Genomic DNA, 144,179 nt, shown 5'->3' with positions numbered 1-144,179 from the left:
ACTTTTTCATTACGCTGAAATTCCGTTTTCCAAAAGCGCTCCATGAATCACGGTTTGAAAAATAATTACTACACTGTTATTAACATGTGGATTACCGGACTTTCATTCACCATTCAAGGCATACAGACACTTAGAAGCATTTACTCAGATTTCACAGTGTTCTCCTAATGGCAGTTTTGAAAATGAGGCACGTTTCTCAGAAAAATTCTCTTCAAGCAAGTTCTACCCAATAGACATGTAATTTACATTGTTTCCTTCAATATGACATTCCGTATTCCGAACACGTTACATGCATCACGAATTCGACAAACATTATTTAATAAGTGTAAGCATGTGGATTACCGAACTTTCATCCATCATACAAGGCATATTTACACCTTGAAATTTTTATTGTGATTTTGCAGGTTTTTCCTTACATCCAGTTTCGAAAATCATGAAATTTTCGCTGAAAATTTCAATTCAAGCGAGTTCTATCCAGTAGAACTGTTATTATCCGTGTTTCACTCACCGAGACATTCCGTGTTCCGAAAACGTTACATTAATCACGGCTTCAACAAACATTATTTAATGACCATGAGCATGAGGATTACCGAAGTTTCAACCACAGTAGAAGGCATATTTGCACCTAGATATATTTACTTAAATTTCGCAGATTTTTCCTAACGTCAGTTACGAAAATCAGGCAGTTTTCGCAGAAAAATTCTCTTGCTGCATGTTCGAACCAATAGACATCCCATTTTCATAGATACCGTCACCGTAACATTCCGTGATCCGAAAAAGTTACGTGCACATTGGATTCAACAAATGCTCCCAGCTGAGTTGTTAGAATGTGAATTACACTTCTTTAATAAACCATTGAAGGCATAATGTCACTTTAAAGCATTTGCTCAGATTTTGCAAGGTTTTCATAACACTAGTTTCCAAACAGAGGTAGATTTTACAGTACAATGCTCCTGGAGCGGGTTCTCACCAATAGATATGTAATTTAAATAGTTTCCTTCAACGTGACATTCCGTGTTCCGAACACATTACATACATCACGGATTTGAGTAACATTTTCAATAAGTTGAGTACATGTGTATTACAGAACTTTCATCCACCATACAAGGCATTTTTACACCTAGAAATATCAACTCTGGGTTTGCAGCATTTTCTTAATAGCAGTTTCAAAAATCAGGCAGTTTCCTAAGGAAAAATCTGTTGAAGCGTGTTCTACCCAAAAGATATGTAAATTACATAGATTCTCCCGCTGTGAAATTCCATATTTTGAACACGCTTCATGTAGATAGGTTTCGACAAAAATACACTACAGAGTTGTTTGCATGTGGATTTTAGGACTTTCATCACAATAAAGGCATATTGATGCTCAGAAGTACTTTCTCTGATTTCACAGAGCTTTCCAAATGCCAGTGTCGAAACTGAGGCAGATTTCACGGCAAAAACTTCTTGGAGCGGGTTCAAAACAATAGACAAGTAATTTACATTGATTCACTCACCGTGAAATTCTGTGTTCGAAACACGCTACATGCATCTCGGATTCGACAAATATTCACTACAGAGATGTTAGCAAGTGGATTACAGAACTTTCATCCACCATACATGACTTACTGACACTTTGAAGAATTTTCTGAGATTTCACAGTTTAGTTTTAATGCCAGGTTTGAAAATGAGGCAGATTTGGCAGGAAAATGCTCTTGGAGCGAGTTCTACCCAAAAGATATGTAATTTACCGATTTTCACTCACCGTGACATTCCGTGTTCTGAACACGTTACATGCATCACGGATTCGACAATCATTCTTTAATGAGTGGTGAACATGTGTATTACCGAACTTTCATCCACCTTACAATGCATATTTATACATAGAAGGTTTTTTTCTGATTTAGTAGATTTCTCCTAATGTCAGTTTTAAATCATGCAGTTTTCGCAGAAAAATCCTCTTGGAGCGAGTTCTACCCAATAGACATGCAATTTACATAGAACCAATCATCGTGAAATTCCGTGTTCTGAAAAAGCTACATGCATCACGGATTCGACAAATATTCACTACACAGTCTTTAGCATAAGGATTACCGCACTTTCATCCATCATAAAAGCCATATTGACCCTTTGAAGCATTTTCTCATATTTCGAAAGGTTTTCCTAACGCCAGTTTTGGGAATCAGGCAGATTTCTCAGAAAAACCTCTTGGAGTGATTTGTAACCAAGAGAAATGTAATTTACATAAACTCCCTGGCCATGAAACTCCGTGTTCCAAACATGCTACATGCATAATGGATTGGACAAATATTCACTACAGATTTGTTGGCATTTGGATTACCGAACTTTCATCACAATATATGGAATATTGATACTTAGAAGTATTTTCTCAAATTTTGCAGCGTTTTCCAAAACCCAGTTTCAAAAATGAAGCAGTTTTCGCAGAAAAATACTCTTGGAGCAAGTTCTACCCAATAGAGAAGTAAATAAAATTGTTTCAATCACCATGAAATTCCACGTTCCGAACATGTTATATGCATCACGGATTAGAAAAAGATTCTTTAATATGTTGTGAAAATGTGGATTACCGAACTTTCTTCCAACATAAAGGCATATTTGCACCTAGAAATATTCAATCTCATTTTGAACTTTCTCCAAACTTCAGATTCGATAATCATGCAATTTTTGCAGAAAAATCCTATTCTATCTAGTTCTACCCAATAGAATTTAATTTACATTTTTTCATTACGCTGAAATTCCGTTTTCCAAAAGCGCTCCATGAATCACGGTTTGAAAAATAATTACTACACTGTTATTAACATGTGGATTACCGGACTTTCATTCACCATTCAAGGCATACAGACACTTAGAAGCATTTACTCAGATTTCACAGTGTTCTCCTAATGGCAGTTTTGAAAATGAGGCACGTTTCTCAGAAAAATTCTCTTCAAGCGAGTTCTACCCAATAGACATGTAATTTACATTGTTTCCTTCAATATGACATTCCGTATTCCTAACACGTTACATGCATCACAAATTCGACAAACATTATTTAATGAGTGTAAGCATGTGGATTAGCGAACTTTCATCCATCATACAAGGCATATTTACACCTTGAAATTTTTATTGTGATTTTGCAGGTTTTTCCTTACATCCAGTTTCGAAAATCATGAAATTTTCGCTGAAAATTTCAATTCAAGCGAGTTCTATCCAGTAGAACTGTTATTTTCCGAGTTTCACTCACCGAGACATTCCGTGTTCCGAAAACGTTACATTAATCACGGCTTCAACAAACATTATTTAATGACCATGAGCATGAGGATTACCGAAGTTTCAACCACAGTACAAGGCATATTTACACCGAGATATATTTACTTAGATTTCGCAGATTTTTCCTAACGTCAGTTATGAAAATCAGGAAGTTTTCGCAGAAAAATTCTCTTGCTGCATGTTCGATCCAATAGACATCCCATTTTCATAGATACCGTCACCGTAACATTCCGTGTTCCGAAAAAGTTACGTGCACATTGGATTCAACAAATGCTCCCAGCTGAGTTGTTAGAATGTGAATTACACTTCTTTAATAAACCATTGAAGACATAATGTCACTTTAAAGCATTTGCTCAGATTTTGCAAGGTTTTCATAACACTAGTTTCCAAACAGAGGTAGATTTTACAGTACAATGCTCCTGGAGCGGGTTCTCACCAATAGATATGTAATTTAAATAGTTTCCTTCAACGTGACATACCGTGTTCCGAACAAACTACATACATCACGGATTTGAGTAACATTTTCAATAAGTTGAGTACATGTGTATTACAGAACTTTCATCCACCATACAAGGCATTTTTACACCTAGAAATATCAACTCTGGGTTTGCAGCATTTTCTTAATAGCAGTTTCAAAAATCAGGCAGTTTCCTAAGGAAAAAACTGTTGAAGCGTGTTCTACCCAAAAGATATGTAAATTACATAGATTCTCCCGCTGTGAAATTCCATATTTTGAACACGCTTCATGTAGATAGGTTTCGACAAAAATACACTACAGAGTTGTTTGCATGTGGATTTTAGGACTTTCATCACAATAAAGGCATATTGATACTCAGAAGTACTTTCTCTGATTTCACAGAGCTTTCCAAATGCCAGTGTCGAAACTGAGGCAGATTTCACGGCAAAAAAATTCTTGGAGCGGGTTCAAAACAATAGACATGTAATTTACATTGATTCACTCACCGTGAAATTCTGTGTTCGAAACACGCTACATGCATCTCGGATTCGACAAATATTCACTACAGAGATGTTAGCAAGTGGATTACAGAACTTTCATCCACCATACATGACTTACTGACACTTTGAAGAATTTTCTGAGATTTCACAGTTTAGTTTTAATGCCAGGTTTGAAAATGAGGCAGATTTGGCAGGAAAATGCTCTTGGAGCGAGTTCTACCCAAAAGATATGTAATTTACCGATTTTCACTCACCGTGACATTCCGTGTTCTGAACACGTTACATGCATCACGGATTCGACAATCATTCTTTAATGAGTGGTGAACATGTGTATTACCGAACTTTCATCCACCTTACAATGCATATTTATACATAGAAGGTTTTTTTCTGATTTAGTAGATTTCTCCTAATGTCAGTTTTAAATCATGCAGTTTTCGCAGAAAAATCCTCTTGGAGCGAGTTCTACCCAATAGACATGCAATTTACATAGAACCCATCATCGTGAAATTCCGTGTTCCGAAAAAGCTACATGCATCACGGATTCGACAAATATTCACTACACAGTCTTTAGCATAAGGATTACCGCACTTTCATCCATCATAAAAGCCATATTGACACTTTGAAGCATTTTCTCATATTTCGAAAGGTTTTCCTAATGCCAGTTTTGAAAATGAGGCAGAATTCGCAGAAAAAGCTCTTGGAGCGAGTTCTACCCAAGGGACATTTATTTTACATAGATTCGCTCACCGTGATATTCTGTGTTCCGAACACGCTTCATGTATCCCGGATTCGACAAATATTCACTACAGAGTTGTTAGCATGCGGATTACCGAACTTTCATCCACCCTACAAGGCATATTTACACCGAGAATCTATTCATCTGAGTTCGCAGGGTTTTCCTAACGCCAGTTTTGGGAATCAGGCAGATTTCTCAGAAAAACCTCTTGGAGTGATTTGTAACCAAGAGAAATGTAATTTACATAAACTCCCTGGCCATGAAACTCCGTGTTCCAAACATGCTACATGCATAATGGATTGGACAAATATTCACTACAGATTTGTTGGCATTTGGATTACCGAACTTTCATCACAATAGATGGAATATTGATACTTAGAAGTATTTTCTCAAATTTTGTAGCGTTTTCCAAAACCCAGTTTCAAAAATGAAGCAGTTTTCGCAGAAAAATACTCTTGGAGCAAGTTCTACCCAATAGAGAAGTAAATAAAGTTGTTTCAATCACCATGAAATTCCACGTTCCGAACACGGTATATGCATCACGGATTAGAAAAAGATTCTTTAATATGTTGTGAAAATGTGGATTACCGAACTTTCTTCCAACATAAAGGCATATTTGCACCTAGAAATATTTAATCTCATTTTGAACTTTCTCCAAACTTCAGATTCGATAATCATGCAATTTTCGCAGAAAAATCCTATTCTATCTAGTTCTACCCAATAGAATTTAATTTACACTTTTTCATTACGCTGAAATTCCGTTTTCCAAAAGCGCTCCATGAATCACGGTTTGAAAAATAATTACTACACTGTTATTAACATGTGGATTACCGGACTTTCATTCACCATTCAAGGCATACAGACACTTAGAAGCATTTACTCAGATTTCACAGTGTTCTCCTAATGGCAGTTTTGAAAATGAGGCACGTTTCTCAGAAAAATTCTCTTCAAGCGAGTTCTACCCAATAGACATGTAATTTACATTGTTTCCTTCAATATGACATTCCGTATTCCGAACACGTTACATGCATCACGAATTCGACAAACATTATTTAATAAGTGTAAGCATGTGGATTACCGAACTTTCATCCATCATACAAGGCATATTTACACCTTGAAATTTTTATTGTGATTTTGCAGGTTTTTCCTTACATCCAGTTTCGAAAATCATGAAATTTTCGCTGAAAATTTCAATTCAAGCGAGTTCTATCCAGTAGAACTGTTATTATCCGTGTTTCACTCACCGAGACATTCCGTGTTCCGAAAACGTTACATTAATCACGGCTTCAACAAACATTATTTAATGACCATGAGCATGAGGATTACCGAAGTTTCAACCACAGTAGAAGGCATATTTGCACCTAGATATATTTACTTAAATTTCGCAGATTTTTCCTAACGTCAGTTACGAAAATCAGGCAGTTTTCGCAGAAAAATTCTCTTGCTGCATGTTCGAACCAATAGACATCCCATTTTCATAGATACCGTCACCGTAACATTCCGTGATCCGAAAAAGTTACGTGCACATTGGATTCAACAAATGCTCCCAGCTGAGTTGTTAGAATGTGAATTACACTTCTTTAATAAACCATTGAAGGCATAATGTCACTTTAAAGCATTTGCTCAGATTTTGCAAGGTTTTCATAACACTAGTTTCCAAACAGAGGTAGATTTTACAGTACAATGCTCCTGGAGCGGGTTCTCACCAATAGATATGTAATTTAAATAGTTTCCTTCAACGTGACATTCCGTGTTCCGAACACATTACATACATCACGGATTTGAGTAACATTTTCAATAAGTTGAGTACATGTGTATTACAGAACTTTCATCCACCATACAAGGCATTTTTACACCTAGAAATATCAACTCTGGGTTTGCAGCATTTTCTTAATAGCAGTTTCAAAAATCAGGCAGTTTCCTAAGGAAAAATCTGTTGAAGCGTGTTCTACCCAAAAGATATGTAAATTACATAGATTCTCCCGCTGTGAAATTCCATATTTTGAACACGCTTCATGTAGATAGGTTTCGACAAAAATACACTACAGAGTTGTTTTCATGTGGATTTTAGGACTTTCATCACAATAAAGGCATATTGATGCTCAGAAGTACTTTCTCTGATTTCACAGAGCTTTCCAAATGCCAGTGTCGAAACTGAGGCAGATTTCACGGCAAAAACTTCTTGGAGCGGGTTCAAAACAATAGACAAGTAATTTACATTGATTCACTCACCGTGAAATTCTGTGTTCGAAACACGCTACATGCATCTCGGATTCGACAAATATTCACTACAGAGATGTTAGCAAGTGGATTACAGAACTTTCATCCACCATACATGACTTACTGACACTTTGAAGAATTTTCTGAGATTTCACAGTTTAGTTTTAATGCCAGGTTTGAAAATGAGGCAGATTTGGCAGGCAAATGCTCTTGGAGCGAGATCTACCCAAAAGATATGTAATTTACCGATTTTCACTCACCGTGACATTCCGTGTTCTGAACACGTTACATGCATCACGGATTCGACAATCATTCTTTAATGAGTGGTGAACATGTGTATTACCGAACTTTCATCCACCTTACAATGCATATTTATACATAGAAGGTTTTTTTCTGATTTAGTAGATTTCTCCTAATGTCAGTTTTAAATCATGCAGTTTTCGCAGAAAAATCCTCTTGGAGCGAGTTCTACCCAATAGACATGCAATTTACATAGAACCCATCATCGTGAAATTCCGTGTTCTGAAAAAGCTACATGCATCACGGATTCGACAAATATTCACTACACAGTCTTTAGCATAAGGATTACCGCATTTTCATCCATCATAAAAGCCATATTGACCCTTTGAAGCATTTTCTCATATTTCGAAAGATTTTCCTAACGCCAGTTTTGGGAATCAGGCAGATTTCTCAGAAAAACCTCTTGGAGTGATTTGTAACCAAGAGAAATGTAATTTACATAAACTCCCTGGCCATGAAACTCCGTGTTCCAAACATGCTACATGCATAATGGATTGGACAAATATCCACTACATATTTGTTGGCATTTGGATTACCGAACTTTCATCACAATAGATGGAATATTGATACTTAGAAGTATTTTCTCAAATTTTGCAGCGTTTTCCAAAACCCAGTTTCAAAAATGAAGCAGTTTTCGCAGAAAAATACTCTTGGAGCAAGTTCTACCCAATAGAGAAGTAATAAAGTTGTATCAATCACCATGAAATTCCACGTTCCGAACACGGTATATGCATCACGGATTAGAAAAAGATTCTTTAATATGTTGTGAAAATGTGGATTACCGAACTTTCTTCCAACATAAAGGCATATTTGCACCTAGAAATATTCAATCTCATTTTGAACTTTCTCCAAACTTCAGATTCGATAATCATGCAATTTTCGCAGAAAAATCCTATTCTATCTAGTTCTACCCAATAGAATTTAATTTACATTTTTTCATTACGCTGAAATTCCGTTTTCCAAAAGCGCTCCATGAATCATGGTTTGAAAAATAATTACTACACTGTTATTAACATGTGGATTACCGGACTTTCATTCACCATTCAAGGCATACAGACACTTAGAAGCATTTACTCAGATTTCATAGTGTTCTCCTAATGGCAGTTTTGAAAATGAGGCACGTTTCTCAGAAAAATTCTCTTCAAGCGAGTTCTACCCAATAGACATGTAATTTACATTGTTTCCTTCAATATGACATTCCGTATTCCGAACACGTTACATGCATCACGAATTCGACAAACATTATTTAATAAGGGCAAGCATGTGTATTACCGAACTTTCATCCATCATACAAGGCATATTTACACCTTGAAATTTTTATTGTGATTTTGCAGGTTTTTCCTTACGTCCAGTTTCGAAAATCATGAAATTTTCGCTGAAAATTTCAATTCAAGCGAGTTCTATCCAGTAGGAATGTTATTTTCCGAGTTTCACTCACCGAGACATTCCGTGTTCCGAAAACGTTACATTAATCACGGCTTCAACAAACATTATTTAATGAACATTGGCGTGAGTATTACCGAATTTTCAACAACATTTCATGGTATATTTACACCTAGATATATTTACTTAGATTTCGCAGATTTTTCCTAACGTCAGTTACGAAAATCAGGCAGATTTCACAGAAAAATTCTCTTGCTGCATGTTCGATCCAATAGACATCCCATTTTCATAGATACCGTCACCGTAATATTCCGTGTTCCGAAAAAGTTATGTGCACATTGGATTCAACAAATGCCCCCAGCTGAGTTGTTAGAATGTGAATTACACTTCTTTAATAAACCATTGAAGGCATAATGTCACTTTAAAGCATTTGCTCAGATTTTGCAAGGTTTTCATAACACTAGTTTCCAAACAGAGGTAGATTTTACAGTACAATGCTCCTGGAGCGGGTTCTCACCAATAGATATGTAATTTAAATAGTTTCCTTCAACGTGACATTCCGTGTTCCGAACACACTACATACATCACGGATTTGAGTAACATTTTCAATAAGTTGAGTACATGTGTATTACAGAACTTTCATCCACCATACAAGGCATTTTTACACCTAGAAATATCAACTCTGGGTTTGCAGCATTTTCTTAATAGCAGTTTCAAAAATCAGGCAGTTTCCTAAGGAAAAATCTGTTGAAGCGTGTTCTACCCAAAAGATATGTAAATTACATAGATTCTCCCGCTGTGAAATTCCATATTTTGAACACGCTTCATGTAGATAGGTTTCGACAAAAATACACTACAGAGTTGTTTTCATGTGGATTTTAGGACTTTCATCACAATAAAGGCATATTGATGCTCAGAAGTACTTTCTCTGATTTCACAGAGCTTTCCAAATGCCAGTGTCGAAACTGAGGCAGATTTCACGGCAAAAACTTCTTGGAGCGGGTTCAAAACAATAGACATGTAATTTACATTGATTCACTCACCGTGAAATTCTGTGTTCGAAACACGCTACATGCATCTCGGATTCGACAAATATTCACTACAGAGATGTTAGCAAGTGGATTACAGAACTTTCATCCACCATACATGACTTACTGACACTTTGAAGAATTTTCTGAGATTTCACAGTTTAGTTTTAATGCCAGGTTTGAAAATGAGGCAGATTTGGCAGGAAAATGCTCTTGGAGCGAGTTCTACCCAAAAGATATGTAATTTACCGAGTTCCACTCACCGTGACATTCCGTGTTCTGAACACGTTACATGCATCATGGATTCGACAATCATTCTTTAATGAGTGGTGAACATGTGTATTACCGAACTTTCATCCACCTTACAATGCATATTTATACATAGAAGGTTTTTTTCTGATTTAGTATATTTCTCCTAATGTCAGTTTTAAATCATGCAGTTTTCGCAGAAAAATCCTCTTGGAGCGAGTTCTACCCAATAGACATGCAATTTACATAGAACCCATCATCGTGAAATTCCGTGTTCCGAAAAAGCTACATGCATCACGGATTCGACAAATATTCACTACACAGTCTTTAGCATAAGGATTACCGCACTTTCATCCATCATAAAAGCCATATTGACACTTTGAAGCATTTTCTCATATTTCGAAAGGTTTTCCTAATGCCAGTTTTGAAAATGAGGCAGAATTCGCAGAAAAAGCTCTTGGAGCGAGTTCTACCCGAGGGACATTTATTTTACATAGATTCGCTCACCGTGATATTCTGTGTTCCGAACACGCTTCATGAATCCCGGATTCGACAAATATTCACTACAGAGTTGTTAGCATGCGGATTACCGAACTTTCATCCACCCTACAAGGCATATTTACACCGAGAATCTATTCATCTGAGTTCGCAGGGTTTTCCTAACGCCAGTTTTGGGAATCAGGCAGATTTCTCAGAAAAACCTCTTGGAGTGATTTGTAACCAAGAGAAATGTAATTTACATAAACTCCCTGGCCCTGAAACTCCGTGTTCCAAACATGCTACATGCATAATGGATTGGACAAATATTCACTACAGATTTGTTGGCATTTGGATTACCGAACTTTCATCACAATAGATGGAATATTGATACTTAGAAGTATTTTCTCAAATTTTGTAGCGTTTTCCAAAACCCAGTTTCAAAAATGAAGCAGTTTTCGCAGAAAAATACTCTTGGAGCAAGTTCTACCCAATAGAGAAGTAAATAAAGTTGTTTCAATCACCATGAAATTCCACGTTCCGAACACGGTATATGCATCACGGATTAGAAAAAGATTCTTTAATATGTTGTGAAAATGTGGATTACCGAACTTTCTTCCAACATAAAGGCATATTTGCACCTAGAAATATTTAATCTCATTTTGAACTTTCTCCAAACTTCAGATTCGATAATCATGCAATTTTCGCAGAAAAATCCTATTCTATCTAGTTCTACCCAATAGAATTTAATTTACACTTTTTCATTACGCTGAAATTCCGTTTTCCAAAAGCGCTCCATGAATCACGGTTTGAAAAATAATTACTACACTGTTATTAACATGTGGATTACCGGACTTTCATTCACCATTCAAGGCATACAGACACTTAGAAGCATTTACTCAGTTTTCACAGTGTTCTCCTAATGGCAGTTTTGAAAATGAGGCACGTTTCTCAGAAAAATTCTCTTCAAGCGAGTTCTACCCAATAGACATGTAATTTACATTGTTTCCTTCAATATGACATTCCGTATTCCGAACACGTTACATGCATCACGAATTCGACAAACATTATTTAATAAGTGTAAGCATGTGGATTACCGAACTTTCATCCATCATACAAGGCATATTTACACCTTGAAATTTTTATTGTGATTTTGCAGGTTTTTCCTTACATCCAGTTTCGAAAATCATGAAATTTTCGCTGAAAATTTCAATTCAAGCGAGTTCTATCCAGTAGAACTGTTATTATCCGTGTTTCACTCACCGAGACATTCCGTGTTCCGAAAACGTTACATTAATCACGGCTTCAACAAACATTATTTAATGACCATGAGCATGAGGATTACCGAAGTTTCAACCACAGTAGAAGGCATATTTACACCTAGATATATTTACTTAGATTTCGCAGATTTTTCCTAACGTCAGTTACGAAAATCAGGCAGTTTTCGCAGAAAAATTCTCTTGCTGCATGTTCGATCCAATAGACATCCCATTTTCATAGATACCGTCACCGTAACATTCCGTGTTCCGAAAAAGTTACGTGCACATTGGATTCAACAAATGCTCCCAGCTGAGTGGTTAGAATGTGAATTACACTTCTTTAATAAACCATTGAACACATAATGTCACTTTAAAGCATTTGCTCAGATTTTGCAAGGTTTTCATAACACTAGTTTCCAAACAGAGGTAGATTTTACAGTACAATGCTCCTGGAGCGGGTTCTCACCAATAGATATGTAATTTAAATAGTTTCCTTCAACGTGACATTCCGTGTTCCGAACACACTACATACATCACGGATTTGAGTAACATTTTCAATAAGTTGAGTACATGTGTAGTACAGAACTTTCATCCACCATACAAGGCATTTTTACACCTAGAAATATCAACTCTGGGTTTGCAGCATTTTCTTAATAGCAGTTTCAAAAATCAGGCAGTTTCCAAAGGAAAAATCTGTTGAAGCGTGTTCTACCCAAAAGATATGTAAATTACATAGATTCTCCCGCTGTGAAATTCCATATTTTGAACACGCTTCATGTAGATAGGTTTCGACAAAAATACACTACATAGTTGTTTTCATGTGGATTTTAGGACTTTCATCACAATAAAGGCATATTGATGCTTAGAAGTACTTTCTCTGATTTCACAGAGCTTTCCAAATGCCAGTGTCGAAACTGAGGCAGATTTCACGGCAAAAACTTCTTGGAGCGGGTTCAAAACAATAGACATGTAATTTACATTGATTCACTCACCGTGAAATTCTGTGTTCGAAACACGCTACATGCATCTCGGATTCGACAAATATTCACTACAGAGATGTTAGCAAGTGGATTACAGAACTTTCATCCACCATACATGACTTACTGACACTTTGAAGAATTTTCTGAGATTTCACAGTTTAGTTTTAATGCCAGGTTTGAAAATGAGGCAGATTTGGCAGGAAAATGCTCTTGGAGCGAGTTCTACCCAAAAGATATGTAATTTACCGAGTTCCACTCACCGTGACATTCCGTGTTCTGAACACGTTACATGCATCATGGATTCGACAATCATTCTTTAATGAGTGGTGAACATGTGTATTACCGAACTTTCATCCACCTTACAATGCATATTTATACATAGAAGGTTTTTTTCTGATTTAGTAGATTTCTCCTAATGTCAGTTTTAAATCATGCAGTTTTCGCAGAAAAATCCTCTTGGAGCGAGTTCTACCCAATAGACATGCAATTTACATAGAACCCATCATCGTGAAATTCCGTGTTCCGAAAAAGCTACATGCATCACGGATTCGACAAATATTCACTACACAGTCTTTAGCATAAGGATTACCGCACTTTCATCCATCATAAAAGCCATATTGACACTTTGAAGCATTTTCTCATATTTCGAAAGGTTTTCCTAATGCCAGTTTTGAAAATGAGGCAGAATTCGCAGAAAAAGCTCTTGGAGCGAGTTCTACCCGAGGGACATTTATTTTACATAGATTCGCTCACCGTGATATTCTGTGTTCCGAACACGCTTCATGAATCCCGGATTCGACAAATATTCACTACAGAGTTGTTAGCATGCGGATTACCGAACTTTCATCCACCCTACAAGGCATATTTACACCGAGAATCTATTCATCTGAGTTCGCAGGGTTTTCCTAACGCCAGTTTTGGGAATCAGGCAGATTTCTCAGAAAAACCTCTTGGAGTGATTTGTAACCAAGAGAAATGTAATTTACATAAACTCCCTGGCCCTGAAACTCCGTGTTCCAAACATGCTACATGCATAATGGATTGGACAAATATTCACTACAGATTTGTTGGCATTTGGATTACCGAACTTTCATCACAATAGATGGAATATTGATACTTAGAAGTATTTTCTCAAATTTTGCAGCGTTTTCCAAAACCCAGTTTCAAAAATGAAGCAGTTTTCGCAGAAAAATACTCTTGGAGCAAGTTCTACCCAATAGAGAAGTAAATAAAGTTGTTTCAATCACCATGAAATTCCACGTTCCGAACACGGTATATGCATCATGGATTAGAAAAGATTCTTTAATATGTTGTGAAAATGTGGATTACCGAACTTTCTTCCAACATAAAGGCATATTTGCACCTAGAAATATTTAATCTCATTTTGAACTTTCTCCAAACTTCAGATTCGATAATCATGCAATTTTCGCAGAAAAATCCTATTCTATCTAGTTCTACCCAATAGAATTTAATTTACACTTTTTCATTACGCTGAAATTCCGTTTTCCAAAAGCGCTCCATGAATCACGGTTTGAAAAATAATTACTACACTGTTATTAACATGTGGATTACCGGACTTTCATTCACCATTCAAGGCATACAGACACTTAGAAGCATTTACTCAGATTTCACAGTGTTCTCCTAATGGCAGTTTTGAAAATGAGGCACGTTTCTCAGAAAAATTCTCTTCAAGCGAGTTCTACCCAATAGACATGTAATTTACATTGTTTCCTTCAATATGACATTCCGTATTCCGAACACGTTACATGCATCACGAATTCGACAAACATTATTTAATAAGTGTAAGCATGTGGATTACCGAACTTTCATCCATCATACAAGGCATATTTACACCTTGAAATTTTTATTGTGATTTTGCAGGTTTTTCCTTACATCCAGTTTCGAAAATCATGAAATTTTCGCTGAAAATTTCAATTCAAGCGAGTTCTATCCAGTAGAACTGTTATTATCCGTGTTTCACTCACCGAGACATTCCGTGTTCCGAAAACGTTACATTAATCACGGCTTCAACAAACATTATTTAATGACCATGAGCATGAGGATTACCGAAGTTTCAACCACAGTAGATGCATATTTACACCTAGATATATTTACTTAGATTTCGCAGATTTTTCCTAACGTCAGTTACGAAAATCAGGCAGTTTTCGCAGAAAAATTCTCTTGCTGCATGTTCGATCCAATAGACATCCCATTTTCATAGATACCGTCACCGTAACATTCCGTGTTCCGAAAAAGTTACATGCACATTGGATTCAACAAATGCTCCCAGCTGAGTGGTTAGAATGTGAATTACACTTCTTTAATAAACCATTGAACACATAATGTCACTTTAAAGCATTTGCTCAGATTTTGCAAGGTTTTCATAACACTAGTTTCCAAACAGAGGTAGATTTTACAGTACAATGCTCCTGGAGCGGGTTCTCACCAATAGATATGTAATTTAAATAGTTTCCTTCAACGTGACATTCCGTGTTCCGAACACACTACATACATCACGGATTTGAGTAACATTTTCAATAAGTTGAGTACATGTGTAGTACAGAACTTTCATCCACCATACAAGGCATTTTTACACCTAGAAATATCAACTCTGGGTTTGCAGCATTTTCTTAATAGCAGTTTCAAAAATCAGGCAGTTTCCAAAGGAAAAATCTGTTGAAGCGTGTTCTACCCAAAAGATATGTAAATTACATAGATTCTCCCGCTGTGAAATTCCATATTTTGAACACGCTTCATGCAGATAGGTTTCGACAAAAATACACTACAGAGTTGTTTTCATGTGGATTTTAGGACTTTCATCACAATAAAGGCATATTGATGCTTAGAAGTACTTTCTCTGATTTCACAGAGCTTTCCAAATGCCAGTGTCGAAACTGAGGCAGATTTCACGGCAAAAAAATTCTTGGAGCGTTTTCAAAACAATAGACATGGAATTTACATTGATTCACTCACCGTGAAATTCTGTGTTCGAAACACGCTACATGCATCTCGGATTCGACAAATATTCACTACAGAGATGTTAGCAAGTGGATTACAGAACTTTCATCCACCATACATGACTTACTGAAACTTTGAAGAATTTTCTGAGATTTCACAGTTTAGTTTTAATGCCAGGTTTGAAAATGAGGCAGATTTGGCAGGAAAATGCTCTTGGAGCGAGTTCTACCCAAAAGATATGTAATTTACCGAGTTTCACTCACCGTGACATTCCGTGTTCTGAACACGTTACATGCATCATGGATTCGACAATCATTCTTTAATGAGTGGTGAACATGTGTATTACCGAACTTTCATCCACCTTACAATGCATATTTATACATAGAAGGTTTTTTTCTGATTTAGTAGATTTCTCCTAATGTCAGTTTTAAATCATGCAGTTTTCGCAGAAAAATCCTCTTGGAGCGAGTTCTACCCAATAGACATGCAATTTACATAGAACCCATCATCGTGAAATTCCGTGTTCCGAAAAAGCTACATGCATCACGGATTCGACAAATATTCACTACACAGTCTTTAGCATAAGGATTACCGCACTTTCATCCATCATAAAAGCCATATTGACACTTTGAAGCATTTTCTCATATTTCGAAAGGTTTTCCTAATGCCAGTTTTGAAAATGAGGCAGAATTCGCAGAAAAAGCTCTTGGAGCGAGTTCTACCCGAGGGACATTTATTTTACATAGATTCGCTCACCGTGATATTCTGTGTTCCGAACACGCTTCATGAATCCCGGATTCGACAAATATTCACTACAGAGTTGTTAGCATGCGGATTACCGAACTTTCATCCACCCTACAAGGCATATTTACACCGAGAATCTATTCATCTGAGTTCGCAGGGTTTTCCTAACGCCAGTTTTGGGAATCAGGCAGATTTCTCAGAAAAACCTCTTGGAGTGATTTGTAACCAAGAGAAATGTAATTTACATAAACTCCCTGGCCCTGAAACTCCGTGTTCCAAACATGCTACATGCATAATGGATTGGACAAATATTCACTACAGATTTGTTGGCATTTGGATTACCGAACTTTCATCACAATAGATGGAATATTGATACTTAGAAGTATTTTCTCAAATTTTGCAGCGTTTTCCAAAACCCAGTTTCAAAAATGAAGCAGTTTTCGCAGAAAAATACACTTGGAGCAAGTTCTACCCAATAGAGAAGTAAATAAAGTTGTTTCAATCACCATGAAATTCCACGTTCCGAACACGGTATATGCATCACGGATTAGAAAAGATTCTTTAATATGTTGTGAAAATGTGGATTACCGAACTTTCTTCCAACATAAAGGCATATTTGCACCTAGAAATATTTAATCTCATTTTGAACTTTCTCCAAACTTCAGATTCGATAATCATGCAATTTTCGCAGAAAAATCCTATTCTATCTAGTTCTACCCAATAGAATTTAATTTACACTTTTTCATTACGCTGAAATTCCGTTTTCCAAAAGCGCTCCATGAATCACGGTTTGAAAAATATTTACTACACTGTTATTAACATGTGGATTACCGGACTTTCATTCACCATTCAAGGCATACAGACACTTAGAAGCATTTACTCAGATTTCACAGTGTTCTCCTAATGGCAGTTTTGAAAATGAGGCACGTTTCTCAGAAAAATTCTCTTCAAGCGAGTTCTACCCAATAGACATGTAATTTACATTGTTTCCTTCAATATGACATTCCGTATTCCGAACACGTTACATGCATCACGAATTCGACAAACATTATTTAATAAGTGTAAGCATGTGGATTACCGAACTTTCATCCATCATACAAGGCATATTTACACCTTGAAATTTTTATTGTGATTTTGCAGGTTTTTCCTTACATCCAGTTTCGAAAATCATGAAATTTTCACTGAAAATTTCAATTCAAGCGAGTTCTATCCAGTAGAACTGTTATTATCCGTGTTTCACTCACCGAGACATTCCGTGTTCCGAAAACGTTACATTAATCACGGCTTCAACAAACATTATTTAATGACCATGAGCATGAGGATTACCGAAGTTTCAACCACAGTAGAAGGCATATTTACACCTAGATATATTTACTTAGATTTCGCAGATTTTTCCTAACGTCAGTTACGAAAATCAGGCAGTTTTCGCAGAAAAATTCTCTTGCTGCATGTTCGATCCAATAGACATCCCATTTTCATAGATACCGTCACCGTAACATTCCGTGTTCCGAAAAAGTTACGTGCACATTGGATTCAACAAATGCTCCCAGCTGAGTGGTTAGAATGTGAATTACACTTCTTTAATAAACCATTGAAGGCATAATGTCACTTTAAAGCATTTGCTCAGATTTTGCAAGGTTTTCATAACACTAGTTTCCAAACAGAGGTAGATTTTACAGTACAATGCTCCTGGAGCGGGTTCTCACCAATAGATATGTAATTTAAATAGTTTCCTTCAACGTGACATTCCGTGTTCCGAACACACTACATACATCACGGATTTGAGTAACATTTTCAATAAGTTGAGTACATGTGTAGTACAGAACTTTCATCCACCATACAAGGCATTTTTACACCTAGAAATATCAACTCTGGGTTTGCAGCATTTTCTTAATAGCAGTTTCAAAAATCAGGCAGTTTCCAAAGGAAAAATCTGTTGAAGCGTGTTCTACCCAAAAGATATGTAAATTACATAGATTCTCCCGCTGTGAAATTCCATATTTTGAACACGCTTCATGTAGATAGGTTTCGACAAAAATACACTACATAGTTGTTTTCATGTGGATTTTAGGACTTTCATCACAATAAAGGCATATTGATGCTTAGAAGTACTTTCTCTGATTTCACAGAGCTTTCCAAATGCCAGTGTCGAAACTGAGGCAGATTTCACGGCAAAAACTTCTTGGAGCGGGTTCAAAACAATAGACATGTAATTTACATTGATTCACTCACCGTGAAATTCTGTGTTCGAAACACGCTACATGCATCTCGGATTCGACAAATATTCACTACAGAGATGTTAGCAAGTGGATTACAGAACTTTCATCCACCATACATGACTTACTGACACTTTGAAGAATTTTCTGAGATTTCACAGTTTAGTTTTAATGCCAGGTTTGAAAATGAGGCAGATTTGGCAGGAAAATGCTCTTGGAGCGAGTTCTACCCAAAAGATATGTAATTTACCGAGTTCCACTCACCGTGACATTCCGTGTTCTGAACACGTTACATGCATCATGGATTCGACAATCATTCTTTAATGAGTGGTGAACATGTGTATTACCGAACTTTCATCCACCTTACAATGCATATTTATACATAGAAGGTTTTTTTCTGATTTAGTAGATTTCTCCTAATGTCAGTTTTAAATCATGCAGTTTTCGCAGAAAAATCCTCTTGGAGCGAGTTCTACCCAATAGACATGCAATTTACATAGAACCCATCATCGTGAAATTCCGTGTTCCGAAAAAGCTACATGCATCACGGATTCGACAAATATTCACTACACAGTCTTTAGCATAAGGATTACCGCACTTTCATCCATCATAAAAGCCATATTGACACTTTGAAGCATTTTCTCATATTTCGAAAGGTTTTCCTAATGCCAGTTTTGAAAATGAGGCAGAATTCGCAGAAAAAGCTCTTGGAGCGAGTTCTACCCGAGGGACATTTATTTTACATAGATTCGCTCACCGTGATATTCTGTGTTCCGAACACGCTTCATGAATCCCGGATTCGACAAATATTCACTACAGAGTTGTTAGCATGCGGATTACCGAACTTTCATCCACCCTACAAGGCATATTTACACCGAGAATCTATTCATCTGAGTTCGCAGGGTTTTCCTAACGCCAGTTTTGGGAATCAGGCAGATTTCTCAGAAAAACCTCTTGGAGTGATTTGTAACCAAGAGAAATGTAATTTACATAAACTCCCTGGCCATGAAACTCCGTGTTCCAAACATGCTACATGCATAATGGATTGGACAAATATCCACTACATATTTGTTGGCATTTGGATTACCGAACTTTCATCACAATAGATGGAATATTGATACTTAGAAGTATTTTCTCAAATTTTGCAGCGTTTTCCAAAACCCAGTTTCAAAAATGAAGCAGTTTTCGCAGAAAAATACTCTTGGAGCAAGTTCTACCCAATAGAGAAGTAATAAATTTGTATCAATCACCATGAAATTCCACGTTCCGAACACGGTATATGCATCACGGATTAGAAAAAGATTCTTTAATATGTTGTGAAAATGTGGATTACCGAACTTTCTTCCAACATAAAGGCATATTTGCACCTAGAAATATTCAATCTCATTTTGAACTTTCTCCAAACTTCAGATTCGATAATCATGCAATTTTCGCAGAAAAATCCTATTCTATCTAGTTCTACCCAATAGAATTTAATTTACATTTTTTCATTACGCTGAAATTCCGTTTTCCAAAAGCGCTCCATGAATCACGGTTTGAAAAATAATTACTACACTGTTATTAACATGTGGATTACCGGACTTTCATTCACCATTCAAGGCATACAGACACTTAGAAGCATTTACTCAGATTTCATAGTGTTCTCCTAATGGCAGTTTTGAAAATGAGGCACGTTTCTCAGAAAAATTCTCTTCAAGCGAGTTCTACCCAATAGACATGTAATTTACATTGTTTCCTTCAATATGACATTCCGTATTCCGAACACGTTACATGCATCACGAATTCGACAAACATTATTTAATAAGGGCAAGCATGTGTATTACCGAACTTTCATCCATCATACAAGGCATATTTACACCTTGAAATTTTTATTGTGATTTTGCAGGTTTTTCCTTACGTCCAGTTTCGAAAATCATGAAATTTTCGCTGAAAATTTCAATTCAAGCGAGTTCTATCCAGTAGGAATGTTATTTTCCGAGTTTCACTCACCGAGACATTCCGTGTTCCGAAAACGTTACATTAATCACGGCTTCAACAAACATTATTTAATGAACATTGGCGTGAGTATTACCGAATTTTCAACAACATTTCATGGTATATTTACACCTAGATATATTTACTTAGATTTCGCAGATTTTTCCTAACGTCAGTTACGAAAATCAGGCAGATTTCACAGAAAAATTCTCTTGCTGCATGTTCGATCCAATAGACATCCCATTTTCATAGATACCGTCACCGTAATATTCCGTGTTCCGAAAAAGTTATGTGCACATTGGATTCAACAAATGCCCCCAGCTGAGTTGTTAGAATGTGAATTACACTTCTTTAATAAACCATTGAAGGCATAATGTCACTTTAAAGCATTTGCTCAGATTTTGCAAGGTTTTCATAACACTAGTTTCCAAACAGAGGTAGATTTTACAGTACAATGCTCCTGGAGCGGGTTCTCACCAATAGATATGTAATTTAAATAGTTTCCTTCAACGTGACATTCCGTGTTCCGAACACACTACATACATCACGGATTTGAGTAACATTTTCAATAAGTTGAGTACATGTGTATTACAGAACTTTCATCCACCATACAAGGCATTTTTACACCTAGAAATATCAACTCTGGGTTTGCAGCATTTTCTTAATAGCAGTTTCAAAAATCAGGCAGTTTCCTAAGGAAAAATCTGTTGAAGCGTGTTCTACCCAAAAGATATGTAAATTACATAGATTCTCCCGCTGTGAAATTCCATATTTTGAACACGCTTCATGTAGATAGGTTTCGACAAAAATACACTACAGAGTTGTTTTCATGTGGATTTTAGGACTTTCATCACAATAAAGGCATATTGATGCTCAGAAGTACTTTCTCTGATTTCACAGAGCTTTCCAAATGCCAGTGTCGAAACTGAGGCAGATTTCACGGCAAAAACTTCTTGGAGCGGGTTCAAAACAATAGACATGTAATTTACATTGATTCACTCACCGTGAAATTCTGTGTTCGAAACACGCTACATGCATCTCGGATTCGACAAATATTCACTACAGAGATGTTAGCAAGTGGATTACAGAACTTTCATCCACCATACATGACTTACTGACACTTTGAAGAATTTTCTGAGATTTCACAGTTTAGTTTTAATGCCAGGTTTGAAAATGAGGCAGATTTGGCAGGAAAATGCTCTTGGAGCGAGTTCTACCCAAAAGATATGTAATTTACCGAGTTCCACTCACCGTGACATTCCGTGTTCTGAACACGTTACATGCATCATGGATTCGACAATCATTCTTTAATGAGTGGTGAACATGTGTATTACCGAACTTTCATCCACCTTACAATGCATATTTATACATAGAAGGTTTTTTTCTGATTTAGTAGATTTCTCCTAATGTCAGTTTTAAATCATGCAGTTTTCGCAGAAAAATCCTCTTGGAGCGAGTTCTACCCAATAGACATGCAATTTACATAGAACCCATCATCGTGAAATTCCGTGTTCCGAAAAAGCTACATGCATCACGGATTCGACAAATATTCACTACACAGTCTTTAGCATAAGGATTACCGCACTTTCATCCATCATAAAAGCCATATTGACACTTTGAAGCATTTTCTCATATTTCGAAAGGTTTTCCTAATGCCAGTTTTGAAAATGAGGCAGAATTCGCAGAAAAAGCTCTTGGAGCGAGTTCTACCCGAGGGACATTTATTTTACATAGATTCGCTCACCGTGATATTCTGTGTTCCGAACACGCTTCATGAATCCCGGATTCGACAAATATTCACTACAGAGTTGTTAGCATGCGGATTACCGAACTTTCATCCACCCTACAAGGCATATTTACACCGAGAATCTATTCATCTGAGTTCGCAGGGTTTTCCTAACGCCAGTTTTGGGAATCAGGCAGATTTCTCAGAAAAACCTCTTGGAGTGATTTGTAACCAAGAGAAATGTAATTTACATAAACTCCCTGGCCCTGAAACTCCGTGTTCCAAACATGCTACATGCATAATGGATTGGACAAATATTCACTACAGATTTGTTGGCATTTGGATTACCGAACTTTCATCACAATAGATGGAATATTGATACTTAGAAGTATTTTCTCAAATTTTGTAGCGTTTTCCAAAACCCAGTTTCAAAAATGAAGCAGTTTTCGCAGAAAAATACTCTTGGAGCAAGTTCTACCCAATAGAGAAGTAAATAAAGTTGTTTCAATCACCATGAAATTCCACGTTCCGAACACGGTATATGCATCACGGATTAGAAAAAGATTCTTTAATATGTTGTGAAAATGTGGATTACCGAACTTTCTTCCAACATAAAGGCATATTTGCACCTAGAAATATTTAATCTCATTTTGAACTTTCTCCAAACTTCAGATTCGATAATCATGCAATTTTCGCAGAAAAATCCTATTCTATCTAGTTCTACCCAATAGAATTTAATTTACACTTTTTCATTACGCTGAAATTCCGTTTTCCAAAAGCGCTCCATGAATCACGGTTTGAAAAATAATTACTACACTGTTATTAACATGTGGATTACCGGACTTTCATTCACCATTCAAGGCATACAGACACTTAGAAGCATTTACTCAGTTTTCACAGTGTTCTCCTAATGGCAGTTTTGAAAATGAGGCACGTTTCTCAGAAAAATTCTCTTCAAGCGAGTTCTACCCAATAGACATGTAATTTACATTGTTTCCTTCAATATGACATTCCGTATTCCGAACACGTTACATGCATCACGAATTCGACAAACATTATTTAATAAGTGTAAGCATGTGGATTACCGAACTTTCATCCATCATACAAGGCATATTTACACCTTGAAATTTTTATTGTGATTTTGCAGGTTTTTCCTTACATCCAGTTTCGAAAATCATGAAATTTTCGCTGAAAATTTCAATTCAAGCGAGTTCTATCCAGTAGAACTGTTATTATCCGTGTTTCACTCACCGAGACATTCCGTGTTCCGAAAACGTTACATTAATCACGGCTTCAACAAACATTATTTAATGACCATGAGCATGAGGATTACCGAAGTTTCAACCACAGTAGAAGGCATATTTACACCTAGATATATTTACTTAGATTTCGCAGATTTTTCCTAACGTCAGTTACGAAAATCAGGCAGTTTTCGCAGAAAAATTCTCTTGCTGCATGTTCGATCCAATAGACATCCCATTTTCATAGATACCGTCACCGTAACATTCCGTGTTCCGAAAAAGTTACGTGCACATTGGATTCAACAAATGCTCCCAGCTGAGTGGTTAGAATGTGAATTACACTTCTTTAATAAACCATTGAACACATAATGTCACTTTAAAGCATTTGCTCAGATTTTGCAAGGTTTTCATAACACTAGTTTCCAAACAGAGGTAGATTTTACAGTACAATGCTCCTGGAGCGGGTTCTCACCAATAGATATGTAATTTAAATAGTTTCCTTCAACGTGACATTCCGTGTTCCGAACACACTACATACATCACGGATTTGAGTAACATTTTCAATAAGTTGAGTACATGTGTAGTACAGAACTTTCATCCACCATACAAGGCATTTTTACACCTAGAAATATCAACTCTGGGTTTGCAGCATTTTCTTAATAGCAGTTTCAAAAATCAGGCAGTTTCCAAAGGAAAAATCTGTTGAAGCGTGTTCTACCCAAAAGATATGTAAATTACATAGATTCTCCCGCTGTGAAATTCCATATTTTGAACACGCTTCATGTAGATAGGTTTCGACAAAAATACACTACATAGTTGTTTTCATGTGGATTTTAGGACTTTCATCACAATAAAGGCATATTGATGCTTAGAAGTACTTTCTCTGATTTCACAGAGCTTTCCAAATGCCAGTGTCGAAACTGAGGCAGATTTCACGGCAAAAACTTCTTGGAGCGGGTTCAAAACAATAGACATGTAATTTACATTGATTCACTCACCGTGAAATTCTGTGTTCGAAACACGCTACATGCATCTCGGATTCGACAAATATTCACTACAGAGATGTTAGCAAGTGGATTACAGAACTTTCATCCACCATACATGACTTACTGACACTTTGAAGAATTTTCTGAGATTTCACAGTTTAGTTTTAATGCCAGGTTTGAAAATGAGGCAGATTTGGCAGGAAAATGCTCTTGGAGCGAGTTCTACCCAAAAGATATGTAATTTACCGAGTTCCACTCACCGTGACATTCCGTGTTCTGAACACGTTACATGCATCATGGATTCGACAATCATTCTTTAATGAGTGGTGAACATGTGTATTACCGAACTTTCATCCACCTTACAATGCATATTTATACATAGAAGGTTTTTTTCTGATTTAGTAGATTTCTCCTAATGTCAGTTTTAAATCATGCAGTTTTCGCAGAAAAATCCTCTTGGAGCGAGTTCTACCCAATAGACATGCAATTTACATAGAACCCATCATCGTGAAATTCCGTGTTCCGAAAAAGCTACATGCATCACGGATTCGACAAATATTCACTACACAGTCTTTAGCATAAGGATTACCGCACTTTCATCCATCATAAAAGCCATATTGACACTTTGAAGCATTTTCTCATATTTCGAAAGGTTTTCCTAATGCCAGTTTTGAAAATGAGGCAGAATTCGCAGAAAAAGCTCTTGGAGCGAGTTCTACCCGAGGGACATTTATTTTACATAGATTCGCTCACCGTGATATTCTGTGTTCCGAACACGCTTCATGAATCCCGGATTCGACAAATATTCACTACAGAGTTGTTAGCATGCGGATTACCGAACTTTCATCCACCCTACAAGGCATATTTACACCGAGAATCTATTCATCTGAGTTCGCAGGGTTTTCCTAACGCCAGTTTTGGGAATCAGGCAGATTTCTCAGAAAAACCTCTTGGAGTGATTTGTAACCAAGAGAAATGTAATTTACATAAACTCCCTGGCCCTGAAACTCCGTGTTCCAAACATGCTACATGCATAATGGATTGGACAAATATTCACTACAGATTTGTTGGCATTTGGATTACCGAACTTTCATCACAATAGATGGAATATTGATACTTAGAAGTATTTTCTCAAATTTTGCAGCGTTTTCCAAAACCCAGTTTCAAAAATGAAGCAGTTTTCGCAGAAAAATACTCTTGGAGCAAGTTCTACCCAATAGAGAAGTAAATAAAGTTGTTTCAATCACCATGAAATTCCACGTTCCGAACACGGTATATGCATCATGGATTAGAAAAGATTCTTTAATATGTTGTGAAAATGTGGATTACCGAACTTTCTTCCAACATAAAGGCATATTTGCACCTAGAAATATTTAATCTCATTTTGAACTTTCTCCAAACTTCAGATTCGATAATCATGCAATTTTCGCAGAAAAATCCTATTCTATCTAGTTCTACCCAATAGAATTTAATTTACACTTTTTCATTACGCTGAAATTCCGTTTTCCAAAAGCGCTCCATGAATCACGGTTTGAAAAATAATTACTACACTGTTATTAACATGTGGATTACCGGACTTTCATTCACCATTCAAGGCATACAGACACTTAGAAGCATTTACTCAGATTTCACAGTGTTCTCCTAATGGCAGTTTTGAAAATGAGGCACGTTTCTCAGAAAAATTCTCTTCAAGCGAGTTCTACCCAATAGACATGTAATTTACATTGTTTCCTTCAATATGACATTCCGTATTCCGAACACGTTACATGCATCACGAATTCGACAAACATTATTTAATAAGTGTAAGCATGTGGATTACCGAACTTTCATCCATCATACAAGGCATATTTACACCTTGAAATTTTTATTGTGATTTTGCAGGTTTTTCCTTACATCCAGTTTCGAAAATCATGAAATTTTCGCTGAAAATTTCAATTCAAGCGAGTTCTATCCAGTAGAACTGTTATTATCCGTGTTTCACTCACCGAGACATTCCGTGTTCCGAAAACGTTACATTAATCACGGCTTCAACAAACATTATTTAATGACCATGAGCATGAGGATTACCGAAGTTTCAACCACAGTAGATGCATATTTACACCTAGATATATTTACTTAGATTTCGCAGATTTTTCCTAACGTCAGTTACGAAAATCAGGCAGTTTTCGCAGAAAAATTCTCTTGCTGCATGTTCGATCCAATAGACATCCCATTTTCATAGATACCGTCACCGTAACATTCCGTGTTCCGAAAAAGTTACATGCACATTGGATTCAACAAATGCTCCCAGCTGAGTGGTTAGAATGTGAATTACACTTCTTTAATAAACCATTGAACACATAATGTCACTTTAAAGCATTTGCTCAGATTTTGCAAGGTTTTCATAACACTAGTTTCCAAACAGAGGTAGATTTTACAGTACAATGCTCCTGGAGCGGGTTCTCACCAATAGATATGTAATTTAAATAGTTTCCTTCAACGTGACATTCCGTGTTCCGAACACACTACATACATCACGGATTTGAGTAACATTTTCAATAAGTTGAGTACATGTGTAGTACAGAACTTTCATCCACCATACAAGGCATTTTTACACCTAGAAATATCAACTCTGGGTTTGCAGCATTTTCTTAATAGCAGTTTCAAAAATCAGGCAGTTTCCAAAGGAAAAATCTGTTGAAGCGTGTTCTACCCAAAAGATATGTAAATTACATAGATTCTCCCGCTGTGAAATTCCATATTTTGAACACGCTTCATGCAGATAGGTTTCGACAAAAATACACTACATAGTTGTTTTCATGTGGATTTTAGGACTTTCATCACAATAAAGGCATATTGATGCTTAGAAGTACTTTCTCTGATTTCACAGAGCTTTCCAAATGCCAGTGTCGAAACTGAGGCAGATTTCACGGCAAAAAAATTCTTGGAGCGTTTTCAAAACAATAGACATGGAATTTACATTGATTCACTCACCGTGAAATTCTGTGTTCGAAACACGCTACATGCATCTCGGATTCGACAAATATTCACTACAGAGATGTTAGCAAGTGGATTACAGAACTTTCATCCACCATACATGACTTACTGAAACTTTGAAGAATTTTCTGAGATTTCACAGTTTAGTTTTAATGCCAGGTTTGAAAATGAGGCAGATTTGGCAGGAAAATGCTCTTGGAGCGAGTTCTACCCAAAAGATATGTAATTTACCGAGTTTCACTCACCGTGACATTCCGTGTTCTGAACACGTTACATGCATCATGGATTCGACAATCATTCTTTAATGAGTGGTGAACATGTGTATTACCGAACTTTCATCCACCTTACAATGCATATTTATACATAGAAGGTTTTTTTCTGATTTAGTAGATTTCTCCTAATGTCAGTTTTAAATCATGCAGTTTTCGCAGAAAAATCCTCTTGGAGCGAGTTCTACCCAATAGACATGCAATTTACATAGAACCCATCATCGTGAAATTCCGTGTTCCGAAAAAGCTACATGCATCACGGATTCGACAAATATTCACTACACAGTCTTTAGCATAAGGATTACCGCACTTTCATCCATCATAAAAGCCATATTGACACTTTGAAGCATTTTCTCATATTTCGAAAGGTTTTCCTAATGCCAGTTTTGAAAATGAGGCAGAATTCGCAGAAAAAGCTCTTGGAGCGAGTTCTACCCGAGGGACATTTATTTTACATAGATTCGCTCACCGTGATATTCTGTGTTCCGAACACGCTTCATGAATCCCGGATTCGACAAATATTCACTACAGAGTTGTTAGCATGCGGATTACCGAACTTTCATCCACCCTACAAGGCATATTTACACCGAGAATCTATTCATCTGAGTTCGCAGGGTTTTCCTAACGCCAGTTTTGGGAATCAGGCAGATTTCTCAGAAAAACCTCTTGGAGTGATTTGTAACCAAGAGAAATGTAATTTACATAAACTCCCTGGCCCTGAAACTCCGTGTTCCAAACATGCTACATGCATAATGGATTGGACAAATATTCACTACAGATTTGTTGGCATTTGGATTACCGAACTTTCATCACAATAGATGGAATATTGATACTTAGAAGTATTTTCTCAAATTTTGCAGCGTTTTCCAAAACCCAGTTTCAAAAATGAAGCAGTTTTCGCAGAAAAATACACTTGGAGCAAGTTCTACCCAATAGAGAAGTAAATAAAGTTGTTTCAATCACCATGAAATTCCACGTTCCGAACACGGTATATGCATCACGGATTAGAAAAGATTCTTTAATATGTTGTGAAAATGTGGATTACCGAACTTTCTTCCAACATAAAGGCATATTTGCACCTAGAAATATTTAATCTCATTTTGAACTTTCTCCAAACTTCAGATTCGATAATCATGCAATTTTCGCAGAAAAATCCTATTCTATCTAGTTCTACCCAATAGAATTTAATTTACACTTTTTCATTACGCTGAAATTCCGTTTTCCAAAAGCGCTCCATGAATCACGGTTTGAAAAATATTTACTACACTGTTATTAACATGTGGATTACCGGACTTTCATTCACCATTCAAGGCATACAGACACTTAGAAGCATTTACTCAGATTTCACAGTGTTCTCCTAATGGCAGTTTTGAAAATGAGGCACGTTTCTCAGAAAAATTCTCTTCAAGCGAGTTCTACCCAATAGACATGTAATTTACATTGTTTCCTTCAATATGACATTCCGTATTCCGAACACGTTACATGCATCACGAATTCGACAAACATTATTTAATAAGTGTAAGCATGTGGATTACCGAACTTTCATCCATCATACAAGGCATATTTACACCTTGAAATTTTTATTGTGATTTTGCAGGTTTTTCCTTACATCCAGTTTCGAAAATCATGAAATTTTCACTGAAAATTTCAATTCAAGCGAGTTCTATCCAGTAGAACTGTTATTATCCGTGTTTCACTCACCGAGACATTCCGTGTTCCGAAAACGTTACATTAATCACGGCTTCAACAAACATTATTTAATGACCATGAGCATGAGGATTACCGAAGTTTCAACCACAGTAGAAGGCATATTTACACCTAGATATATTTACTTAGATTTCGCAGATTTTTCCTAACGTCAGTTACGAAAATCAGGCAGTTTTCGCAGAAAAATTCTCTTGCTGCATGTTCGATCCAATAGACATCCCATTTTCATAGATACCGTCACCGTAACATTCCGTGTTCCGAAAAAGTTACGTGCACATTGGATTCAACAAATGCTCCCAGCTGAGTGGTTAGAATGTGAATTACACTTCTTTAATAAACCATTGAAGGCATAATGTCACTTTAAAGCATTTGCTCAGATTTTGCAAGGTTTTCATAACACTAGTTTCCAAACAGAGGTAGATTTTACAGTACAATGCTCCTGGAGCGGGTTCTCACCAATAGATATGTAATTTAAATAGTTTCCTTCAACGTGACATTCCGTGTTCCGAACACACTACATACATCACGGATTTGAGTAACATTTTCAATAAGTTGAGTACATGTGTAGTACAGAACTTTCATCCACCATACAAGGCATTTTTACACCTAGAAATATCAACTCTGGGTTTGCAGCATTTTCTTAATAGCAGTTTCAAAAATCAGGCAGTTTCCAAAGGAAAAATCTGTTGAAGCGTGTTCTACCCAAAAGATATGTAAATTACATAGATTCTCCCGCTGTGAAATTCCATATTTTGAACACGCTTCATGTAGATAGGTTTCGACAAAAATACACTACATAGTTGTTTTCATGTGGATTTTAGGACTTTCATCACAATAAAGGCATATTGATGCTTAGAAGTACTTTCTCTGATTTCACAGAGCTTTCCAAATGCCAGTGTCGAAACTGAGGCAGATTTCACGGCAAAAACTTCTTGGAGCGGGTTCAAAACAATAGACATGTAATTTACATTGATTCACTCACCGTGAAATTCTGTGTTCGAAACACGCTACATGCATCTCGGATTCGACAAATATTCACTACAGAGATGTTAGCAAGTGGATTACAGAACTTTCATCCACCATACATGACTTACTGACACTTTGAAGAATTTTCTGAGATTTCACAGTTTAGTTTTAATGCCAGGTTTGAAAATGAGGCAGATTTGGCAGGAAAATGCTCTTGGAGCGAGTTCTACCCAAAAGATATGTAATTTACCGAGTTCCACTCACCGTGACATTCCGTGTTCTGAACACGTTACATGCATCATGGATTCGACAATCATTCTTTAATGAGTGGTGAACATGTGTATTACCGAACTTTCATCCACCTTACAATGCATATTTATACATAGAAGGTTTTTTTCTGATTTAGTAGATTTCTCCTAATGTCAGTTTTAAATCATGCAGTTTTCGCAGAAAAATCCTCTTGGAGCGAGTTCTACCCAATAGACATGCAATTTACATAGAACCCATCATCGTGAAATTCCGTGTTCCGAAAAAGCTACATGCATCACGGATTCGACAAATATTCACTACACAGTCTTTAGCATAAGGATTACCGCACTTTCATCCATCATAAAAGCCATATTGACACTTTGAAGCATTTTCTCATATTTCGAAAGGTTTTCCTAATGCCAGTTTTGAAAATGAGGCAGAATTCGCAGAAAAAGCTCTTGGAGCGAGTTCTACCCGAGGGACATTTATTTTACATAGATTCGCTCACCGTGATATTCTGTGTTCCGAACACGCTTCATGAATCCCGGATTCGACAAATATTCACTACAGAGTTGTTAGCATGCGGATTACCGAACTTTCATCCACCCTACAAGGCATATTTACACCGAGAATCTATTCATCTGAGTTCGCAGGGTTTTCCTAACGCCAGTTTTGGGAATCAGGCAGATTTCTCAGAAAAACCTCTTGGAGTGATTTGTAACCAAGAGAAATGTAATTTACATAAACTCCCTGGTAATGAAACTCCGTGTTCCAAACATGCTACATGCATAATGGATTGGACAAATATTCACTACAGATTTGTTGGCATTTGGATTACCGAACTTTCATCACAATAGATGGAATATTGATACTTAGAAGTATTTTCTCAAATTTTGTAGCGTTTTCCAAAACCCAGTTTCAAAAATGAAGCAGTTTTCGCAGAAAAATACTCTTGGAGCAAGTTCTACCCAATAGAGAAGTAAATAAAGTTGTTTCAATCACCATGAAATTCCACGTTCCGAACACGGTATATGCATCACGGATTAGAAAAAGATTCTTTAATATGTTGTGAAAATATGGATTACCGAACTTTCTTCCAACATAAAGGCATATTTGCACCTAGAAATATTTAATCTCATTTTGAACTTTCTCCAAACTTCAGATTCGATAATCATGCAATTTTCGCAGAAAAATCCTATTCTATCTAGTTCTACCCAATAGAATTTAATTTACACTTTTTCATTACGCTGAAATTCCGTTTTCCAAAAGCGCTCCATGAATCACGGTTTGAAAAATATTTACTACACTGTTATTAACATGTGGATTACCGGACTTTCATTCACCATTCAAGGCATACAGACACTTAGAAGCATTTACTCAGATTTCACAGTGTTCTCCTAATGGCAGTTTTGAAAATGAGGCACGTTTCTCAGAAAAATTCTCTTCAAGCGAGTTCTACCCAATAGACATGTAATTTACATTGTTTCCTTCAATATGACATTCCGTATTCCGAACACGTTACATGCATCACGAATTCGACAAACATTATTTAATAAGTGTAAGCATGTGGATTACCGAACTTTCATCCATCATACAAGGCATATTTACACCTTGAAATTTTTATTGTGATTTTGCAGGTTTTTCCTTACATCCAGTTTCGAAAATCATGAAATTTTCGCTGAAAATTTCAATTCAAGCGAGTTCTATCCAGTAGAACTGTTATTATCCGTGTTTCACTCACCGAGACATTCCGTGTTCCGAAAACGTTACATTAATCACGGCTTCAACAAACATTATTTAATGACCATGAGCATGAGGATTACCGAAGTTTCAACCACAGTAGAAGGCATATTTACACCTAGATATATTTACTTAAATTTCGCAGATTTTTCCTAACGTCAGTTACGAAAATCAGGCAGTTTTCGCAGAAAAATTCTCTTGCTGCATGTTCGAACCAATAGACATCCCATTTTCATAGATACCGTCACCGTAACATTCCGTGTTCCGAAAAAGTTACGTGCACATTGGATTCAACAAATGCTCCCAGCTGAGTTGTTAGAATGTGAATTACACTTCTTTAATAAACCATTGAAGGCATAATGTCACTTTAAAGCATTTGCTCAGATTTTGCAAGGTTTTCATAACACTAGTTTCCAAACAGAGGTAGATTTTACAGTACAATGCTCCTGGAGCGGGTTCTCACCAATAGATATGTAATTTAAATAGTTTCCTTCAACGTGACATTCCGTGTTCCGAACACATTACATACATCACGGATTTCAGTAACATTTTCAATAAGTTGAGTACATGTGTATTACAGAACTTTCATCCACCATACAAGGCATTTTTACACCTAGAAATATCAACTCTGGGTTTGCAGCATTTTCTTAATAGCAGTTTCAAAAATCAGGCAGTTTCCTAAGGAAAAATCTGTTGAAGCGTGTTCTACCCAAAAGATATGTAAATTACATAGATTCTCCCGCTGTGAAATTCCATATTTTGAACACGCTTCATGTAGATAAGTTTCGACAAAAATACACTACAGAGTTGTTTGCATGTGGATTTTAGGACTTTCATCACAATAAAGGCATATTGATGCTTAGAAGTACTTTCTCTGATTTCACAGAGCTTTCCAAATGCCAGTGTCGAAACTGAGGAAGATTTCACGGCAAAAATTTCTTGGAGCGGGTTCAAAACAATAGACATGTAATTTACATTGATTCACTCACCGTGAAATTCTGTGTTCGAAACACGCTTCATGCATCTCGGATTCGACAAATATTCACTACAGAGATGTTAGCAAGTGGATTACAGAACTTTCATCCACCAAACATGACTTACTGACACTTTGAAGAATTTTCTGAGATTTCACAGTTTAGTTTTAATGCCAGGTTTGAAAATGAGGCAGATTTGGCAGGAAAATGCTCTTGGAGCGAGTTCTACCCAAAAGATATGTAATTTACCGAGTTCCACTCACCGTGACATTCCGTGTTCTGAACACGTTACATGCATCATGGATTCGACAATCATTCTTTAATGAGTGGTGAACATGTGTATTACCGAACTTTCATCCACCTTACAATGCATATTTATACATAGAAGGTTTTTTTCTGATTTAGTAGATTTCTCCTAATGTCAGTTTTAAATCATGCAGTTTTCGCAGAAAAATCCTCTTGGAGCGAGTTCTACCCAATAGACATGCAATTTACATAGAACCCATCATCGTGAAATTCCGTGTTCCGAAAAAGCTACATGCATCACGGATTCGACAAATATTCACTACACAGTCTTTAGCATAAGGATTACCGCACTTTCATCCACCATAAAAGCCATATTGACATGTTGAAGCATTTTCTCATATTTCGAAAGGTTTTCCTAATGCCAGTTTTGAAAATGAGGCAGAATTCGCAGAAAAAGCTCTTGGAGCGAGTTCTACCCAAGGGACATTTATTTTACATAGATTCGCTCACCGTGATATTCTGTGTTCCGAACACGCTTCATGTATCCCGGATTCGACAAATATTCACTACAGAGTTTTTAGCATGCGGATTACCGAACTTTCATCAACCCTACAAGGCATATTTACACCGAGAATCTATTCATCTGAGTTCGCAGGGTTTTCCTAACGCCAGTTTTGAAAATCAGGCAGATTTCTCAGAAAAACCTCTTGGAGTGATTTGTAACCAAGGGAAATGTAATTTGCATAAACTCCCTGGCCATGAAACTCCGTGTTCCAAACATGCTACATGCATAATGGATTGGGCAAATATTCACTACAGATTTGTTAGCATTTGGATTACCGAACTTTCATCACAATATATGGAATATTGATACTTAGAAGTATTTTCTCAAATTTTGCAGTGTTTTCCAAAACCCAGTTTCAAAAATGAAGCAGTTTTCGCAGAAAAATACTCTTGGAGCAAGTTCTACCCAATAGAGAAGTAAATAAAATTGTTTCAATCACCATGAAATTCCACGTTCCGAACACGGTATATGCATCACGGATTAGAAAAAGATTCTTTAATATGTTGTGAAAATGTGGATTACCGAACTTTCTTCCAACATAAAGGCATAATTGCACCTAGAAATATTTAATCTCATTTTGAACTTTCTCCAAATTTCAGATTCGATAATCATGCAATTTTCGCAGAAAAATCCTATTCTATCTAGTTCTACCCAATAGAATTTAATTTACACTTTTTCATTACGCTGAAATTCCGTTTTCCAAAAGCGCTCCATGAATCACGGTTTGAAAAATAATTACTACACTGTTATTAACATGTGGATTACCGGACTTTCATTCACCATTCAAGACATACAGACACTTAGAAGCATTTACTCAGATTTCACAGTGTTCTCCTAATGGCAGTTTTGAAAATGAGGCACGTTTCTCAGAAAAATTCTCTTCAAGCGAGTTCTACCCAATAGACATGTAATTTACATTGTTTCCTTCAATATGACATTCCGTATTCCGAACACGTTACATGCATCACGAATTCGACAAACATTATTTAATAAGTGTAAGCATGTGGATTACCGAACTTTCATCCATCATACAAGGCATATTTACACCTTGAAATTTTTATTGTGATTTTGCAGGTTTTTCCTTACATCCAGTTTCGAAAATCATGAAATTTTCGCTGAAAATTCCAATTCAAGCGAGTTCTATCCAGTAGAAATATTATTTTCCGAGTTTCACTCACCGAGACATTCCGTGTTCCGAAAACGTTACATTAATCACGGCTTCAACAAACATTATTTAATGACCATGAGCATGAGGATTACCGAAGTTTCAACCACAGTTCAAGGTATATTTACACCTAGATATATTTACTTAGATTTCGCAGATTTTTCCTAACGTCAGTTACGAAAATCAGGCAGTTTTCACAGAAAAATTCTCTTGCTGCATGTTCGATCCAATAGACATCCCATTTTCATAGATACCGTCACCGTAACATTCCGTGTTCCGAAAAAGTTACGTGCACATTGGATTCAACAAATGCTCCCAGCTGAGTTGTTAGAATGTGAATTACACTTCTTTAATAAACCATTGAAGGCATAATGTCACTTTAAAGCATTTGCTCAGATTTTGCAAGGTTTTCATAACACTAGTTTCCAAACAGAGGTAGATTTTACAGTACAATGCTCCTGGAGCGGGTTCTCACCAATAGATATGTAATTTAAATAGTTTCCTTCAACGTGACATTCCGTGTTCCGAACACACTATATACATCACGGATTTGAGTAACATTTTCAATAAGTTGAGTACATGTGTATTACAGAACTTTCATCCACCATACAAGGCATTTTTACACCTAGAAATATCAACTCTGGGTTTGCAGCATTTTCTTAATAGCAGTTTCAAAAATCAGGCAGTTTCCTAAGGAAAAATCTGTTGAAGCGGGTTCTACCCAAAAGATATGTAAATTTCATAGATTCTCCTGCTGTGAAATTCCATATTTTGAACACTCTTCATGCAGATAGGTTTCGACAAAAATACACTACAGAGTTGTTTGCATGTGGATTTTAGGACTTTCATCACAATAAAGGCATATTGATGCTTAGAAGTACTTTCTCTGATTTCACAGAGCTTTCCAAATGCCAGTGTCGAAACTGAGGCAGATTTCACGGCAAAAAAATTCTTGGAGCGGGTTCAAAACAATAGACATGTAATTTACATTGATTCACTCACCGTGAAATTCTGTGTTCCAAACACGCTACATGCATCTCGGATTCGACAAATATTCACTACAGAGATGTTAGCAAGTGGATTACAGAACTTTCATCCACCATACATGACTTACTGACACTTTGAAGAATTTTCTGAGATTTCACAGTTTAGTTTTAATGCCAGGTTTGAAAATGAGGCAGATTTGGCAGGAAAATGCTCTTGGAGCGAGTTCTACCCAAAAGATATGTAATTTACCGAGTTCCACTCACCGTGACATTCCGTGTTCTGAACACGTTACATGCATCATGGATTCGACAATCATTCTTTAATGAGTGGTGAACATGTGTATTACTGAACTTTCATCTACCTTACATTGCATATTTATACATAGAAGGTTTTTTTCTGATTTAGTAGATTTCTCCTAATGTCAGTTTTAAATCATGCAGTTTTCGCAGAAAAATCCTCTTGGAGCTAGTTCTACCCAATAGACATGCAATTTACATAGAACCCATCATCGTGAAATTCCGTGTTCTGAAAAAGCTATATGCATCACGGATTCAACAAATATTCACTACACAGACTTTAGCATAAGGATTACCGCACTTTCATTCATCATAAAAGCCATATTGACACTTTGAAGCATTTTCTCATATTTCGAAAGGTTTTCCTAATGCCAGTTTTGAAAATGAGGCAGAATTCGCAGAAAAAGCTCTTGGAGCGAGTTCTACCCAAGGGACATTTATTTTACATAGATTCGCTCACCGTGATATTCTGTGTTCCGAACACGTTCCATGTATCGCGGATTCGACAAATATTCACTACAGAGTTGTTAGCATGCGGATTACAGAACTTTCATCCACCCTACAAGGCATATTTACACCGAGAATATATTCATCTGAGTTCGCAGGGTTTTCCTAACGCCAGTTTTGAAAATCAGGCAGATTTCTCAGAAAAACCTCTTGGAGTGATTTGTAACCAAGAGAAATGTAATTTACATAAACTCCCTGGCCATGAAACTCCGTGTTCCAAACATGCTACATGCATAATGGATTGGACAAATATTCACTACACATTTGTTAGCATTTGGATTACCGAACTTTCATCACAATAGATGGAATATTGATACTTAGAAGTATTTTCTCAAATTTTGCAGCGTTTTCCAAAACCCAGTTTCAAAAATGAAGCAGTTTTTGCAGAAAAATACTCTTGGAGAAACTTCTAACCAATAGAGAAGTAAATAAAATTGTTTCAATCACCATGAAATTCCACGTTCCGGACACGGTATATGCATCACGGATTAGAAAAAGATTCTTTAATATGTTGTGAAAATGTGGATTACCGAACTTTCTTCTAACATAAAGGCATATTTGCACCTAGAAATATTTAATCTCATTTTGAACTTTCTCCACACTTCAGATTCGATAATCATGCAATTTTCGCAGAAAAATCCTATTCTATCTAGTTCTACCCAATAGAATTTAATTTACATTTTTTCATTACGCTGAAATTCCGTTTTCCAAAAGCGCTCCATGAATCACGGTTAGAAAAATAATTACTACACTGTTATTAACATGTGGATTACCGGACTTTCATTCACCATTCAAGGCATACAGACACTTAGAAGCATTTACTCAGATTTCACAGTGTTCTCCTAATGGCAGTTTTGAAAATGAGGCACGTTTCTCAGAAAAATTCTCTTCAAGCGAGTTCTACCCAATAGACATGTAATTTACATTGTTTCCTTCAATATGACATTCCGTATTCCGAACACGTTACATGCATCACGAATTCGACAAACATTATTTAATAAGTGTAAGCATGTGGATTACCGAACTTTCATCCATCATACAAGGCATATTTACACCTTGAAATTTTTATTGTGATTTTGCAGGTTTTTCCTTACATCCAGTTTCGAAAATCATGAAATTTTCGCTGAAAATTTCAATTCAAGCGAGTTCTATCCAGTAGAACTGTTATTTTCCGAGTTTCACTCACCGAGACATTCCGTGTTCCGAAAACGTTACATTAATCACGGCTTCAACAAACATTATTTAATGACCATGAGCATGAGGATTACCGAAGTTTCAACCACAGTACAAGGCATATTTACACCGAGATATATTTACTTAGATTTCGCAGATTTTTCCTAACGTCAGTTACGAAAATCAGGCAGTTTTCGCAGAAAAATTCTCTTGCTGCATGTTCGATCCAATAGATATCCCATTTTCATAGATACCGTCACCGTAATATTCCGTGCTCCGAAAAAGTTACGTGCACATTGGATTCAACAAATGCTCCCAGCTGAGTTGTTAGAATGTGAATTACACTTCTTTAATAAACCATTGAAGGCATAATGTCACTTTAAAGCATTTGCTCAGATTTTGCAAGGTTTTCATAACACTAGTTTCCAAACAGAGGTAGATTTTACAGTACAATGCTCCTGGAGCGGGTTCTCACCAATAGATATGTAATTTAAATAGTTTCCTTCAACGTGACATTCCGTGTTCCGAACACACTACATACATCACGGATTTGAGTAACATTTTCAATGAGTTGTGTACATGTGTATTACAGAACTTTCATCCACCATACAAGGCATTTTTACACCTAGAAATATCAACTCTGGGTTTGCAGCATTTTCTTAATAGCAGTTTCAAAAATCAGGCAGTTTCCTAAGGAAAAATCTGTTGAAGCGGGTTCTACCCAAAAGATATGTAAATTACATAGATTCTCCCGCTGTGAAATTCCATATTTTGAACACGCTTCATGCAGATAGGTTTCGACAAAAATACACTACAGAGTTGATTGCATGTGGATTTTAGGACTTTCATCACAATAAAGGCATATTGATGCTTAGAAGTACTTTCTCTGATTTCACAGAGCTTTCCAAATGCCAGTGTCGAAACTGAGGCAGATTTCACGGCAAAAAAATTCTTGGAGCGTTTTCAAAACAATAGACATGTAATTTACATTGATTCACTCACCGTGAAATTCTGTGTTCGAAACACGCTACATGCATCTCGGATTCGACAAATATTCACTACAGAGATGTTAGCAAGTGGATTACAGAACTTTCATCCACCATACATGACTTACTGAAACTTTGAAGAATTTTCTGAGATTTCACAGTTTAGTTTTAATGCCAGGTTTGAAAATGAGGCAGATTTGGCAGGAAAATGCTCTTGGAGCGAGTTCTACCCAAAAGATATGTAATTTACCGAGTTTCACTCACCGTGACATTCCGTGTTCTGAACACGTTACATGCATCACGGATTCGACAATCATTCTTTAATAATTGGTGAATATGTGTATTACTGAACTTTCATCCACCTTACAATGCATATTTATACATAGAAGGTTTTTTCTGATTTAGTAGATTTCTCCTAATGTCAGTTTTAAATCATGCAGTTTTCGCAGAAAAATCCTCTTGGAGCGAGTTCTACCCAATAGACATGCAATTTACATAGAACCCATCATCGTGAAATTCCGTGTTCCGAAAAAGCTACATGCATCACGGATTCGACAAATATTCACTACACAGTCTTTAGCATAAGGATTACCACACTTTCATCCACCATAAAAGCCATATTGACACGTTGAAGCATTTTCTCATATTTCGAAAGGTTTTCCTAATGCCAGTTTTGAAAATGAGGCAGAATTCGCAGAAAAAGCTCTTGGAGCGAGTTCTACCCGAGGGACATTTATTTTACATAGATTCGCTCACCGTGATATTCTGTGTTCCGAACACGCTTCATGTATCCGGGATTCGACAAATATTCACTACAGAGTTTTTAGCATGCGGATTACCGAACTTTCATCAACCCTACAAGGCATATTTACACGGAGAATCTATTCATCTGAGTTCGCAGGGTTTTCCTAACGCCAGTTTTGGGAATCAGGCAGATTTCTCAGAAAAACTTCTTGGAGTGATTTGTAACCAAGAGAAATGTAATTTACATAAACTCCCTGGCCATGAAACTCCGTGTTCCAAACATGCTACATGCATAATGGATTGGACAAATATTCACTACAGATTTGTTGGCATTTGGATTACCGAACTTTCATCACAATATATGGAATATTGATACTTAGAAGTATTTTCTCAAATTTTGCAGCGTTTTCCAAAACCCAGTTTCAAAAATGAAGCAGTTTTCGCAGAAAAATACTCTTGGAGCAAGTTCTACCCAATAGAGAAGTAAATAAAGTTGTTTCAATCACCATGAAATTCCACGTTCCGAACACGGTATATGCATCACGGATTAGAAAAAGATTCTTTAATATGTTGTGAAAATGTGGATTACCGAACTTTCTTCAAACATAAAGGCATATTTGCACCTAGAAATATTCAATCTCATTTTGAACTTTCTCCAAACTTCAGATTCGATAATCATGCAATTTTCGCAGAAAAATCCTATTCTATCTAGTTCTACCCAATAGAATTTAATTTACATTTTTTCATTACACTGAAATTCCGTTTTCCAAATGCGCTCCATGAATCACGGTTTGAAAAATAATTACTACACTGTTATTAAAATGTGGATTACCGGACTTTCATTCACCATTCAAGACATACAGACACTTAGAAGCATTTACTCAGATTTCACAGTGTTCTCCTAATGGCAGTTTTGAAAATGAGGCACGTTTCTCAGAAAAATTCTCTTCAAGCGAGTTCTACCCAATAGACATGTAATTTACATTGTTTCCTTCAATATGACATTCCGTATTCCGAACACGTTACATGCATCACGAATTCGACAAACATTATTTAATAAGTGTAAGCATGTGGATTACCGAACTTTCATCCATCATACAAGGCATATTTACACCTTGAAATTTTTATTGTGATTTTGCAGGTTTTTCCTTACATCCAGTTTCGAAAATCATGAAATTTTCGCTGAAAATTCCAATTCAAGCGAGTTCTATCCAGTAGAAATGTTATTTTCCGAGTTTCACTCACCGAGACATTCCATGTTCCGAAAACGTTACATTAATCACGGCTTCAACAAACATTATTTAATGACCATGAGCATGAGGATTACCGAAGTTTCAACCACAGTTCAAGGTATATTTACACCTAGATATATTTATTTAGATTTCGCAGATTTTTCCTAACGTCAGTTACGAAAATCAGGCAGTTTTCACAGAAAAATTCTCTTGCTGCATGTTCGATCCAATAGACATCCCATTTTCATAGATACCGTCACCGTAACATTCCGTGTTCCTAAAAAGTTACGTGCACATTGGATTCAACAAATGCTCCCAGCTGAGTTGTTAGAATGTGAATTACACTTCTTTAATAAACCATTGAAGGCATAATGTCACTTTAAAGCATTTGCTCAGATTTTGCAAGGTTTTCATAACACTAGTTTCCAAACAGAGGTAGATTTTACAGTACAATGCTCCTGGAGCGGGTTCTCACCAATAGATATGTAATTTAAATAGTTTCCTTCAACGTGACATTCCGTGTTCCGAACACACTACATACATCACGGATTTGAGTAACATTTTCAATAAGTTGAGTACATGTGTATTACAGAACTTTCATCCACCATACAAGGCATTTTTACACCTAGAAATATCAACTCTGGGTTTGCAGCATTTTCTTAATAGCAGTTTCAAAAATCAGGCAGTTTCCTAAGGAAAAATCTGTTGAAGCGGGTTCTACCCAAAAGATATGTAAATTACATAGATTCTCCTGCTGTGAAATTCCATATTTTGAACACGCTTCATGCAGATAGGTTTCGACAAAAATACACTACAGAGTTGTTTGCGTGTGGATTTTAGGACTTTCATCACAATAAAGGCATATTGATGCTTAGAAGTACTTTCTCTGATTTCACAGAGCTTTCCAAATGCCAGTGTCGAAACTGAGGCAGATTTCACGGCAAAAAAATTCTTGGAGCAGGTTCAAAACAATAGACATGTAATTTACATTGATTCACTCACCGTGAAATTCTGTGTTCGAAACACGCTACATGCATCTCGGATTCGACAAATATTCACTACAGAGATGTTAGCAAGTGGATTACAGAACTTTCATCCACCATACATGACTTACTGACACTTTGAAGAATTTTCTGAGATTTCACAGTTTAGTTTTAATGCCAGGTTTGAAAATGAGGCAGATTTGGCAGGAAAATGCTCTTGGAGCGAGTTCTACCCAAAAGATATGTAATTTACCGAGTTCCACTCACCGTGACATTCCGTGTTCTGAACACGTTACATGCATCATGGATTCGACAATCATTCTTTAATGAGTGGTGAACATGTGTATTACCGAACTTTCATCTACCTTACATTGCATATTTATACATAGAAGGTTTTTTTCTGATTTAGTAGATTTCTCCTAATGTCAGTTTTAAATCATGCAGTTTTCGCAGAAAAATCCTCTTGGAGCTAGTTCTACCCAATAGACATGCAATTTACATAGAACCCATCATCGTGAAATTCCGTGTTCTGAAAAAGCTATATGCATCATGGATTCAACAAATATTCACTACACAGACTTTAGCATAAGGATTACCGCACTTTCATCCATCATAAAAGCCATATTGACACTTTGAAGCATTTTCTCATATTTCGAAAGGTTTTCCTAATGCCAGTTTTGAAAATGAGGCAGAATTCGCAGAAAAAGCTCTTGGAGCGAGTTCTACCCAAGGGACATTTATTTTACATAGATTCGCTCACCGTGATATTCTGTGTTCCGAACACGTTCCATGTATCGCGGATTCGACAAATATTCACTACAGAGTTGTTAGCATGCGGATTACAGAACTTTCATCCACCCTACAAGGCATATTTACACCGAGAATCTATTCATCTGAGTTCGCAGGGTTTTCCTAATGCCAGTTTTGGGAATCAGGCAGATTTCTCAGAAAAACCTCTTGGAGTGATTTGTAACCAAGAGAAATGTAATTTACATAAACTCCCTGGCCATGAAACTCCGTGTTCCAAACATGCTACATGCATAATGGATTGGACAAATATTCACTACAGATTTGTTGGCATTTGGATTACCGAACTTTCATCACAATAGATGGAATATTGATACTTAGAAGTATTTTCTCAAATTTTGCAGCGTTTTCCAAAACCCAGTTTCAAAAATGAAGCAGTTTTTGCAGAAAAATACTCTTGGAGAAACTTCTAACCAATAGAGAAGTAAATAAAATTGTTTCAATCACCATGAAATTCCACGTTCCGGACACGGTATATGCATCACGGATTAGAAAAAGATTCTTTAATATGTTGTGAAAATGTGGATTACCGAACTTTCTTCCAACATAAAGGCATATTTGCACCTAGAAATATTTAATCTCATTTTGAACTTTCTCCACACTTCAGATTCGATAATCATGCAATTTTCGCAGAAAAATCCTATTCTATCTAGTTCTACCCAATAGAATTTAATTTACATTTTTTCATTACGCTGAAATTCCATTTTCCAAAAGCACTCCATGAATCACGGTTAGAAAAATAATTACTACACTGTTATTAACATGTGGATTACCGGACTTTCATTCACCATTCAAGGCATACAGACACTTAGAAGCATTTACTCAGATTTCATAGTGTTCTCCTAATGGCAGTTTTGAAAATGAGGCACGTTTCTCAGAAAAATTCTCTTCAAGCGAGTTCTACCCAATAGACATGTAATTTACATTGTTTCCTTCAATATGACATTCCGTATTCCGAACACGTTACATGCATCACGAATTCGACAAACATTATTTAATAAGTGTAAGCATGTGGATTACCGAACTTTCATCCAACATACAAGGCATATTTACACCTTGAAATTTTTATTGTGATTTTGCAGGTTTTTCCTTACATCCAGTTTCGAAAATCATGAAATTTTCGCTGAAATTTTCAATTCAAGCGAGTTCTATCCAGTAGAATTGTTATTTTCCGAGTTTCACTCACCGAGACATTCCGTGTTCCGAAAACGTTACATTAATCACGGCTTCAAGAAACATTATTTAATGACCATGAGCATGAGGATTACCGAAGTTTCAACCACAGTACAAGGCGTATTTACACCGAGATATATTTACTTAGATTTCGCAGATTTTTCCTAACGTCAGTTACGAAAATCAGGCAGTTTTCGCAGAAAAATTCTCTTGCTGCATGTTCGATCCAATAGATATCCCATTTTCATAGATACCGTCACCGTAATATTCCGTGCTCCGAAAAAGTTACGTGCACATTGGATTCAACAAATGCTCCCAGCTGAGTTGTTAGAATGTGAATTACACTTCTTTAATAAACCATTGAAGGCATAATGTCACTTTAAAGCATTTGCTCAGATTTTGCAAGGTTTTCATAACACTAGTTTCCAAACAGAGGTAGATTTTACAGTACAATGCTCCTGGAGCGGGTTCTCACCAATAGATATGTAATTTAAATAGTTTCCTTCAACGTGACATTCCGTGTTCCGAACACACTACATACATCATGGATTTGACTAACATTTTCAATGAGTTGTGTACATGTGTATTACAGAACTTTCATCCACCATACAAGGCATTTTTACACCTAGAAATATCAACTCTGGGTTTGCAGCATTTTCTTAATAGCAGTTTCAAAAATCAGGCAGTTTCCTAAGGAAAAATCTGTTGAAGCGTGTTCTACCCAAAAGATATGTAAATTACATAGATTTTCCCGCTGTGAAATTCCATATTTTGAACACGCTTCATGCAGATAGGTTTCGACAAAAATACACTACAGAGTTGATTGCATGTGGATTTTAGGACTTTCATCACAATAAAGGCATATTGATGCTTAGAAGTACTTTCTCTGATTTCACAGAGCTTTCCAAATGCCAGTGTCGAAACTGAGGCAGATTTCAAGGCAAAAAAATTCTTGGAGCGTTTTCAAAACAATAGACATGTAATTTACATTGATTCACTCACCGTGAAATTCTGTGTTCGAAACACGCTACATGCATCTCGGAATCGACAAATATTCACTACAGAGATGTTAGCAAGTGGATTACAGAACTTTCATCCACCCTACAAGGCATATTTACACCGAGAATCTATTCATCTGAGTTCCCATGATTTTCCTAACGCCAGTTTGGGAATCAGGCAGATTTCTCAGAAAAACCTCTTGGAGTGATTTGTAACCAAGGGAAATGTAATTTACATAAACTCCCTGGCCATGAAACTCCGTGTTCCAAACATGCTACATGCATAATGGATTGGACAACTATTCACTATAGATTTGTTAGCATGTGGATTACCGAACTTTCATTATAATAGATTGAATATTGATTCTTAGAACTATTTTTTTAAATTTTGCAGCGTTTTCCAAACCCCAGTTTCAAAAATGAAGCAGTTTTCGCAGAAAAATTCTCTTGGAGCAACTTCTACCCAATAGAGAAGTAATTTACATTGTTTCAATCACCGTGAAATTCCACGTTCCGAACACGGTATATGCATCACGGATTAGAAAAAGATTCTTTAATATGTTGTGAAAATGTGGATTACCGAACTTTCTTCCAACATAAAGGCATATTTGCACCTAGAAATATTCAATCTCATTTTGAAGCTTTCTCCAAACTTCAGATTTGATAATCATGCAATTTTCGCAGAAAAATCCTATTCTATGTAGTTCTACCCAATAGAATTGTAATTTACATTGTTTCATTGTGGTGAAATTCCATTTTCCAAAAGCGCTCCATGAATCACGGTTTGAAAAATAATTACTACACTATTATTAACATGTGGATTACCGGACTTTCATTCACCATTAAATGCATAGAGACACTTAGAAGCATTTACTCATATTTCAGATGTTTCTCCTATTGGCAGTTTTGAAAATGATTCACGTTACTCAGAAAAATTCTCTTCAAGCGATTTCTACCCAATAGACATGTAATTTACATTGTTTCTTTCAATATGACATTCCGTATTCCGAACACGTTACATGCATCACGAATTCGACAAACATTCTCTAATGAGTGTGAGCATGTGGATTACCGAACTTTCATCCATCATACAAGGCATATTTACATCTAGAAGTGTTTATTCTGATTTCGAAAGTTTTTCCTAACATCCAGTTTCGAAAATCATGAAATTTTCGCTGAAAATTTCAATTCAAGCGAGTTCTATCCAGTAGAATTGCTATTTTCCGAGTTTCACTCACCGAGACATTCCGTGTTCCGAAAACGTTACATTAATCACGGCTTCAACAAACATTATTTAATGACCATGAGCATGTGGATTACCGATGATTCAAACACATTACAAGGCATATTTACACCTAGAAATATATACTTAGATTTCGCAGATTTTTCCTAACGTCAGTTACGAAAATCAGGCAGGTTTCGCAGAAAAATTCTCTTGCTGCATGTTCGATCCAATAGACATCCCATTTTCATAGATACCGTCACCGTAACATTCCGTGTTCTGAAAAATGTACGTGCACATTGGATTCAACAAATGCTCACAGCTGAGTTGTTAGAATGTGAATTACACTTCTTTAATAAACCATTGAAGACATAATGTCACTTTAAAGCACTTGCTCAGATTTTCAGGGTTTTCATAACACCAGTTTCCAAACAGAGGTAGATTTTACAGTAAAATGCTCCTGGAGCGGGTTCTCACCATAGATATGTAATTTACATAGTTTCCTTCAACGTGACATTCCGTGTTCCGAACACACTACATACATCACCGATTTGAGAAACATTATTAATGAGTTGTGTACATGTGTATTACAGAACTTTCATCCACCATACAAGGCATTTTTACACCTAGAAATATAAACTCTCTGTTTGCTGCATTTTCCTAATAGCAGTTTCAAAAATCAGGCAGTTTCCTAAGGAAAAAACTGTTGGAGCGTGTTCTACCCAAAAGATATGTAAATTACATAGATTCTCCCGCTGTGAAATTCCGTGCTTCGAACACGCTTCATGCAGATAGGATTCGACAAAAACACACTACAGAGTTGTTTCCATGTGGATTACAGTACTTTCATCACAATACAAGGCATATTGATGCTTAGAAGCATTTTCTCTGATTTCACAGATCTTTCCAAAAGCCAGTTTCGAAACTGAGGCAGATTTCACGGCAAAAACCTCTTGGAGCGGGTTCAAAACTAAAGACATGTAATTTACATGGATTCGCTCACCGTGAAATTCCGTGTTCCGAACACGATAGATGCATCTCGGATTTGATAAATATTCACTACAGAGTTGTTAGCAAGTGGATTACAGCACTTTCATCCACGATAGATTACTTACTGACACTTTGAAGAATTTTCTCAAATTTCAAAGTTTAGTTTTAATGCCAGGTTTGAAAATGAGGCAGATTTGGCAGGAAAATGCTCTTGGAGCGAGTTCTACCCAAAAGATATGTAATTTACTTAGTTTCAGTCACCGTGACATTCCGTGTTCTGAACACGTTACATGCATCACGGACACGACAAACATTCTTTAATGAGTGGTAAACATGTGTATTACCGAAATTTTATCCACCTTACAATGCATATTTATACATAGAAAGTTTTTTTTTTAGTAGATTCCTCCTAATGTCAGTTTTTAAAACATGCAGTTTTCGCAGAAAAATCCTCTTGGATCGAGTTCTACCCAATAGACATGCAATTTACATAGAACCCGTCATCATGAAATTCCGTGTTCCGAAAAAGCTACATGCATCACGGATTCGACAAATATTCACTACAGATTTGTTAGCATGTGGATTACTGAACTTTCATCACAATAGTTTGAATATTGATACTTAGAAGTATTTTCTCAAATTTTGCAGCGTTTTCCAAAATTCAGATTCAAAAATGAAACAGTTTTCTCAGAAAAATACTCTTGGAGCAAGTTCTACCCAGTAGAGAAGTAATTAACATTGTTTCAATCACCATGAAATTCCACGTTCCTAACACGGTATATGCATCACGGATTAGAAAAAGATTCTTTAATATGTTGTGAAAATATGGATTACCGAACTTTCTTCCAACATAAAGGCATATTTGCACCTAGAAATATTTAATCTCATTTTGAAGCTTTCTCCAAAATTCAGATTCGATAATCATGCAATTTTCGCAGAATTATCCTATTCTATCTAGTTCTACCCAATAGAATTGTAATTTAAATTGTTTCATTACGCTGAAATTCTGTTTTCCAAAAGCGCTCCATGAATCTCGGTTTGAAAAATAATTACTACACTGTTATTGACATGTGGATTACCGGACTTTCATTCACCATTCAAGGCATACAGACACTTAGAAGCATTTACTCAGATTTCACAGTGTTCTCCTAATGGCAGTTTAGAAAATGAGGCTCGTTTCTCAGAAAAATTCTCTTCAAGCGAGTTCTACCCAATAGGCATGTAATTTACATTGTTTCCTTCAATATGACATTCCGTATTCCGAACACGTTACATGCATCACGAATTCGACAAACATTCGTTAATGAGTGGGAGCATGTGGATTACCGAACTTTCATCCATCATACAAGGCATATTTACACCTAGAAGTTTTTATTCGGATTTTGCAGTTTTTTCCTAACATCCAGTTTCGAAAATCATGAAATTTTCGCTGAAAATTTCAATTCAAGCGAGTTCTATCCAGTAGAATTGTTATTTTCCGAGGTTCACTCACCGAGACATTCCGTGTTCCGAAAACGTTACATTAATCACGGCTTCAACAAACATAATTTAATGACCATGAACATGTGGATTACCGAAGTTTCAAACACAGTACAAGGCATATTTACACCTAGAAATATTTACTTAGATTTCGCAGATTTTTCCTAACGTCAGTTACGAAAATCAGGCAGTTTTCGCAGAAAAATTCTCTTGCTGCATGTTCGATCCAATAGACATCCCATTTTCATAGATAACGTCACCGTAATATTCCGTGATTCGAAAAAGGTACGGGCATATTGGATTCAAAAAAAGCTCACAGCTGAGTTGTTAGAATGTGAATTATACTTCTTTAATAAACCATTGAAGACATAATGTCACTTTAAAGCATTTGCTCAGATTTTGCAGTGTTTTCATAACACCAGTTTCCAAATAGTGGTAGATTTTACAGTACAATGATCCTGGAGCGGATTCTCACCAATAGATATGTAATTTACATAGTTTCCTTCAACGTGACATTCCGTGTTCCGAACACACTACATACTTCACGGATTTGAGTAACATTTTCAATAAGTTGAGTACATGTGTATTACAGAACTTTCATCCACCATACAAGGCATACTAACACCTAGAAATATTTACTTAGTTTTCGCAGATTTTTCCTAACGTCACTTACGAAAATCAGGCAGTTTTCGCAGAAAAATTCTCTTGCTGCATGTTCGATCCAATAGACATCCCATTTTCATAGATACCGTCACAGTAACATTCCGTGTTCCGAAAAAGGTACGTGCACATTGGATTCAACAAATGCTCACAGCTGAGTTGTGAGAAAGTGAATTACAATTCTTTAATAAACCATTGAAGACATAATGTCACCTTAAAGCATTTGCTCAGATTTTGCAGCGTTTTCATAACACCAGTTTCCAAACAGAGGTAGATTTTACTGTAAAATGCTCCTGGAGCGGGTTCTCACCAATTGATATGTAATTTACATAGTTTCCTTCAACGTGACATTCCGTGTTCCGAACACACTACATACATCACGGATTTGAGTAACATTTTGAATGAGTTGTGTACATGTGTATTACAGAACTTTCATCAACCATACATGGCATTTTTACACCTAGAAATATCAACTCTGTGTTTGCAGCATTTTCTTAATAGCAGTTTCAATAATCAGGCAGTTTCCTAAGGAAAAAACTGTTGGAGCGTGTTCTACCCAAAAGATATGTAAATTACATAGAATCTCCCGCTGTGAAATTCCATACTTTGAACACACTTCATGCAGATAGGTTTCGACAAAAATACACTACAGAGTTGTTTGCATGTGAATTTCAGGACTTTCATCACAATACAACGCATATTGATGCTTAGAAGGATTTTCTCTGATTTCACAGAGCTTTCCAAACGCCAGTGTCGATCCTGAGGCAGATTTCACGGCAAAAACTTCTTGGAGCGGTTTCAAAACAATAGACATGTAATTTACTTTGATTCACTCACCGTGAAATTCTGTGTTCGAAACACGGTACATGCATCTCTGATTCGACAAATATTCACTTCAGAGTTCTTAGCAAGTGGATTAAAGAACTTTCATCCACCATACATTGCTTAATGACACTTTGAAGAATTTTCTGAGATTTCACAGTTTAGTTTTAATGCCAGGTTTGAAAATGAGGCAGATTTGGCAGGAAAATGCTCTTGGAGCGAGTTCTACCCAAAAGATATGTAATTTACCGAGTTTCACTCACCGTGACATTCCGTGTTCTGAACACGTTACATGCATCACGGATTCGACAATCATTCTTTAATGAGTGGTGAATATGTGTATTACTGAACTTTCATCCACCTTACAATGCATATTTATACATAGAAGGTTTTTTCTTATTTAGTAGATTTCTCCTAATGTCAGTTTTAAATCATGCAGTTTTCGCAGAAAAATCCTCTTGGAGCGAGTTCTACCCAATAGACATGCAATTTACATAGAACCCATCATCGTGAAATTCCGTGTTCCGAAAAAGCTACATGCATCACGGATTCGACAAATATTCACTACACAGTCTTTAGCATAAGGATTACCGCACTTTCATCCATCATAAAAGTCATATTGACACTTTGAAGCATTTTCTCATATTTCGAAAGGTTTTCCTAATGCCAGTTTTGAAAATGAGGCAGAATTCACAGAAAAAGCTCTTGGAGCGAGTTCTACCCAAGGGACATTTATTTTACATAGATTCGCTCACCGTGATATTCTGTGTTCCGAACATGCTTCATGTATCCCGGATTCGACAAATATTCACTACAGAGTTGTTAGCATGCGGATTACCGAACTTTCATCCACCCTACAAGGCATATTTACACCGAGAATCTATTCATCTGAGTTCCCATGGTTTTCCTAACGCCAGTTTGGGAATCAGGCAGATTTCTCAGAAAAACCTCTTGGAGTGATTTGTAACCAAGAGAAATGTAATTTACATAAACTCCCTGGCCATGAAACTCCGTGTTCCAATCATGCTACATGCATAATGGATTGGACAACTATTCACTATAGATTTGTTAGCATGTGGATTACCGAACTTTCATTATAATAGATTGAATATTGATTCTTAGAACTATTTTTTCAAATTTTGCAGCGTTTTCCAAACCCCAGTTTCAAAAATGAAGCAGTTTTCGCAGAAAAATTCTCTTGGAGCAACTTCTACCCAATAGAGAAGTAATTTACATTGTTTCAATCACCGTGAAATTCCACGTTCCGAACACGGTATATGCATCACGGATTAGAAAAAGATTCTTTAATATGTTGTGAAAATGTGGATTACCGAACTTTCTTCCAACATAAAGGCATATTTGCACCTAGAAATATTCAATCTCATTTTGAAGCTTTCTCCAAACTTCAGATTTGATAATCATGCAATTTTCGCAGAAAAATCCTATTCTATGTAGTTCTACCCAATAGAATTGTAATTTACATTGTTTCATTGCGGTGAAATTCCATTTTCCAAAAGCACTCCATGAATCACGGTTTGAAAAATAATTACTACACTATTATTAACATGTGGATTACCGGACTTTCATTCACCATTAAATGCATAGAGACACTTAGAAGCATTTACTCATATTTCAGAAGTTTCTCCTATTGGCAGTTTTGAAAATGAGGCACGTTACTCAGAAAAATTCTCTTCAAGCGAGTTCTACCCAATAGACATGTAATTTACATTGTTTCTTTCAATATGACATTCCGTATTCCGAACACGTTACATGCATCACGAATTCGACAAACATTCTCTAATGAGTGTGAGCATGTGGATTACCGAACTTTCATCCATCATACAAGGCATATTTACATCTAGAAGTGTTTATTCTGATTTCGAAAGTTTTTCCTAACATCCAGTTTCGAAAATCATGAAATTTTCGCTGAAAATTTCAATTCAAGCGAGTTCTATCCAGTAGAATTGCTATTTTCCGAGTTTCACTCACCGAGACATTCCGTGTTCCGAAAGCGTTACATTAATCACGGCTTCAACAAACATTATTTAATGACCATGAGCATGTGGATTACCGATGATCCAAACACATTACAAGGCATATTTACACCTAGAAATATATACTTAGATTTCGCAGATTTTTCCTAACGTCAGTTACGAAAATCAGGCAGGTTTCACAGAAAAATTCTCTTGCTGCATGTTCGATCCAATAGACATCCCATTTTCATAGATACCGTCACCGTAACATTCCGTGTTCTGAAAAATGTACGTGCACATTGGATTCAACAAATGCTCACAGCTGAGTTGTTAGAATGTGAATTACACTTCTTTAATAAACCATTGAAGACATAATGTCACTTTAAAGCATTTGCTCAGATTTTGCAGTGTTTTCATAACACCAGTTTCCAAACAGAGGTAGATTTTACAGTAAAATGCTCCTGGAGCGGGTTCTCACCATAGATATGTAATTTACATAGTTTCCTTCAACGTGACATTCCGTGTTCCGAACACACTACATACATCACCGATTTGAGAAACATTATTAATGAGTTGTGTACATGTGTATTACAGAACTTTCATCCACCATACAAGGCATTTTTACACCTAGAAATATAAACTCTCTGTTTGCTGCATTTTCCTAATAGCAGTTTCAAAAATCAGGCAGTTTCCTAAGGAAAAAACTGTTGGAGCGTGTTCTACCCAAAAGATATGTAAATTACATAGATTCTCCCGCTGTGAAATTCCGTGCTTCGAACACGCTTCATGCAGATAGGATTCGACAAAAACACACTACAGAGTTGTTTCCATGTGGATTACAGTACTTTCATCACAATACAAGGCATATTGATGCTTAGAAGCATTTTCTCTGATTTCACAGATCTTTCCAAAAGCCAGTTTCGAAACTGAGGCAGATTTCACGGCAAAAACCTCTTGGAGCGGGTTCAAAACTAAAGACATGTAATTTACATGGATTCGCTCACCGTGAAATTCCGTGTTCCGAACACGATAGATGCATCTCGGATTTGATAAATATTCACTACAGAGTTGTTAGCAAGTGGATTACAGCACTTTCATCCACGATAGATTACTTACTGACACTTTGAAGAATTTTCTCAAATTTCAAAGTTTAGTTTTAATGCCAGGTTGGAAAATGAGGCAGATTTGGCAGGAAAATGCTCTTGGAGCGAGTTCTACCCAAAAGATATGTAATTTACCTAGTTTCAGTCACCGTGACATTCCGTGTTCTGAACACGTTACATGCATCACGGACACGACAAACATTCTTTAATGAGTGGTAAACATGTGTATTACCGAAATTTTATCCACCTTACAATGCATATTTATACATAGAAAGTTTTTTTTTTTAGTAGATTCCTCCTAATGTCAGTTTTTAAAACATGCAGTTTTCGCAGAAAAATCCTCTTGGATCGAGTTCTACCCAATAGACATGCAATTTACATAGAACCCGTCATCATGAAATTCCGTGTTCCGAAAAAGCTACATGCATCACGGATTCGACAAATATTCACTACAGATTTGTTAGCATGTGGATTACTGAACTTTCATCACAATAGATTGAATATTGATACTTAGAAGTATTTTCTCAAATTTTGCAGCATTTTCCAAAATTCAGTTTCAAAAATGAAACAGTTTTCTCAGAAAAATACTCTTGGAGCAAGTTCTACCCAGTAGAGAAGTAATTAACATTGTTTCAATCACCATGAAATTCCACGTTCCGAACACGGTATATGCATCACGGTTTAGAAAAAGATTCTTTAATATGTTGTGAAAATATGGATTACCGAACTTTCTTCCAACATAAAGGCATATTTGCACCTAGAAATATTTAATCTCATTTTGAAGCTTTCTCCAAAATTCAGATTCGATAATCATGCAATTTTCGCAGAATTATCCTATTCTATCTAGTTCTACCCAATAGAATTGTAATTTAAATTGTTTCATTACGCTGAAATACTGTTTTCCAAAAGCGCTCCATGAATCTCGGTTTGAAAAATAATTACTACACTGTTATTGACATGTGGATTACCGGACTTTCATTCACCATTCAAGGCATACAGACACTTAGAAGCATTTACTCAGATTTCACAGTGTTCTCCTAATGGCAGTTTAGAAAATGAGGCTCGTTTCTCAGAAAAATTCTCTTCAAGCGAGTTCTACCCAATAGGCATGTAATTTACATTGTTTCCTTCAATATGACATTCCGTATTCCGAACACGTTACATGCATCACGAATTCGACAAACATTCGTTAATGAGTGGGAGCATGTGGATTACCGAACTTTCATCCATCATACAAGGCATATTTACACCTAGAAGTTTTTATTCGGATTTTGCAGTTTTTTCCTAACATCCAGTTTCGAAAATCATGAAATTTTCGCTGAAAATTTCAATTCAAGCGAGTTCTATCCAGTAGAAATGTTATTTTCCGAGGTTCACTCACCGAGACATTCCGTGTTCCGAAAACGTTACATTAATCACGGCTTCAACAAACATTATTTAATGACCATGAACATGTGGATTACCGAAGTTTCAAACACAGTACAAGGCATATTTACACCTAGAAATATTTACTTAGATTTCGCAGATTTTTCCTAACGTCAGTTACGAAAATCAGGCAGTTTTCGCAGAAAAATTCTCTTGCTGCATGTTCGATCCAATAGACATCCCATTTTCATAGATAACGTCACCGTAATATTCCGTGATTCGAAAAAGGTACGGGCATATTGGATTCAAAAAAAGCTCACAGCTGAGTTGTTAGAATGTGAATTATACTTCTTTAATAAACCATTGAAGACATAATGTCACTTTAAAGCATTTGCTCAGATTTTGCAGTGTTTTCATAACACCAGTTTCCAAATAGTGGTAGATTTTACAGTACAATGCTCCTGGAGCGGATTCTCACCAATAGATATGTAATTTACATAGTTTCCTTCAACGTGACATTCCGTGTTCCGAACACACTACATACTTCACGGATTTGAGTAACATTTTCAATAAGTTGAGTACATGTGTATTACAGAACTTTCATCCACCATAAAAGGCATACTAACACCTAGAAATATTTACTTAGTTTTCGCAGATTTTTCCTAACGTCACTTACGAAAATCAGGCAGTTTTCGCAGAAAAATTCTCTTGCTGCATGTTCGATCCAATAGACATCCCATTTTCATAGATACCGTCACAGTAACATTCCGTGTTCCGAAAAAGGTACGTGCACATTGGATTCAACAAATGCTCACAGCTGAGTTGTGAGAAAGTGAATTACAATTCTTTAATAAACCATTGAAGACATAATGTCACTTTAAAGCATTTGTTCAGATTTTGCAGCGTTTTCATAACACCAGTTTCCAAACAGAGGTAGATTGTACTGTAAAATGCTCCTGGAGCGGGTTCTCACCAATTGATATGTAATTTACATAGTTTCCTTCAACGTGAAATTCCGTGTTCCGAACACACTACATACATCACGGATTTGAGTAACATTTTGAATGAGTTGTGTACATGTGTATTACAGAACTTTCATCCACCATACATGGCATTTTTACACCTTGAAATATCAACTCTGTGTTTGCAGCATTTTCTTAATAGCAGTTTCAATAATCAGGCAGTTTCCTAAGGAAAAAACTGTTGGAGCGTGTTCTACCCAAAAGATATGTAAATTACATAGAATCTCCCGCTGTGAAATTCCATACCATGAACACACTTCATGCAGATAGGTTTCGACAAAAATACACTACAGAGTTGTTTGCATGTGAATTTCAGGACTTTCATCACAATACAACGCATATTGATGCTTAGAAGGATTTTCTCTGATTTCACAGAGCTTTCCAAACGCCAGAGTCGAACCTGAGGCAGATTTCACGGCAAAAACTTCTTGGAGCGGTTTCAAAACACTAGTCATGTAATTTACTTTGATTCACTCACCGTGAAATTCTGTGTTCGAAACACGGTACATGCATCTCTGATTCGACAAATATTCACTACAGAGTTCTTAGCAAGTGGATTAAAGAACTTTCATCCACCATACATTGCTTAATGACACTTTGAAGAATTTTCTGTGATTTCACTGGTTACTTTTAATGCCAGGTTTGAAAATGAGGCAGATTTGGGAGGAAAATTCTCTTGGAGCGAGTTCTACCCAAAAGATATGTAATTTACCGAGTTACACTCACCGTGACATTCCGTGTTCTGAACACGTTACATGCATCACGGATTCGACAATCATTCTTTAATGAGTGGTGAACATGTGTATTACCGAACTTTCATCCACCTTACAATGCATATTTATACATAGAAGGTTTTTTCTGATTTAGTAGATTTCTCCTAATGTCAGTTTTAAATCATGCAGTTTTCGCAGAATAATCCTCTTGGAGCGAGTTCTACTCAATAGACATGCAATTTACATAGAACCCATCATCGTGAAGTTCCGTGTTCCGAAAAAGCTACATGCATCACGGATTCGACAAATATTCACTACACAGTCTTTAGCATAAGGATTACCGCACTTTCATCCACCATAAAAGCCATATTGACACTTTGAGGCATTTTCTCATATTTCGAAAGTTTTTCCTAATGCCAGTTTTGAAAATGAGGCAGAATTCGCAGAAAAAGCTCTTGGAGCGAGTTCTACCCAAGGGACATTTATTTTACATAGATTCGCTCATCGTGATATTCTGTGTTCCGATAACGCTTCATGTATCCCGGATTCGACAAATATTCACTACAGAGTTGTTAGCATGCGTATTACCGAACTTTCATCCACCCTACAAGGCATATTTACACCGAGAATCTATTCATCTGAGTTCGCAGGGTTTTCCTAACGCCAGTTTTGGGAATCAGGCAGATTTCTCAGAAAAACCTCTTGGAGTGATTTGTAACCAAGAGAAATGTAATTTACATAAACTCCCTGGCCATGAAACTCCGTGATCCAAACATGCTACATGCATAATGGATTGGACAAATATTCACTACAGATTTGTTAGCATTTGGATTACCGAACTTTCATCACAATATATGGAATAATGATACTTTGAAGTATTTTCTCAAATTTTGCAGCGTTTTCCAAAACCCAGTTTCAAAAATGAAGCAGTTTTCGCAGAAAAATACCCTTGGAGCAAGTTATACCCAATAGAGAAGTAAATAAAATTGTTTCAATCACCATGAAATTCCACGATCCGAACATGGTATATGCATCACGGATTAGAAAAAGATTCTTTAATATGTTGTGAAAATGTGGATTACCGTACTTTCTTCCAACATAAAGGCAATTTGCACCTAGAAATATTTAATCTCATTTTGAACTTTCTCCAAACTTCAGATTCGATAATCATGCAATTTTCGCAGAAAAATCCTATTCTATCTAGTTCTACCCAATAGAATTTAATTTACATTTTTTCATTACGCTGAAATTCAGTTTTCCAAAAGCGCTCCATGAATCACGGTTTGAAAAATAATTACTACACTGTTATTAACATGTGGATTACCGGACTTTCATTCACCATTCAAGGCATACAGACACTTAGAAGCATTTACTCAGATTTCACAGTGTTCTCCTAATGGCAGTTTTGAAAATGAGGCACGTTTCTCAGAAAAATTCTCTTCAAGCGAGTTCTACCCAATAGACATGTAATTTACATTGTTTCCTTCAATATGACATTCCATATTCCGAACACGTTACATGCATCACGAATTCGACAATCATTATTTAATAAGTGTAAGCATGTGGATTACCGAACTTTCATCCATCATACAATGCATATTTACACCTTGAAATTTTTATTGTGATTTTGCAGGTTTTTCCTTACATCCAGTTTCGAAAATCATGAAATTTTCGCTGAAAATTTCAATTCAAGCGAGTTCTATCCAGTAGAAATGTTATTTTCCGAGTTTCACTCACCGAGACATTCCGTGTTCCGAAAACGTTACATTAATCACGGCTTCAACAAACATTATTTAATGACCATGAGCATGAGGATTACCGAAGTTTCAACCACAGTACAAGGCATATTTACACCGAGATATATTTACTTAGATTTCGCAGATTTTTCCTAACGTCACTTATGAAAATCAGGCAGTTTTCGCAGAAAAATTCTCTTGCTGCATGTTCGATCCAATAGACATCCCATTTTCATAGATACCGTCACAGTAACATTCCGTGTTCCGAAAAAGGTACGTGCACATTGGATTCAACAAATGCTCACAGCTGAGTTGTGAGAAAGTGAATTACAATTCTTTAATAAACCATTGAAGACATAATGTCACTTTAAAGCATTTGTTCAGATTTTGCAGCGTTTTCATAACACCAGTTTCCAAACAGAGGTAGATTTTACAGTACAATGCTCCTGGAGCGGGTTCTCACCAATTGATATGTAATTTACATAGTTTCCTTCAACGTGACATTCCGTGTTCCGAACACACTACATACATCACGGATTTGAGTAACATTTTGAATGAGTTGTGTACATGTGTATTACAGAACTTTCATCCACCATACATGGCATTTTTACACCTTGAAATATCAACTCTGTGTTTGCAGCATTTTCTTAATAGCAGTTTCAATAATCAGGCAGTTTCCTAAGGAAAAAACTGTTGGAGCGTGTTCTACCCAAAAGATATGTAAATTACATAGAATCTCCCGCTGTGAAATTCCATACTTTGAACACACTTCATGCAGATAGGTTTCGACAAAAATACACTACAGAGTTGTTTGCATGTGAATTTCAGGACTTTCATCACAATACAACGCATATTGATGCTTAGAAGGATTTTCTCTGATTTCACAGAGCTTTCCAAACGCCAGTGTCGAACCTGAGGCAGATTTCACGGCAAAAAATTCTTGGAGCGGTTTCAAAACAATAGACATGTAATTTACTTTGATTCACTCACCGTGAAATTCTGTGTTCGAAACACGGTACATGCATCTCTGATTCGACAAATATTCACTACAGAGTTCTTAGCAAGTGGATTAAAGAACTTTTATCCACCATACATTGCTTAATGACACTTTGAAGAATTTTCTGAGATTTCACAGGTTACATTTAATGCCAGGTTTGAAAATGAGGCAGATTTGGCAGGAAAATTCTCTTGGAGCGAGTTCTACCCAAAAGATATGTAATTTACCGAGTTTCACTCACCGTGACATTCCGTGTTCTGAACACGTTACATGCATCACGGATTCGACAATCATTCTTTAATGAGTGGTGAACATGTGTATTACCGAACTTTCATCCACCTTACAATGCATATTTATACATAGAAGGTTTTTTCTTATTTAGTAGATTTCTCCTAATGTCAGTTTTAAATCATGCAGTTTTCGCAGAATAATCCTCTTGGAGCGAGTTCTACTCAATAGACATGCAATTTACATAGAACCCATCATCGTGAAGTTCCGTGTTCCGAAAAAGCTACATGCATCACGGATTCGACAAATATTCACTACACAGTCTTTAGCATAAGGATTACCGCACTTTCATCCACCATAAAAGCCATATTGACACTTTGAGGCATTTTCTCATATTTCGAAAGTTTTTCCTAATGCCAGTTTTGAAAATGAGGCAGAATTCGCAGAAAAAGCTCTTGGAGCGAGTTCTACCCAAGGGACATTTATTTTACATAGATTCGCTCACCGTGATATTCTGTGTTCCGATAACGCTTCATGTATCCCGGATTCGACAAATATTCACTACAGAGTTGTTAGCATGCGTATTACCGAACTTTCATCCACCCTACAAGGCATATTTACACCGAGAATCTATTCATCTGAGTTCGCAGGGTTTTCCTAACGCCAGTTTTGGGAATCAGGCAGATTTCTCAGAAAAACCTCTTGGAGTGATTTGTAACCAAGAGAAATGTAATTTACATAAACTCCCTGGCCATGAAACTCCGTGATCCAAACATGCTACATGCATAATGGATTGGACAAATATTCACTACAGATTTGTTAGCATTTGGATTACCGAACTTTCATCACAATATATGGAATAATGATACTTTGAAGTATTTTCTCAAATTTTGCAGCGTTTTCCAAAACCCAGTTTCAAAAATGAAGCAGTTTTCGCAGAAAAATACCCTTGGAGCAAGTTCTACCCAATAGAGGAGTAAATAAAATTGTTTCTATCACCATGAAATTCCACGATCCGAACATGGTATATGCATCACGGATTAGAAAAAGATTCTTTAATATGTTGTGAAAATGTGGATTACCGAACTTTCTTCCAACATAAAGGCATATTTGCACCTAGAAATATTTAATCTCATTTTGAACTTTCTCCAAACTTCAGATTCGATAATTATGCAATTTTCGCAGAAAAATCCTATTCTATCTAGTTCTACCCAATAGAATTTAATTTACATTTTTTCATTACGCTGAAATTCCGTTTTCCAAAAGCGCTCCATGAATCACGGTTTGAAAAATAATTACTACACTGTTATTAACATGTGGATTACCGGACTTTCATTCACCATTCAAGGCATACAGACACTTAGAAGCATTTACTCAGATTTCACAGTGTTCTCCTAATGGCAGTTTTGAAAATGAGGCACGTTTCTCAGAAAAATACTCTTCAAGCGAGTTCTACCCAATAGACATGTAATTTACATTGTTTCCTTCAATATGACATTCCGTATTCCGAACACGTTACATGCATCACGAATTCGACAATCATTATTTAATAAGTGTAAGCATGTGGATTACCGAACTTTCATCCATCATACAATGCATATTTACACCTTGAAATTTTTATTGTGATATTGCAGGTTTTTCCTTACATCCAGTTTCGAAAATCATGAAATTTTTGCTGAAAATTTCAATTCAAGCGAGTTGTATCCAGTAGAAATGTTATTTTCCGAGTTTCACTCACCGAGACATTCCGTGTTCCGAAAACGTTACATTAATCACGGCTTCAACAAACATTATTTAATGACCATGAGCATGAGGATTACCGAAGTTTCAACCACAGTACAAGGCATATTTACACCGAGATATATTTACTTAGGTTTCGCAGATTTTTCCTAACGTCAGTTACGAAAATCAGGAAGTTTTTGCAGAAAAATTCTCTTGCTGCATGTTCGATCCAATAGACATCCCATTTTCATAGATACCGTCACCGTAACATTCCGTGTTCCTAAAAAGTTACGTGCACATTGGATTCAACAAATGCTCCCAGCTGAGTTGTTAGAATGTGAATTACACTTCTTTAATAAACCATTGAACACATAATGTCACTTTAAAGCATTTGCTCAGATTTTGCAAGGTTTTCATAACACTAGTTTCCAAACAGAGGTAGATTTTACAGTACAATGCTCCTGGAGCAGATTCTCACCAATAGATATGTAATTTAAATAGTTTCCTTCAACGTGACATTCCGTGTTCCGAACACACTACATACATCACGGATTTGAGTAACATTTTCAATAAGTTGAGTACATGTGTATTACAGAACTTTCATCCACCATACAAGGCATTTTTACACCTAGAAATATCAACTCTGGGTTTGCAGCATTTTCTTAATAGCAGTTTCAAAAATCAGGCAGTTTCCTAAGGAAAAATCTGTTGAAGCGGGTTCTACCCAAAAGATTTGTAAATTACATAGATTCTCCCGCTGTGAAATTCCATATTTTGAACACGCTTCATGCAGATAAGTTTCGACAAACATACACTACAGAGTTGATTGCATGTGGATTTTAGGACTTTCATCACAATAAAGGCATATTGATGCTTAGAAGTACTTTCTCTGATTTCACAGAGCTTTCCAAATGCCAGTGTCGAAACTGAGGCAGATTTCACGGCAAAAACTTCTTGGAGCGGGTTCAAAACAATAGACATGTAATTTACATTGATTCACTCACCGTGAAATTCTGTGTTCGAAACACGCTACATGCATCTCGGATTCGACAAATATTCACTACAGAGATGTTAGCAAGTGGATTACAGAACTTTCATCCACCATACATGACTTACTGACACTTTGAAGAATTTTCTGAGATTTCACAGTTTAGTTTTAATGCCAGGTTTGAAAATGAGGCAGATTTGGCAGGAAAATGCTCTTGGAGCGAGTTCTACCCAAAAGATATGTAATTTACCGAGTTTCACTCACCGTGACATTCCGTGTTCTGAACACGTTACATGCATCACGGATTCGACAATCATTCTTTAATGAGTGGTGAACATGTGTATTACCGAACTTTCATCCACCTTACAATGCATATTTATACATAGAAGGTTTTTTTCTGATTTAGTAGATTTCTCCTAATGTCAGTTTTAAATCATGCAGTTTTCGCAGAAAAATCCTCTTGGAGCGAGTTCTACCCAATAGACATGCAATTTACATAGAACCCATCATCGTGAAGTTCCGTGTTCCGAAAAACTACATGCATCACGGATTCGACAAATATTCACTACACAGTCTTTAGCATAAGGATTACCGCACTTTCATCCATCATAAAAGCCATATTGACACTTTGAAGCATTTTCTCATATTTCGAAAGGTTTTCCTAATGCCAGTTTTGAAAATGAGGCAGAATTCGCAGAAAAAGCTCTTGGAGCGAGTTCTACCCAAGGGACATTTATTTTACATAGATTCGCTCACCGTGATATTCTGTGTTCCGAACACGCTTCATGTATCCCGGATTCGACAAATATTCACTACAGAGTTTTTAGCATGCGGATTACCGAACTTTCATCCACCCTACAAGGCATATTTACACCGAGAATCTATTCATCTGAGTTCACAGGGTTTTCCTAACGCCAGTTTTGGGAATCAGGCAGATTTCTCAGAAAAACTTCTTGGAGTGATTTGTAACCAAGAGAAATGTAATTTACATAAACTCCCTGGCCATGAAACTCCGTGATCCAAACATGCTACATGCATAATGGATTGGACAAATATTCACTACAGAATTGTTAGCATTTGGATTACCGAACTTTCATCGCAATAGATGGAATATTGATACTTAGAAGTATTTTCTCAAATTTTGCAGCGTTTTCCAAAACCCAGTTTCAAAAATGAAGCAGTTTTCGCAGAAAAATACCCTTGGAGCAAGTTCTACCCAATAGAGAAGTAAATAAAATTGTTTCAATCACCATGAAATTCCACGATCCGAACATGGTATATGCAACACGGATTAGAAAAAAATTCTTTAATATGTTGTGAAAATGTGGATTACCGAACTTTCTTCCAACATAAAGCCATATTTGCACCTAGAAATATTTAATCTCATTTTGAACTTTCTCCAAACTTCAGATTCGATAATCATGCAATTTTCGCAGAAAAATCCTATTCTATCTAGTTCTACCCAATAGAATTTAATTTACATTTTTTCATTACGCTGAAATTCCGTTTTCCAAAAGCGCTCCATGAATCACGGTTTGAAAAATAATTACTACACTGTTATTAACATGCGGATTACCGGACTTTCATTCACCATTCAAGGCATACAGACACTTAGAAGCATTTACTCAGATTTCACAGTGTTCTCCTAATGGCAGTTTTGAAAATGAGGCACGTTTCTCAGAAAAATACTCTTCAAGCGAGTTCTACCCAATAGACATGTAATTTACATTGTTTCCTTCAATATGACATTCCGTATTCTGAACACGTTACATGCATCACGAATTCGACAATCATTATTTAATAAGTGTAAGCATGTGGATTACCGAACTTTCATCCATCATACAAGGCATATTTACACCTTGAAATTTTTATTGTGATTTTGCAGGTTTTTCCTTACATCCAGTTTCGAAAATCATGAAATTTTCGCTGAAAATTTCAATTCAAGCGAGTTCTATCCAGTAGAAATGTTATTTTCCGAGTTTCACTCACCGAGACATTCCGTGTTCCGAAAACGTTACATTAATCACGGCTTCAACAAACATTATTTAATGACCATGAGCATGATGTTTACCGAAGTTTCAACCACAGTACAAGGCATATTTACACCGAGATATATTTACTTAGATTTCGCAGATTTTTCCTAACGTCAGTTACGAAAATCAGGAAGTTTTCGCAGAAAAATTCTCTTGCTGCATGTTCGATCCAATAGATATCCCATTTTCATAGATACCGTCACCGTAACATTCCGTGTTCCGAAAAAGTTACGTGCACATTGGATTCAACAAATGCTCCCAGCTGAGTTGTTAGAATGTGAATTACACTTCTTTAATAAACCATTGAACACATAATGTCACTTTAAAGCATTTGCTCAGATTTTGCAAGGTTTTCATAACACTAGTTTCCAAACAGAGGTAGATTTTACAGTACAATGCTCCTGCAGCGGGTTCTCACCAATAGATATGTAATTTAAATAGTTTCCTTCAACGTGACATTCCGTGTTCCGAACACACTACATACATCACGGATTTGAGTAACATTTTCAATAAGTTGAGTACATGTGTATTACAGAACTTTCATCCACCATACAAGGCATTTTTACACCTAGAAATATCAACTCTGGGTTTGCAGCATTTTCTTAATAGCAGTTTCAAAAATCAGGCAGTTTCCTAAGGAAAAATCTGTTGAAGCGGGTTCTACCCAAAAGATTTGTAAATTACATAGATTCTCCCGCTGTGAAATTCCATATTTTGAACACGCTTCATGTAGATAGGTTTCGACAAAAATACACTACAGAGTTGTTTGCATGTGGATTTTAGGACTTTCATCACAATAAAGGCATATTGATGCTTAGAAGTACTTTCTCTGATTTCACAGAGCTTTCCAAATGCCAGTGTCGAAACTGAGGCAGATTTCACGGCAAAAACTTCTTGGAGCGGGTTCAAAACAATAGACATGTAATTTACATTGATTCACTCACCGTGAAATTCTGTGTTCGAAACACGCTACATGCATCTCGGATTCGACAAATATTCACTACAGAGATGTTAGCAAGTGGATTACAGAACTTTCATCCACCATACATGACTTACTGACACTTTGAAGAATTTTCTGAGATTTCACAGTTTAGTTTTAATGCCAGGTTTGAAAATGAGGCAGATTTGGCAGGAAAATGCTCTTGGAGCAAGTTCTACCCAAAAGATATGTAATTTACCGAGTTCCACTCACCGTGACATTCCGTGTTCTGAACACGTTACATGCATCACGGATTCGACAATCATTCTTTAATGAGTGGTGAACATGTGTATTACCGAACTTTCATCCACCTTACAATGCATATTTATACATAGAAGGTTTTTTTCTGATTTAGTAGATTTCTCCTAATGTCAGTTTTAAATCATGCAGTTTTCGCAGAAAAATCCTCTTGGAGCGAGTTCTACCCAATAGACATGCAATTTACATAGAACCCATCATCTTGAAGTTCCGTGTTCTGAAAAAGCTACATGCATCACGGATTCGACAAATATTCACTACACAGTCTTTAGCATAAGGATTACCGCACTTTCATCCATCATAAAAGCCATGTTGACACTTTGAAGCATTTTCTCATATTTCGAAAGGTTTTCCTAATGCCAGTTTTGAAAATGAGGCAGAATTCGCAGAAAAAGCTCTTGGAGCGAGTTCTACCCAAGGGACATTTATTTTACATAGATTCGCTCACCGTGATATTCTGTGTTCCGAACACGCTTCATGTATCCCGGATTCGACAAATATTCACTACAGAGTTTTTAGCATGCGGATTACCGAACTTTCATCCACCCTACAAGGCATATTTACACCGAGAATCTATTCATCTGAGTTCGCAGGGTTTTCCTAACGCCAGTTTTGGGAATCAGGCAGATTTCTCAGAAAAACTTCTCGGAGTGATTTGTAACCAAGAGAAATGTAATTTACATAAAATCCCTGGCCATGAAACTCCGTCTTCCAAACATGCTACATGCATAATGGATTGGACAAATATCCACAACAGATTTGTTAGCATTTGGATTACCGAACTTTCATCACAATAGATGGAATATTGATACTTAGAAGTATTTTCTCAAATTTTGCAGCTTTTTCCAAAACCCAGTTTCAAAAATGAAGCAGTTTTCGCAGAAAAATACTCTTGGAGCAAGTTCTACCCAATAGAGAAGTAAATAAAATTGTTTCAATCACCATGAAATCCCACGTTCCGAACATGGTATATGCATCACGGATTAGAAAAAGATTCTTTAATATGTTGTGAAAATGTGGATTACTGAACTTTCTTCCAACATAAAGGCATATTTGCACCTAGAAATATTTAATATCATTTTGAACTTTCTCCAAAATTCAGATTCGATAATCATGCAATTTTCGCAGAAAAATCCTATTCTATCTAGTTCTACCCAATAGAATTTAATTTACATTTTTTCATTACGCTGAAATTCCGTTTTCCAAAAGCACTCCATGAATCACGGTTTGAAAAATAATTACTACACTGTTATTAACATGTGGATTATCGGACTTTCATTCACCATTCAAGGCATACAGACACTTAGAAGCATTTACTCAGATTTCACAGTGTTCTCCTAATGGCAGTTTTGAAAATGAGGCACGTTTCTCAGAAAAATTCTCTTCAAGCGAGTTCTACCCAATAGACATGTAATTTACATTGTTTCCTTCAATATGACATTCCATATTCCGAACACGTTACATGCATCACGAATTCGACAAACATTATTTAATAAGTGTAAGCATGTGGATTACCGAACTTTCATCCATCATACAAGGCATATTTACACCTTGAAATTTTTATTGTGATTTTGCAGGTTTTTCCTTACATCCAGTTTCGAAAATCATGAAATTTTCGCTGAAAATTTCAATTCAAGCGAGTTCTATCCAGTAGAAATGTTATTTTCCGAGTTTCACTCACCGAGACATTCCGTGTTCCGAAAACATTACATTAATCACGGCTTCAACAAACATTATTTAATGACCATGAGCATGTGGATTACCGAAGTTTCAACCACAGTACAAGGCATATTTACACCGAGATATATTTACTTAGATTTCGCAGATTTTTCCTAACGTCAGTTACGAAAATCAGGCAGTTTTCGCAGAAAAATTCTCTTGCTGCATGTTCGATCCAATAGACATCCCATTTTCATAGATACCATCACCGTAACATTCCGTGTTCCGAAAAAGTTACGTGCACATTGGATTCAACAAATGCTCCCAGCTGAGTTGTTAGAATGTGAATTACACTTCTTTAATAAACCATTGAACACATAATGTCACTTTAAAGCATTTGCTCAGATTTTGCAAGGTTTTCATAACACTAGTTTCCAAACAGAGGTAGATTTTAGAGTACAATTCTCCTGCAGCGGGTTCTCACCAATAGATATGTAATTTAAATAGTTTCCTTCAACGTGACATTCCGTGTTCCGAACACACTACATTCATCACGGATTTGAGTAACATTTTCAATAAGTTGAGTACATGTGTATTACAGAACTTTCATCCACCATACAAGGCATTTTTACACCTAGAAATATCAACTCTGGGTTTGCAGCTTTTTCTTAATAGCAGTTTCAAAAATCAGGCAGTTTCCTAAGGAAAAATCTGTTGAAGCGGGTTCTACCCAAAAGATTTGTAAATTACATAGATTCTCCCGCTGTGAAATTCCATATTTTGAACACGCTTCATGTAGATAGGTTTCGACAAAAATACACTACAGAGTTGTTTGCATGTGGATTTTAGGACTTTCATCACAATAAAGGCATATTGATGCTTAGAAGTACTTTCTCTGATTTCACAGAGCTTTCCAAATGCCAGTGTCGAAACTGAGGCAGATTTCACGGCAAAAACTTCTTGGAGCGGGTTCAAAACAATAGACATGTAATTTACATTGATTCACTCACCGTGAAATTCTGCGTTCGAAACACGCTACATGCATCTCGGATTCGACAAATATTCACTACAGAGATGTTAGCAAGTGGATTAAAGAACTTTCATCCACCATACATGACTTACTGACACTTTGAAGAATTTTCTGAGATTTCACAGTTTAGTTTTAATGCCAGGTTTGAAAATGAGGCAGATTTGGCAGGAAAATGCTCTTGGAGCGAGTTCTACCCAAAAGATATGTAATTTACCGAGTTTCACTCACCGTGACATTCCGTGTTCTGAACACGTTACATGCATCACGGATTCGACAATCATTCTTTAATGAGTGGTGAACATGTGTATTACCGAACTTTCATCCACCTTACAATGCATATTTATACATAGAAGGTTTTTTTCTGATTTAGTAGATTTCTCCTAATGTCAGTTTTAAATCATGCAGTTTTCGCAGAAAAATCCTCTTGGAGCGAGTTCTACCCAATAGACATGCAATTTACATAGAACCCATCATCGTGAAGTTCCGTGTTCCGAAAAAGCTACATGCATCACGGATTCGACAAATATTCACTACACAGTCTTTAGCATAAGGATTACCGCACTTTCATCCATCATAAAAGCCATATTGACACTTTGAAGCATTTTCTCATATTTCGAAAGGTTTTCCTAATGCCAGTTTTGAAAATGAGGCAGAATTCGCAGAAAAAGCTCTTGGAGCGAGTTCTACCCAAGGGACATTTATTTTACATAGATTCGCTCACCGTGATATTCTGTGTTCCGAACACGCTTCATGTATCCCGGATTCGACAAATATTCACTACAGAGTTGTTAGCATGCGGATTACCGAACTTTCATCCACCCTACAAGGCATATTTACACCGAGAATCTATTCATCTGAGTTCGCAGGGTTTTCCTAACGCCAGTTTTGGGAATCAGGCAGATTTCTCAGAAAAACTTCTTGGAGTGATTTGTAACCAAGAGAAATGTAATTTACATAAACTCCCTGGCCATGAAACTCCGTGATCCAAACATGCTACATGCATAATGGATTGGACAAATATTCACTACAGATTTGTTAGCATTTGGATTACCGAACTTTCATCACAATAGATGGAATATTGATACTTAGAAGTATTTTCTCAAATTTTGCAGCGTTTTCCAAAACCCAGTTTCAAAAATGAAGCAGTTTTCGCAGAAAAATACCCTTGGAGCAAGTTCTACCCAATAGAGAAGTAAATAAAATTGTTTCAATCACCATGAAATTCCACGATCCGAACATGGTATATGCATCACGGATTAGAAAAAGATTCTTTAATATGTTGTGAAAATGTGGATTACCGAACTTTCTTCCAACATAAAGGCATATTTGCACCTAGAAATATTTAATCTCATTTTGAACTTTCTCCAAACTTCAGATTCGATAATCATGCAATTTTCGCAGAAAAATCCTATTCTATCTAGTTCTACCCAATAGAATTTAATTTACATTTTTTCATTACGCTGAAATTCCGTTTTCCAAAAGCGCTCCATGAATCACGGTTTGAAAAATAATTACTACACTGTTATTAACATGTGGATTACCGGACTTTCATTCACCATTCAAGGCATACAGACACTTAGAAGCATTTACTCAGATTTCACAGTGTTCTCCTAATGGCAGTTTTGAAAATGAGGCACGTTTCTCAGAAAAATACTCTTCAAGCGAGTTCTACCCAATAGACATGTAATTTACATTGTTTCCTTCAATATGACATTCCGTATTCCGAACACGTTACATGCATCACGAATTCGACAATCATTATTTAATAAGTGTAAGCATGTGGATTACCGAACTTTCATCCATCATACAATGCATATTTACACCTTGAAATTTTTATTGAGATTTTGCAGGTTTTTCCTTACATCCAGTTTCGAAAATCATGAAATTTTCGCTGAAAATTTCAATTCAAGCGAGTTCTATCCAGTAGAAATGTTATTTTCCGAGTTTCACTCACCGAGACATTCCGTGTTCCGAAAACGTTACATTAATCACGGCTTCAACAAACATTATTTAATGACCATGAGCATGAGGATTACCGAAGTTTCAACCACAGTACAAGGCATATTTACACCGAGATATATTTACTTAGATTTCGCAGATTTTTCCTAACGTCAGTTACGAAAATCAGGAAGTTTTCGCAGAAAAATTCTCTTGCTGCATGTTCGATCCAATAGATATCCCATTTTCATAGATACCGTCACCGTAACATTCCGTGTTCCGAAAAAGTTACGTGCACATTGGATTCAACAAATGCTCCCAGCTGAGTTGTTAGAATGTGAATTACACTTCTTTAATAAACCATTGAACACATAATGTCACTTTAAAGCATTTGCTCAGATTTTGCAAGGTTTTCATAACACTAGTTTCCAAACAGAGGTAGATTTTAGAGTACAATGCTCCTGCAGCGGGTTCTCACCAATAGATATGTAATTTAAATAGTTTCCTTCAACGTGACATTCCGTGTTCCGAACACACTACATACATCACGGATTTGAGTAACATTTTCAATAAGTTGAGTACATGTGTATTACAGAACTTTCATCCACCATACAAGGCATTTTTACACCTAGAAATATCAACTCTGGGTTTGCAGCATTTTCTTAATAGCAGTTTCAAAAATCAGGCAGTTTCCTAAGGAAAAATCTGTTGAAGCGGGTTCTACCCAAAAGATTTGTAAATTACATAGATTCTCCCGCTGTGAAATTCCATATTTTGAACACGCTTCATGTAGATAGGTTTCGACAAAAATACACTACATAGTTGTTTGCATGTGGATTTTAGGACTTTCATCACAATAAAGGCATATTGATGCTTAGAAGTACTTTCTCTGATTTCACAGAGCTTTCCAAATGCCAGTGTCGAAACTGAGGCAGATTTCACGGCAAAAACTTCTTGGAGCGGGTTCAAAACAATAGACATGTAATTTACATTGATTCACTCACCGTGAAATTCTGTGTTCGAAACACGCTACATGCATCTCGGATTCGACAAATATTCACTACAGAGATGTTAGCAAGTGGATTACAGAACTTTCATCCACCATACATGACTTACTGACACTTTGAAGAATTTTCTGAGATTTCACAGTTTAGTTTTAATGCCAGGTTTGAAAATGAGGCAGATTTGGCAGGAAAATGCTCTTGGAGCGAGTTCTACCCAAAAGATATGTAATTTACCGAGTTTCACTCACCGTGACATTCCGTGTTCTGAACACGTTACATGCATCACGGATTCGACAATCATTCTTTAATGAGTGGTGAACATGTGTATTACCGAACTTTCATCCACCTTACAATGCATATTTATACATAGAAGGTTTTTTTCTGATTTAGTAGATTTCTCCTAATGTCAGTTTTAAATCATGCAGTTTTCGCAGAAAAATCCTCTTGGAGCGAGTTCTACCCAATAGACATGCAATTTACATAGAACCCATCATCGTGAAGTTCCGTGTTCCGAAAAAGCTACATGCATCACGGATTCGACAAATATTCACTACACAGTCTTTAGCATAAGGATTACCGCACTTTCATCCATCATAAAAGCCATATTGACACTTTGAAGCATTTTCTCATATTTCGAAAGGTTTTCCTAATGCCAGTTTTGAAAATGAGGCAGAATTCGCAGAAAAAGCTCTTGGAGCGAGTTCTACCCAAGGGACATTTATTTTACATAGATTCGCTCACCGTGATATTCTGTGTTCCGAACACGCTTCATGTATCCCGGATTCGACAAATATTCACTACAGAGTTTTTAGCATGCGGATTACCGAACTTTCATCCACCCTACAAGGCATATTTACACCGAGAATCTATTCATCTGAGTTCGCAGGGTTTTCCTAACGCCAGTTTTAGGAATCAGGCAGATTTCTCAGAAAAACTTCTTGGAGTGATTTGTAACCAAGAGAAATGTAATTTACATAAACTCCCTGGCCATGAAACTCCGTGATCCAAACATGCTACATGCATAATGGATTGGACAAATATTCACTACAGATTTGTTAGCATTTGGATTACCGAACTTTCATCACAATAGATGGAATATTGATACTTAGAAGTATTTTCTCAAATTTTGCAGCGTTTTCCAAAACCCAGTTTCAAAAATGAAGCAGTTTTTGCAGAAAAATACCCTTGGAGCAAGTTCTACCCAATAGAGAAGTAAATAAAATTGTTTCAATCACCATGAAATTCCACGATCCGAACATGGTATATGCATCACGGATTAGAAAAAGATTCTTTAATATGTTGTGAAAATGTGGATTACCGAACTTTCTTCCAACATAAAGGCATATTTGCACCTAGAAATATTTAATCTCATTTTGAACTTTCTCCAAACTTCAGATTCGATAATCATGCAATTTTCGCAGAAAAATCCTATTCTATCTAGTTCTACCCAATAGAATTTAATTTACATTTTTTCATTACGCTGAAATTCCGTTTTCCAAAAGCGCTCCATGAATCACGGTTTGAAAAATAATTACTACACTGTTATTAACATGTGGATTACCGGACTTTCATTCACCATTCAAGGCATACAGACACTTAGAAGCATTTACTCAGATTTCACAGTGTTCTCCTAATGGCAGTTTTGAAAATGAGGCACGTTTCTCAGAAAAATACTCTTCAAGCGAGTTCTACCCAATAGACATGTAATTTACATTGTTTCCTTCAATATGACATTCCGTATTCCGAACACGTTACATGCATCACGAATTCGACAATCATTATTTAATAAGTGTAAGCATGTGGATTACCGAACTTTCATCCATCATACAATGCATATTTACACCTTGAAATTTTTATTGAGATTTTGCAGGTTTTTCCTTACATCCAGTTTCGAAAATCATGAAATTTTCGCTGAAAATTTCAATTCAAGCGAGTTCTATCCAGTAGAAATGTTATTTTCCGAGTTTCACTCACCGAGACATTCCGTGTTCCGAAAACGTTACATTAATCACGGCTTCAACAAACATTATTTAATGACCATGAGCATGAGGATTACCGAAGTTTCAACCACAGTACAAGGCATATTTACACCGAGATATATTTACTTAGATTTCGCAGATTTTTCCTAACGTCAGTTACGAAAATCAGGAAGTTTTCGCAGAAAAATTCTCTTGCTGCATGTTCGATCCAATAGATATCCCATTTTCATAGATACCGTCACCGTAACATTCCGTGTTCCGAAAAAGTTACGTGCACATTGGATTCAACAAATGCTCCCAGCTGAGTTGTTAGAATGTGAATTACACTTCTTTAATAAACCATTGAACACATAATGTCACTTTAAAGCATTTGCTCAGATTTTGCAAGGTTTTCATAACACTAGTTTCCAAACAGAGGTAGATTTTAGAGTACAATGCTCCTGCAGCGGGTTCTCACCAATAGATATGTAATTTAAATAGTTTCCTTCAACGTGACATTCCGTGTTCCGAACACACTACATACATCACGGATTTGAGTAACATTTTCAATAAGTTGAGTACATGTGTATTACAGAACTTTCATCCACCATACAAGGCATTTTTACACCTAGAAATATCAACTCTGGGTTTGCAGCATTTTCTTAATAGCAGTTTCAAAAATCAGGCAGTTTCCTAAGGAAAAATCTGTTGAAGCGGGTTCTACCCAAAAGATTTGTAAATTACATAGATTCTCCCGCTGTGAAATTCCATATTTTGAACACGCTTCATGTAGATAGGTTTCGACAAAAATACACTACAGAGTTGTTTGCATGTGGATTTTAGGACTTTCATCACAATAAAGGCATATTGATGCTTAGAAGTACTTTCTCTGATTTCACAGAGCTTTCCAAATGCCAGTGTCGAAACTGAGGCAGATTTCACGGCAAAAACTTCTTGGAGCGGGTTCAAAACAATAGACATGTAATTTACATTGATTCACTCACCGTGAAATTCTGTGTTCGAAACACACTACATGCATCTCAGATTCGACAAATATTCACTACAGAGATGTTAGCAAGTGGATTACAGAACTTTCATCCACCATACATGACTTACTGACACTTTGAAGAATTTTCTGAGATTTCACAGTTTAGTTTTAATGCCAGGTTTGAAAATGAGGCAGATTTGGCAGGAAAATGCTCTTGGAGCGAGTTCTACCCAAAAGATATGTAATTTACCGAGTTTCACTCACCGTGACATTCCGTGTTCTGAACACGTTACATGCATCACGGATTCGACAATCATTCTTTAATGAGTGGTGAACATGTGTATTACCGAACTTTCATCCACCTTACAATGCATATTTATACATAGAAGGTTTTTTCTGATTTAGTAGATTTCTCCTAATGTCAGTTTTAAATCATGCAGTTTTCGCAGAAAAATCCTCTTGGAGCGAGTTCTACCCAATAGACATGCAATTTACATAGAACCCATCATCGTGAAGTTCCGTGTTCCGAAAAAGCTACATGCATCACGGATTCGACAAATATTCACTACACAGTCTTTAGCATAAGGATTACCGCACTTTCATCCATCATAAAAGCCATATTGACACTTTGAAGCATTTTCTCATATTTCGAAAGGTTTTCCTAATGCCAGTTTTGAAAATGAGGCAGAATTCGCAGAAAAAGCTCTTGGAGCGAGTTCTACCCAAGGGACATTTATTTTACATAGATTCGCTCACCGTGATATTCTGTGTTCCGAACACGCTTCATGTATCCCGGATTCGACAAATATTCACTACAGAGTTTTTAGCATGCGGATTACCGAACTTTCATCCACCCTACAAGGCATATTTACACCGAGAATCTATTCATCTGAGTTCGCAGGGTTTTCCTAACGCCAGTTTTGGGAATCAGGCAGATTTCTCAGAAAAACTTCTTGGAGTGATTTGTAACCAAGAGAAATGTAATTTACATAAACTCCCTGGCCATGAAACTCCGTGATCCAAACATGCTACATGCATAATGGATTGGACAAATATTCACTACAGATTTGTTAGCATTTGGATTACCGAACTTTCATCACAATAGATGGAATATTGATACTTAGAAGTATTTTCTCAAATTTTGCAGCGTTTTCCAAAACCCAGTTTCAAAAATGAAGCAGTTTTCGCAGAAAAATACCCTTGGAGCAAGTTCTACCCAATAGAGAAGTAAATAAAATTGTTTCAATCACCATGAAATTCCACGATCCGAACATGGTATATGCATCACGGATTAGAAAAAGATTCTTTAATATGTTGTGAAAATGTGGATTACCGAACTTTCTTCCAACATAAAGGCATATTTGCACCTAGAAATATTTAATCTCATTTTGAACTTTCTCCAAACTTCAGATTCGATAATCATGCAATTTTCGCAGAAAAATCCTATTCTATCTAGTTCTACCCAATAGAATTTAATTTACATTTTTTCATTACGCTGAAATTCCGTTTTCCAAAAGCGCTCCATGAATCACGGTTTGAAAAATAATTACTACACTGTTATTAACATGTGGATTACCGGACTTTCATTCACCATTCAAGGCATACAGACACTTAGAAGCATTTACTCAGATTTCACAGTGTTCTCCTAATGGCAGTTTTGAAAATGAGGCACGTTTCTCAGAAAAATACTCTTCAAGCGAGTTCTACCCAATAGACATGTAATTTACATTGTTTCCTTCAATATGACATTCCGTATTCCGAACACGTTACATGCATCACGAATTCGACAATCATTATTTAATAAGTGTAAGCATGTGGATTACCGAACTTTCATCCATCATACAATGCATATTTACACCTTGAAATTTTTATTGAGATTTTGCAGGTTTTTCCTTACATCCAGTTTCGAAAATCATGAAATTTTCGCTGAAAATTTCAATTCAAGCGAGTTCTATCCAGTAGAAATGTTATTTTCCGAGTTTCACTCACCGAGACATTCCGTGTTCCGAAAACGTTACATTAATCACGGCTTCAACAAACATTATTTAATGACCATGAGCATGAGGATTACCGAAGTTTCAACCACAGTACAAGGCATATTTACACCGAGATATATTTACTTAGATTTCGCAGATTTTTCCTAACGTCAGTTACGAAAATCAGGAAGTTTTCGCAGAAAAATTCTCTTGCTGCATGTTCGATCCAATAGATATCCCATTTTCATAGATACCGTCACCGTAACATTCCGTGTTCCGAAAAAGTTACGTGCACATTGGATTCAACAAATGCTCCCAGCTGAGTTGTTAGAATGTGAATTACACTTCTTTAATAAACCATTGAACACATAATGTCACTTTAAAGCATTTGCTCAGATTTTGCAAGGTTTTCATAACACTAGTTTCCAAACAGAGGTAGATTTTAGAGTACAATGCTCCTGCAGCGGGTTCTCACCAATAGATATGTAATTTAAATAGTTTCCTTCAACGTGACATTCCGTGTTCCGAACACACTACATACATCACGGATTTGAGTAACATTTTCAATAAGTTGAGTACATGTGTATTACAGAACTTTCATCCACCATACAAGGCATTTTTACACCTATAAATATCAACTCTGGGTTTGCAGCATTTTCTTAATAGCAGTTTCAAAAATCAGGCAGTTTCCTAAGGAAAAATCTGTTGAAGCGGGTTCTACCCAAAAGATTTGTAAATTACATAGATTCTCCCGCTGTGAAATTCCATATTTTGAACACGCTTCATGTAGATAGGTTTCGACAAAAATACACTACAGAGTTGTTTGCATGTGGATTTTAGGACTTTCATCACAATAAAGGCATATTGATGCTTAGAAGTACTTTCTCTGATTTCACAGAGCTTTCCAAATGCCAGTGTCGAAACTGAGGCAGATTTCACGGCAAAAACTTCTTGGAGCGGGTTCAAAACAATAGACATGTAATTTACATTGATTCACTCACCGTGAAATTCTGTGTTCGAAACACGCTACATGCATCTCGGATTCGACAAATATTCACTACAGAGATGTTAGCAAGTGGATTACAGAACTTTCATCCACCATACATGACTTACTGACACTTTGAAGAATTTTCTGAGATTTCACAGTTTAGTTTTAATGCCAGGTTTGAAAATGAGGCAGATTTGGCAGGAAAATGCTCTTGGAGCGAGTTCTACCCAAAAGATATGTAATTTACCGAGTTTCACTCACCGTGACATTCCGTGTTCTGAACACGTTACATGCATCACGGATTCGACAATCATTCTTTAATGAGTGGTGAACATGTGTATTACCGAACTTTCATCCACCTTACAATGCATATTTATACATAGAAGGTTTTTTTCTGATTTAGTAGATTTCTCCTAATGTCAGTTTTAAATCATGCAGTTTTCGCAGAAAAATCCTCTTGGAGCGAGTTCTACCCAATAGACATGCAATTTACATAGAACCCATCATCGTGAAGTTCCGTGTTCCGAAAAAGCTACATGCATCACGGATTCGACAAATATTCACTACACAGTCTTTAGCATAAGGATTACCGCACTTTCATCCATCATAAAAGCCATATTGACACTTTGAAGCATTTTCTCATATTTCGAAAGGTTTTCCTAATGCCAGTTTTGAAAATGAGGCAGAATTCGCAGAAAAAGCTCTTGGAGCGAGTTCTACCCAAGGGACATTTATTTTACATAGATTCGCTCACCGTGATATTCTGTGTTCCGAACACGCTTCATGTATCCCGGATTCGACAAATATTCACTACAGAGTTTTTAGCATGCGGATTACCGAACTTTCATCCACCCTACAAGGCATATTTACACCGAGAATCTATTCATCTGAGTTCGCAGGGTTTTCCTAACGCCAGTTTTGGGAATCAGGCAGATTTCTCAGAAAAACCTCTTGGAGTGATTTGTAACCAAGAGAAATGTAATTTACATAAACTCCCTGGCCATGAAACTCCGTGATCCAAACATGCTACATGCATAATGGATTGGACAAATATTCACTACAGATTTGTTAGCATTTGGATTACCGAACTTTCATCACAATAGATGGAATATTGATACTTAGAAGTATTTTCTCAAATTTTGCAGCGTTTTCCAAAACCCAGTTTCAAAAATGAAGCAGTTTTCGCAGAAAAATACTCTTGGAGCAAGTTCTACCCAATAGAGAAGTAAATAAAATTGTTTTAATCACCATGAAATCCCACGTTCCGAACATGGTATATGCATCACGGATTAGAAAAAGATTCTTTAATATGTTGTGAAAATGTGGATTACCGAACTTTCTTCCAACATAAAGGCATATTTGCACCTAGAAATATTTAATCTCATTTTGAACTTTCTCCAAACTTCAGATTCGATAATCATGCAATTTTCGCAGAAAAATCCTATTCTATCTAGTTCTACCCAATAGAATTTAATTTACATTTTTTCATTACGCTGAAATTCCGTTTTCCAAAAGCGCTCCATGAATCACGGTTTGAAAAATAATTACTACACTGTTATTAACATGTGGATTACCGGACTTTCATTCACCATTCAAGGCATACAGACACTTAGAAGCATTTACTCAGATTTCACAGTGTTCTCCTAATGGCAGTTTTGAAAATGAGGCACGTTTCTCAGAAAAATTCTCTTCAAGCGAGTTCTACCCAATAGACATGTAATTTACATTGTTTCCTTCAATATGACATTCCATATTCCGAACACGTTACATGCATCACGAATTCGACAAACATTATTTAATAAGTGTAAGCATGTGGATTACCGAACTTTCATCCATCATACAAGGCATATTTACACCTTGAAATTTTTATTGTGATTTTGCAGGTTTTTCCTTACATCCAGTTTCGAAAATCATGAAATTTTCGCTGAAAATTTCAATTCAAGCGAGTTCTATCCAGTAGAACTGTTATTATCCGAGTTTCACTCACCGAGACATTCCGTGTTCCGAAAACATTACATTAATCACGGCTTCAACAAACATTATTTAATGACCATGAGCATGTGGATTACCGAAGTTTCAACCACAGTACAAGGCATATTTACACCTAGATATATTTACTTAGATTTCGCAGATTTTTCCTAACGTCAGTTACGAAAATCAGGCAGTTTTCGCAGAAAAATTCTCTTGCTGCATGTTCGATCCTATAGACATCCCATTTTCATAGATACCGTCACCGTAACATTCCGTGTTCCGAAAAAGTTATGTGCACATTGGATTCAACAAATGCTCCCAGCTGAGTTGTTAGAATGTGAATTACACTTCTTTAATAAACCATTGAAGACATAATGTCACTTTAAAGCATTTGCTCAGATTTTGCAAGGTTTTCATAACACTAGTTTCCAAACAGAGGTAGATTTTACAGTACAATGCTCCTGGAGCGGGTTCTCACCAATAGATATGTAATTTAAATAGTTTCCTTCAACGTGACATTCCGTGTTCCGAACACACTACATACATCACGGATTTGAGTAACATTTTCAATAAGTTGAGTACATGTGTATTACAGAACTTTCATCCACCATACAAGGCATTTTTACACCTAGAAATATCAACTCTGGGTTTGCAGCATTTTCTTAATAGCAGTTTCAAAAATCAGGCAGTTTCCTAAGGAAAAATCTGTTGAAGCGGGTTCTACCCAAAAGATATGTAAATTACATAGATTCTCCCGCTGTGAAATTCCATATTTTGAACACGCTTCATGTAGATAGGTTTCGACAAAAATACACTACAGAGTTGTTTGCATGTGGATTATAGGACTTTCATCACAATAAAGGCATATTGATGCTCAGAAGTACTTTCTCTGATTTCACAGAGCTTTCCAAATGCCAGTGTCGAAACTGAGGCAGATTTCACGGCAAAAACTTCTTGGAGCGGGTTCAAAACAATAGACATGTAATTTACATTGATTCACTCACCGTGAAATTCTGTGTTCGAAACACGCTACATGCATCTCGGATTCGACAAATATTCACTACAGAGATGTTAGCAAGTGGATTACAGAACTTTCATCCACCATACATGACTTACTGACACTTTGAAGAATTTTCTGAGATTTCACAGTTTAGTTTTAATGCCAGGTTTGAAAATGAGGCAGATTTGGCAGGAAAATGCTCTTGGAGCGAGTTCTACCCAAAAGATATGTAATTTACCGAGTTTCACTCACCGTGACATTCCGTGTTCTGAACACGTTACATGCATCACGGATTCGACAATCATTCTTTAATGAGTGGTGAACATGTGTATTACCGAACTTTCATCCACCTTACAATGCATATTTATACATAGAAGGTTTTTTTCTGATTTAGTAGATTTCTCCTAATGTCAGTTTTAAATCATGCAGTTTTCGCAGAAAAATCCTCTTGGAGCGAGTTCTACCCAATAGACATGCAATTTACATAGAACCCATCATCGTGAAGTTCCGTGTTCCGAAAAACTACATGCATCACGGATTCGACAAATATTCACTACACAGTCTTTAGCATAAGGATTACCGCACTTTCATCCATCATAAAAGCCATATTGACACTTTGAAGCATTTTCTCATATTTCGAAAGGTTTTCCTAATGCCAGTTTTGAAAATGAGGCAGAATTCGCAGAAAAAGCTCTTGGAGCGAGTTCTACCCAAGGGACATTTATTTTACATAGATTCGCTCACCGTGATATTCTGTGTTCCGAACACGCTTCATGTATCCCGGATTCGACAAATATTCACTACAGAGTTTTTAGCATGCGGATTACCGAACTTTCATCCACCCTACAAGGCATATTTACACCGAGAATCTATTCATCTGAGTTCGCAGGGTTTTCCTAACGCCAGTTTTGGGAATCAGGCAGATTTCTCAGAAAAACTTCTTGGAGTGATTTGTAACCAAGAGAAATGTAATTTACATAAACTCCCTGGCCATGAAACTCCGTGATCCAAACATGCTACATGCATAATGGATTGGACAAATATTCACTACAGATTTGTTAGCATTTGGATTACCGAACTTTCATCACAATAGATGGAATATTGATACTTAGAAGTATTTTCTCAAATTTTGCAGCGTTTTCCAAAACCCAGTTTCAAAAATGAAGCAGTTTTCGCAGAAAAATACCCTTGGAGCAAGTTCTACCCAATAGAGAAGTAAATAAAATTGTTTCAATCACCATGAAATTCCACGATCCGAACATGGTATATGCATCACGGATTAGAAAAAGATTCTTTAATATGTTGTGAAAATGTGGATTACCGAACTTTCTTCCAACATAAAGGCATATTTGCACCTAGAAATATTTAATCTCATTTTGAACTTTCTCCAAACTTCAGATTCGATAATCATGCAATTTTCGCAGAAAAATCCTATTCTATCTAGTTCTACCCAATAGAATTTAATTTACATTTTTTCATTACGCTGAAATTCCGTTTTCCAAAAGCGCTCCATGAATCACGGTTTGAAAAATAATTACTACACTGTTATTAACATGTGGATTACCGGACTTTCATTCACCATTCAAGGCATACAGACACTTAGAAGCATTTACTCAGATTTCACAGTGTTCTCCTAATGGCAGTTTTGAAAATGAGGCACGTTTCTCAGAAAAATACTCTTCAAGCGAGTTCTACCCAATAGACATGTAATTTACATTGTTTCCTTCAATATGACATTCCGTATTCTGAACACGTTACATGCATCACGAATTCGACAATCATTATTTAATAAGTGTAAGCATGTGGATTACCGAACTTTCATCCATCATACAATGCATATTTACACCTTGAAATTTTTATTGAGATTTTGCAGGTTTTTCCTTACATCCAGTTTCGAAAATCATGAAATTTTTGCTGAAAATTTCAATTCAAGCGAGTTCTATCCAGTAGAAATGTTATTTTCCGAGTTTCACTCACCGAGACATTCCGTGTTCCGAAAACGTTACATTAATCACGGCTTCAACAAACATTATTTAATGACCATGAGCATGATGTTTACCGAAGTTTCAACCACAGTACAAGGCATATTTACACCGAGATATATTTACTTAGATTTCGCAGATTTTTCCTAACGTCAGTTACGAAAATCAGGCAGTTTTCGCAGAAAAATTCTCTTGCTGCATGTTCGATCCAATAGATATCCCATTTTCATAGATACCGTCACCGTAACATTCCGTGTTCCGAAAAAGTTACGTGCACATTGGATTCAACAAATGCTCCCAGCTGAGTTGTTAGAATGTGAATTACACTTCTTTAATAAACCATTGAACACATAATGTCACTTTAAAGCATTTGCTCAGATTTTGCAAGGTTTTCATAACACTAGTTTCCAAACAGAGGTAGATTTTACAGTACAATGCTCCTGCAGCGGGTTCTCACCAATAGATATGTAATTTAAATAGTTTCCTTCAACGTGACATTCCGTGTTCCGAACACACTACATACATCACGGATTTGAGTAACATTTTCAATAAGTTGAGTACATGTGTATTACAGAACTTTCATCCACCATACAAGGCATTTTTACACCTAGAAATATCAACTCTGGGTTTGCAGCATTTTCTTAATAGCAGTTTCAAAAATCAGGCAGTTTCCTAAGGAAAAATCTGTTGAAGCGGGTTCTACCCAAAAGATTTGTAAATTACATAGATTCTCCCGCTGTGAAATTCCATATTTTGAACACGCTTCATGTAGATAGGTTTCGACAAAAATACACTACAGAGTTGTTTGCATGTGGATTTTAGGACTTTCATCACAATAAAGGCATATTGATGCTTAGAAGTACTTTCTCTGATTTCACAGAGCTTTCCAAATGCCAGTGTCGAAACTGAGGCAGATTTCACGGCAAAAACTTCTTGGAGCGGGTTCAAAACAATAGACATGTAATTTACATTGATTCACTCACCGTGAAATTCTGCGTTCGAAACACGCTACATGCATCTCGGATTCGACAAATATTCACTACAGAGATGTTAGCAAGTGGATTACAGAACTTTCATCCACCATACATGACTTACTGACACTTTGAAGAATTTTCTGAGATTTCACAGTTTAGTTTTAATGCCAGGTTTGAAAATGAGGCAGATTTGGCAGGAAAATGCTCTTGGAGCAAGTTCTACCCAAAAGATATGTAATTTACCGAGTTCCACTCACCGTGACATTCCGTGTTCTGAACACGTTACATGCATCACGGATTCGACAATCATTCTTTAATGAGTGGTGAACATGTGTATTACCGAACTTTCATCCACCTTACAATGCATATTTATACATAGAAGGTTTTTTTCTGATTTAGTAGATTTCTCCTAATGTCAGTTTTAAATCATGCAGTTTTCGCAGAAAAATCCTCTTGGAGCGAGTTCTACCCAATAGACATGCAATTTACATAGAACCCATCATCTTGAAGTTCCGTGTTCTGAAAAAGCTACATGCATCACGGATTCGACAAATATTCACTACACAGTCTTTAGCATAAGGATTACCGCACTTTCATCCATCATAAAAGCCATATTGACACTTTGAAGCATTTTCTCATATTTCGAAAGGTTTTCCTAATGCCAGTTTTGAAAATGAGGCAGAATTCGCAGAAAAAGCTCTTGGAGCGAGTTCTACCCAAGGGACATTTATTTTACATAGATTCGCTCACCGTGATATTCTGTGTTCCGAACACGCTTCATGTATCCCGGATTCGACAAATATTCACTACAGAGTTTTTAGCATGCGGATTACCGAACTTTCATCCACCCTACAAGGCATATTTACACCGAGAATCTATTCATCTGAGTTCGCAGGGTTTTCCTAACGCCAGTTTTGGGAATCAGGCAGATTTCTCAGAAAAACTTCTTGGAGTGATTTGTAACCAAGAGAAATGTAATTTACATAAACTCCCTGGCCATGAAACTCCGTGATCCAAACATGCTACATGCATAATGGATTGGACAAATATTCACTACAGATTTGTTAGCATTTGGATTACCGAACTTTCATCACAATAGATGGAATATTGATACTTAGAAGTATTTTCTCAAATTTTGCAGCGTTTTCCAAAACCCAGTTTCAAAAATGAAGCAGTTTTCGCAGAAAAATACCCTTGGAGCAAGTTCTACCCAATAGAGAAGTAAATAAAATTGTTTCAATCACCATGAAATTCCACGATCCGAACATGGTATATGCATCACGGATTAGAAAAAGATTCTTTAATATGTTGTGAAAATGTGGATTACCGAACTTTCTTCCAACATAAAGGCATATTTGCACCTAGAAATATTTAATCTCATTTTGAACTTTCTCCAAACTTCAGATTCGATAATCATGCAATTTTCGCAGAAAAATCCTATTCTATCTAGTTCTACCCAATAGAATTTAATTTACATTTTTTCATTACGCTGAAATTCCGTTTTCCAAAAGCGCTCCATGAATCACGGTTTGAAAAATAATTACTACACTGTTATTAACATGTGGATTACCGGACTTTCATTCACCATTCAAGGCATACAGACACTTAGAAGCATTTACTCAGATTTCACAGTGTTCTCCTAATGGCAGTTTTGAAAATGAGGCACGTTTCTCAGAAAAATACTCTTCAAGCGAGTTCTACCCAATAGACATGTAATTTACATTGTTTCCTTCAATATGACATTCCGTATTCTGAACACGTTACATGCATCACGAATTCGACAATCATTATTTAATAAGTGTAAGCATGTGGATTACCGAACTTTCATCCATCATACAATGCATATTTACACCTTGAAATTTTTATTGAGATTTTGCAGGTTTTTCCTTACATCCAGTTTCGAAAATCATGAAATTTTTGCTGAAAATTTCAATTCAAGCGAGTTCTATCCAGTAGAAATGTTATTTTCCGAGTTTCACTCACCGAGACATTCCGTGTTCCGAAAACGTTACATTAATCACGGCTTCAACAAACATTATTTAATGACCATGAGCATGATGTTTACCGAAGTTTCAACCACAGTACAAGGCATATTTACACCGAGATATATTTACTTAGATTTCGCAGATTTTTCCTAACGTCAGTTACGAAAATCAGGCAGTTTTCGCAGAAAAATTCTCTTGCTGCATGTTCGATCCAATAGATATCCCATTTTCATAGATACCGTCACCGTAACATTCCGTGTTCCGAAAAAGTTACGTGCACATTGGATTCAACAAATGCTCCCAGCTGAGTTGTTAGAATGTGAATTACACTTCTTTAATAAACCATTGAACACATAATGTCACTTTAAAGCATTTGCTCAGATTTTGCAAGGTTTTCATAACACTAGTTTCCAAACAGAGGTAGATTTTACAGTACAATGCTCCTGCAGCGGGTTCTCACCAATAGATATGTAATTTAAATAGTTTCCTTCAACGTGACATTCCGTGTTCCGAACACACTACATACATCACGGATTTGAGTAACATTTTCAATAAGTTGAGTACATGTGTATTACAGAACTTTCATCCACCATACAAGGCATTTTTACACCTAGAAATATCAACTCTGGGTTTGCAGCATTTTCTTAATAGCAGTTTCAAAAATCAGGCAGTTTCCTAAGGAAAAATCTGTTGAAGCGGGTTCTACCCAAAAGATTTGTAAATTACATAGATTCTCCCGCTGTGAAATTCCATATTTTGAACACGCTTCATGTAGATAGGTTTCGACAAAAATACACTACAGAGTTGTTTGCATGTGGATTTTAGGACTTTCATCACAATAAAGGCATATTGATGCTTAGAAGTACTTTCTCTGATTTCACAGAGCTTTCCAAATGCCAGTGTCGAAACTGAGGCAGATTTCACGGCAAAAACTTCTTGGAGCGGGTTCAAAACAATAGACATGTAATTTACATTGATTCACTCACCGTGAAATTCTGCGTTCGAAACACGCTACATGCATCTCGGATTCGACAAATATTCACTACAGAGATGTTAGCAAGTGGATTACAGAACTTTCATCCACCATACATGACTTACTGACACTTTGAAGAATTTTCTGAGATTTCACAGTTTAGTTTTAATGCCAGGTTTGAAAATGAGGCAGATTTGGCAGGAAAATGCTCTTGGAGCAAGTTCTACCCAAAAGATATGTAATTTACCGAGTTCCACTCACCGTGACATTCCGTGTTCTGAACACGTTACATGCATCACGGATTCGACAATCATTCTTTAATGAGTGGTGAACATGTGTATTACCGAACTTTCATCCACCTTACAATGCATATTTATACATAGAAGGTTTTTTTCTGATTTAGTAGATTTCTCCTAATGTCAGTTTTAAATCATGCAGTTTTCGCAGAAAAATCCTCTTGGAGCGAGTTCTACCCAATAGACATGCAATTTACATAGAACCCATCATCTTGAAGTTCCGTGTTCTGAAAAAGCTACATGCATCACGGATTCGACAAATATTCACTACACAGTCTTTAGCATAAGGATTACCGCACTTTCATCCATCATAAAAGCCATATTGACACTTTGAAGCATTTTCTCATATTTCGAAAGGTTTTCCTAATGCCAGTTTTGAAAATGAGGCAGAATTCGCAGAAAAAGCTCTTGGAGCGAGTTCTACCCAAGGGACATTTATTTTACATAGATTCGCTCACCGTGATATTCTGTGTTCCGAACACGCTTCATGTATCCCGGATTCGACAAATATTCACTACAGAGTTTTTAGCATGCGGATTACCGAACTTTCATCCACCCTACAAGGCATATTTACACCGAGAATCTATTCATCTGAGTTCGCAGGGTTTTCCTAACGCCAGTTTTGGGAATCAGGCAGATTTCTCAGAAAAACTTCTTGGAGTGATTTGTAACCAAGAGAAATGTAATTTACATAAACTCCCTGGCCATGAAACTCCGTGATCCAAACATGCTACATGCATAATGGATTGGACAAATATTCACTACAGATTTGTTAGCATTTGGATTACCGAACTTTCATCACAATAGATGGAATATTGATACTTAGAAGTATTTTCTCAAATTTTGCAGCGTTTTCCAAAACCCAGTTTCAAAAATGAAGCAGTTTTCGCAGAAAAATACCCTTGGAGCAAGTTCTACCCAATAGAGAAGTAAATAAAATTGTTTCAATCACCATGAAATTCCACGATCCGAACATGGTATATGCATCACGGATTAGAAAAAGATTCTTTAATATGTTGTGAAAATGTGGATTACCGAACTTTCTTCCAACATAAAGGCATATTTGCACCTAGAAATATTTAATCTCATTTTGAACTTTCTCCAAACTTCAGATTCGATAATCATGCAATTTTCGCAGAAAAATCCTATTCTATCTAGTTCTACCCAATAGAATTTAATTTACATTTTTTCATTACGCTGAAATTCCGTTTTCCAAAAGCGCTCCATGAATCACGGTTTGAAAAATAATTACTACACTGTTATTAACATGTGGATTACCGGACTTTCATTCACCATTCAAGGCATACAGACACTTAGAAGCATTTACTCAGATTTCACAGTGTTCTCCTAATGGCAGTTTTGAAAATGAGGCACGTTTCTCAGAAAAATACTCTTCAAGCGAGTTCTACCCAATAGACATGTAATTTACATTGTTTCCTTCAATATGACATTCCGTATTCTGAACACGTTACATGCATCACGAATTCGACAATCATTATTTAATAAGTGTAAGCATGTGGATTACCGAACTTTCATCCATCATACAATGCATATTTACACCTTGAAATTTTTATTGAGATTTTGCAGGTTTTTCCTTACATCCAGTTTCGAAAATCATGAAATTTTTGCTGAAAATTTCAATTCAAGCGAGTTCTATCCAGTAGAAATGTTATTTTCCGAGTTTCACTCACCGAGACATTCCGTGTTCCGAAAACGTTACATTAATCACGGCTTCAACAAACATTATTTAATGACCATGAGCATGATGTTTACCGAAGTTTCAACCACAGTACAAGGCATATTTACACCGAGATATATTTACTTAGATTTCGCAGATTTTTCCTAACGTCAGTTACGAAAATCAGGCAGTTTTCGCAGAAAAATTCTCTTGCTGCATGTTCGATCCAATAGATATCCCATTTTCATAGATACCGTCACCGTAACATTCCGTGTTCCGAAAAAGTTACGTGCACATTGGATTCAACAAATGCTCCCAGCTGAGTTGTTAGAATGTGAATTACACTTCTTTAATAAACCATTGAACACATAATGTCACTTTAAAGCATTTGCTCAGATTTTGCAAGGTTTTCATAACACTAGTTTCCAAACAGAGGTAGATTTTACAGTACAATGCTCCTGCAGCGGGTTCTCACCAATAGATATGTAATTTAAATAGTTTCCTTCAACGTGACATTCCGTGTTCCGAACACACTACATACATCACGGATTTGAGTAACATTTTCAATAAGTTGAGTACATGTGTATTACAGAACTTTCATCCACCATACAAGGCATTTTTACACCTAGAAATATCAACTCTGGGTTTGCAGCATTTTCTTAATAGCAGTTTCAAAAATCAGGCAGTTTCCTAAGGAAAAATCTGTTGAAGCGGGTTCTACCCAAAAGATTTGTAAATTACATAGATTCTCCCGCTGTGAAATTCCATATTTTGAACACGCTTCATGTAGATAGGTTTCGACAAAAATACACTACAGAGTTGTTTGCATGTGGATTTTAGGACTTTCATCACAATAAAGGCATATTGATGCTTAGAAGTACTTTCTCTGATTTCACAGAGCTTTCCAAATGCCAGTGTCGAAACTGAGGCAGATTTCACGGCAAAAACTTCTTGGAGCGGGTTCAAAACAATAGACATGTAATTTACATTGATTCACTCACCGTGAAATTCTGTGTTCGAAACACGCTACATGCATCTCGGATTCGACAAATATTCACTACAGAGATGTTAGCAAGTGGATTACAGAACTTTCATCCACCATACATGACTTACTGACACTTTGAAGAATTTTCTGAGATTTCACAGTTTAGTTTTAATGCCAGGTTTGAAAATGAGGCAGATTTGGCAGGAAAATGCTCTTGGAGCAAGTTCTACCCAAAAGATATGTAATTTACCGAGTTCCACTCACCGTGACATTCCGTGTTCTGAACACGTTACATGCATCACGGATTCGACAATCATTCTTTAATGAGTGGTGAACATGTGTATTACCGAACTTTCATCCACCTTACAATGCATATTTATACATAGAAGGTTTTTTTCTGATTTAGTAGATTTCTCCTAATGTCAGTTTTAAATCATGCAGTTTTCGCAGAAAAATCCTCTTGGAGCGAGTTCTACCCAATAGACATGCAATTTACATAGAACCCATCATCTTGAAGTTCCGTGTTCTGAAAAAGCTACATGCATCACGGATTCGACAAATATTCACTACACAGTCTTTAGCATAAGGATTACCGCACTTTCATCCATCATAAAAGCCATGTTGACACTTTGAAGCATTTTCTCATATTTCGAAAGGTTTTCCTAATGCCAGTTTTGAAAATGAGGCAGAATTCGCAGAAAAAGCTCTTGGAGCGAGTTCTACCCAAGGGACATTTATTTTACATAGATTCGCTCACCGTGATATTCTGTGTTCCGAACACGCTTCATGTATCCCGGATTCGACAAATATTCACTACAGAGTTTTTAGCATGCGGATTACCGAACTTTCATCCACCCTACAAGGCATATTTACACCGAGAATCTATTCATCTGAGTTCGCAGGGTTTTCCTAACGCCAGTTTTGGGAATCAGGCAGATTTCTCAGAAAAACTTCTCGGAGTGATTTGTAACCAAGAGAAATGTAATTTACATAAAATCCCTGGCCATGAAACTCCGTCTTCCAAACATGCTACATGCATAATGGATTGGACAAATATCCACAACAGATTTGTTAGCATTTGGATTACCGAACTTTCATCACAATAGATGGAATATTGATACTTAGAAGTATTTTCTCAAATTTTGCAGCTTTTTCCAAAACCCAGTTTCAAAAATGAAGCAGTTTTCGCAGAAAAATACTCTTGGAGCAAGTTCTACCCAATAGAGAAGTAAATAAAATTGTTTCAATCACCATGAAATCCCACGTTCCGAACATGGTATATGCATCACGGATTAGAAAAAGATTCTTTAATATGTTGTGAAAATGTGGATTACTGAACTTTCTTCCAACATAAAGGCATATTTGCACCTAGAAATATTTAATATCATTTTGAACTTTCTCCAAAATTCAGATTCGATAATCATGCAATTTTCGCAGAAAAATCCTATTCTATCTAGTTCTACCCAATAGAATTTAATTTACATTTTTTCATTACGCTGAAATTCCGTTTTCCAAAAGCACTCCATGAATCACGGTTTGAAAAATAATTACTACACTGTTATTAACATGTGGATTATCGGACTTTCATTCACCATTCAAGGCATACAGACACTTAGAAGCATTTACTCAGATTTCACAGTGTTCTCCTAATGGCAGTTTTGAAAATGAGGCACGTTTCTCAGAAAAATTCTCTTCAAGCGAGTTCTACCCAATAGACATGTAATTTACATTGTTTCCTTCAATATGACATTCCATATTCCGAACACGTTACATGCATCACGAATTCGACAAACATTATTTAATAAGTGTAAGCATGTGGATTACCGAACTTTCATCCATCATACAAGGCATATTTACACCTTGAAATTTTTATTGTGATTTTGCAGGTTTTTCCTTACATCCAGTTTCGAAAATCATGAAATTTTCGCTGAAAATTTCAATTCAAGCGAGTTCTATCCAGTAGAAATGTTATTTTCCGAGTTTCACTCACCGAGACATTCCGTGTTCCGAAAACATTACATTAATCACGGCTTCAACAAACATTATTTAATGACCATGAGCATGTGGATTACCGAAGTTTCAACCACAGTACAAGGCATATTTACACCGAGATATATTTACTTAGATTTCGCAGATTTTTCCTAACGTCAGTTACGAAAATCAGGCAGTTTTCGCAGAAAAATTCTCTTGCTGCATGTTCGATCCAATAGACATCCCATTTTCATAGATACCATCACCGTAACATTCCGTGTTCCGAAAAAGTTACGTGCACATTGGATTCAACAAATGCTCCCAGCTGAGTTGTTAGAATGTGAATTACACTTCTTTAATAAACCATTGAACACATAATGTCACTTTAAAGCATTTGCTCAGATTTTGCAAGGTTTTCATAACACTAGTTTCCAAACAGAGGTAGATTTTAGAGTACAATGCTCCTGCAGCGGGTTCTCACCAATAGATATGTAATTTAAATAGTTTCCTTCAACGTGACATTCCGTGTTCCGAACACACTACATTCATCACGGATTTGAGTAACATTTTCAATAAGTTGAGTACATGTGTATTACAGAACTTTCATCCACCATACAAGGCATTTTTACACCTAGAAATATCAACTCTGGGTTTGCAGCTTTTTCTTAATAGCAGTTTCAAAAATCAGGCAGTTTCCTAAGGAAAAATCTGTTGAAGCGGGTTCTACCCAAAAGATTTGTAAATTACATAGATTCTCCCGCTGTGAAATTCCATATTTTGAACACGCTTCATGTAGATAGGTTTCGACAAAAATACACTACAGAGTTGTTTGCATGTGGATTTTAGGACTTTCATCACAATAAAGGCATATTGATGCTTAGAAGTACTTTCTCTGATTTCACAGAGCTTTCCAAATGCCAGTGTCGAAACTGAGGCAGATTTCACGGCAAAAACTTCTTGGAGCGGGTTCAAAACAATAGACATGTAATTTACATTGATTCACTCACCGTGAAATTCTGCGTTCGAAACACGCTACATGCATCTCGGATTCGACAAATATTCACTACAGAGATGTTAGCAAGTGGATTACAGAACTTTCATCCACCATACATGACTTACTGACACTTTGAAGAATTTTCTGAGATTTCACAGTTTAGTTTTAATGCCAGGTTTGAAAATGAGGCAGATTTGGCAGGAAAATGCTCTTGGAGCGAGTTCTACCCAAAAGATATGTAATTTACCGAGTTTCACTCACCGTGACATTCCGTGTTCTGAACACGTTACATGCATCACGGATTCGACAATCATTCTTTAATGAGTGGTGAACATGTGTATTACCGAACTTTCATCCACCTTACAATGCATATTTATACATAGAAGGTTTTTTTCTGATTTAGTAGATTTCTCCTAATGTCAGTTTTAAATCATGCAGTTTTCGCAGAAAAATCCTCTTGGAGCGAGTTCTACCCAATAGACATGCAATTTACATAGAACCCATCATCGTGAAGTTCCGTGTTCCGAAAAAGCTACATGCATCACGGATTCGACAAATATTCACTACACAGTCTTTAGCATAAGGATTACCGCACTTTCATCCATCATAAAAGCCATATTGACACTTTGAAGCATTTTCTCATATTTCGAAAGGTTTTCCTAATGCCAGTTTTGAAAATGAGGCAGAATTCGCAGAAAAAGCTCTTGGAGCGAGTTCTACCCAAGGGACATTTATTTTACATAGATTCGCTCACCGTGATATTCTGTGTTCCGAACACGCTTCATGTATCCCGGATTCGACAAATATTCACTACAGAGTTTTTAGCATGCGGATTACCGAACTTTCATCCACCCTACAAGGCATATTTACACCGAGAATCTATTCATCTGAGTTCGCAGGGTTTTCCTAACGCCAGTTTTGGGAATCAGGCAGATTTCTCAGAAAAACTTCTTGGAGTGATTTGTAACCAAGAGAAATGTAATTTACATAAACTCCCTGGCCATGAAACTCCGTGATCCAAACATGCTACATGCATAATGGATTGGACAAATATTCACTACAGATTTGTTAGCATTTGGATTACCGAACTTTCATCACAATAGATGGAATATTGATACTTAGAAGTATTTTCTCAAATTTTGCAGCGTTTTCCAAAACCCAGTTTCAAAAATGAAGCAGTTTTCGCAGAAAAATACCCTTGGAGCAAGTTCTACCCAATAGAGAAGTAAATAAAATTGTTTCAATCACCATGAAATTCCACGATCCGAACATGGTATATGCATCACGGATTAGAAAAAGATTCTTTAATATGTTGTGAAAATGTGGATTACCGAACTTTCTTCCAACATAAAGGCATATTTGCACCTAGAAATATTTAATCTCATTTTGAACTTTCTCCAAACTTCAGATTCGATAATCATGCAATTTTCGCAGAAAAATCCTATTCTATCTAGTTCTACCCAATAGAATTTAATTTACATTTTTTCATTACGCTGAAATTCCGTTTTCCAAAAGCGCTCCATGAATCACGGTTTGAAAAATAATTACTACACTGTTATTAACATGTGGATTACCGGACTTTCATTCACCATTCAAGGCATACAGACACTTAGAAGCATTTACTCAGATTTCACAGTGTTCTCCTAATGGCAGTTTTGAAAATGAGGCACGTTTCTCAGAAAAATACTCTTCAAGCGAGTTCTACCCAATAGACATGTAATTTACATTGTTTCCTTCAATATGACATTCCGTATTCCGAACACGTTACATGCATCACGAATTCGACAATCATTATTTAATAAGTGTAAGCATGTGGATTACCGAACTTTCATCCATCATACAATGCATATTTACACCTTGAAATTTTTATTGAGATTTTGCAGGTTTTTCCTTACATCCAGTTTCGAAAATCATGAAATTTTCGCTGAAAATTTCAATTCAAGCGAGTTCTATCCAGTAGAAATGTTATTTTCCGAGTTTCACTCACCGAGACATTCCGTGTTCCGAAAACGTTACATTAATCACGGCTTCAACAAACATTATTTAATGACCATGAGCATGAGGATTACCGAAGTTTCAACCACAGTACAAGGCATATTTACACCGAGATATATTTACTTAGATTTCGCAGATTTTTCCTAACGTCAGTTACGAAAATCAGGAAGTTTTCGCAGAAAAATTCTCTTGCTGCATGTTCGATCCAATAGATATCCCATTTTCATAGATACCGTCACCGTAACATTCCGTGTTCCGAAAAAGTTACGTGCACATTGGATTCAACAAATGCTCCCAGCTGAGTTGTTAGAATGTGAATTACACTTCTTTAATAAACCATTGAACACATAATGTCACTTTAAAGCATTTGCTCAGATTTTGCAAGGTTTTCATAACACTAGTTTCCAAACAGAGGTAGATTTTAGAGTACAATGCTCCTGCAGCGGGTTCTCACCAATAGATATGTAATTTAAATAGTTTCCTTCAACGTGACATTCCGTGTTCCGAACACACTACATACATCACGGATTTGAGTAACATTTTCAATAAGTTGAGTACATGTGTATTACAGAACTTTCATCCACCATACAAGGCATTTTTACACCTAGAAATATCAACTCTGGGTTTGCAGCATTTTCTTAATAGCAGTTTCAAAAATCAGGCAGTTTCCTAAGGAAAAATCTGTTGAAGCGGGTTCTACCCAAAAGATTTGTAAATTACATAGATTCTCCCGCTGTGAAATTCCATATTTTGAACACGCTTCATGTAGATAGGTTTCGACAAAAATACACTACAGAGTTGTTTGCATGTGGATTTTAGGACTTTCATCACAATAAAGGCATATTGATGCTTAGAAGTACTTTCTCTGATTTCACAGAGCTTTCCAAATGCCAGTGTCGAAACTGAGGCAGATTTCACGGCAAAAACTTCTTGGAGCGGGTTCAAAACAATAGACATGTAATTTACATTGATTCACTCACCGTGAAATTCTGTGTTCGAAACACACTACATGCATCTCGGATTCGACAAATATTCACTACAGAGATGTTAGCAAGTGGATTACAGAACTTTCATCCACCATACATGACTTACTGACACTTTGAAGAATTTTCTGAGATTTCACAGTTTAGTTTTAATGCCAGGTTTGAAAATGAGGCAGATTTGGCAGGAAAATGCTCTTGGAGCGAGTTCTACCCAAAAGATATGTAATTTACCGAGTTTCACTCACCGTGACATTCCGTGTTCTGAACACGTTACATGCATCACGGATTCGACAATCATTCTTTAATGAGTGGTGAACATGTGTATTACCGAACTTTCATCCACCTTACAATGCATATTTATACATAGAAGGTTTTTTTCTGATTTAGTAGATTTCTCCTAATGTCAGTTTTAAATCATGCAGTTTTCGCAGAAAAATCCTCTTGGAGCGAGTTCTACCCAATAGACATGCAATTTACATAGAACCCATCATCGTGAAGTTCCGTGTTCCGAAAAAGCTACATGCATCACGGATTCGACAAATATTCACTACACAGTCTTTAGCATAAGGATTACCGCACTTTCATCCATCATAAAAGCCATATTGACACTTTGAAGCATTTTCTCATATTTCGAAAGGTTTTCCTAATGCCAGTTTTGAAAATGAGGCAGAATTCGCAGAAAAAGCTCTTGGAGCGAGTTCTACCCAAGGGACATTTATTTTACATAGATTCGCTCACCGTGATATTCTGTGTTCCGAACACGCTTCATGTATCCCGGATTCGACAAATATTCACTACAGAGTTTTTAGCATGCGGATTACCGAACTTTCATCCACCCTACAAGGCATATTTACACCGAGAATCTATTCATCTGAGTTCGCAGGGTTTTCCTAACGCCAGTTTTGGGAATCAGGCAGATTTCTCAGAAAAACTTCTTGGAGTGATTTGTAACCAAGAGAAATGTAATTTACATAAACTCCCTGGCCATGAAACTCCGTGATCCAAACATGCTACATGCATAATGGATTGGACAAATATTCACTACAGATTTGTTAGCATTTGGATTACCGAACTTTCATCACAATAGATGGAATATTGATACTTAGAAGTATTTTCTCAAATTTTGCAGCGTTTTCCAAAACCCAGTTTCAAAAATGAAGCAGTTTTCGCAGAAAAATACCCTTGGAGCAAGTTCTACCCAATAGAGAAGTAAATAAAATTGTTTCAATCACCATGAAATTCCACGATCCGAACATGGTATATGCATCACGGATTAGAAAAAGATTCTTTAATATGTTGTGAAAATGTGGATTACCGAACTTTCTTCCAACATAAAGGCATATTTGCACCTAGAAATATTTAATCTCATTTTGAACTTTCTCCAAACTTCAGATTCGATAATCATGCAATTTTCGCAGAAAAATCCTATTCTATCTAGTTCTACCCAATAGAATTTAATTTACATTTTTTCATTACGCTGAAATTCCGTTTTCCAAAAGCGCTCCATGAATCACGGTTTGAAAAATAATTACTACACTGTTATTAACATGTGGATTACCGGACTTTCATTCACCATTCAAGGCATACAGACACTTAGAAGCATTTACTCAGATTTCACAGTGTTCTCCTAATGGCAGTTTTGAAAATGAGGCACGTTTCTCAGAAAAATACTCTTCAAGCGAGTTCTACCCAATAGACATGTAATTTACATTGTTTCCTTCAATATGACATTCCGTATTCCGAACACGTTACATGCATCACGAATTCGACAATCATTATTTAATAAGTGTAAGCATGTGGATTACCGAACTTTCATCCATCATACAATGCATATTTACACCTTGAAATTTTTATTGAGATTTTGCAGGTTTTTCCTTACATCCAGTTTCGAAAATCATGAAATTTTCGCTGAAAATTTCAATTCAAGCGAGTTCTATCCAGTAGAAATGTTATTTTCCGAGTTTCACTCACCGAGACATTCCGTGTTCCGAAAACGTTACATTAATCACGGCTTCAACAAACATTATTTAATGACCATGAGCATGAGGATTACCGAAGTTTCAACCACAGTACAAGGCATATTTACACCGAGATATATTTACTTAGATTTCGCAGATTTTTCCTAACGTCAGTTACGAAAATCAGGATGTTTTCGCAGAAAAATTCTCTTGCTGCATGTTCGATCCAATAGATATCCCATTTTCATAGATACCGTCACCGTAACATTCCGTGTTCCGAAAAAGTTACGTGCACATTGGATTCAACAAATGCTCCCAGCTGAGTTGTTAGAATGTGAATTACACTTCTTTAATAAACCATTGAACACATAATGTCACTTTAAAGCATTTGCTCAGATTTTGCAAGGTTTTCATAACACTAGTTTCCAAACAGAGGTAGATTTTAGAGTACAATGCTCCTGCAGCGGGTTCTCACCAATAGATATGTAATTTAAATAGTTTCCTTCAACGTGACATTCCGTGTTCCGAACACACTACATACATCACGGATTTGAGTAACATTTTCAATAAGTTGAGTACATGTGTATTACAGAACTTTCATCCACCATACAAGGCATTTTTACACCTAGAAATATCAACTCTGGGTTTGCAGCATTTTCTTAATAGCAGTTTCAAAAATCAGGCAGTTTCCTAAGGAAAAATCTGTTGAAGCGGGTTCTACCCAAAAGATTTGTAAATTACATAGATTCTCCCGCTGTGAAATTCCATATTTTGAACACGCTTCATGTAGATAGGTTTCGACAAAAATACACTACAGAGTTGTTTGCATGTGGATTTTAGGACTTTCATCACAATAAAGGCATATTGATGCTTAGAAGTACTTTCTCTGATTTCACAGAGCTTTCCAAATGCCAGTGTCGAAACTGAGGCAGATTTCACGGCAAAAACTTCTTGGAGCGGGTTCAAAACAATAGACATGTAATTTACATTGATTCACTCACCGTGAAATTCTGTGTTCGAAACACACTACATGCATCTCAGATTCGACAAATATTCACTACAGAGATGTTAGCAAGTGGATTACAGAACTTTCATCCACCATACATGACTTACTGACACTTTGAAGAATTTTCTGAGATTTCACAGTTTAGTTTTAATGCCAGGTTTGAAAATGAGGCAGATTTGGCAGGAAAATGCTCTTGGAGCGAGTTCTACCCAAAAGATATGTAATTTACCGAGTTTCACTCACCGTGACATTCCGTGTTCTGAACACGTTACATGCATCACGGATTCGACAATCATTCTTTAATGAGTGGTGAACATGTGTATTACCGAACTTTCATCCACCTTACAATGCATATTTATACATAGAAGGTTTTTTCTGATTTAGTAGATTTCTCCTAATGTCAGTTTTAAATCATGCAGTTTTCGCAGAAAAATCCTCTTGGAGCGAGTTCTACCCAATAGACATGCAATTTACATAGAACCCATCATCGTGAAGTTCCGTGTTCCGAAAAAGCTACATGCATCACGGATTCGACAAATATTCACTACACAGTCTTTAGCATAAGGATTACCGCACTTTCATCCATCATAAAAGCCATATTGACACTTTGAAGCATTTTCTCATATTTCGAAAGGTTTTCCTAATGCCAGTTTTGAAAATGAGGCAGAATTCGCAGAAAAAGCTCTTGGAGCGAGTTCTACCCAAGGGACATTTATTTTACATAGATTCGCTCACCGTGATATTCTGTGTTCCGAACACGCTTCATGTATCCCGGATTCGACAAATATTCACTACAGAGTTTTTAGCATGCGGATTACCGAACTTTCATCCACCCTACAAGGCATATTTACACCGAGAATCTATTCATCTGAGTTCGCAGGGTTTTCCTAACGCCAGTTTTGGGAATCAGGCAGATTTCTCAGAAAAACTTCTTGGAGTGATTTGTAACCAAGAGAAATGTAATTTACATAAACTCCCTGGCCATGAAACTCCGTGATCCAAACATGCTACATGCATAATGGATTGGACAAATATTCACTACAGATTTGTTAGCATTTGGATTACCGAACTTTCATCACAATAGATGGAATATTGATACTTAGAAGTATTTTCTCAAATTTTGCAGCGTTTTCCAAAACCCAGTTTCAAAAATGAAGCAGTTTTCGCAGAAAAATACCCTTGGAGCAAGTTCTACCCAATAGAGAAGTAAATAAAATTGTTTCAATCACCATGAAATTCCACGATCCGAACATGGTATATGCATCACGGATTAGAAAAAGATTCTTTAATATGTTGTGAAAATGTGGATTACCGAACTTTCTTCCAACATAAAGGCATATTTGCACCTAGAAATATTTAATCTCATTTTGAACTTTCTCCAAACTTCAGATTCGATAATCATGCAATTTTCGCAGAAAAATCCTATTCTATCTAGTTCTACCCAATAGAATTTAATTTACATTTTTTCATTACGCTGAAATTCCGTTTTCCAAAAGCGCTCCATGAATCACGGTTTGAAAAATAATTACTACACTGTTATTAACATGTGGATTACCGGACTTTCATTCACCATTCAAGGCATACAGACACTTAGAAGCATTTACTCAGATTTCACAGTGTTCTCCTAATGGCAGTTTTGAAAATGAGGCACGTTTCTCAGAAAAATACTCTTCAAGCGAGTTCTACCCAATAGACATGTAATTTACATTGTTTCCTTCAATATGACATTCCGTATTCCGAACACGTTACATGCATCAAGAATTCGACAATCATTATTTAATAAGTGTAAGCATGTGGATTACCGAACTTTCATCCATCATACAATGCATATTTACACCTTGAAATTTTTATTGAGATTTTGCAGGTTTTTCCTTACATCCAGTTTCGAAAATCATGAAATTTTCGCTGAAAATTTCAATTCAAGCGAGTTCTATCCAGTAGAAATGTTATTTTCCGAGTTTCACTCACCGAGACATTCCGTGTTCCGAAAACGTTACATTAATCACGGCTTCAACAAACATTATTTAATGACCATGAGCATGAGGATTACCGAAGTTTCAACCACAGTACAAGGCATATTTACACCGAGATATATTTACTTAGATTTCGCAGATTTTTCCTAACGTCAGTTACGAAAATCAGGAAGTTTTCGCAGAAAAATTCTCTTGCTGCATGTTCGATCCAATAGATATCCCATTTTCATAGATACCGTCACCGTAACATTCCGTGTTCCGAAAAAGTTACGTGCACATTGGATTCAACAAATGCTCCCAGCTGAGTTGTTAGAATGTGAATTACACTTCTTTAATAAACCATTGAACACATAATGTCACTTTAAAGCATTTGCTCAGATTTTGCAAGGTTTTCATAACACTAGTTTCCAAACAGAGGTAGATTTTAGAGTACAATGCTCCTGCAGCGGGTTCTCACCAATAGATATGTAATTTAAATAGTTTCCTTCAACGTGACATTCCGTGTTCCGAACACACTACATACATCACGGATTTGAGTAACATTTTCAATAAGTTGAGTACATGTGTATTACAGAACTTTCATCCACCATACAAGGCATTTTTACACCTAGAAATATCAACTCTGGGTTTGCAGCATTTTCTTAATAGCAGTTTCAAAAATCAGGCAGTTTCCTAAGGAAAAATCTGTTGAAGCGGGTTCTACCCAAAAGATTTGTAAATTACATAGATTCTCCCGCTGTGAAATTCCATATTTTGAACACGCTTCATGTAGATAGGTTTCGACAAAAATACACTACAGAGTTGTTTGCATGTGGATTTTAGGACTTTCATCACAATAAAGGCATATTGATGCTTAGAAGTACTTTCTCTGATTTCACAGAGCTTTCCAAATGCCAGTGTCGAAACTGAGGCAGATTTCACGGCAAAAACTTCTTGGAGCGGGTTCAAAACAATAGACATGTAATTTACATTGATTCACTCACCGTGAAATTCTGTGTTCGAAACACGCTACATGCATCTCGGATTCGACAAATATTCACTACAGAGATGTTAGCAAGTGGATTACAGAACTTTCATCCACCATACATGACTTACTGACACTTTGAAGAATTTTCTGAGATTTCACAGTTTAGTTTTAATGCCAGGTTTGAAAATGAGGCAGATTTGGCAGGAAAATGCTCTTGGAGCGAGTTCTACCCAAAAGATATGTAATTTACCGAGTTTCACTCACCGTGACATTCCGTGTTCTGAACACGTTACATGCATCACGGATTCGACAATCATTCTTTAATGAGTGGTGAACATGTGTATTACCGAACTTTCATCCACCTTACAATGCATATTTATACATAGAAGGTTTTTTTCTGATTTAGTAGATTTCTCCTAATGTCAGTTTTAAATCATGCAGTTTTCGCAGAAAAATCCTCTTGGAGCGAGTTCTACCCAATAGACATGCAATTTACATAGAACCCATCATCGTGAAGTTCCGTGTTCCGAAAAAGCTACATGCATCACGGATTCGACAAATATTCACTACACAGTCTTTAGCATAAGGATTACCGCACTTTCATCCATCATAAAAGCCATATTGACACTTTGAAGCATTTTCTCATATTTCGAAAGGTTTTCCTAATGCCAGTTTTGAAAATGAGGCAGAATTCGCAGAAAAAGCTCTTGGAGCGAGTTCTACCCAAGGGACATTTATTTTACATAGATTCGCTCACCGTGATATTCTGTGTTCCGAACACGCTTCATGTATCCCGGATTCGACAAATATTCACTACAGAGTTTTTAGCATGCGGATTACCGAACTTTCATCCACCCTACAAGGCATATTTACACCGAGAATCTATTCATCTGAGTTCGCAGGGTTTTCCTAACGCCAGTTTTGGGAATCAGGCAGATTTCTCAGAAAAACCTCTTGGAGTGATTTGTAACCAAGAGAAATGTAATTTACATAAACTCCCTGGCCATGAAACTCCGTGATCCAAACATGCTACATGCATAATGGATTGGACAAATATTCACTACAGATTTGTTAGCATTTGGATTACCGAACTTTCATCACAATAGATGGAATATTGATACTTAGAAGTATTTTCTCAAATTTTGCAGCGTTTTCCAAAACCCAGTTTCAAAAATGAAGCAGTTTTCGCAGAAAAATACTCTTGGAGCAAGTTCTACCCAATAGAGAAGTAAATAAAATTGTTTTAATCACCATGAAATCCCACGTTCCGAACATGGTATATGCATCACGGATTAGAAAAAGATTCTTTAATATGTTGTGAAAATGTGGATTACCGAACTTTCTTCCAACATAAAGGCATATTTGCACCTAGAAATATTTAATCTCATTTTGAAATTTCTCCAAACTTCAGATTCGATAATCATGCAATTTTCGCAGAAAAATCCTATTCTATCTAGTTCTACCCAATAGAATTTAATTTACATTTTTTCATTACGCTGAAATTCCGTTTTCCAAAAGCGCTCCATGAATCACGGTTTGAAAAATAATTACTACACTGTTATTAACATGTGGATTACCGGACTTTCATTCACCATTCAAGGCATACAGACACTTAGAAGCATTTACTCAGATTTCACAGTGTTCTCCTAATGGCAGTTTTGAAAATGAGGCACGTTTCTCAGAAAAATTCTCTTCAAGCGAGTTCTACCCAATAGACATGTAATTTACATTGTTTCCTTCAATATGACATTCCATATTCCGAACACGTTACATGCATCACGAATTCGACAAACATTATTTAATAAGTGTAAGCATGTGGATTACCGAACTTTCATCCATCATACAATGCATATTTACACCTTGAAATTTTTATTGAGATTTTGCAGGTTTTTCCTTGCATCCAGTTTCGAAAATCATGAAATTTTCGCTGAAAATTTCAATTCAAGCGAGTTCTATCCAGTAGAAATGTTATTTTCCGAGTTTCACTCACCGAGACATTCCGTGTTCCGAAAACGTTACATTAATCACGGCTTCAACAAACATTATTTAATGACCATGAGCATGAGGATTACCGAAGTTTCAACCACAGTACAAGGCATATTTACACCGAGATATATTTACTTAGATTTCGCAGATTTTTCCTAACGTCAGTTACGAAAATCAGGAAGTTTTCGCAGAAAAATTCTCTTGCTGCATGTTCGATCCAATAGATATCCCATTTTCATAGATACCGTCACCGTAACATTCCGTGTTCCGAAAAAGTTACGTGCACATTGGATTCAACAAATGCTCCCAGCTGAGTTGTTAGAATGTGAATTACACTTCTTTAATAAACCATTGAACACATAATGTCACTTTAAAGCATTTGCTCAGATTTTGCAAGGTTTTCATAACACTAGTTTCCAAACAGAGGTAGATTTTAGAGTACAATGCTCCTGCAGCGGGTTCTCACCAATAGATATGTAATTTAAATAGTTTCCTTCAACGTGACATTCCGTGTTCCGAACACACTACATACATCACGGATTTGAGTAACATTTTCAATAAGTTGAGTACATGTGTATTACAGAACTTTCATCCACCATACAAGGCATTTTTACACCTAGAAATATCAACTCTGGGTTTGCAGCATTTTCTTAATAGCAGTTTCAAAAATCAGGCAGTTTCCTAAGGAAAAATCTGTTGAAGCGGGTTCTACCCAAAAGATTTGTAAATTACATAGATTCTCCCGCTGTGAAATTCCATATTTTGAACACGCTTCATGTAGATAGGTTTCGACAAAAATACACTACAGAGTTGTTTGCATGTGGATTTTAGGACTTTCATCACAATAAAGGCATATTGATGCTTAGAAGTACTTTCTCTGATTTCACAGAGCTTTCCAAATGCCAGTGTCGAAACTGAGGCAGATTTCACGGCAAAAACTTCTTGGAGCGGGTTCAAAACAATAGACATGTAATTTACATTGATTCACTCACCGTGAAATTCTGTGTTCGAAACACGCTACATGCATCTCGGATTCGACAAATATTCACTACAGAGATGTTAGCAAGTGGATTACAGAACTTTCATCCACCATACATGACTTACTGACACTTTGAAGAATTTTCTGAGATTTCACAGTTTAGTTTTAATGCCAGGTTTGAAAATGAGGCAGATTTGGCAGGAAAATGCTCTTGGAGCGAGTTCTACCCAAAAGATATGTAATTTACCGAGTTTCACTCACCGTGACATTCCGTGTTCTGAACACGTTACATGCATCACGGATTCGACAATCATTCTTTAATGAGTGGTGAACATGTGTATTACCGAACTTTCATCCACCTTACAATGCATATTTATACATAGAAGGTTTTTTTCTGATTTAGTAGATTTCTCCTAATGTCAGTTTTAAATCATGCAGTTTTCGCAGAAAAATCCTCTTGGAGCGAGTTCTACCCAATAGACATGCAATTTACATAGAACCCATCATCGTGAAGTTCCGTGTTCCGAAAAAGCTACATGCATCACGGATTCGACAAATATTCACTACACAGTCTTTAGCATAAGGATTACCGCACTTTCATCCATCATAAAAGCCATATTGACACTTTGAAGCATTTTCTCATATTTCGAAAGGTTTTCCTAATGCCAGTTTTGAAAATGAGGCAGAATTCGCAGAAAAAGCTCTTGGAGCGAGTTCTACCCAAGGGACATTTATTTTACATAGATTCGCTCACCGTGATATTCTGTGTTCCGAACACGCTTCATGTATCCCGGATTCGACAAATATTCACTACAGAGTTTTTAGCATGCGGATTACCGAACTTTCATCCACCCTACAAGGCATATTTACACCGAGAATCTATTCATCTGAGTTCGCAGGGTTTTCCTAACGCCAGTTTTGGGAATCAGGCAGATTTCTCAGAAAAACCTCTTGGAGTGATTTGTAACCAAGAGAAATGTAATTTACATAAACTCCCTGGCCATGAAACTCCGTGATCCAAACATGCTACATGCATAATGGATTGGACAAATATTCACTACAGATTTGTTAGCATTTGGATTACCGAACTTTCATCACAATAGATGGAATATTGATACTTAGAAGTATTTTCTCAAATTTTGCAGCGTTTTCCAAAACCCAGTTTCAAAAATGAAGCAGTTTTCGCAGAAAAATACTCTTGGAGCAAGTTCTACCCAATAGAGAAGTAAATAAAATTGTTTTAATCACCATGAAATCCCACGTTCCGAACATGGTATATGCATCACGGATTAGAAAAAGATTCTTTAATATGTTGTGAAAATGTGGATTACCGAACTTTCTTCCAACATAAAGGCATATTTGCACCTAGAAATATTTAATCTCATTTTGAACTTTCTCCAAACTTCAGATTCGATAATCATGCAATTTTCGCAGAAAAATCCTATTCTATCTAGTTCTACCCAATAGAATTTAATTTACATTTTTTCATTACGCTGAAATTCCGTTTTCCAAAAGCGCTCCATGAATCACGGTTTGAAAAATAATTACTACACTGTTATTAACATGTGGATTACCGGACTTTCATTCACCATTCAAGGCATACAGACACTTAGAAGCATTTACTCAGATTTCACAGTGTTCTCCTAATGGCAGTTTTGAAAATGAGGCACGTTTCTCAGAAAAATTCTCTTCAAGCGAGTTCTACCCAATAGACATGTAATTTACATTGTTTCCTTCAATATGACATTCCATATTCCGAACACGTTACATGCATCACGAATTCGACAAACATTATTTAATAAGTGTAAGCATGTGGATTACCGAACTTTCATCCATCATACAATGCATATTTACACCTTGAAATTTTTATTGTGATTTTGCAGGTTTTTCCTTACATCCAGTTTCGAAAATCATGAAATTTTCGCTGAAAATTTCAATTCAAGCGAGTTCTATCCAGTAGAACTGTTATTATCCGAGTTTCACTCACCGAGACATTCCGTGTTCCGAAAACATTACATTAATCACGGCTTCAACAAACATTATTTAATGACCATGAGCATGTGGATTACCGAAGTTTCAACCACAGTACAAGGCATATTTACACCTAGATATATTTACTTAGATTTCGCAGATTTTTCCTAACGTCAGTTACGAAAATCAGGCAGTTTTCGCAGAAAAATTCTCTTGCTGCATGTTCGATCCTATAGACATCCCATTTTCATAGATACCGTCACCGTAACATTCCGTGTTCCGAAAAAGTTACGTGCACATTGGATTCAACAAATGCTCCCAGCTGAGTTGTTAGAATGTGAATTACACTTCTTTAATAAACCATTGAAGACATAATGTCACTTTAAAGCATTTGCTCAGATTTTGCAAGGTTTTCATAACACTAGTTTCCAAACAGAGGTAGATTTTACAGTACAATGCTCCTGGAGCGGGTTCTCACCAATAGATATGTAATTTAAATAGTTTCCTTCAACGTGACATTCCGTGTTCCGAACACACTACATACATCACGGATTTGAGTAACATTTTCAATAAGTTGAGTACATGTGTATTACAGAACTTTCATCCACCATACAAGGCATTTTTACACCTAGAAATATCAACTCTGGGTTTGCAGCATTTTCTTAATAGCAGTTTCAAAAATCAGGCAGTTTCCTAAGGAAAAATCTGTTGAAGCGTGTTCTACCCAAAAGATATGTAAATTACATAGATTCTCCCGCTGTGAAATTCCATATTTTGAACACGCTTCATGTAGATAGGTTTCGACAAAAATACACTACAGAGTTGTTTGCATGTGGATTTTAGGACTTTCATCACAATAAAGGCATATTGATGCTTAGAAGTACTTTCTCTGATTTCACAGAGCTTTCCAAATGCCAGTGTCGAAACTGAGGCAGATTTCACGGCAAAAACTTCTTGGAGCGGGTTCAAAACAATAGACATGTAATTTACATTGATTCACTCACCGTGAAATTCTGTGTTCGAAACACGCTACATGCATCTCGGATTCGACAAATATTCACTACAGAGATGTTAGCAAGTGGATTACAGAACTTTCATCCACCATACATGACTTACTGACACTTTGAAGAATTTTCTGAGATTTCACAGTTTAGTTTTAATGCCAGGTTTGAAAATGAGGCAGATTTGGCAGGAAAATGCTCTTGGAGCGAGTTCTACCCAAAAGATATGTAATTTACCGAGTTTCACTCACCGTGACATTCCGTGTTCTGAACACGTTACATGCATCACGGATTCGACAATCATTCTTTAATGAGTGGTGAACATGTGTATTACCGAACTTTCATCCACCTTACAATGCATATTTATACATAGAAGGTTTTTTTCTGATTTAGTAGATTTCTCCTAATGTCAGTTTTAAATCATGCAGTTTTCGCAGAAAAATCCTCTTGGAGCGAGTTCTACCCAATAGACATGCAATTTACATAGAACCCATCATCGTGAAGTTCCGTGTTCCGAAAAACTACATGCATCACGGATTCGACAAATATTCACTACACAGTCTTTAGCATAAGGATTACCGCACTTTCATCCATCATAAAAGCCATATTGACACTTTGAAGCATTTTCTCATATTTCGAAAGGTTTTCCTAATGCCAGTTTTGAAAATGAGGCAGAATTCGCAGAAAAAGCTCTTGGAGCGAGTTCTACCCAAGGGACATTTATTTTACATAGATTCGCTCACCGTGATATTCTGTGTTCCGAACACGCTTCATGTATCCCGGATTCGACAAATATTCACTACAGAGTTTTTAGCATGCGGATTACCGAACTTTCATCCACCCTACAAGGCATATTTACACCGAGAATCTATTCATCTGAGTTCGCAGGGTTTTCCTAACGCCAGTTTTGGGAATCAGGCAGATTTCTCAGAAAAACTTCTTGGAGTGATTTGTAACCAAGAGAAATGTAATTTACATAAACTCCCTGGCCATGAAACTCCGTGATCCAAACATGCTACATGCATAATGGATTGGACAAATATTCACTACAGATTTGTTAGCATTTGGATTACCGAACTTTCATCACAATAGATGGAATATTGATACTTAGAAGTATTTTCTCAAATTTTGCAGCGTTTTCCAAAACCCAGTTTCAAAAATGAAGCAGTTTTCGCAGAAAAATACCCTTGGAGCAAGTTCTACCCAATAGAGAAGTAAATAAAATTGTTTCAATCACCATGAAATTCCACGATCCGAACATGGTATATGCATCACGGATTAGAAAAAGATTCTTTAATATGTTGTGAAAATGTGGATTACCGAACTTTCTTCCAACATAAAGGCATATTTGCACCTAGAAATATTTAATCTCATTTTGAACTTTCTCCAAACTTCAGATTCGATAATCATGCAATTTTCGCAGAAAAATCCTATTCTATCTAGTTCTACCCAATAGAATTTAATTTACATTTTTTCATTACGCTGAAATTCCGTTTTCCAAAAGCGCTCCATGAATCACGGTTTGAAAAATAATTACTACACTGTTATTAACATGTGGATTACCGGACTTTCATTCACCATTCAAGGCATACAGACACTTAGAAGCATTTACTCAGATTTCACAGTGTTCTCCTAATGGCAGTTTTGAAAATGAGGCACGTTTCTCAGAAAAATACTCTTCAAGCGAGTTCTACCCAATAGACATGTAATTTACATTGTTTCCTTCAATATGACATTCCGTATTCCGAACACGTTACATGCATCACGAATTCGACAATCATTATTTAATAAGTGTAAGCATGTGGATTACCGAACTTTCATCCATCATACAATGCATATTTACACCTTGAAATTTTTATTGAGATTTTGCAGGTTTTTCCTTACATCCAGTTTCGAAAATCATGAAATTTTCGCTGAAAATTTCAATTCAAGCGAGTTCTATCCAGTAGAAATGTTATTTTCCGAGTTTCACTCACCGAGACATTCCGTGTTCCGAAAACGTTACATTAATCACGGCTTCAACAAACATTATTTAATGACCATGAGCATGAGGATTACCGAAGTTTCAACCACAGTACAAGGCATATTTACACCGAGATATATTTACTTAGATTTCGCAGATTTTTCCTAACGTCAGTTACGAAAATCAGGAAGTTTTCGCAGAAAAATTCTCTTGCTGCATGTTCGATCCAATAGATATCCCATTTTCATAGATACCGTCACCGTAACATTCCGTGTTCCGAAAAAGTTACGTGCACATTGGATTCAACAAATGCTCCCAGCTGAGTTGTTAGAATGTGAATTACACTTCTTTAATAAACCATTGAACACATAATGTCACTTTAAAGCATTTGCTCAGATTTTGCAAGGTTTTCATAACACTAGTTTCCAAACAGAGGTAGATTTTAGAGTACAATGCTCCTGCAGCGGGTTCTCACCAATAGATATGTAATTTAAATAGTTTCCTTCAACGTGACATTCCGTGTTCCGAACACACTACATACATCACGGATTTGAGTAACATTTTCAATAAGTTGAGTACATGTGTATTACAGAACTTTCATCCACCATACAAGGCATTTTTACACCTAGAAATATCAACTCTGGGTTTGCAGCATTTTCTTAATAGCAGTTTCAAAAATCAGGCAGTTTCCTAAGGAAAAATCTGTTGAAGCGTGTTCTACCCAAAAGATTTGTAAATTACATAGATTCTCCCGCTGTGAAATTCCATATTTTGAACACGCTTCATGTAGATAGGTTTCGACAAAAATACACTACAGAGTTGTTTGCATGTGGATTTTAGGACTTTCATCACAATAAAGGCATATTGATGCTTAGAAGTACTTTCTCTGATTTCACAGAGCTTTCCAAATGCCAGTGTCGAAACTGAGGCAGATTTCACGGCAAAAACTTCTTGGAGCGGGTTCAAAACAATAGACATGTAATTTACATTGATTCACTCACCGTGAAATTCTGTGTTCGAAACACACTACATGCATCTCGGATTCGACAAATATTCACTACAGAGATGTTAGCAAGTGGATTACAGAACTTTCATCCACCATACATGACTTACTGACACTTTGAAGAATTTTCTGAGATTTCACAGTTTAGTTTTAATGCCAGGTTTGAAAATGAGGCAGATTTGGCAGGAAAATGCTCTTGGAGCGAGTTCTACCCAAAAGATATGTAATTTACCGAGTTTCACTCACCGTGACATTCCGTGTTCTGAACACGTTACATGCATCACGGATTCGACAATCATTCTTTAATGAGTGGTGAACATGTGTATTACCGAACTTTCATCCACCTTACAATGCATATTTATACATAGAAGGTTTTTTTCTGATTTAGTAGATTTCTCCTAATGTCAGTTTTAAATCATGCAGTTTTCGCAGAAAAATCCTCTTGGAGCGAGTTCTACCCAATAGACATGCAATTTACATAGAACCCATCATCGTGAAGTTCCGTGTTCCGAAAAAGCTACATGCATCACGGATTCGACAAATATTCACTACACAGTCTTTAGCATAAGGATTACCGCACTTTCATCCATCATAAAAGCCATATTGACACTTTGAAGCATTTTCTCATATTTCGAAAGGTTTTCCTAATGCCAGTTTTGAAAATGAGGCAGAATTCGCAGAAAAAGCTCTTGGAGCGAGTTCTACCCAAGGGACATTTATTTTACATAGATTCGCTCACCGTGATATTCTGTGTTCCGAACACGCTTCATGTATCCCGGATTCGACAAATATTCACTACAGAGTTGTTAGCATGCGGATTACCGAACTTTCATCCACCCTACAAGGCATATTTACACCGAGAATCTATTCATCTGAGTTCGCAGGGTTTTCCTAACGCCAGTTTTGGGAATCAGGCAGATTTCTCAGAAAAACCTCTTGGAGTGATTTGTAACCAAGAGAAATGTAATTTACATAAACTCCCTGGCCATGAAACTCCGTGATCCAAACATGCTACATGCATAATGGATTGGACAAATATTCACTACAGATTTGTTAGCATTTGGATTACCGAACTTTCATCACAATAGATGGAATATTGATACTTAGAAGTATTTTCTCAAATTTTGCAGCGTTTTCCAAAACCCAGTTTCAAAAATGAAGCAGTTTTCGCAGAAAAATACTCTTGGAGCAAGTTCTACCCAATAGAGAAGTAAATAAAATTGTTTTAATCACCATGAAATCCCACGTTCCGAACATGGTATATGCATCACGGATTAGAAAAAGATTCTTTAATATGTTGTGAAAATGTGGATTACCGAACTTTCTTCCAACATAAAGGCATATTTGCACCTAGAAATATTTAATCTCATTTTGAACTTTCTCCAAACTTCAGATTCGATAATCATGCAATTTTCGCAGAAAAATCCTATTCTATCTAGTTCTACCCAATAGAATTTAATTTACATTTTTTCATTACGCTGAAATTCCGTTTTCCAAAAGCGCTCCATGAATCACGGTTTGAAAAATAATTACTACACTGTTATTAACATGTGGATTACCGGACTTTCATTCACCATTCAAGGCATACAGACACTTAGAAGCATTTACTCAGATTTCACAGTGTTCTCCTAATGGCAGTTTTGAAAATGAGGCACGTTTCTCAGAAAAATTCTCTTCAAGCGAGTTCTACCCAATAGACATGTAATTTACATTGTTTCCTTCAATATGACATTCCATATTTCGAACACGTTACATGCATCACGAATTCGACAAACATTATTTAATAAGTGTAAGCATGTGGATTACCGAACTTTCATCCATCATACAAGGCATATTTACACCTTGAAATTTTTATTGTGATTTTGCAGGTTTTTCCTTACATCCAGTTTCGAAAATCATGAAATTTTCGCTGAAAATTTCAATTCAAGCGAGTTCTATCCAGTAGAACTGTTATTATCCGAGTTTCACTCACCGAGACATTCCGTGTTCCGAAAACATTACATTAATCACGGCTTCAACAAACATTATTTAATGACCATGAGCATGTGGATTACCGAAGTTTCAACCACAGTACAAGGCATATTTACACCGAGATATATTTACTTAGATTTCGCAGATTTTTCCTAACGTCAGTTACGAAAATCAGGCAGTTTTCGCAGAAAAATTCTCTTGCTGCATGTTCGATCCAATAGACATCCCATTTTCATAGATACTGTCACCGTAACATTCCGTGTTCCGAAAAAGTTACGTGCACATTGGATTCAACAAATGCTCCCAGCTGAGTTGTTAGAATGTGAATTACACTTCTTTAATAAACCATTGAATACATAATGTCACTTTAAAGCATTTGCTCAGATTTTGCAAGGTTTTCATAACACTAGTTTCCAAACAGAGGTAGATTTTACAGTACAATGCTCCTGGAGCGGGTTCTCACCAATAGATATGTAATTTAAATAGTTTCCTTCAACGTGACATTCCGTGTTCCGAACACACTACATACATCACGGATTTGAGTAACATTTTCAATAAGTTGAGTACATGTGTATTACAGAACTTTCATCCACCATACAAGGCATTTTTACACCTAGAAATATCAACCCTGGGTTTGCAGCATTTTCTTAATAGCAGTTTCAAAAATCAGGCAGTTTCCTAAGGAAAAATCTGTTGAAGCGTGTTCTACCCAAAAGATATGTAAATTACATAGATTCTCCCGCTGTGAAATTCCATATTTTGAACACGCTTCATGTAGATAGGTTTCGACAAAAATACACTACAGAGTTGTTTGCATGTGGATTATAGGACTTTCATCACAATAAAGGCATATTGATGCTTAGAAGTACTTTCTCTGATTTCACAGAGCTTTCCAAATGCCAGTGTCGAAACTGAGGCAGATTTCACGGCAAAAACTTCTTGGAGCGGGTTCAAAACAATAGACATGTAATTTACATTGATTCACTCACCGTGAAATTCTGTGTTCGAAACACGCTACATGCATCTCGGATTCGACAAATATTCACTACAGAGATGTTAGCAAGTGGATTACAGAACTTTCATCCACCATACATGACTTACTGACACTTTGAAGAATTTTCTGAGATTTCACAGTTTAGTTTTAATGCCAGGTTTGAAAATGAGGCAGATTTGGCAGGAAAATGCTCTTGGAGCGAGTTCTACCCAAAAGATATGTAATTTACCGAGTTTCACTCACCGTGACATTCCGTGTTCTGAACACGTTACATGCATCACGGATTCGACAATCATTCTTTAATGAGTGGTGAACATGTGTATTACCGAACTTTCATCCACCTTACAATGCATATTTATACATAGAAGGTTTTTTTCTGATTTAGTAGATTTCTCCTAATGTCAGTTTTAAATCATGCAGTTTTCGCAGAAAAATCCTCTTGGAGCGAGTTCTACCCAATAGACATGCAATTTACATAGAACCCATCATCGTGAAGTTCCGTGTTCCGAAAAACTACATGCATCACGGATTCGACAAATATTCACTACACAGTCTTTAGCATAAGGATTACCGCACTTTCATCCATCATAAAAGCCATATTGACACTTTGAAGCATTTTCTCATATTTCGAAAGGTTTTCCTAATGCCAGTTTTGAAAATGAGGCAGAATTCGCAGAAAAAGCTCTTGGAGCGAATTCTACCCAAGGGACATTTATTTTACATAGATTCGCTCACCGTGATATTCTGTGTTCCGAACACGCTTCATGTATCCCAGATTCGACAAATATTCACTACAGAGTTGTTAGCATGCGGATTACCGAACTTTCATCCACCCTACAAGGCATATTTACACAGAGAATCTATTCATCTGAGTTCGCAGGGTTTTCCTAACGCCAGTTTTGGGAATCAGGCAGATTTCTCAGAAAAACTTCTTGGAGTGATTTGTAACCAAGAGAAATGTAATTTACATAAACTCCCTGGCCATGAAACTCCGTGATCCAAACATGCTACATGCATAATGGATTGGACAAATATTCACTACAGATTTGTTAGCATTTGGATTACCGAACTTTCATCACAATAGATGGAATATTGATACTTAGAAGTATTTTCTCAAATTTTGCAGCGTTTTCCAAAACCCAGTTTCAAAAATGAAGCAGTTTTCGCAGAAAAATACCCTTGGAGCAAGTTCTACCCAATAGAGAAGTAAATAAAATTGTTTCAATCACCATGAAATTCCACGATCCGAACATGGTATATGCATCACGGATTAGAAAAAGATTCTTTAATATGTTGTGAAAATGTGGATTACCGAACTTTCTTCCAACATAAAGGCATATTTGCACCTAGAAATATTTAATCTCATTTTGAACTTTCTCCAAACTTCAGATTCGATAATCATGCAATTTTCGCAGAAAAATCCTATTCTATCTAGTTCTACCCAATAGAATTTAATTTACATTTTTTCATTACGCTGAAATTCCGTTTTCCAAAAGCGCTCCATGAATCACGGTTTGAAAAATAATTACTACACTGTTATTAACATGTGGATTACCGGACTTTCATTCACCATTCAAGGCATACAGACACTTAGAAGCATTTACTCAGATTTCACAGTGTTCTCCTAATGGCAGTTTTGAAAATGAGGCACGTTTCTCAGAAAAATTCTCTTCAAGCGAGTTCTACCCAATAGACATGTAATTTACATTGTTTCCTTCAATATGACATTCCATATTCCGAACACGTTACATGCATCACGAATTCGACAAACATTATTTAATAAGTGTAAGCATGTGGATTACCGAACTTTCATCCATCATACAATGCATATTTACACCTTGAAATTTTTATTGAGATTTTGCAGGTTTTTCCTTGCATCCAGTTTCGAAAATCATGAAATTTTCGCTGAAAATTTCAATTCAAGCGAGTTCTATCCAGTAGAACTGTTATTATCCGAGTTTCACTCACCGAGACATTCCGTGTTCCGAAAACATTACATTAATCACGGCTTCAACAATCATTATTTAATGACCATGAGCATGTGGATTACCGAAGTTTCAACCACAGTACAAGGCATATTTACACCGAGATATATTTACTTAGATTTCGCAGATTTTTCCTAACGTCAGTTACGAAAATCAGGCAGTTTTCGCAGAAAAATTCTCTTGCTGCATGTTCGATCCTATAGACATCCCATTTTCATAGATACCGTCACCGTAACATTCCGTGTTCCGAAAAAGTTACGTGCACATTGGATTCAACAAATGCTCCCAGCTGAGTTGTTAGAATGTGAATTACACTTCTTTAATAAACCATTGAAGACATAATGTCACTTTAAAGCATTTGCTCAGATTTTGCAAGGTTTTCATAACACTAGTTTCCAAACAGAGGTAGATTTTACAGTACAATGCTCCTGGAGCGGGTTCTCACCAATAGATATGTAATTTAAATAGTTTCCTTCAACGTGACATTCCGTGTTCCGAACACACTACATACATCACGGATTTGAGTAACATTTTCAATAAGTTGAGTACATGTGTATTACAGAACTTTCATCCACCATACAAGGCATTTTTACACCTAGAAATATCAACTCTGGGTTTGCAGCATTTTCTTAATAGCAGTTTCAAAAATCAGGCAGTTTCCTAAGGAAAAATCTGTTGAAGCGTGTTCTACCCAAAAGATATGTAAATTACATAGATTCTCCCGCTGTGAAATTCCATATTTTGAACACGCTTCATGTAGATAGGTTTCGACAAAAATACACTACAGAGTTGTTTGCATGTGGATTATAGGACTTTCATCACAATAAAGGCATATTGATGCTTAGAAGTACTTTCTCTGATTTCACAGAGCTTTCCAAATGCCAGTGTCGAAACTGAGGCAGATTTCACGGCAAAAACTTCTTGGAGCGGGTTCAAAACAATAGACATGTAATTTACATTGATTCACTCACCGTGAAATTCTGTGTTCGAAACACGCTACATGCATCTCGGATTCGACAAATATTCACTACAGAGATGTTAGCAAGTGGATTACAGAACTTTCATCCACCATACATGACTTACTGACACTTTGAAGAATTTTCTGAGATTTCACAGTTTAGTTTTAATGCCAGGTTTGAAAATGAGGCAGATTTGGCAGGAAAATGCTCTTGGAGCGAGTTCTACCCAAAAGATATGTAATTTACCGAGTTTCACTCACCGTGACATTCCGTGTTCTGAACACGTTACATGCATCACGGATTCGACAATCATTCTTTAATGAGTGGTGAACATGTGTATTACCGAACTTTCATCCACCTTACAATGCATATTTATACATAGAAGGTTTTTTCCTGATTTAGTAGATTTCTCCTAATGTCAGTTTTAAATCATGCAGTTTTCGCAGAAAAATCCTCTTGGAGCGAGTTCTACCCAATAGACATGCAATTTACATAGAACCCATCATCGTGAAGTTCCGTGTTCCGAAAAACTACATGCATCACGGATTCGACAAATATTCACTACACAGTCTTTAGCATTAGGATTACCGCACTTTCATCCATCATAAAAGCCATATTGACACTTTGAAGCATTTTCTCATATTTCGAAAGGTTTTCCTAATGCCAGTTTTGAAAATGAGGCAGAATTCGCAGAAAAAGCTCTTGGAGCGAGTTCTACCCAAGGGACATTTATTTTACATAGATTCGCTCACCGTGATATTCTGTGTTCCGAACACGCTTCATGTATCCCGGATTCGACAAATATTCACTACAGAGTTTTTAGCATGCGGATTACCGAACTTTCATCCACCCTACAAGGCATATTTACACCGAGAATCTATTCATCTGAGTTCGCAGGGTTTTCCTAACACCAGTTTTGGGAATCAGGCAGATTTCTCAGAAAAACCTCTTGGAGTGATTTGTAACCAAGAGAAATGTAATTTACATAAACTCCCTGGCCATGAAACTCCGTGATCCAAACATGCTACATGCATAATGGATTGGACAAATATTCACTACAGATTTGTTAGCATTTGGATTACCGAACTTTCATCACAATAGATGGAATATTGATACTTAGAAGTATTTTCTCAAATTTTGCAGCGTTTTCCAAAACCCAGTTTCAAAAATGAAGCAGTTTTCGCAGAAAAATACTCTTGGAGCAAGTTCTACCCAATAGAGAAGTAAATAAAATTGTTTTAATCACCATGAAATCCCACGTTCCGAACATGGTATATGCATCACGGATTAGAAAAAGATTCTTTAATATGTTGTGAAAATGTGGATTACCGAACTTTCTTCCAACATAAAGGCATATTTGCACCTAGAAATATTTAATCTCATTTTGAACTTTCTCCAAACTTCAGATTCGATAATCATGCAATTTTCGCAGAAAAATCCTATTCTATCTAGTTCTACCCAATAGAATTTAATTTACATTTTTTCATTACGCTGAAATTCCGTTTTCCAAAAGCGCTCCATGAATCACGGTTTGAAAAATAATTACTACACTGTTATTAACATGTGGATTACCGGACTTTCATTCACCATTCAAGGCATACAGACACTTAGAAGCATTTACTCAGATTTCACAGTGTTCTCCTAATGTCAGTTTTGAAAATGAGGCACGTTTCTCAGAAAAATACTCTTCAAGCGAGTTCTACCCAATAGACATGTAATTTACATTGTTTCCTTCAATATGACATTCCGTATTCCGAACACGTTACATGCATCACGAATTCGACAATCATTATTTAATAAGTGTAAGCATGTGGATTACCGAACTTTCATCCATCATACAATGCATATTTACACCTTGAAATTTTTATTGAGATTTTGCAGGTTTTTCCTTACATCCAGTTTCGAAAATCATGAAATTTTCGCTGAAAATTTCAATTCAAGCGAGTTCTATCCAGTAGAAATGTTATTTTCCGAGTTTCACTCACCGAGACATTCCGTGTTCCGAAAACGTTACATTAATCACGGCTTCAACAAACATTATTTAATGACCATGAGCATGAGGATTACCGAAGTTTCAACCACAGTACAAGGCATATTTACACCGAGATATATTTACTTAGATTTCGCAGATTTTTCCTAACGTCAGTTACGAAAATCAGGAAGTTTTCGCAGAAAAATTCTCTTGCTGCATGTTCGATCCAATAGATATCCCATTTTCATAGATACCGTCACCGTAACATTCCATGTTCCGAAAAAGTTACGTGCACATTGGATTCAACAAATGCTCCCAGCTGAGTTGTTAGAATGTGAATTACACTTCTTTAATAAACCATTGAACACATAATGTCACTTTAAAGCATTTGCTCAGATTTTGCAAGGTTTTCATAACACTAGTTTCCAAACAGAGGTAGATTTTACAGTACAATGCTCCTGGAGCGGGTTCTCACCAATAGATATGTAATTTACATAGTTTCCTTGAACGTGACATTCCGTGTTCCGAACAAACTACATACATCACGGATTTGAGTAACATTTTCAATAAGTTGAGTACATGTGTATTACAGAACTTTCATCCACCATACAAGGCATTTTTACACCTAGAAATATCAACTCTGGGTTTGCAGCATTTTCTTAATAGCAGTTTCAAAAATCAGGCAGTTTCCTAAGGAAAAATCTGTTGAAGCGGGTTCTACCCAAAAGATTTGTAAATTACATAGATTCTCCCGCTGTGAAATTCCATATTTTGAACACGCTTCATGTAGATAGGTTTCGACAAAAATACACTACAGAGTTGTTTGCATGTGGATTTTAGGACTTTCATCACAATAAAGGCATATTGATGCTTAGAAGTACTTTCTCTGATTTCACAGAGCTTTCCAAATGCCAGTGTCGAAACTGAGGCAGATTTCACGGCAAAAACTTCTTGGAGCGGGTTCAAAACAATAGACATGTAATTTACATTGATTCACTCACCGTGAAATTCTGTGTTCGAAACACGCTACATGCATCTCGGATTCGACAAATATTCACTACAGAGATGTTAGCAAGTGGATTACAGAACTTTCATCCACCATACATGACTTACTGACACTTTGAAGAATTTTCTGAGATTTCACAGTTTAGTTTTAATGCCAGGTTTGAAAATGAGGCAGATTTGGCAGGAAAATGCTCTTGGAGCGAGTTCTACCCAAAAGATATGTAATTTACCGAGTTTCACTCACCGTGACATTCCGTGTTCTGAACACGTTACATGCATCACGGATTCGACAATCATTCTTTAATGAGTGGTGAACATGTGTATTACCGAACTTTCATCCACCTTACAATGCATATTTATACATAGAAGGTTTTTTTCTGATTTAGTAGATTTCTCCTAATGTCAGTTTTAAATCATGCAGTTTTCGCAGAAAAATCCTCTTGGAGCGAGTTCTACCCAATAGACATGCAATTTACATAGAACCCATCATCGTGAAGTTCCGTGTTCCGAAAAAGCTACATGCATCACGGATTCGACAGATATTCACTACACAGTCTTTAGCATAATGATTACCGCACTTTCATCCATCATAAAAGCCATATTGACACTTTGAAGCATTTTCTCATATTTCGAAAGGTTTTCCTAATGCCAGTTTTGAAAATGAGGCAGAATTCGCAGAAAAAGCTCTTGGAGCGAGTTCTACCCAAGGGACATTTATTTTACATAGATTCGCTCACCGTGATATTCTGTGTTCCGAACACGCTTCATGTATCCCGGATTCGACAAATATTCACTACAGAGTTTTTAGCATGCGGATTACCGAACTTTCATCCACCCTACAAGGCATATTTACACCGAGAATCTATTCATCTGAGTTCGCAGGGTTTTCCTAACGCCAGTTTTGGGAATCAGGCAGATTTCTCAGAAAAACCTCTTGGAGTGATTTGTAACCAAGAGAAATGTAATTTACATAAACTCCCTGGCCATGAAACTCCGTGATCCAAACATGCTACATGCATAATGGATTGGACAAATATTCACTACAGATTTGTTAGCATTTGGATTACCGAACTTTCATCACAATAGATGGAATATTGATACTTAGAAGTATTTTCTCAAATTTTGCAGCGTTTTCCAAAACCCAGTTTCAAAAATGAAGCAGTTTTCGCAGAAAAATACTCTTGGAGCAAGTTCTACCCAATAGAGAAGTAAATAAAATTGTTTTAATCACCATGAAATCCCACGTTCCGAACATGGTATATGCATCACGGATTAGAAAAAGATTCTTTAATATGTTGTGAAAATGTGGATTACCGAACTTTCTTCCAACATAAAGGCATATTTGCACCTAGAAATATTTAATCTCATTTTGAACTTTCTCCAAACTTCAGATTCGATAATCATGCAATTTTCGCAGAAAAATCCTATTCTATCTAGTTCTACCCAATAGAATTTAATTTACATTTTTTCATTACGCTGAAATTCCGTTTTCCAAAAGCGCTCCATGAATCACGGTTTGAAAAATAATTACTACACTGTTATTAACATGTGGATTACCGGACTTTCATTCACCATTCAAGGCATACAGACACTTAGAAGCATTTACTCAGATTTCACAGTGTTCTCCTAATGGCAGTTTTGAAAATGAGGCACGTTTCTCAGAAAAATTCTCTTCAAGCGAGTTCTACCCAATAGACTTGTAATTTACATTGTTTCCTTCAATATGACATTCCGTATTCCGAACACGTTACATGCATCACGAATTCGACAAACATTATTTAATAAGTGTAAGCATGTGGATTACCGAACTTTCATCCATCATACAAGGCATATTTACACCTTGAAATTTTTATTGTGATTTTGCAGGTTTTTCCTTACATCCAGTTTCGAAAATCATGAAATTTTCGCTGAAAATTTCAATTCAAGCGAGTTCTATCCAGTAGAACTGTTATTATCCGAGTTTCACTCACCGAGACATTCCGTGTTCCGAAAACATTACATTAATCACGGTTTCAACAAACATTATTTAATGACCATGAGCATGTGGATTACCGAAGTTTCAACCACAGTACAAGGCATATTTACACCGAGATATATTTACTTAGATTTCGCAGATTTTTCCTAACGTCAGTTACGAAAATCAGGCAGTTTTCGCAGAAAAATTCTCTTGCTGCATGTTCGATCCTATAGATATCCCATCTTCATAGATACCGTCACCGTAACATTCCGTGTTCCGAAAAAGTTACGTGCACATTGGATTCAACAAATGCTCCCAGCTGAGTTGTTAGAATGTGAATTACACTTCTTTAATAAACCATTGAACACATAATGTCACTTTAAAGCATTTGCTCAGATTTTGCAAGGTTTTCATAACACTAGTTTCCAAACAGAGGTAGATTTTACAGTACAATGCTCCTGGAGCGGGTTCTCACCAATAGATATGTAATTTAAATAGTTTCCTTCAACGTGACATTCCGTGTTCCGAACACACTACATACATCACGGATTTGAGTAACATTTTCAATAAGTTGAGTACATGTGTATTACAGAACTTTCATCCACCATACAAGGCATTTTTACACCTAGAAATATCAACTCTGGGTTTGCAGCATTTTCTTAATAGCAGTTTCAAAAATCAGGCAGTTTCCTAAGGAAAAATCTGTTGAAGCGTGTTCTACCCAAAAGATATGTAAATTACATAGATTCTCCCGCTGTGAAATTCCATATTTTGAACACGCTTCATGTAGATAGGTTTCGACAAAAATACACTACAGAGTTGTTTGCATGTGGATTATAGGACTTTCATCACAATAAAGGCATATTGATGCTTAGAAGTACTTTCTCTGATTTCACAGAGCTTTCCAAATGCCAGTGTCGAAACTGAGGCAGATTTCACGGCAAAAACTTCTTGGAGCGGGTTCAAAACAATAGACATGTAATTTACATTGATTCACTCACCGTGAAATTCTGTGTTCGAAACACGCTACATGCATCTCGGATTCGACAAATATTCACTACAGAGATGTTAGCAAGTGGATTACAGAACTTTCATCCACCATACATGACTTACTGACACTTTGAAGAATTTTCTGAGATTTCACAGTTTAGTTTTAATGCCAGGTTTGAAAATGAGGCAGATTTGGCAGGAAAATGCTCTTGGAGCGAGTTCTACCCAAAAGATATGTAATTTACCGAGTTTCACTCACCGTGACATTCCGTGTTCTGAACACGTTACATGCATCACGGATTCGACAATCATTCTTTAATGAGTGGTGAACATGTGTATTACCGAACTTTCATCCACCTTACAATGCATATTTATACATAGAAGGTTTTTTTCTGATTTAGTAGATTTCTCCTAATGTCAGTTTTAAATCATGCAGTTTTCGCAGAAAAATCCTCTTGGAGCGAGTTCTACCCAATAGACATGCAATTTACATAGAACCCATCATCGTGAAGTTCCGTGTTCCGAAAAAGCTACATGCATCACGGATTCGACAAATATTCACTACACAGTCTTTAGCATAAGGATTACCGCACTTTCATCCATCATAAAAGCCATATTGACACTTTGAAGCATTTTCTCATATTTCGAAAGGTTTTCCTAATGCCAGTTTTGAAAATGAGGCAGAATTCGCAGAAAAAGCTCTTGGAGCGAGTTCTACCCAAGGGACATTTATTTTACATAGATTCGCTCACCGTGATATTCTGTGTTCCGAACACGCTTCATGTATCCCGGATTCGACAAATATTCACTACAGAGTTGTTAGCATGCGGATTACCGAACTTTCATCCACCCTACAAGGCATATTTACACCGAGAATCTATTCATCTGAGTTCGCAGGGTTTTCCTAACGCCAGTTTTGGGAATCAGGCAGATTTCTCAGAAAAACTTCTTGGAGTGATTTGTAACCAAGGGAAATGTAATTTACATAAACTCCCTGGCCATGAAACTCCGTGATCCAAACATGCTACATGCATAATGGATTGGACAAATATTCACTACAGATTTGTTAGCATTTGGATTACCGAACTTTCATCACAATAGATGGAATATTGATACTTAGAAGTATTTTCTCAAATTTTGCAGCGTTTTCCAAAACCCAGTTTCAAAAATGAAGCAGTTTTCGCAGAAAAATACTCTTGGAGCAAGTTCTACCCAATAGAGAAGTAAATAAAATTGTTTCAATCACCATGAAATTCCACGATCCGAACATGGTATATGCATCACGGATTAGAAAAAGATTCTTTAATATGTTGTGAAAATGTGGATTACCGAACTTTCTTCCAACATAAAGGCATATTTGCACCTAGAAATATTTAATCTCATTTTGAACTTTCTCCAAACTTCAGATTCGATAATCATGCAATTTTCGCAGAAAAATCCTATTCTATCTAGTTCTACCCAATAGAATTTAATTTACATTTTTTCATTACGCTGAAATTCCGTTTTCCAAAAGCGCTCCATGAATCACGGTTTGAAAAATAATTACTACACTGTTATTAACATGTGGATTACCGGACTTTCATTCACCATTCAAGGCATACAGACACTTAGAAGCATTTACTCAGATTTCACAGTGTTCTCCTAATGGCAGTTTTGAAAATGAGGCACGTTTCTCAGAAAAATACTCTTCAAGCGAGTTCTACCCAATAGACATGTAATTTACATTGTTTCCTTCAATATGACATTCCGTATTCCGAACACGTTACATGCATCACGAATTCGACAATCATTATTTAATAAGTGTAAGCATGTGGATTACCGAACTTTCATCCATCATACAATGCATATTTACACCTTGAAATTTTTATTGAGATTTTGCAGGTTTTTCCTTACATCCAGTTTCGAAAATCATGAAATTTTCGCTGAAAATTTCAATTCAAGCGAGTTCTATCCAGTAGAAATGTTATTTTCCGAGTTTCACTCACCGAGACATTCCGTGTTCCGAAAACGTTACATTAATCACGGCTTCAACAAACATTATTTAATGACCATGAGCATGAGGATTACCGAAGTTTCAACCACAGTACAAGGCATATTTACACCGAGATATATTTACTTAGATTTCGCAGATTTTTCCTAACGTCAGTTACGAAAATCAGGAAGTTTTCGCAGAAAAATTCTCTTGCTGCATGTTCGATCCAATAGATATCCCATTTTCATAGATACCGTCACCGTAACATTCCGTGTTCCGAAAAAGTTACGTGCACATTGGATTCAACAAATGCTCCCAGCTGAGTTGTTAGAATGTGAATTACACTTCTTTAATAAACCATTGAACACATAATGTCACTTTAAAGCATTTGCTCAGATTTTGCAAGGTTTTCATAACACTAGTTTCCAAACAGAGGTAGATTTTACAGTACAATGCTCCTGGAGCGGGTTCTCACCAATAGATATGTAATTTAAATAGTTTCCTTCAACGTGACATTCCGTGTTCCGAACACACTACATACATCACGGATTTGAGTAACATTTTCAATAAGTTGAGTACATGTGTATTACAGAACTTTCATCCACCATACAAGGCATTTTTACACCTAGAAATATCAACTCTGGGTTTGCAGCATTTTCTTAATAGCAGTTTCAAAAATCAGGCAGTTTCCTAAGGAAAAATCTGTTGAAGCGGGTTCTACCCAAAAGATTTGTAAATTACATAGATTCTCCCGCTGTGAAATTCCATATTTTGAACACGCTTCATGTAGATAGGTTTCGACAAAAATACACTACAGAGTTGTTTGCATGTGGATTTTAGGACTTTCATCACAATAAAGGCATATTGATGCTTAGAAGTACTTTCTCTGATTTCACAGAGCTTTCCAAATGCCAGTGTCGAAACTGAGGCAGATTTCACGGCAAAAACTTCTTGGAGCGGGTTCAAAACAATAGACATGTAATTTACATTGATTCACTCACCGTGAAATTCTGTGTTCGAAACACGCTACATGCATCTCGGATTCGACAAATATTCACTACAGAGATGTTAGCAAGTGGATTACAGAACTTTCATCCACCATACATGACTTACTGACACTTTGAAGAATTTTCTGAGATTTCACAGTTTAGTTTTAATGCCAGGTTTGAAAATGAGGCAGATTTGGCAGGAAAATGCTCTTGGAGCGAGTTCTACCCAAAAGATATGTAATTTACCGAGTTTCACTCACCGTGACATTCCGTGTTCTGAACACGTTACATGCATCACGGATTCGACAATCATTCTTTAATGAGTGGTGAACATGTGTATTACCGAACTTTCATCCACCTTACAATGCATATTTATACATAGAAGGTTTTTTTCTGATTTAGTAGATTTCTCCTAATGTCAGTTTTAAATCATGCAGTTTTCGCAGAAAAATCCTCTTGGAGCGAGTTCTACCCAATAGACATGCAATTTACATAGAACCCATCATCGTGAAGTTCCGTGTTCCGAAAAAGCTACATGCATCACGGATTCGACAGATATTCACTACACAGTCTTTAGCATAATGATTACCGCACTTTCATCCATCATAAAAGCCATATTGACACTTTGAAGCATTTTCTCATATTTCGAAAGGTTTTCCTAATGCCAGTTTTGAAAATGAGGCAGAATTCGCAGAAAAAGCTCTTGGAGCGAGTTCTACCCAAGGGACATTTATTTTACATAGATTCGCTCACCGTGATATTCTGTGTTCCGATAACGCTTCATGTATCCCGGATTCGACAAATATTCACTACAGAGTTGTTAGCATGCAGATTACCGAACTTTCATCCACCCTACAAGGCATATTTACACCGAGAATCTATTCATCTGAGTTCGCAGGGTTTTCCTAACGCCAGTTTTGGGAATCAGGCAGATTTCTCAGAAAAACCTCTTGGAGTGATTTGTAACCAAGAGAAATGTAATTTACATAAACTCCCTGGCCATGAAACTCCGTGATCCAAACATGCTACATGCATAATGGATTGGACAAATATTCACTACAGATTTGTTAGCATTTGGATTACCGAACTTTCATCACAATAGATGGAATATTGATACTTAGAAGTATTTTCTCAAATTTTGCAGCGTTTTCCAAAACCCAGTTTCAAAAATGAAGCAGTTTTCGCAGAAAAATACTCTTGGAGCAAGTTCTACCCAATAGAGAAGTAAATAAAATTGTTTCAATCACCATGAAATCCCACGTTCCGAACATGGTATATGCATCACGGATTAGAAAAAGATTCTTTAATATGTTGTGAAAATGTGGATTACCGAACTTTCTTCCAACATAAAGGCATATTTGCACCTAGAAATATTTAATCTCATTTTGAACTTTCTCCAAACTTCAGATTCGATAATCATGCAATTTTCGCAGAAAAATCCTATTCTATCTAGTTCTACCCAATAGAATTTAATTTACATTTTTTCATTACGCTGAAATTCCGTTTTCCAAAAGCGCTCCATGAATCACGGTTTGAAAAATAATTACTACACTGTTATTAACATGTGGATTACCGGACTTTCATTCACCATTCAAGGCATACAGACACTTAGAAGCATTTACTCAGATTTCACAGTGTTCTCCTAATGGCAGTTTTGAAAATGAGGCACGTTTCTCAGAAAAATTCTCTTCAAGCGAGTTCTACCCAATAGACTTGTAATTTACATTGTTTCCTTCAATATGACATTCCGTATTCCGAACACGTTACATGCATCACGAATTCGACAAACATTATTTAATAAGTGTAAGCATGTGGATTACCGAACTTTCATCCATCATACAAGGCATATTTACACCTTGAAATTTTTATTGTGATTTTGCAGGTTTTTCCTTACATCCAGTTTCGAAAATCATGAAATTTTCGCTGAAAATTTCAATTCAAGCGAGTTCTATCCAGTAGAACTGTTATTATCCGAGTTTCACTCACCGAGACATTCCGTGTTCCGAAAACATTACATTAATCACGGCTTCAACAAACATTATTTAATGACCATGAGCATGTGGATTACCGAAGTTTCAACCACAGTACAAGGCATATTTACACCGAGATATATTTACTTAGATTTCGCAGATTTTTCCTAACGTCAGTTACGAAAATCAGGCAGTTTTCGCAGAAAAATTCTCTTGCTGCATGTTCGATCCTATAGACATCCCATTTTCATAGATACCGTCACCGTAACATTCCGTGTTCCGAAAAAGTTACGTGCACATTGGATTCAACAAATGCTCCCAGCTGAGTTGTTAGAATGTGAATTACACTTCTTTAATAAACCATTGAACACATAATGTCACTTTAAAGCATTTGCTCAGATTTTGCAAGGTTTTCATAACACTAGTTTCCAAACAGAGGTAGATTTTACAGTACAATGCTCCTGGAGCAGGTTCTCACCAATAGATATGTAATTTAAATAGTTTCCTTCAACGTGACATTCCGTGTTCCGAACACACTACATACATCACGGATTTGAGTAACATTTTCAATAAGTTGAGTACATGTGTATTACAGAACTTTCATCCACCATACAAGGCATTTTTACACCTAGAAATATCAACTCTGGGTTTGCAGCATTTTCTTAATAGCAGTTTCAAAAATCAGGCAGTTTCCTAAGGAAAAATCTGTTGAAGCGGGTTCTACCCAAAAGATATGTAAATTACATAGATTCTCCCGCTGTGAAATTCCATATTTTGAACACGCTTCATGTAGATAGGTTTCGACAAAAATACACTACAGAGTTGTTTGCATGTGGATTATAGGACTTTCATCACAATAAAGGCATATTGATGCTTAGAAGTACTTTCTCTGATTTCACAGAGCTTTCCAAATGCCAGTGTCGAAACTGAGGCAGATTTCACGGCAAAAACTTCTTGGAGCGGGTTCAAAACAATAGACATGTAATTTACATTGATTCACTCACCGTGAAATTCTGTGTTCGAAACACGCTACATGCATCTCGGATTCGACAAATATTCACTACAGAGATGTTAGCAAGTGGATTACAGAACTTTCATCCACCATACATGACTTACTGACACTTTGAAGAATTTTCTGAGATTTCACAGTTTAGTTTTAATGCCAGGTTTGAAAATGAGGCAGATTTGGCAGGAAAATGCTCTTGGAGCGAGTTCTACCCAAAAGATATGTAATTTACCGAGTTTCACTCACCGTGACATTCCGTGTTCTGAACACGTTACATGCATCACGGATTCGACAATCATTCTTTAATGAGTGGTGAACATGTGTATTACCGAACTTTCATCCACCTTACAATGCATATTTATACATAGAAGGTTTTTTTCTGATTTAGTAGATTTCTCCTAATGTCAGTTTTAAATCATGCAGTTTTCGCAGAAAAATCCTCTTGGAGCGAGTTCTACCCAATAGACATGCAATTTACATAGAACCCATCATCGTGAAGTTCCGTGTTCCGAAAAAGCTACATGCATCACGGATTCGACAAATATTCACTACACAGTCTTTAGCATAAGGATTACCGCACTTTCATCCATCATAAAAGCCATATTGACACTTTGAAGCATTTTCTCATATTTCGAAAGGTTTTCCTAATGCCAGTTTGAAAATGAGGCAGAATTCGCAGAAAAAGCTCTTGGAGCGAGTTCTACCCAAGGGACATTTATTTTACATAGATTCGCTCACCGTGATATTCTGTGTTCCGAACACGCTTCATGTATCCCGGATTCGACAAATATTCACTACAGAGTTGTTAGCATGCGGATTACCGAACTTTCATCCACCCTACAAGGCATATTTACACCGAGAATCTATTCATCTGAGTTCGCAGGGTTTTCCTAACGCCAGTTTTGGGAATCAGGCAGATTTCTCAGAAAAACCTCTTGGAGTGATTTGTAACCAAGGGAAATGTAATTTACATAAACTCCCTGGCCATGAAACTCCGTGTTCCAAACATGCTACATGCATAATGGATTGGACAAATATTCACTACAGATTTGTTGGCATTTGGATTACCGAACTTTCATCACAATAGATGGAATATTGATACTTAGAAGTATTTTCTCAAATTTTGCAGCGTTTTCCAAAACCCAGTTTCAAAAATGAAGCAGTTTTCGCAGAAAAATACTCTTGGAGCAAGTTCTACCCAATAGAGAAGTAAATAAAGTTGTTTCAATCACCATGAAATTCTACGTTCCGAACAGGGTATATGCATCACGGATTAGAAAAAGATTCTTTAATATGTTGTGAAAATGTGGATTACCGAACTTTCTTCCAACATAAAGGCATATTTGCACCTAGAAATATTCAATCTCATTTTGAACTTTCTCCACACTTCAGATTCGATAATCATGCAATTTTCGCAGAAAAATCCTATTCTATCTAGTTCTACCCAATAGAATTTAATTTACACTTTTTCATTACGCTGAAATTCCGTTTTCCAAAAGCGCTCCATGAATCACGGTTTGAAAAATAATTACTACACTGTTATTAACATGTGGATTACCGGACTTTCATTCACCATTCAAGGCATACAGACACTTAGAAGCATTTACTCAGATTTCACAGTGTTCTAATGGCAGTTTTGAAAATGAGGCACGTTTCTCAGAAAAATTCTCTTCAAGCGAGTTCTACCCAATAGACATGTAATTTACATTGTTTCCTTCAATATGACATTCCGTATTCCGAACACGTTACATGCATCACGAATTCGACAAACATTATTTAATAAGTGTAAGCATGTGGATTACCGAACTTTCATCCATCATACAAGGCATATTTACACCTTGAAATTTTTATTGTGATTTTGCAGGTTTTTCCTTACATCCAGTTTCGAAAATCATGAAATTTTCGCTGAAAATTTCAATTCAAGCGAGTTCTATCCAGTAGAATTGTTATTTTCCGAGTTTCACTCACCGAGACATTCCGTGTTCCGAAAACGTTACATTAATCACGGCTTCAACAAACATTATTTAATGACCATGAGCATGAGGATTACCGAAGTTTCAACCACAGTAGAAGGCATATTTACACCTAGATATATTTACTTAGATTTCGCAGATTTTTCCTAACGTCAGTTACGAAAATCAGGCAGTTTTCGCAGAAAAATTCTCTTGCTGCATGTTCGATCCAATAGACATCCCATTTTCATAGATACCGTCACCGTAACATTCCGTGTTCCGAAAAAGTTACGTGCACATTGGATTCAACAAATGCTCCCAGCTGAGTTGTTAGAATGTGAATAACACTTCTTTAATAAACCATTGAACACATAATGTCACTTTAAAGCATTTGCTCAGATTTTGCAAGGTTTTCATAACACTAGTTTCCAAACAGAGGTAGATTTTAGAGTACAATGCTCCTGGAGCGGGTTCTCACCAATAGATATGTAATTTAAATAGTTTCCTTCAACGTGACATTCCGTGTTCCGAACACACTACATACATCACGGATTTGAGTAACATTTTCAATAAGTTGAGTACATGTGTATTACAGAACTTTCATCCACCATACAAGGCATTTTTACACCTAGAAATATCAACTCTGGGTTTGCAGCATTTTCTTAATAGCAGTTTCAAAAATCAGGCAGTTTCCTAAGGAAAAATCTGTTGAAGCGTGTTCTACCCAAAAGATATGTAAATTAAATAGATTCTCCCGCTGTGAAATTCCATACTTTGAACACGCTTCATGCAGATAGGTTTCGACAAAAATACACTACAGAGTTGTTTGCATGTGGATTATAGGACTTTCATCACAATAAAGGCATATTGATGCTTAGAAGTACTTTCTCTGATTTCACAGAGCTTTCCAAATGCCAGTTTCGAAACTGAGGCAGATTTCACGGCAAAAACTTCTTGGAGCGGGTTCAAAACAATAGACATGTAATTTACATTGATTCACTCACCGTGAAATTCTGTGTTCGAAACACGCTACATGCATCTCGGATTCGACAAATATTCACTACAGAGATGTTAGCAAGTGGATTACAGAACTTTCATCCACCATACATGACTTACTGACACTTTGAAGAATTTTCTGAGATTTCACAGTTTAGTTTTAATGCCAGGTTTGAAAATGAGGCAGATTTGGCAGGAAAATGCTCTTGGAGCGAGTTCTACCCAAAAGATATGTAATTTACCGAGTTTCACTCACCGTGACATTCCGTGTTCTGAACACGTTACATGCATCACGGATTCGACAATCATTCTTTAATGAGTGGTGAACATGTGTATTACCGAACTTTCATCCACCTTACAATGCATATTTATACATAGAAGGTTTTTTTCTGATTTAGTAGATTTCTCCTAATGTCAGTTTTAAATCATGCAGTTTTTGCAGAAAAATCCTCTTGGAGCGAGTTCTACCCAATAGACATGCAATTTACATAGAACCCATCATCGTGAAGTTCCGTGTTCCGAAAAAGCTACATGCATCACGGATTCGACAAATATTCACTACACAGTCTTTAGCATAAGGATTACCGCACTTTCATCCATCATAAAAGCCATATTGACACTTTGAAGCATTTTCTCATATTTCGAAAGGTTTTCCTAATGCCAGTTTTGAAAATGAGGCAGAATTCGCAGAAAAAGCTCTTGGAGCGAGTTCTACCCAAGGGACATTTATTTTACATAGATTCGCTCACCGTGATATTCTGTGTTCCGAACACGCTTCATGTATCCCGGATTCGACAAATATTCACTACAGAGTTGTTAGCATGCGGATTACCGAAATTTCATCCACCCTACAAGGCATATTTACACCGAGAATCTATTCATCTGAGTTCGCAGGGTTTTCCTAACGCCAGTTTTGGGAATCAGGCAGATTTCTCAGAAAAACCTCTTGGAGTGATTTGTAACCAAGAGAAATGTAATTTACATAAACTCCCTGGCCATGAAACTCAGTGTTCCAAACATGCTACATGCATAATGGATTGGACAAATATTCACTACAGATTTGTTGGCATTTGGATTACCGAACTTTCATCACAATAGATGGAATATTGATACTTAGAAGCATTTTCTCAAATTTTGCAGCGTTTTCCAAAACCCAGTTTCAAAAATGAAGCAGTTTTCGCAGAAAAATACTCTTGGAGCAAGTTCTACCCAATAGAGAAGTAAATAAAGTTGTTTCAATCACCATGAAATTCTACGTTCCGAACAGGGTATATGCATCACGGATTAGAAAAATATTCTTTAATATGTTGTGAAAATGTGGATTACCGAACTTTCTTCCAACATAAAGGCATATTTGCACCTAGAAATATTTAATCTCATTTTGAACTTTCTCCACACTTCAGATTCGATAATCATGCAATTTTCGCAGAAAAATCCTATTCTATCTAGTTCTACCCAATAGAATTTAATTTACACTTTTTCATTATGCTGAAATTCCGTTTTTCAAAAGCGCTCCATGAATCACGGTTTGAAAAATAATTACTACACTGTTATTAACATGTGGATTACCGGACTTTCATTCACCATTCAAGGCATACAGACACTTAGAAGCATTTACTCAGATTTCACAGTGTTCTCCTAATGGCAGTTTTGAAAATGAGGCACGTTTCTCAGAAAAATTCTCTTCAAGCGAGTTCTACCCAATAGACATGTAATTTACATTGTTTCCTTCAATATGACATTCCGTATTCCGAACACGTTACATGCATCACGAATTCGACAAACATTATTTAATAAGTGTAAGCATGTGGATTACCGAACTTTCATCCATCATACAAGGCATATTTACACCTTGAAATTTTTATTGTGATTTTGCAGGTTTTTCCTTACATCCAGTTTCGAAAATCATGAAATTTTCGCTGAAAATTTCAATTCAAGCGAGTTCTATCCAGTAGAAATATTATTTTCCGAGTTTCACTCACCGAGACATTCTGTGTTCCGAAAACATTACATTAATCACGGCTTCAACAAACATTATTTAATGACCATGAGCATGAGGATTACCGAAGTTTCAACCACAGTTCAAGGCATATTTACACCTAGATATATTTACTTAGATTTCGCAGATTTTTCCTAACGTCAGTTACGAAAATCAGGCAGTTTTCGCAGAAAAATTCTCTTGCTGCATGTTCGATCCAATAGACATTCCATTTTCATAGATAACGTCACCGTAACATTCCGTGTTCCGAAAAAGTAACGTGCACATTGGATTCAACAAATGCTCCCAGCTGAGTTGTTAGAATGTGAATTATACTTCTTTAATAAACCATTGAAGGCATAATGTCACTTTAAAGCATTTGCTCAGATTTTGCAAGGTTTTCATAACACTAGTTTCCAAACAGAGGTAGATTTTACAGTAAAATGCTCCTGGAGCGGTTTCTCACCAATAGATATGTAGTTTACATAGTTTCCTTCAACGTGACATTCCGTGTTCCGAACACACTACATACATCACCGATTTGAGAAACATTATTAATGAGTTGTGTACATGTGTATTACAGAACTTTCATCCACCATACAAGGCATTTTTACACCTAGAAATATAAACCCTCTGTTTGCTGCATTTTCCTAATAGCAGTTTCAAAAATCAGGCAGTTTCCTAAGGAAAAAACTGTTGGAGCGTGTTCTACCCAAAAGATATGTAAATTACATAGATTCTCCCGCTGTGAAATTCCTTGCTTCGAACACGCTTCATGCAGATAGTTTTCGACAAAAACACACTACAGAGTTATTTCCATGTGGATTACAGTACTTTCATCACAATACAAGGCATATTGATGCTTAGAAGCATTTTCTCTGATTTCACAGATCTTTCCAAAAGCCAGTTTCGAAATGAGGCAGATTTCACGGCAAAAACCTCTTGGAGCGGGTTCAAAACTAAAGACATGTAATTTACATGGATTCGCTCACCGTGAAATTCCGTGTTCCGAACACGCTACATGCATCTCGGATTTGATAAATATTCACTACAGAGTTGTTAGCAAGTGGATAACAGCACTTTCATCCACCATAGATTACTTACTGACACTTTGAAGAATTTTCTCAAATTTCAAAGTTTAGTTTTAATGCCAGGTTGGAAAATGAGGCAGATTTGGCAGGAAAATGCTCTTGGAGCGAGTTCTACCCAAAAGATATGTAATTTACCTAGTTTCAGTCACCGTGACATTCCGTGTTCTGAACAGGTTACATGCATCATGGACACGACAAACATTCTTTAATGAGTGGTGAACATGTGTATTACCGAACTTTTATCCACCTTACAATACATATTTATACATAGAAAGTTTTTTTTTTTAGTAGATTTCTCCTAATTTCAGTTTTTAAAACATGCAGTTTTCGCAGAATTATCCTCTTGGAGCGAGTTCTACCCAATAGACATGCAATTTACATAGAACCCGTCATCGTGAAATTCCGTGTTCCGAAAAAGCTACATGCATCACGTATTCGACAAATATTCACTACAGATTTGTTAGCATGTGGATTACTGAACTTTCATCACAATAGATTGAATATTGATACTTAGAAGTATTTTCTCAAATTTTGCAGCGTTTTCCAAAACTCAGTTTCAAAAATCAAACAGTTTTCTCTGAAAAATACTCTTGGAGCAAGTTCTACCCAGTAGAGAAGTAATTAACATTGTTTCAATCACCATGAAATTCCACGTTCCGAACACTGTATATGCATCACGGATTAGAAAAAGATTCTTTAATATGTTGTGAAAATATGGATTACCGAACTTTCTTCCAACATAAAGGCATATTTGCACCTAGAAATATTTAATCTCATTTTGAAGCTTTCTCCAAAATTCAGATTCGATAATCATGCAATTTTCGCAGAAATATCCTATTCTATCTAGTTCTACCCAATAGAATTGTAATTTAAATTGTTTCATTACGCTGAAATTCTGTTTTCCAAAAGCGCTCCATGAATCACGGTTTGAAAAATAATTACTACACTGTTATTAACATGTGGATTACCGGACTTTCATTCACCATTCAAGGCATACAGACACTTAGAAGCATTTACTCAGATTTCACAGTGTTCTCCTAATGGAAGTTTAGAAAATGAGGCTCGTTTCTCAGAAAAATTCTCTTCAAGCGAGTTCTACCCAATAGACATGTAATTTACATTGTTTCCTTCAATATGACATTTCGTATCCCGAACACGTTACATGCATCACGAATTCAACAAACATTCGTTAATGAGTGGGAGCATGTGGATTACCTAACTTTCATCCATCATACAAGGCATATTTACACCTAGAAGTTTTTATTCGGATTTTGCAGGTTTTTCCTAACATCCAGTTTCGAAAATCATGAAATTTTCACTGAAAATTTCAATTCAAGCGAGTTCTATCCAGTAGAAATGTTATTTCCCGAGGTTCACTCACCGAGACATTCCGTGTTCCGAAAACGTTACATTAATCACGGCTTCAACAAACATTATTTAATGAACATGAACATGTGGATTACCGAATTTTCAAACACAGTACAAGGCATATTTACACCTAGAAATATTTACTTAGATTTCGCAGATTTTTCCTAACGTCAGTTACGAAAATCAGGCAGTTTTCGCAGAAAAATTCTCTTGCTGCATGTTCGATCCAATAGACATCCCATTTTCATAGATAACGTCACCGTAATATTCCGTGATTCGAAAAAGGTACGTGCATATTGGATTCAAAAAAAGCTCACAGCTGAGTTGTTAGAATGTGAATTATACTTCTTTAATAAACCATTGAAGACATAATGTCACTTTAAAGCATTTGCTCAGATTTTGCAGGGTTTTCATAACACCAGTTTCCAAATAGTGGTAGATTTTACAGTACAATGCTCCTGGAGCGGGTTCTCACCAATAGATATGTAATTTACATAGTTTCCTTCAACGTGACATTCCGTGTTCCGAACACACTACATACTTCACGGATTTGAGTAACATTTTCAATAAGTTGAGTACATGTGTATTACAGAACTTTCATCCACCATACAAGGCATACTAACACCTAGAAATATTTACTTATGTTTCGCAGATTTTTCGTAATGTCACTTACGAAAATCAGGCAGTTTTCGCAGAAAAATTCTGTTGCTGCATGTTCGATCCAATAGACATCTCATTTTCATAGATACCGTCACAGTAATATTCCGTGTTCTGAAAAAGGTACGTGCACATTGGATTCAACAAATGCTCACAGCTGAGTTGTGAGAAAGTGAATTACAATTCTTTAATAAACCATTGAAGACATAATGTCACTTTAAAGCATTTGCTCAGATTTTGCAAGGTTTTCATAACACTAGTTTCCAAACAGAGGTAGATTTTACTGTAAAATGCTCCTGGAGCGGGTTCTCACCAATAGATTTGTAAGTTACATAGTTTCCTTCAACGTGACATTCCGTGTTCCGAACACAATACATACATCACGGATTAGAGTAACATTTTGAATGAGTTGTGTACATGTGTATTACAGAACTTTCATCCACCATACAAGGCATTTTTACACCTTGAAATATCAACTCTGTGTTTGCAGCGTTTTCTTAATAGCAGTTTCAAAAATCAGGCAGTTTCCTAAGGAAAAAACTGTTGGAGCGTGTTCTACCCAAAAGATATGTAAATTACATAGAATCTCCCGCTGTGAAATTCCATATTTTGAACACACTTCATGTAGATAGTTTTCGACAAAAATACACTACAGAGTTGTTTGCATATGGATTTCAGGACTTTCATCACAATAAAGGCATATTGATGCTTAGAAGCATTTTCTCTGATTTCACAGAGCTTTCGAAACGCCAGTGTCGAACCTGAGGCAGATTTCACGGCAAAAACTTCTTGGAGCGGTTACAAAACAATAGACATGTAATTTACTTTGATTCACTCACCGTGAAATTCTGTGTTCTAAACACGGTACATGCATCTCTGATTCGACAAATATTCACTACAGAGTTGTTAGCAAGTGGATTACAGAACTTTCATCCACCATACATGGCTTAATGACACTTTGAAGAATTTTCTCAGATTTCACAGGTTAGTTTTAATGCCAGGTTTGAAAATGAGGCAGATTTGGCAGGAAAATGCTCTTGGAGCAAGTTCTAACCAAAAGATATGTAATTTACCGAGTTTCACTCACCGTGACATTCCGTGTTCTGAACACGTTACATGCATCACGGATTCGACAATCATTCTTTAATGAGTGGTGAACATGTGTATTACCGAACTTTCATCCACCTTACAATGCATATTTATACATAGAAGGTTTTTTCTGATTTAGTAGATTTCTCCTAATGTCAGTTTTAAATCATGCAGTTTTCGCAGAATAATCCTCTTGGAGCGAGTTCTACTCAATAGACATGCAATTTACATAGAACCCATCATCGTGAAATTCCGTGTTCCGAAAAAGCTACATGCATCACGGATTCGACAAATATTCACTACACAGTCTTTAGCATAAGGATTACCGCACTTTCATCCACCATAAAAGCCATATTGACACTTTGAGGCATTTTCTCATATTTCGAAAGATTTTCCTAATGCCAGTTTTGAAAATGGGGCAGAATTCGCAGAAAAAGCTCTTGGAGCGAGTTCTACCCAAGGGACATTTATTTTACATAGATTCGCTCACCGTGATATTCTGTGTTCCGAACACGCTTCATGTATCGCGGATTCGACAAATATTCACTACAGAGTTGTTAGCATGCGAATTACCGAACTTTCATCCACCCTAAAAGGCATATTTACACCGAGAATCTATTCATCTGAGTTCCCATGGTTTTCCTAACGTCAGATTTGAAAATCAGGCAGATTTCTCAGAAAAATCTCTTGGAGTGATTTGTAACCAAGAGAAATGTAATTTACATAAACTCCTTGGCCATGAAATTCCGTGTTCCAAACATGCTACATGCATAATTGTTTCGACAAATATTCACTACAGATTTCTTAGCATGTGGATTACCGAACTTTCATCACAATAGATTGAATATTGATACTTAGAACTATTTTCTCAAATTTTGCAGCGTTTTCCAAACCGCAGTTTCAAAAATGAAGCAGTTTTCGCAGAAAAATTCTCTTGGAGCAACTTCTAACCAATAGAGAAGTAATTTACATTGTTTCAATCACCGTGAAATTCCACATTCCGAACACGGTGTATGCATCACGGATAAGATAAAGATTCTTTAATATGTTCTGAAAATGTGGATTACCGAACTTTCTTCCAACATAAAGGCATATTTGCACCTAGAAATATTTACTCTCATTTTGAAGTTTTCTCCAAACTTCAGATTCGATAATCATGCAATTTTCGCAGAAAAATCCTATTCTATCTAGTTCTACCCAATAGAATTGTAATTTACATTCTTTTATTATGCTGAAATTCCGTTTTCCAAAAGCGCTCCATGAATCATGGTTTGAAAAATAGTTACTACACAGTTATTAACATGTGGATTACCGGACTTTCATTCACCATTCAAGGCATACTGACACTTAGAAGCATTTTCTCAGATTTCACAGGTTTCTCCTAATGGCAGTTAGGAAAATGAGGCAGGTTTCGCAGAAAAATACTCTTCAAGCGAGTTCTACCCAATAAACATGTAATTTACATTGTTTCCTTCAATTTGACATTCCGTATTCCGTACACGTTACATGCATCACGAATTCGACAAACATTCGTTAATGAGTGGGAGCATGTGGATTACCGAAATTTCATCCATCATACAAGGCATATTTACACCTAGAAGTTTTTATTCGTATTTTGCAGGTTTTTCCTAACATCCAGTTTCGAAAATCATGAACTTTTCGCTGAAAATTTCAATTCAAGCGAGTTCTATCCAGTAGAACTGTTATTTTCTGAGGTTCACTCACCGAGACATTCCGTGTTCCGAAAACGTTACATTAATCACGGCTTCAACAAACATTATTTAATGACCATGAACATGTGGATTACCGAAGTTTCAAACACAGTACAAGGCATATTTACACCTAGAAATATTTACTTAGATTTCGCAGATTTTTCCTAACGTCAGTTACGAAAATCAGGCAGTTTTCGCAGAAAAATTCTGTTGCTGCATGTTCGATCCAATAGACATCCCATTTTCATAGATAACGTCACCGTAATATTCCATGATTCGAAAAAGTTACGTGCACATTGGATTCAAAAAAAGCTCCCAGCTGAGTTGTTAGAATGTGAATTATACTTCTTTAATAAACCATTGAAGACATAATGTCACTTTAAAGCATTTGCTCAGATTTTGCAGGGTTTTCATAACACCAGTTTCCAAATAGTGGTAGATTTTACTGTACAATGCTCCTGGAGCGGGTTCTCACCAATAGATATGTAATTTACCTAGTTTCCTTCAACGTGACATTCCGTGTTCCGAACACACTACATACTTCACGGATTTGAGTAACATTTTCAATAAGTTGAGTACATGTGTATTACAGAACTTTCATCCACCATACAAGGCATACTAACACCTAGAAATATTTACTTATGTTTCGCAGATTTTTCCTAACGTCACTTACGAAAATCAGGCAGTTTTCGCAGAAAAATTCTCTTGCTGCATGTTCGATCCAATAGACATCTCATTTTCATAGATACCGTCACCGTAACATTCCGTGTTCCGAAAAAGTTACGTGCACATTGGATTCAACAAATGCTCACAGCTGAGTTGTGAGAAAGTGAATTACAATTCTTTAATAAACCATTGAAGCCATAATGTCACTTTAAAGCATTTGCTCAGATTTTGCAAGGTTTTCATAACACCAGTTTCCAAACAGAGGTAGATTTTACTGTAAAATGCTCCTGGAGCGGGTTCTCACCAATAGATTTGTAATTTACATAGTTTCCTTCAACGTGACATTCCGTGTTCCGAACACACTACATACATCACAGATTTGAGTAACATTTTGAATGAGTTGTGTACATGTGTATTACAGAACTTTCATCCACCATACAAGGCCTTTTTACACCTTGAAATATCAACTCTGTGTTTGCAGCATTTTCTTAATAGCAGTTTCAATAATCAGGCAGTTTCCTAAGGAAAAAACTGTTGGAGCGTCTTCTACCCAAAAGATATGTAATTTACATAGAATCTCCCGCTGTGAAATTCCATACTTTGAACACACTTCATGCAGATAGGTTTCGACAAAAATACACTACAGAGTTGTTTGCATGTGGATTTCAGGACTTTCATCACAATAAAGGCATATTGATGCTTAGAAGCATTTTCTCTGATTTCACAGAGCTTTCCAAATGCCAGTGTCTAACCTGAGGCAGATTTCACGGCAAAAACTTCTTGGAGCGGTTTCAAAACAATAGACATGTAATTTACTTTGATTCACTCACCGTGAAATTCTGTGTTCGAAACACGGTACATGCATCTCTGATTCGACAAATATTCACTACAGAGATGTTAGCAAGTGGATTACAGAACTTTCATCCACCATACATGACTTACTGACACTTTGAAGAATTTTCTGAGATTTCACAGTTTAGTTTTAATGCCAGGTTTGAAAATGAGGCAGATTTGGCAGGAAAATGCTCTTGGAGCGAATTCTACCCAAAAGATATGTAATTTACCGAGTTTCACTCACCGTGACATTCCGTGTTCTGAACACGTTACATGCATCACGGATTCGACAATCATTCTTTAATGAGTGGTGAACATGTGTATTACCGAACTTTAATCCACCTTACAATGCATATTTATACATAGAAGGTTTTTTCTGATTTAGTAGATTTCTCCAAATGTTAGTTTTAAATCATGCAGTTTTCGCAGAAATATCCTCTTGGAGCGAGTTCTACCCAATAGACATGCAATTTACATAGAACCCGTCATCGTGAAATTCCGTGTTCCGAAAAAGCTACATGCATCACGGATTCGACAAATATTCACTACACAGTCTTTAGCATAAGGATTACCGCACTTTCATCCACCATAAAAGCCATATTGACACTTTGAAGCATTTTCTCATATTTCGAAAGATTTTCCTAATGCCAGTTTTGAAAATGAGGCAGAATTCGCAGAAAAAGCTCTTGGAGCGAGTTCTACCCAAGGGACATTTATTTTACATAGATTCGCTCACCGTGATATTCTGTGTTCCGAACACGCTTCATGTATCGCGGATTCGACAAATATTCACTACAGAGTTGTTAGCATGCGAATTACCGAACTTTCATCCACCCTAAAAGGCATATTTACACCGAGAATCTATTCATCTGAGTTCCCATGGTTTTCCTAACTTCAGTTTTGAAAATCAGGCAGATTTCTCAGAAAAATCTCTTGGAGTGATTTGTAACCAAGAGAAATGTAATTTACATAGACTCCTTGGCCATGAAATTCCGTGTTCCAAACATGCTACATGCATAATTGTTTCGACAAATATTCACTACAGATTTGTTAGCATGTGGATTACCGAACTTTCATCACAATAGATTGAATATTGATACTTAGAACTATTTTCTCAAATTTTGCAGCGTTTTCCAAACCCCAGTTTCAAAAATGAAGCAGTTTTCGCAGAAAAATACTCTTGGAGCAACTTCTAACCAATAGAGAAGTAATTTACATTGTTTCAATCACCGTGAAATTCCACGCTCCGAACACGGTATATGCATCACGGATAAGATAAAGATTCTTTAATATGTTGTGAAAATGTGGATTACCGAACTTTCTTCCAACATAAAGGCATATTTGCACCTAGAAATATTTACTCTCATTTTGAAGCTTTCTCCAAACTTCAGATTCGATAATCATGCAATTTTCGCAGAAAAATCCTATTCTATCTAGTTCTGCCCAATAGAATTGTAATTTATATTCTTTTATTATGCTGAAATTCCGTTTTCCAAAAGCGCTCCATGAATCACGGTTTGAAAAATAGTTACTGAACAGTTATTAATATGTGGATTACCGGAATTTCATTCACCATTCAAGGCATACTGACACTTAGAAGCATTTTCTCAGATTTCACAGGGTTCTCCTAATGGCAGTTAGGAAAATGAGGCACGTTTCGCAGAAAAATTCTCTTCAAGCGAGTTCTACCCAATAGACATGTAATTTACATTGTTTCTTTCAATATGACATTCCGTATTCCGAACACGTTACATGCATCACAAATTCGACAAAGATTCTTTAATTAGTGTGAGCATGTGGATTACCAAACTTCCATCCACCATACAAGGCATATTTACACCTAGAAGTGTTTATTCTGATTTCGCTGTTTTTTCCTAACATCCAGTTTCGAAAATCATGAAATTTTCACTGAAAATTTCAATTCAAGCGAGTTCTATCCAGAAGAATTGTTATTTTCTGAGGTTCACTCACCGAGATATTCCGTGTTCCGAAAACGTTACATTAATCACGGTTTCAACAAAAATTATTTAATGACCGTGAGCATGTGGATTACCGATGTTTCAACCACAATACAAGGCATATTTACACCTAGAAATATTGACTTAGATTTCGCAGATTTTTCCTAACGTCACTTACCAAAATCAGGCAGTTTTCGCAGAAAAATTCTCTTGCTGCATGTTCGATTCAATAGACATCCCATTTTCATAGATACCGTCACCGTAACATTCCGTGTTCCGAAAAAGTTACGTGCACATTGGATTCAACAAATGCTCACAGCTGAGTTGTTAGAATGTGAATTACACTTCTTTAATAAACCATTGAAGACATAATGTCACTTTAAAGCACTTGCTCAGATTTTGCAGGGTTTTCATAACACCAGTTTCCAAACAGAGGTAAATTTTACAGTAAAATGCTCCTGGAGTGATTTCTCACCAATAGATATGTAATTTACATAGTTTCCTTCAACGTGACATTCCGTGTTCCGAACACACTACATACATCATGGATTTGAGTAACATTTTCAATGAGTTGTGTACATGTGTATTACAGAACTTTCATCCACCATACCAAGCATATTTATACCTAAAAATATCAACTCTGAGTTTGCAGCATTTTCCTAATAGCAGTTACAAAAATCAGGCAGTTTCCTAAGGAAAAAATCTTTTGGAACGTTTTCTACCCAAAAGATATGTAAATTACATAGATTCTCCTGCTGTGAAATTCCATATTTTGAACACGCTTCATGCAGATATGATTCGATAAAAATACACTACAGAGATGATTGCATGTGGATTACAGGACTTTCATCACAATACAACGCATATTGATGCTTAGAAGCATTTTCTCTGATTTCACAGAGATTTCCAAACGCCAGTGTCGAAACTGAGGCAGATTTCACGGCAAAAATCTCTTGGATCGGGTTCAAAACTAAAGACATGTAATTTACATGGATTCGCTCACCGTGAAATTCCGTGTTCCGAACACACTACATGCATCTCGGATTCGACAAATATTCACTACAGAGTTGTTAGCAAGTGGATTACAGAACTTTCATCCACCATACATGGCTTAATGACACTTTGAAGAATTTTCTGAGATTTCACAGGTTAGTTTTAATGCCAGGTTTAAAAATGAGGCAGATTTGGCAGGAAAATGCTCTTGGAGCGAGTTCTAACCAAAAGATATGTAATTTACCGAGTTTCACTCACCGTGACATTCCGTGTTCTGAACACGTTACATGCATCACGGATTCGACAATCATTCTTTAATGAGTGGTGAACATGTGTATTACCGAACTTTAATCCACCTTACAATGCATATTTATACATAGAAGGTTTTTTCTGATTTAGTAGATTTCTCCAAATGTTAGTTTTAAATCATGCAGTTTTCGCAGAAATATCCTCTTGGAGCGAGTTCTACCCAATAGACATGCAATTTACATAGAACCCATCATCGTGAAATTCCGTGTTCCGAAAAAGCTACATGCATCACGGATTCGACAAATATTCACTACACAGTCTTTAGCATAAGGATTATCGCACTTTCATCCACCATAAAAGCCATATTGACACTTTGAAGCATTTTCTCATATTTCGAAATATTTTCCTAATGCCAGTTTTGAAAATGAGGCAGAATTCGCAGAAAAAGCTCTTGGAGCGAGTTCTACCCAAGTGATATTTATTTTACATAGATTCGCTCACCGTGATATTCTGTGATCCGAACACACTTCATGTATCGCGGATTCGAAAATATTCACTACAGAGTTGTTAGCATGCGGATTACCGAACTTTCATCCACCCAACAAGGCATATTTACACCGAGAATCTATTCATCTGAGTTCCCATGGTTTTCCTAACGCCAGTTTTGAAAATCAGGCAGATTTCTCAGAAAAATCTCTTGGAGTGATTTCTAACCAAGAGAAATGTAATTTACATAAACTCCTTGGCCATGAAATTCCGTGTTCCAAAAATGCTACATGCATAATTGTTTCGACAAGTATTCACACAGATTTGTTAGCAAGTGGATTACAGCACTTTCATCCACCATAGATTACTTACTGACACTTTGAAGAATTTTCTCAAATTTCACAGTTTAGTTTTAATGCCAGGTTTGAAAATGAGGCAGATTTGGCAGGAAAATGCTCTTGGAGCGAGTTCTACCCAAAAGATATGTAATTTACCTAGTTTCAGTCACCGTGACATTCCGTGTTCAGAA

This window comes from Camelus bactrianus, chromosome 18, assembly GCF_048773025.1.
Source record: "Camelus bactrianus isolate YW-2024 breed Bactrian camel chromosome 18, ASM4877302v1, whole genome shotgun sequence".
In the NCBI taxonomy this organism is placed as follows: Eukaryota; Metazoa; Chordata; class Mammalia; order Artiodactyla; family Camelidae; genus Camelus; species Camelus bactrianus.
The sequence above is the reverse complement of the archived record's forward strand: the minus strand, read 5'-3'. Positions refer to the sequence as shown.